The 144,179-nt window shown below is 43.3% G+C and overlaps 3 protein-coding genes across 4 annotated transcripts; 1 reads left to right on the top strand and 2 right to left on the bottom strand.

Moving 5' to 3' along the window:
- Positions 1–39,568: 39,568 nt before the first annotated feature.
- On the bottom strand, positions 39,569–93,166 carry abcb7 (ATP-binding cassette, sub-family B (MDR/TAP), member 7). Of its 2 annotated transcripts, none has more exons than XM_079504470.1 (16): positions 92,991–93,166; positions 90,137–90,220; positions 89,801–89,875; positions 86,487–86,600; positions 78,253–78,385; positions 74,614–74,882; positions 72,246–72,334; positions 72,068–72,155; positions 68,081–68,255; positions 67,508–67,665; positions 65,106–65,269; positions 64,568–64,697; positions 54,128–54,299; positions 48,681–48,784; positions 45,662–45,769; positions 39,569–41,514 (listed from the first exon to the last, which is right to left on the bottom strand). In XM_079504470.1, the coding sequence occupies exons 1-16, from the start codon at positions 93,138–93,140 to the stop codon at positions 41,296–41,298; spliced, it is 2,232 nt and encodes a 743-aa protein (XP_079360596.1). In that variant the 5' UTR covers positions 93,141–93,166; the 3' UTR covers positions 39,569–41,295. The 2 variants fall into 2 exon arrangements, with proteins under 2 accessions (XP_079360596.1, XP_079360595.1); XM_079504469.1 differs by having other exon boundaries at positions 86,487–86,606; positions 89,798–89,875.
- Positions 93,167–97,864: 4,698 nt separating this feature from the next.
- On the top strand, positions 97,865–104,000 carry uprt (uracil phosphoribosyltransferase (FUR1) homolog; the record flags this gene model as incomplete). The annotated part of the gene is made up of 7 exons (XM_079501178.1): positions 97,865–98,118; positions 98,554–98,596; positions 99,687–99,756; positions 101,133–101,195; positions 101,675–101,836; positions 103,168–103,266; positions 103,438–104,000. The coding sequence occupies 7 exons, from the start codon at positions 97,865–97,867 to the stop codon at positions 103,542–103,544; spliced, it is 798 nt and encodes a 265-aa protein (XP_079357304.1). The 3' UTR covers positions 103,545–104,000.
- zdhhc15b (zDHHC palmitoyltransferase 15b) lies at positions 103,812–115,805 on the bottom strand. The gene is made up of 11 exons (XM_079501167.1): positions 115,644–115,805; positions 115,222–115,248; positions 114,945–115,039; positions 114,645–114,765; positions 114,073–114,142; positions 113,274–113,306; positions 110,964–111,084; positions 110,061–110,193; positions 109,548–109,674; positions 107,687–107,802; positions 103,812–106,995 (listed from the first exon to the last, which is right to left on the bottom strand). Exons 1-11 carry the CDS (start codon positions 115,786–115,788, stop codon positions 106,952–106,954), a joined length of 1,032 nt encoding a protein of 343 aa, XP_079357293.1. The 5' UTR covers positions 115,789–115,805; the 3' UTR covers positions 103,812–106,951.
- Between the last annotated feature and the right edge of the window lie 28,374 nt (positions 115,806–144,179).

A 144,179-nucleotide genomic window follows, 5' to 3' on the forward strand; every position in this document is an offset into this window, starting at 1 on the left:
GGCATTAGCAGCGCTTATTCTCCAGGCTCGCGGGACAATGCAGCTTCTGAGCGTGGTGATTAAAAGGCCTCGGCTATTGAGCTCCTCCGATCAATGGCCTCTCCAGTGCTATATAGCGGACAGAGCCCCGGAGGCCTCCTCCTGAACAACACCCTGCCAGCCAGCGCCAATGCTTGGAGGATAGAAGTAGTCCTGATTTCTTTGATTTTCTTTTAGTAGTAAATAGTACCACAATGTAAAAATAACACTGGTATTTATTCAAAGCTTTACTTGATGAAAAAACGCAGTCGCTCTGGATAATAGCACGGAATGCATGTTAATAATGTAGATATGCACTTGAGTAAATATATAGGTACTCAGTTTACTTTCAACCAATGACGAGTGCATGCACACGCACGCACGCACGCTCACAAACACACACACACACACACACACACACACACACACACACACACACACACACACACACACACACACACACACACACACACACACACACACACACACACACACACACACACACACACACACGATCACACTCTCTTGCTTCCCCCCAGAGTCTCTATCCAAACCCCGGATTCGTTAAGTGACAGGGGCCAAGCGGGGGGGGGGGGGGGGGGGGGAGACCGCATATAAAGGGGATGTGCCATTTTTGGGCCCCCGCACGCCGCCCAATTAAACTCATCTGATAGTGCGGTGGGGTGGGGGGGTGCAGAGGGAGGATCTTTTCATTGAAGTGGATAAGGTTAATGAGTTATTTGTATGGCTGACGTATTGGGACGGTTTAAAAGGTTAGGCGCGTCTCCTCGGCTGCCCTTTGGATGGAGGGGCCTGGAGGGAGACAGAGAGATTAGGACGGAGCGCCGAGCGCTCGCCCAAGCGCTGGTAATGAGGGGTCATCGTTCACACCGCCAGGGGTCCGGGAGGGGTCCTTGAGGGACCTGGCACCCCACCACCACCACCACCACGCTCTCAAGTCATGTTATGGACTATATCACAAATATTTGACCCAATACCTTGATATCGATGTTGTGACAATAAATTGTCTATTGACAAAAAATAGCATAACTACAAGCTCACAATGTGTCGCAGCACCTTAAATCGGCTAAATTCACTCGTTTTTTTATTGATGAATAGTGTAAAATAAGGGGATTAAAGGCAATTAAAGACAACAATTTACGATATCCAAATATCTCGAATCATGACAATCATGTACAGGGCCAGCCCTAATCTCAAACCATGGCATCCGCAACCACTGACTTACTAAGATAAACTAACATAAACAGGCCTGGCTGGGTGTGAGAGAGCAACACGGCATGCTGGTCCAATTCTCCTTATCCTAAGAGCGACACTCTGGTACAACAAAGTAGGGCATTGATTTGCAAAAATATGAGAACTATGGAGACACATTAAAAGGTTCGTGCCCGACAGCAACTAATTTTTTTTTAACACATTTGTCAACAAGATAAAACACCAAAAAGCTTGAGAGCTTAGTAGTTCCATTGGGGAACAAATGTGTGTGTAAACTGAGAGTGTGTATGTGTGTGTGTGTGTGTGTGTGCGTGCGTGCGTGAGTGCGTGCGTGCGTGCGTGCGTGCGTGCGTGCGTGCGTGCGTGCGTGCGTGCGTTCGCACAGTGTGTGTGTGTTTCCTTCCTTAGCAGTGAGAGAGTACATATCGTTGCTGTCAGGCAGAAACCTCTCATCTTCAGTTTTTGTTTTTTCATAAATTAACGCCCTATACTTCATTATACTACAGTGTCACACAAAAGTATCAAAAGTATCAGATCTGTAAGCTGGAAACGCACCGAGAAGCGACACAGTTTGAGCTTGTCAATCTGCTACTTTTGCTATTTTGGAATTTGAATCCTGAAACGGAACAGTTTTGGACATACTGAGGTTTCCACCCAACAGAGACCATATACAACAATTTCAACGTAGTATAGACAAGTCTCTCTCAGTCTCTCTCCTGATAAGAGTTCTGCACTCAGCGCACTCCTCGCCACTGTTGTCAGAACATCATATTTTCAATAAGTGCAGAATCCATTTCCTTTCTTATTTTTTCAGTCTCCTCGGAGAGACTCATTTCATGATAAACTTCATTTTCAGGAGAACCACTCTGTCAATTCTCATCATATCCTCGTTGTCAGATCTCTGCCAACATCTTCATCAACGCCTCAATTAATCCGCTCACAAAACAGCAGATATCTTCGCTGACACACAATTACTCGTGAAAAAGGATGGTAAGAGTCAGGTCTCTGTCACTGTGGCGTGAGTTGAGTGACAGGGCCAATATGAACGAATTCACACGACAAACCAGCAAACAAACATTATTCTACTAGTTTTGCAACCAGTCAACACCAACCCTTATAACACTGTGACTGGGGGGAGGGGGTCGCTCCATCACAAAACCACTTAAACCCTAAATACTTCGTTGGAAGGAGTCCCCCAGGGGTCTTAATACTAGGCCCCTGCTTTTTTCCCTCTACACCAAATCTCTCGGACGGAAATAGGCAATCTACACGTCGCAAGACTCGCAACACAGTGTCTACGCATCACAACATATGCTGTTTTTTGCTGAACAGGGACGCATATGGTTCATGTGGTTAACCACTCACAGTAAGCCCTGTACTACAAGCTTGTAGATTAGATTCTATTTTTAATAAAATGAAAGTGGTTAACACAGCGATATCGATTTGATAATTATTCCACAAGCCCCATCATCCTCCAAATACTCTGGAGCACAGAAATGCCTGTGACAACGACGGCTCTGCGACCTGTCAGGTGTACGGCGCAGCGGGCCGACGGACGGGCAGCATCATGCTGCTTAAGAGTATTGGACAAATACAAACAAACAGACAGTGGCCACTGTGACTCAGTGCTCTAATGAACCAGCATATTGACTGGATGGATCTCTCTCTCTCTCTCTCTCTCTGTGTCCCCCTCTCTTTCTCTGTTTCCTTCCCTCTATCTCTCTCTCTCTCTCTCTCTCTCTCTCTCTCTCTCTCTCTCTCTCTCTCTCTCTCTCTCTCTCTCTCTCTCTCTCTCTCTCTCTCTCTGGTGTCTCTCTTTGCAGCCTTATCTCCCTCCTGTCCCCTCTTCCCTTCTTTCTCTCTCTCCCTCTCTCCCTCTCTCTTTCTCCCCGTCTGCTGTTTGTGTGCGGATCCCAGCTGCCACTCGGAATACCAATTACTGGGCTCCAGAGTGGGGGGAGGAGAGGAGGAGAGAAAGGGAGAAGGAGAAAGGGAGAGAAAGGGAGAGAAAGGGGAGGGAGGGAGGACGAGGCAGAACGGGGAGATGGAGAAAGAGAGACGCCGTGAAGAGGGAGGAGAGTGGGGGTGGAGGACCAGAGGTGTGGAGGCAGGGCAGGAGAACAAGGGAACATGACTCCATGCTGGAGCTGATGTTGTGACATCCTGCAGCTGATGCAGAATCAAAGGGGAACTATTTGTGTCGTATATAGCGGCAGAGGTGTCGATCTTAAGGGTATACCACAGCAACGTTTGGGGTGGGGGGTTCCGAGTGCATGTAGCTTAAGTGTTCCTGTTACAACACAGTTTGGTGTTTGGTTCAAAGTAGAGCCAAACTGGACCAGTTTGGGGTGATACACTTATGTTCAGTATCGGTTCATCAGTATGCCAATGTGTCCTGATTTTAAACCACTTTCAACCTGGTGTCCTCCTTTAGGACATGTCCTTATAGGTGAACAAATGTTTGGAAAATATTTTAATAGAGCTAAATAAATAAAGCTATTTGTGCTTATTCTTATTTATTTATGCGTAGGCTCTATGAAAACCTTTCTCAAATATAGACTTCAATCAAATCTTAGTTTTTCAGATTTACTCCATGGATACAATTTGCACTTTTTGACAAAATATGGGTCAAAACATCAGCAAGATACAGTGGTCCAGGACTCTCCTCAGAATCGGACACACATACAGTACATCTGGCATCGGCCGTGCTCCATTTAAACGACGCTTTTGGACCGAAGAAGAAGACTCTTGGCTTCCGACAACACTTTCCCTTCGTTCTGCCCCCCCTTCCTCTCCCTCCAACTACCGTAACAATCCTCATGACAACCTTAATGAGCGCGCTCACATTCTGCGCGATACCACTAATTTGAGAAATTTCCAGCACAAAGACATAATTAGACAAACTAATTAGATGAAGACGTCGCTGCACAGAGATCCTCCGCAGTTCAACTCGTCCGCCTACCTGCCCAAGACCAAAATAGGCAGCCACAGCCGTCAGGCTCCATCTATGCTAATTCTCCCCTCAGTCGTGTGAGATGTTTGTGAGATGGTGCATATTGTCGCTGTCAGACAGAAACCTTGAATCTCCATATATACTTAAGTCAATGCCTCTAACTTGACATATGGCGGTGTTGAGCACAAGTGGCGGAATGCGCCAATCTCCAAGCTCACGTCGCGTTGCATCGCGACCACTTAATGCCATGTTGACTTTGTCATACAACAAACTGCCGAATCTCCCTGTACTATAAGCTTGTACATCTGCTTTTTATCAGCTTGCATTGCTGATCAATGATCAGACTTTAAGTCTAGTCACGTGGTTTAGTAGCGATGAAGTGGCAAGATTTTCACGATTGGCTGGACACTAAAGGCCTATTCATAGTCTGGATTTTCGGTGGTGAGGTGACCACCGCTCCGGTGGTGAGCTGACCACCGGAGCTGAAATAACGTTGAGCGGTGGTGAGTAAAAACAGAGAGAAGGGCTGGAGCGGTGGCGGTGGTTTGCTCTTCACCGCGGCTCGTGACGTCATGTTGTAGTTCGGTGGTCACCTAACCACCGAAAATCCAGACTATGTATGAGCCTTAAGCCAATGGGAGACTAGCCCTATGCGGCCAATGGGACACTAAGCCGCACGGCCAATGGGACACCAAGCCTGCTCTCCTCTCCCACACCGAGACAGAAAGAAAGGTACAATATGACAGAGAATGGAATGCAAGCTGATATACAGTATAATGATTTCTTGTTTTACCACTCAACTTAGTTGACTTTATTCTTATGGGCTACGCAAAAATATCTTTGCCAAAAAATAACTTCTACTATTTAGTTTGGTTGAAAACGTACTTGTACTGTATGTTTTCTACATACAGTAGAAACATACAAGGTTTCCGGCCCACAGCGACAGTATGAAACATTAGCTCCCTCTAGGCGTCTCTCTCCCGCCGCCTCGGCAGCCGCCGCTGCTGCTGCTGCTGCTGCTGCTGCTGCTGCTGCTGCGGTGACACACTGGACTCCTATCCAAGCGGGGTCTTAACCGCCAGCCTGTCTAACCTATTTATAACCAACCACCAGGCCTGCATGGAAGACTGCTTGTCGACACCGACCAGCCGTTTGCACGGAACTACCTGAATGAGCACCGGGCGGGTTCTGAAACCCTGGCGGGAAAAGAGAAAACTGCAAACGAGAGGACCAGAGAGGCACTCCATGCTGTCACCAACACTTAAAGGCTGCCTGAGTTATACTCAGCTGTGTGTGTGTGTGTGTGTGTGTGTGTGTGTGTGTGTGTGTGTGTGTGTGTGTGTGTGTGTGTGTGCGTGTGTGTGTGTGTGTGTGTATGTGTGTGACAAAATGTGTCTTTTTTAAAGTTTTCGAAACATTTCAACAACACGAATCTTGTATCCTGGCACCAAAAGAATGTCAGAGTGGGGATCTGGGGCCAAATACCAAATACATATACCGTATTCTTTTGGGGGGGGGGGGGGGGGGGGGGGCTGGGGGTCATTGAAAGGAGAGCGCAGTGGTTCCCAAATTTTTTAGCTGGAGACTCAAAATAAATTAGATGACCCACAATGTTGTGGAAATATATGAAATTATTATGAAAAAATATTTGAAGAAACAAAATATATTTTTTTGCCCGCACCACATAAACACATACGCCTGCAACCCAAAAATGGGTCCCAAGCCAGTGTTTGAGAAGCACAGGTGTAACGTGTGTGAATGGTGCATGTTCTCCAAGGAGCAGCGGAGGCCGTTCTAATGAAGACTATATGAGAATTCTTTGGCGGAGGAGGTGGAGAGCCCAGGGACGTACAGTAGAAAAGATAATTGATTTTAAAAAGCTCTGGGAAAACCTGCCGGTCTCTGGAGAGAGCTGCAAACCTTCCCCGTTTGACACCGAGAATAATGGAATTAATTCTTAGTTCATGTTTTAAGCACATTTAATAAAATAATAAAATAAAAAGAGGGAGACTTGAATTAACAGTTGGTGAAATCCCCAGAGAGAAAGTCAAAGTGTTAAATCTGTTCGCCGTTGTTTCCTTTATTCTCTCTTTTGCCCTCCAAATCTGCAGGAATGTTGCCGCGTGCCTCGCCACCTAATAATAATCTACATAACAAACACGTTGCTCAACTCGCATCACTGTACATTGTGAGAGATAAACAAAGATTAATTATTTCTCTGCGGTGAAATGCAGACTGACTCGCATAAATAAAACCGTGATTCACATTCTCTGCATGTACAAATAGCACAAATCAATGCACACACTATTTCTCACCCTCCTTTGGCTTATAGGTGAATGCGTGTGTGTGTGTGTGTGCGTGCGTGCGACATGCGTGCGTGCGTGCCTGTGCATATGCACGCGTGCGCGTGTGTGCGTGCGTGTGTGCTCCCAAATGAAAGCAGTTCATTGGGGACTGCATGTCAAACTGGGGACAAAATTGGTGTCCCAATTAGATGTGACTTCATAAGGTTTGCTCAGTGTGTGTGTGTGGGGGGGGGGGGGGCGAGGGGGGGGTTAGAAATGTAAATCAATGGAATAGAGCAGTGTTCAGATGACAATGAAAGAAAGAAAAGAAAAAGACCATTACTGCATCAAAATTAATAAACAAACTAGCCTGTACCATAAAACAAATGGTCTAACATTGGCCAAATTGTCAAATAACATAAGAAAGAGCCAGAAAATAGACGATCTCACAACACCTCGGAAGCTTGTACATCTGCTATTTTCCCAACATTTATGTACTGTGACAGAGTCAAACAAAAATGAATGCCTCAACTCCTACATTCCAAGTGCTCATCAGGCTAGGTAGGGTGTCCCTAGTTCAAATATGGTCATTTTGGGGTCACAGCCAGAAAAGGTTGAGATTACCACTGTAATACACTGATTAGAGTACTCAAAGCCTTGGTCATTCACCCATTCAATTCCTGTCCAATGTTTACGGTGTGTGGAAGGGTCTGTAAAAGGGTCTGTCTGTGTGTGTCTGGGGAGTCGGGACTGATAGCCTGGGGTCCACCATATGGCATAGGCAGCTCCCGGCAGGATCCGCTGGGAGAATCTAGACGCAGCTGCGCGACATGAGACTAATTAATTAGAGCGACAGAGAGAGAGAGGAGTGTGTGTGTGCGTCAATTTAACAAAGGTGCAGACGATCAGAAATCAGCAGAGAGTGATCGACGTTTGCGCTACTCTATGCCGAATTGAAGTGGACTCGGTCCCAGACTTTTTTTTTCTCCCTGGAAATAAAAACGTCTGGGTTTCCGAGGCTAGGGGACTGATGACTAGTCGATCCACATTTCTTTAAAATCACTTAACATAAGAACTGCGTTCCAAAAAATGTCTTGGCATTTTGTCAGGGAGGTGGCTGTAGCTCTATATTGTTTATGATTTGATGCAATCTGTGATTTGTAGGCGGGCATTTGTTTTCAACCACTTTAGATGAATTTATACTTTTTTTTTTCACATAAAGTGCATATGTTTACCAAGCATGAACTCAACTGATGCCAGAAAAGTATTAATTTACCCAAAGAGGCCGAAAACAAATTTGCCCACATACAAATGAAACCATAAACAATACAGTGCCACATCCCTGACAGAATGCCCAGAACTAATTTGTTAGAGGTTTGGAACACAGTTTTTAGATTAATTAGTTTGGATAATTTCTTTATGAGCCCTGTATGGCTGACCTTGATCTTTATGAGTCCTGTATGGCTGACCTTGATCGTTATGAGTCCTGTATGGCTGACCTTGACTAAACACACGGTAGACAAGAGATGGGATCATATGAACATTTTATGTCACGGTTATTGTGGTGAAAATGATTGCGATGAATATTATCATGATTATCAAAATATGCTCTAAAACTCTTAAAATGGCACTTTTGTTCACCACTTGCACCCCGCCATCCCTAATGTGGAGGGAACAAGGCGGCAGCTCGGCAAAAGTGAACTGATCCCACTGTATGACACAGGGATGAACTGATCCCACTGTATGACACAGGGATGAACTGATCCCACTGTATGACACAGGGATGAACTGATCCCACTGTATGACACAGGGATGAACTGATCCCACTGTATGACACAGGGATGAACTGATCCCACTGTATGACACAGGGATGAACTGATCCCACTGTATGACACAGGGATGAACTGATCCCACTGTATGACACAGGGATGAACTGATCCCACTGTATGACACAGGGATGAACTGATCCCACTGTATGACACAGGGATGAACTGATCCCACTGTATGACACAGGGATGAACTGATCCCACTGTATGACACAGGGATGCCCACGAGTCTCTGAGCTCCAGTCCGAGTCCAGTCTCTTTGTTTGTTATTTTTAAATATATTTCATTCTTAGCTTTAACCCATTTCGACCTGAGGATGATTCTACAAATGTCTTCTAAATCATGACAGTTTCCTGAAAAACCCATGTTTCTATGTCAGTCGTTCTCAAACATTTTCATGTCAAGGACCCCCAAAATTATATGTAATTGGCCGCTGACCCCCATCTGAAAATATGTTGTTCCAGGGACCCCCCAGATGCAAAGATTTGAGTTAAAAACTTTGGCTCTGAAAGAATATATTCAAAGATTTGCACCACATTTTCACGATTTTTCAAAAATAGCAGACCTACAAGCTCGATCTGCTATTTTTCAATGGCTAAAGTATAACAACGCTTAAAACACCAAAAGGGGTTCCCGCCCAAAATGAGTTAAGGTACGTTCAGACGGGCATCGATAAATGCAGACGGTGTCGCCTGGATCAACGACAGGTCTGCTCCATGTCCAGGCAATATCAAAATATTATCAAAATATTAAGCAAATGCCAAGTTAACTAAAGTTAGATAGCTGATGCTGGGCTAAAAAGGTTATTTGTTTAATTTTGAAGTTTGTATAATTAAACGTTATGATGAAAGGACCCTGGCTCACACACACACAGAAGTTGTTGTGCCCGTCATGTTGATCACTCCCCCCAAAACACACTCGGGGGTCTAGGGGTTTGACCCCACGGGTCAAATCTGGCGACCTTGGAATGGTTGCCAGTTGCGACCATTTGCCACCAGGTATTCCTAAACGTAAACGCAGTAAAACTATGCCTAAACCTAACCTTATTCCTAACCGTAACCTCAGTAAAACGAAGGCAAGAATACAAGAAGCACTGGGGTCGAGCAGTCAACGAATAAAATGGAGGCGAGTGTGTTTTGGGGTGAGCGTTCCCTGCCATGTTTACATTGCAGTGACTGAGGCCGGGCACACCGGAGATTCCGTCGCGCAAGACAAGGTAAATTATGACTCGTGAATGCAGGGCATTCATTAATGCATCACATAAAACATAAAATAATGATTGTTCTCGAGTCTGAGTCTTTGAGGGACGAGTCTGAGTCGAGTCTCAAGTCGCACGTATGGCGACTCGAGTCCGAGTCTCAAACTCGAGTCCCCATCTCTGACGGAGGACAATTCCACAAAAATCTTTAATTGCTAAGATACGATTATTGTGAGCTTTGTTTTTTATCACGATAAACGATAATAACCATTATATCGTCCCATCCCTATTGTGGACTAAGTGATATGAATTTGTTGAAATAGTGTTTGCTGCACACAGTCAGGCAGACTGCCGCAAACAGCATCATTTTCACAGGTTGATGAGGTTGAGAACTGAATACTGTTCTGATGTTGATTTCATAATGACAACTGGATACTGCAGTTGGATTTAATTAAAGGGTTCTATCTACGGCTTACGACAGATGGGCATGGAGAAAAACACAAAAGAACAACTAATCACTCTCTGTAACCAAATGTTTGTGTGTGTGTGTGTGTGTGTGTGTGCGCGTGCGTGCGTGCGTGCGTGCGTGCGTGCGTGCGTGCGTGCGTGCGTGCGTGCGTGCGTGCGTGCGTGCCTTTGCACCAAACCTACGTACCTGTTTTTAGAGTAGTCAATTATTTGTAAACCTTTTTCTCCCAAATTGTTTTTTATGCCAATTCATTCCTCCCAGTGCCACTGCTGTTGTACACCCTACTGGCTGGCTCACCTGCCAATGAGGAGCCTCCACCGGGAGGACAAAGCACCTCCGTCCTCCCCCCAATCAACATTACAAATGGACCCTTACGGGTCTGTAACTCTGAGTGCACATTACGGGTCCATTTGGTTCCATATGCACTCTCAGAGTTACAGGGGTCCTTTCAATTAAAACATCTGAGAACCACTGTTATAGGCGCGCTGCACACCTAGACCCCCTAGACTCTGTACACCTAGACCCCCTAACCCCTAGACCCCCTAACCCCTAGACCCCCTAACCCCTAGACCCCCTAACCCCTAGACTCTGTCCACCTAGACCCCCTAGCCCCTAGACTCTGTACACCTAGACCCCCTAACCCCTAGACCCCTAGACTCTGTCTGTACCCCTAGACTCTGTACCCCTAGACTCTGTACCACTGAAACAACCCCCTAACCCCTAGACTCTGCACCGGTGGGCAGGTAATTTACCCCTGTGCCACCCAAGTCAGTCAGTCACTCATATTTGAAACAGTCTGTTTCTGGTGAAAATGGAATTAATTTGGCAGCAGTAACATTAGCGATTTCTCACAGTCAGTTGCTGATGGGGAAAAAAACATAACCCAGGTTAGGAATGCGTAAGTTACGTCACGCACGCACGCACGCACGCACGCACACACGCACACACACACACACACAGGATAGCAATTTTCTAAATGCCATTTTTGCAATTTTCAAAAACAACCATTTCTCTTGTGAGGACCAGGAAAATTGTCCTCACAATGTCCATACTTGATCATGTGGGGGACATTAGGCCGCCACAAGTATAGTAATACAACTGTGCGCGCACACACACACACACACACACACACACACACACACACACACACACACACACACACACACACACACACACACACACACACACACACACACACACACACACACACACACACACACACACACACACACACATATGCAGACCCCTCAGACACATGTCTCAGAGGAACAGGGGTATGTGGCGGAACATCATTTGAATATAAAAGGAAAATGCCCGCACTGTGTGGAAGCTCCCAGAGTATTTAGCCCATAGTCTCAGTACCAATCCGTCTGCGGTTGAAATACTCACACAGAAAAGACCCCCGTCGACAGAAGAACCACCGCCAATTCAGGGAAGCAACTTTTAAAGGGAAGAGCCTTTGAAGATGAATGTACACCATCGACAAGTGACAAACAATTATTTCCATTGCTCGTGTAACACGCTCAGCAAAAACCCCAGAGGATATTCAAGATATATTCAAAACCAGGTATCCCACATCACAAAAATAGCCCCACATTATCCCATCACATCTCCAAGGGTTTATACGACAGAAAGCATAATCAATTATTTTTTGTTTGTGTCACTGTGGCTGCACTGCTACACACAATGAAATTGAAAAAAGAAAAAGTGTTAATTTAACACTTTGAAGCTCTGAGCGTACAAAATGTAACCTGTTACATTTTGTACGCTCAGAGCTAAAAGGATCTTTCAACTTGGTTCTACATTAAAGGGTAATTCTGCCGTAAAGTGGCAAAACAAATAAAAACAGGGCGCTATGGCTTTAAGAAGGAAGGTGGGGTCAAACGGCGTCCTGGTCAAGGCAGAAGCCACCGAGTGACAACATTCTGTGGACTTATTTCCCACATCATCTACAACAGATGTAAACAAGGGGGGGGGGGGGGGGGGGGATTATTTTGGGGGTTGCCCAAGTTATTACAAAATAATGTTTTTGTTTGTTTTTAGTTTTTTGCAACTGAATGGCGTGGTGTGGGGGTCGCGGGACATGGCCAAAGCATTTCCGAGGGTCCCCAGCCAAAAACGTTGAGAACCCCTGTTTTAATATGGTTTGAACTATCACCATGGGTTCTGTGCTGTGTGTGTACGGTATGTGGCGGTGCGGTGCTGAATGATGACTTAGGGAAAACGGTTGTGGAGGGGAGCACAAAGCTGGGGGGAAGTTACATAAATATGGCTCATGACACTGCTTTTGCTACGTCCCGGAATGTTGCTGTCGCGGCGCTGATCTAAATAAACGCCTCGTACGCATTCTGGTCCTTCATGTCTCCCTCCAGCTGCAATCAGCCGCTCGCTTTTACGACAGCCGAGACTGGGTCACCCTCAAAATGTAAAACACTGTCTGTGCACGTGCACGTGTGCGTGTGTGTGTCTGAGTGCATAATGTACACATGTGTGACTGCATCACAAGTGTTAGTGATTGCATGTGCGCGCGTTTGTGCACGACAGGAGAGGAACTCGTAGTCAGAGCTGCAGGTAAACACAAATTACTCTTCCAATACACACATGCACACACAGCTGTATACATCCCAGATGTCGAGGAGGTCGAGTGCTCTCTTCTCTCTCTCACACACACACACACACACACACACACACACACACACACACACACACACACACACACACACACACACACACACACACACACACACACACACTCCCTCTCTTCTGTTGGGTAATGCTTTAAAATAACATGTTAACAAGTAATGCGTTACAGCGTTCAAATGATTTTTTCCGTATAGAGGGTATATGCGCGTGACATCATCATCATACCCAGAAGTTATGCCTATACTGAGTAGAGAAAAATTACCCAAGTCACCCAACTTTCCGGCTTTGACAGACAGCCCATGCATCCAAACAGAAAAGTCCTTTCTGATTGCATTTAAACGACGTTACACTAATTTTGCCACTCACTTTATGCATACCCTCTATAATGAGTAACGTCAGGGCCGGATTTACCCTCCCAAGGGCCCCTGGGCTAGACACATTTTCAGGGCCCCCCTGAGCTGCGCGGTGCTTTGCCGCACGACCAGATTTTTTTTTGGCATATTTTGTTCTAATTTCGCTGTAACTTTGGGGTACCCAGCCCCCCCAAAAGAGAAAGGCAGGCAGACAGACAGACTAGTCGCTGAATGCAGGCTGCCATGCACAGCGACATTGGCAGGGGTTTCCACAACACAGCGTCACTGTCTGCAGTGCAGACAGCAGAGCAGAAGCTCTCAATGTTTTAACCATAATATTAAATGTACAATAACTAAACATAAATCTCATTGAATTGCAATACTTTACAATTTCAATTTTTTTTTAATGTTTTATTTAAAAAAAGAATTGCCCCCCCCCCCCCTGTCTGAGGGCCCCCCGGGCTGTAGCTCACCCTAGCCCAATGGTAAGTCCGCCCCTGAGTAACGAAATGTTTGTTTTGTAATTCAAGTAATCAGTTACTTGGTTACATTTTCAAATAAGCAATCACACTAAATAATTATTTCCCTGATTTCCCTGTTCCTTCTGTTGCCACAAATGAAAAATAGCACGTTGTTACTGTTTCAGTTTACCGCTATTTACTTGTTGAACATATGGAGGAAGTTTTCAGGTGGGTGTGTCAGTCAGTGCGCATCTGCATCTCAGTCAGGGAGCGAGATCGCAGTAGGTACAGAGGTCAGCCTATATATACGACACGTCTTGGTGGAAGTATTGTCATTATTTAGTATTTGCAGGTGACAAGGGTAAGAACATTACAGTGAAATGCAAATTATGCCAAGTGTCTGTCAGCTTTGACGAGCTCTACTCCAAGCAAGGGTTATTTGCCTTCAGAGTAAAACGTTATGGGCCGTAATCTAGGCTATGCAATTTTTTTAACCTTTATTTAACCACTAAAAAGTAAAAACACATTGAGACAAAGTCAAGTGGGAACTGGCCAAGAGGTAGAAATACCTAGAAGTACCTAGAAAATACAATACAATATATACAATACAATACAATACAATACAATAAAAATCTCCAAAGTGATACACTTTAAGTGACTTGGTGTAAAAAATAATAAATATGTATAGGCCTATACAGAGGCTAGTACGTGTCCGAACATGTTGGAGTGTACATCTGAGATGAATGACCCTTTTGAAACTTCTCAGTGGAACTTTCAAGGCCAATTTGAGTCTGGTCTGCAGGTCGTTCCACGACCTGGGGTCAAAGAAAGTGTTTTACCCCCCTCAGATGTATAAATAATTGTACTCCACACCGTAGCCAGGCATTTGATCTGAGGTTTAGAGTAGACCGTTCTTAACCAAATTGAAATTGGAGGAAATGTAGGGAGGGAGATCACCAAGAATAGCTTTATAAATGAAAATATACCAATGATGCAGATATCAATGAGGACCAACCAACTGCAGCATACAGCGTACAGTGATGGTTTCAGGGTGAGTCAGTACAGCATGGTACAAGCATGATGCAATGATGGTACAGTCAAAACTTTCAAAGTTAGACATAATGTACAGTAGGCTATGACCCCTCTAGACAATATAACCAGGGGGGCACACAAACGGTGCGCCAGTGCGCATGCGTTGTCAAAACGTTTGACAGGCACTCAAAAGGCACTCAAATGAGATGTTAATGTCCCGTAAGTAAACTTAGAAATAAAACTAGTGTTGACTAATCATTACAAGTCGCTCTTCTTTTGATTAGGAAGTTAGAGGACAGGAAGTGCGTTTCAGTTGTAACCAAGCTAGATGACAGTTTTTAAAACGGAAAGGGAAAGTTATGGTGAGCTCAGCTGTCAAAGTGCTAGTCGCTAAACCACGTTAGCGACCATATTTACAATATGAAAACTATCTGTCACTTAAACAATGTAAATTACATACGCTGGAATTAAACATGGAACCTGCAGGCAGCATTAGGTGAGTAATTAATTGTATATGTGTTGGACGTTTGTGGTTGTGCTAGTGATAAACGGACACCTGCTGCTAGTGGGATCCTCCTGCTGCTTAACGACTACAAACACTGTCTGTGACTAGTTGTACTAGTGTTGCTTTGCATCTGCCTGTGTAAATGCAGCATAACGTTGTAGCAGGATACGAACGTCTGGAAATATTTCTCATTTCAAATGTCCTTGCAAGATGTTTGTCTCTGTCTTGTGGTGGTAAATGGAGAGCAAAGCCTTGATAATTATCATAATTCATCATTAAATAGCAGATATACAAGCTCACAACGTGCTGCATCCACACCGCTTTGTGAGCTTATTTACGCTGCACAACACCATCACGCGGCTGAGCATAAATTGGGCATAAGGCTCTATTCATCAGCAGACAGCTCTGTGTCTGCTCCAGCGGCTCGGACTGTCACTCAATCCTCTCTGAATCAGGCGTGGTTCAAGTCCAGCCAACGTTAAAAAACAATCCGGTTCAATTATCGCTAATGCTTGCTTAATTACAGCGCCACTTGTGTGTGTAGTCCACACAAAAAAGCTGCCGCTGAATCAAATTGAAACGGAAGATAATGAAGCTTCAACAGAATGCGGCATCAACGGGCGTAAATAATATTAGAAACAAAAACACTCAATCGGCATGCTGCGGCAGTAGCATGTACAGCCCCAATATAGCCTGTCTGTTATTTGTACATAAATTCACAACATCGTTTAGAGTAGCAAACAAGCCTGTCTTGAATGGCTGGTAATTATGTGCGACAGCAAATAAAGCACGCTTCCTTTCTGAGGCGGCTGGTGGCTTGTTAAGTGGTGTACAGACAAAACAGAGAGCTTGGAAAAATAAAAGGTGCAGGGGCAACATCCGGGGCGCAGCGAGCTAGTGCTGCCATTAGAAACAACACCGTTTGTTCCAAGTGGGGAAAGAAGAGAGAGCACACCCTGAACCCATGCACCCCACCCCCTCCGTCCGTCCGTCCATCCATCCGTCCCTTCCTCATTCTCTCTTCCTCTAATCTTCTCTCTACCTCTATCTCCATCTCTCCAGGAGTTCTCTCCTATTTTTAACCCCTCTCCCTCACCGTACATCATTTTCGTCTTGTGTTCTCCTTTTTTTTCATCATCAACCTCACCCCCACCCCCCTTTTTTTTCTTTTTCATCCGCTCCCTTCCTTTCTGAAAACACCCCCACCCCTCCTCACCCTGCCCCCACACACCCCTCTCCAACCAACGAATCACTAGATAAGGCTAACGAAGGTGGCTTATTATTCCAGCGTTGGGGCTCGTTGGTGGTGGTGACACACGTCTTCCTCGAGCCGCACTACGAGTAATTCAAAGAGAAACATGCTCAAATTAGACAAGGGGCGATGAATCTATTAGAGTTATTATATAACCAAAACTAGAGCTTGTGTGTTGCTGCCTCCACTGTGTGCGCCATTACAAAGGGAACAATGCATGCGAGGCACACCGTGTGAGACCAATTAAAATGTAGCCCAGTCATATAGGTTTTCCTGTCTCCCCGAGTCATGTTGTGTGAATATGTCGCCTTCACACCATTCATGTCGGTGCACCTGTGTCCGTCGCATTAACCCTCCCCCCAACCCCCCATCTTACTTAGACTCAACCACCAGGCTGATCTCGGATCTGTTTCAAGAAGCCCAGGAGCTAAATTGCAGAGGACCCAGGAGAGAGAGAGGGAGGGAGAGAGAGGGAGGGAGAGAGAGGGCGGGGGGGAGATGAGCAGGGGGAAATTAGTATCTATCCATCTGCAATATAAGAGTCTAATGGCTGATTTGTACTGCACTTGGTTGCACGCCGTGTCGTGCCACCGAAAACAGCAGATCTACAAGCTCATGTGTCAACAGCGCGACACGTTGTGAGCTTGTTGTGCACTGGCTATTTTCGGCACACGACACCGGCGCCCAACCAAGTGTAAATCACCCTTAATGTGAAGTCAGGAAATGAGCTCTAAATGTTCGGCTTGCATCCTTGTGGTCCCAGTGGCCACCGACCAACATATTGAGATAAATCAGGCCATCCAGAAAGTGGCTAAATCGGCTACAGTTTAATTGGACTTTTATTTTTTTGGTTAATGGCAGAAATCCTGATGCATTGCTTTAATTATCCTTGCTGGACTGATCCATGAACACATTGGAAACATGCGGTCTGAGTTGGCTTACAAACAGTCTCCCAAATCCCTCTCATCCCCAATCCTTTTCAAAAAGAACAAAAAAGCCAACTACAATGTAAAATCCAGAGTGTTCATTTGACCACTTCTCCCTATTTTGGGCATGTCATTTCTAGAGGAAAAGCTTTAGGATAGCAGATCTACAAGCTCAAAACACATTGCGATGTACATTAAGGGCTTAGTGGTTAACTCAAATAACACCATTAATGTCTCTGATTGTCTATACTGTACTGTAAGTCACAATGGTTTTAACCACATGAACCCTAGTGTCCGTATTCTGGAGCCAACATTCTGCCAAAATTGCCTTTCAACAAGCTGATGTAGATGATCGGCAATTTCAGTCAAAGAGATTTAATGTACAGGGAAAAAAGGAGGAGGCTTAGAAGTACTAGAGACCCTGGCCGGGCCCTGGGGGACACCGGTCAATGAAGTACATACTACATAGGGTTTAAGTGGTTAAACCCAGCCGGCTGTCATTGATGAAGCCATAAGACAGGGAAGAATAAAAGGGCTGGAGTCATTAAATCCCCCCCCCCTCCTCCTTCCAGCCAATCACAGCCAGCCTCTACTCCACTCCATATCCGCAGCCGGTCCAATCGCACATCGACTGCTCCGTCAACACTGACCGGCAGCCAATCGAGTGAGACTTCCTTAATGTCTCTCTGATTTGGCTCCTGGTTCTCTTTTGTATATATTGTTCTCTTCATTACATGAAGACTGTGCAGTAACAGTTTGGTCTCAGCGCCTCTCACCTCGTACTGCTGACACATATTATCTTGTAAAACTGGGCGTTCTTTTAAAGTAGATTAGCACACTGTTACTGCTGTGATTTGTGCCTCTTCCGTGGATTTCGTACCAAGCGAGCGTGGTGGTGACATGCTGTATGAATACCAGTGTGTGTGTGTGTGTGTGTGTGTGTGTGTGTGTGTGTGTGCGTGCGTGCGTGCGTGCGTGCGTGCGTGCGTGCGTGCGTGCGTGCGTGTGTCATCTATTTTTAGATCTTAGGGCTAAAAATGCATTCATTAAATCGCGGTCCTAAAATGCTGATGTCCTCACAAGTATATTAATGTGTGTCTGTGCGTGCGTGCGTGCGTGCGTGCGTGTGTGCGTGCGTGCGTGCGTGCGGGCGTGCGGGAGGGAGGGAGAGCAGTAAAGAGCTGAGTAGAGCGCTCGGTCCCTGGGGTGGCGCTGCAGCTCTCTGCTCTGGGCCATGAAAAGCAATCAGAGCCCTGCCTTCCTCTCTGGACTTACCTCCGCCTTTAATTACACCACTCAGCTACAGTACTGAGAGACTGCCTCCATTGTCACGCACGCACGCACGCACGCACGCACGCACGCACGCACGCACGCACGCACACACGCACACGCACACACAGACACAGACACACATTATGTGTGTTACTATACTTGTGAGGACAAAAATCGTTTTAGGAGGGCAATTTATGAATACCATTTTCACAATTGTTTGCCGTTTTTAACCCTAACCCTGAAGTCTGAGTTATACATAGATACGCACCTAAAATAGCCGATCTACAAGCTGGACACTGTGTCGCACTGCAGCACATTGCAAGCTTGTAGATCGGCTATTTTTGGTCCACAAACACTGGCGCGCATGCAGCTTACATATAAATCAGGCATAACCAACCGCTAAATGCATAATCCTAAACCTTAAGCACATGCTAAATCTTTTGTAGTTGAAAGCCTAACTCTAAAAAACATTTTATTAACCATAAGAACAACCATTTCTCTTGTGAGGACCAGGAGAACTGTGAATGTCTATTTCTCAAATTCTACCGTACTGTACTTGTATTGCTATACTTGTGAGGACATGTGGTCCTCACAACCTCGCAGTTTACACCACTAGAGGGGGGAGTGGTCTCCACCCAACAATCGGCCAAAATACTCATGTATAGAAGTACAACTACACACACGTACAGAATGCTTCTACATGGCTTGGAACGAAGCCAAGATGGCTCCACACTGTACAGAGACACTGGCCTGCACAGCAGGGTTCCATATCGTTAAGGACGCCCATTCCTGAATGCTTAATGAGACACACGTAGGTGTTACACAGCCTCGGCCAGAGCAGCCTACAATACATACATTGGCAACATGCATTACACAACATACATTGGCTACAATAACAACAAAACTGCCGCGATTAATAATCAGCTACACAGCATGAATCCCAAATGATTAAGCTTTAAAATAACACAGTTACATCTGTGTTAAAACTACAGGGGACACACAGTGCACTGTGCTTGACCAAGGGAACCAGCTGATAAGGTTGTTGTTACTGCATTACTAGTTTCTTATCCGTTAGCGATTACAATAGTACAAGCTGGGAAAAATGTATCACAAATGAGATCGTTACACATAATTAGCACGAACAGGGGTTAAGAAAAGCGGGTGATTGATGAGGATTAGTTCACTCTATATGATTAAAACAGTGGCGGGGCGGCAGAGGGCTGAGGCACACAGCCCACATGGCCGAGAGGAGATAACAGAATGTGTACACAAGCTGCTGGGTTTATGGCTGCAGCGCGTCCCCGCGACAGCATCTGAACCACATTTTCCCTTTCTGTGGAACAGAGTCAAGATGTCGAGAGATGTTTCACTGGGGCTCCATGTCTCACTCCATTTAAAGCTTTTTTATTAACCGTGTAAGTTAGTTAGTCCAATTGTCATTGCTTGATACCTTTTTGCAAAGTGCAAACAGTCCCACATGAGCTTATAATGAATGGTACACATTCTGTGTAGCGCGTATATGCATTGGACAGCAGTAGTGTTCTTTCAGAATGGGGAGGCGGGGGAAATTGGGGAAGGGGGCATCTACCCGGGGCAGTCAGGGAAAGACTTAACATGACCATTTTCCACTTTCTCCCCGTAGTACCTCTGAGTACCCCTAGGGGGGTGCAAGCACCACCATTTGAGAATCACTGATTTACACATGCGAAGGGCAAAAGAAAACGTTAACGAGATACGACAAGGCCCAACAGAGATGGATGTGAATGAACGGCATATCTCTGTTGTAAGCTCGTGGCGGCATGTCATGGAGTGAAGATGTGGTTTGATACGATAGCTCCAGTCACTTCTCTACATCTTTGATCTTCAAACAGGCCGGGCGGGCGCCTGGACCAAGAAGACCCTCTCTGCCTCTCTCTCTCCCTTCCTCCACGCGTCACCTAGCCCCCGGGCCCAATGGCACGCTGTGTGCCGTCACACATGATAATGAAACCCGCATCAACGTGTCAACTCAATTTCCCCCTCTTACGGTCTCTCCTTGACTCAATCAATGCATGGTCCTCCATCTGGCCTGTCGTCATGTTACACACAGAGGAGGAAGGATTTGGGAAAGGGAGGTGACAGACACTTGCTAGAATAGATGCTCTGAAGAGGATACGAATAATGGACCCATAAGGGTCCATTTGGTTCCATTCGTAGATTTTGTACACTCTTTGGGGTTGGCCCCTAATTTACTTTACTTTATTTGGATGGGACAGAGTATATTAATGAACATTACATCCAAATGTATAGCCTAAATACACTGGATTTAGCAGAGATGCTAATTTCCATCCGTAGTCCCTTTAGGACATTGAACACTAAACAAAACTGACATAACAAGACATGAGAGGACAGCATACAAAAACATAATACATTTCAAACACAGTAAAAAGAGAAAATAAGAGTTGAGAGAAATAAGAAAAGACTAAAACTATTGCTAGGGTATAGGCCAACTCAATTGTGGACTGAGAGTCATGCGTGATCAGCCATTGTTTCAATTGTCCTTTAAAAGCTGTGAAAGTGGGGATCTCCCTCAGTGTGACAGGGAGCTCATTCCAAAGGTAGACTTTCTGCAATAGACCTCACAGTCACCCCTGGATACAGATAGACCATAACCGCTGTCTCTCTTCCTGTGTATAAACTCCTTGAGAGGAGGAGGAGCCAAATCATTTCAAAAGATTATATTTTTCCAAAATGGTGCAATGATGGTATGATTTTTATGATTCTTTTTTAATCAAATACCTTAATGGCTCTCTTGAAAAGTTGTTCTATAGGTCTGATGACTGTTTTGTTGTACCAGCAAAATTAGTTTAATGTTACATTTTTCGGAACTCTAATTAAAGTTATTAGACCAAATCGTTGTACAAGCAACATACATTTGTATACAGGACACAATATGGCAACATCCTTACTGGGACAAAAATGTCAAAACACAAATGTTGATTATAAAGGGAGTGTAAGTGATACCAAATGGACCCTTGCAGGTCTGTAACTCAGAGTGTACAAATGAAACCTTACGGGTCCATTTGGTTCCATTTGTACACTCTCAGTCAGAGTTAGGGGGGTCCTTGAAATTAAACGAGAACCGAATAAAGACAAAATTCCATTGTTAATGTGCAGCTACAAGTTAGTAAAATAATAATGTAAATGGTACAGTAAGAGTAGAAAACAGTCGTGCAACATCAACTAAGCAATCAAAATATGACTGTAAATTAAACATGGTATCATCGTGATAAATTACGTGGTATTGAAATGGCACAGACTGGCATACTCGCCAACACCAGTATTTTAGGCAGTATCGGCAGCTTAATAGGTATCGGAACAACTCTACTCTATGTTTTTATATGCTAGCAACGTGTTCAGTAACAGGGGCCTCTGCATCTCTTCTCTCCCACTCTTTAGTGTACAGAAAATACATTTTCAGGGCGGGATACCAATTTTATCCAATCGGGAGAGACAACCTCACAAAGATAATTTATCAGCTTCAAATGTATAGTGTTCCAGTTCCAAGTATGTGTGCCATTGTTTTGTGTGTCATTACTTCCAATTCCACGTGTTTGTCCTGCATGTATCCTGTAGTGTATATATAGGCCTATAGTTATCTCTCCTGATTGGATATCATGTATCCTGTAGTGTATAGGCCATCTCTCCTGATTGGATAAGATGGTATAACGACTAAAGATCTGGAGAGATGGGGAGACCCCGTTACTGGGGGCTCACTTTATAGCTATATGATTATTATCAGAATATATATATATACACACTTATTTTTAGCAAAATAAAATATTACCTAAACCACACAGAGATAGCAATTCAGCAAATGTATTTACGACGTATCATTTTGTTACAATCCTACTGAAACTATAAAGTTGTTTTTAATAGAACAAATTGTAACACCGGGCTATAATGGGACTGGGTGAGGCCTGCCTGCAGCTCATTATGTTGTAGCATGGTGAGTGTGGCAGGCTGGGACATCCATCCAGTCAACATCTGTGAAGAACACAGACCTCCTTTAAAAAGGAGCAGACACACTGCTCTACTCTACTGACCCCCCACCGTGATGCACACACACACACACACACGCACACACACACTACAGACACTACGCGCACGCACGCGCCCTGATATCGCGATATTTGGCCCGACTGGATACATTCGGTCGGTGTCTTAAAACGTTTCTGATAAATCATTCACGCCATATCACGGTGGGGAGAGAGAGGGGATGGGTCGTTGGCCTTGTAAGATGATGTGTTGTCCCATTGGGTTTCAATAACCCATTCATGAATCATTCATTAGTTTAGGCTATACTAGATTAATTATTCTGCTTCATTCCTTCCCTTTATATTCCTTCTCTTTTTTTGGGGGGGGGGGGGGGGGGGCGTTGATTCAAAATGCCGACCACCACAGGCCAGGGCACTACAAAAACACATTCAATGTAAGCAAAGGTGATGGATTCCCCAAAACCAGGTCCAATGCGATCGGACCACACGTGGCATTTCTATAGACTATTTGTGTGACATTTCTCAGTCCAAAGCGAGCGGGTCAGAAGCTATGTGCATTGAATAAGTGGGGCTATTATTCTCTCTCTCTCTCTCTCTCTCTGAGAGAGAATATGGTAACCGCCGATGGAGCGGTGACGAATGGATGTAGGGCTACGACAGCTGTCCCAGCCAGGCAGGGAGGGAGGTTTCTACTACACACCGCATGCTTTTACAGCCATTCCGCCTCTTAAATACACCGTTTAGTCCAATTAAACACGACTAACACAGGTCTGTGTGATTAACATCAAGGTGTCATGGTGGGACATGCGGGCTAAACCAAACACATCGCTCCCTGACTGTTCAAATACATAACGTTGCAACACACAGTCACACACACACACACACACACACACACACACACACACACACAGTCTCCTCTGCTTACCTCCAGTCCAGAGCGTCTGCACCCAAACTGCGTGCTTTTTTCTCTCTCTCCCTCCGACGCAACGGGTTCCTTTCACAGTTGCTTTGGACAGAATCTCAGATGCGTCTTCCTTTCCCCGAAATGCAAACACTTCTTCTCCTTCCCCTTCATGTTCCCTTCCCACCACCAAGCAAGCAGCGAGCAGCCCGGGCCTCCCGTCCCTCCCTCCCTCCCAGCTCTCCGTCCGTCCGGTGCAATAGCAGGTGAACGCGCCTCAATGATGGAGACGGCAGCGCGTCGGCTCGGCTCTCCTCCTCCTGCTGCTGCTCTGTTGCTGCTCCATTTTCAATTACGGAAAGAAAATTCGTATTCCAGGAAACGCGCTAGCTGACCGGCCAGTCGGCGTGTCACAACAGTAAATAGCCTATACTCAACAATACATGTCGTAACAATTGCGCTAATAATGTTATAATATAGTATATCCCCGCGGGCAGCAGCTTATGGATGTAAACGGGACGGTATAGCCTTTCAAACGCCTGCGTCGTGGCGCCCCGTCGCCTGTTATCTACCTTTTAGAAGATGCTTGTGTTGCCATTGTCACGGCGGCTTTTTTCCCTTCCTTCCTTTTTTTTTTTTTTTTTTTTTTGCAGCTGGACCTCTCCCCCTTTCCCTCTCTCTCTCGCTCTCTCTCTCTCTCTCTCTCTCCCGCCCTCCTTTCCTCTCTCTCTCTCCCTTCCTCTCTCTCCGTGCGCGCGGTCTCGTAGGCGCGCCCTCGCTCTCTGATTCTTCGTGGTTTCGACCTGTGAACGCGCACAAGCAGAAGTCGACGCCGGACGCAGCCAGGGCCACGCACGCACGCACGCTGCACGCACTGACGGACGCGCTGAGCAAATCAGGTACCCCCCCTCGCGCACACACACACACACGCACACGCACACGCTCACACACACACACACACACACACACACACACACACACACACACACACACACACACACACACACACACACACACACACACACACACACACACACACACACACACACAGTCTCCAAATAGGACTGTATCATAACAGGGCAACTGCAATGACATGAATAATGAATATCTACTCATGTATGCCCAGGCTGGATGATAGCTACACTCATCATAATGCATTTATCAAAATGGAAGTGTTCCTGAGTACAGTATATGTATGCAGACTGTCTCTTCTTTCTAAATTAGACATTTTTCTTTCAAATTCTGAATGAAGAGAGTTGATAAATTAGTGATCTCACAATTAAGGTCAATGAATGTGATAGGATCCTCAGCCTTTTAAATGTCATGGACCCCCAGTTTGATATCTCTCCTGTCTGGAAAAACCACCCAACTCCAAAATGTCAATTTTTCAGGAAATGAAAAATATAGCCTACATTTTTCAGGAAACAAAGCAATACTGCTTTGTGACTTTAGAAATTACTTGCATGAGAGGGGGAGATGGTGGAGTTAGTTGCTTTAGCAGACAGTTTGAGGGTCCAATGGAGATAATAGGTTTTGTCCAAAGCGTTTTTTTTTTACTACTTTCCATTGGTTCAATATTTTCTACGACACACAGACTTGAAGGGTGTTCAATAGCACTGATTTATGCAAAAAAAAAAAAAATCAATAACCTCAAAAATGGAGTTAGGTGGTTTCCTCCCCCGACAGCAATGATATGCAATATTAGATCAAAGAGTTCTGAAACATTTCAGGCACCCCAAAATAATCATACTGTAGGTGGAATGGCGGATTATGAGGCACGACACGCAAAAGCATATGCATATGTGCAGCACACATGCATAATTATGAGATAGGCCTGCAACATTCACCTGCATTTCAGCAGGATTTAAAGCAAGGGATTCCTGTGACAGGCACATTTTTTAATAATAAATTATTCATCTCATTATACTTTATCTGTTATAAATAAGGCAGGCCCTGGTTTCTTCCAAGAGTTGGGCCCCTAACATTTTCTAAAACTAGAGTTTTTTATGTTTATGATACTTAAAGGACCATACAGTCAAGTGTTATATGATGCTATTGTATGAATGAGGGGGCCCCATTTAGATAACATTATGTTATTTGTCGCAATTTATCGAAATGGGCCCCCTCATTGTTGTAATGCGTGGACGTTAACATCTAATGTTGTTTTACGCAGCTTGCGCTTGCTTTTTGGATCCCTCCCTCTGGAATCCTAAACTTTTATTTTTTATTTTATTTAACCTTTATTTAACCAGTAAAAACATAGAGACTGAGTCTCTTTTACAACTGGGAACTGGCCAAGAGGCAGAAATAAAATTACACTTCAATGCTACATCACCATACATTTTGTCAAATTTAAATTACACAACAGCCAAATAATACATCCATGACATACCTCAAGAAACCTATAGGCCAGGGGTGCCCATGAGGTAGATCGTGATCTACCAGTATAGCTCACACAGGCTGTGGAGGTAGACCACATGACATATATAATTTAAATAAAGAAATAAACTATATATGTTTGGCATTTGCCACTTGAATTAAGGTGACTTCACTTGATTGACATAAAAATGGGAAGTTCAAACTCACAATGCAATACTTTGTTTTCAAGAGTGTTTTGCACCATCATCAGTATTTTAAATGTATGTACAAAAAAACCCATACCAATTCCATTTCCCCCTCTATTTCCCATTCCTATGTAACTATTTTCAGCAAAAAATATTTTTTTGGTGGGTACTGTAGATGTGGTTGAGCTGGTCATTTTGAAAGTAGCTCTCAAGTCTAAAAAGGGTGGGCACCATCATATAACCAAGTGCAAGAATTGTGCACAGAGCAAATACACAATATACATTATAAACAGGAAAAATAAATATATGGGCTAGTACACATCCAAACATGAGCAGGTGTTGAACTGTACATTTAAGATGATCCTTTTGAAACTTCTCAATGGAACTTTCAAGGTCATTCCACGACCAGGGGCCAAAGCAGGCGAGACATTTTCTACCCCCCTCAGATTTGAATGCTGGTACTACACACCGTAGCCAGGCATTTGATCTGAGGTTTAGACCATTTTTTACCAAATTCAATTTGGAGGAAATGTAAGAGGCAGATCACCAAGAATGGCTTTATAAATGAAAATACACCAATGATGCAGCCTGTGCAATGTCAATGAGAACCAACCAACTGTAGCATACAATGAACAATGATGTGTTCTGAAAGGTGAGTTAGTTATGAATCTCAGTGCAGCATACACTACAGGTATCAGCATGGTGCAGTAACATGTATCATGATGGTTTAGGACTTTTGGGGTTAACACAATCTGTGCCAATTAACATTAGGTACTGTACTAAACCTGCTTGTGCCAAAACGAGAATTCTCGTCATTTATTGATTTCAATTAATCAAGAACTAATACTGGATTAATTGCGACTGTAGGTTGCCGTTTACTATGAAAACCTGCAAAACCTGTCAGTCACACCTTGTGACACTCTCCATTTATGACCAATACAGAATTCATTCCATATGTTGATCTGACCTCATCAAGCCCTGTACACTCAAGACACACTCCATATATGGCCAGACCTCATCAAACCCTGTACACTCAAGATACTGCCCCCGCTGCCACCCTTACATCTCCATATATAGAGCTGACCTGTTCTGAAATTCCATATGTTGATCTGATCACAAACCCTGTTCACTCAAGACACGCTCCATATATGGCCAGTACAGAATTCATTCCATATGTTGATCTGACCCCCCCCCCCCCCCCCCATGCCAAAGCGCCAGGGCTCTCCCAGCAGTCTGCCATCCCCCAGGCGGATGTGTGAACGTGACCTCGCCCTTTAGAGTGAGGTCGCTTCTCGCCCTCAGGGTTTCTTACTGGTATTCAGTATTAATTAATCAATCCATTCATTGTCAATGAAACCCAGTGACATGACGATGCAAAGACGCAATGATGCATGTATAGCTGCTCCAAAAACTGCTACAAATACACTGTGTAGCTTTGCATCTAATCTTTGTATCTTTTGCATCTGCCTGTGTGAACGCAGCATCAGGCTCAAGCTCAGGGGCCCCTGGGACTGGGCCCACTAGGCCCCTGGGACTGGGCCCACTAGGCCAGTTGGGTAATCCTCATATTTGAACTAGGGACCCCCCACCCACCCTGACAAGTGCTTTGAATTGTAGAAGTTGAGGCATTACATTTTGTTTGACTCGACTCCACAAATGAACATTGTGAAATCTGCAAGCTTGTACATCGGCTATGTTCACCATGTTTGCCTCTTCTTACGTAATATTTGAACATTTTGCCAATTTGGTTTTAAAAAGGTACACTTATTCCAAGCTAATTGAGTAGACAGAAATGGTGGCATCTTATAATTAGCATTATACTGAAATTGCTTAGCCGCATGCACGCATGCCACCCCCGCTGCACACACACACACACACACACACACACACACACACACACACACACACACACACACACACACACACACACACACACACACACACACACACACACACACACACACACACACAGTACTGCACGTTACCTTGTAAACAGATTAGTTTATCTTATTAGCCTGTTGACTCTTTTAACTTTAACCGTACTGTGAGCTAATGATCTCCATAGTAACAGAAACTATATGTACTTAGTTTACATACAGCTCTTGAAATACCTTTCCATCAACAACATTCATGATTACAGATGGTAAAATGGTAAATGGTGCATTTATATAGTGCCTTTATCCAAGGCGCTTTACATAGATTGTGCATTACATTAGCCCCATTCACACACACATTCATACACCGATGGCGGCAGAAACCATGCAAGGCACTAGCCAGCACATCAGGAGCAATTTGGGGTTCAGTTAAGTGTCTTGTTCATGGACACTTCGACACTAACTCTGGGGGAGCCCAGGTTCGAACAGGCAACCTTGCGGTTACCATCCAGCCACTCTACCCTTGAGCCATCGCCGCCCCCAGATGTTATTTAACATACAGTACAAAGAAACTGACTTTATACATTTTCTCAGCAGATGACAAATTTCACTAAATACAATTCATATACACCGATATGAACCCGCACACAGGTTTCACAATAACAAAAGGCTTTTTCAGCTTCACAAATATAATAAAATATCAAAAGGGGTATATTTAACTGTGACCCATACAAAGTGGTATCAAAAGTAACTGTGACCCATAAAACGTGGATGCAGATGTAGAAGATAGACAAAATCCACTCAAAACTAGCTAATGGATGCAGAAGGAGAATTATTTCTTTGGTGTAATGGACAACAGCCACTCAAAACTCAGAATATCAGTACTGGTGGGTGTTAATTTAGGTGAGTCACTAACATTCCTCCATTCTAGAAAGTCTACATTTTATTCTTTAACGAGCTTCAGTTGTGAGAAAACATTCAAAATGGTCATTCTGTACAACTAACTATCCAATAATAATTTGTTCAATTTGCATCTATTGGCTAATTTAGGATTTTAGGAATTTACTTCATAATTGTTCAATACCTGTATGCAACTGTTTCTGATTGTTGCCAAGATATTGTCTTTCTTTGTTGTTCTTATGTTATTTATGTGTAATCTTGGCATCATTGTAAATGAGGGTCTCCATCAATGATCTCTTCGAGAATTTTAAATAAAGGATGAAAGGATGAATGAATGAATGAATGAATGAATGAATGGTCTTAGGAATGCAGGGATGTGGGGTGTGTAATTGATAGAAAATTACACAACGATAGAAAATGTTCCATTTTTTTGAGTGAACTACTTCTTTAAGTGCTCCCATTGATTGGCACAAGTGGAAATAGTGTTGCGAGGGTAAGTAATGTAGGATAAATGTATGCAGCTCCATGGCTATAGGGTTAATATGTAAGACATGGCATTTTAAAGTTTCTCACTTTGACCTTTAATCATGGCAGCAGTGGGTGTTTATACGACACCTCTGCTACAAATTGTGATTCATCTCCCAATTTAGACAGTGACAAAGGAAAGTTCTACTCCCAGCGCATGTCTTTTTTTAAGGCCACTTTGGATAAAGTATTGACACCAAGTGAAATGAGTCAAGAGAGTGAGTCTTAAAAAAGATATATAGGCCTATATCAAGAATAGAATAGTCCTCACTCCTATGTATGTATTGCACACGCGCACACACACACACACACACACACACACACACACACACACACACACACACACACACACACACACACACACACACACACACACACACACACACACACACACACACACACACACACACACACACATATATATAATGATGTTATATCATCAATAAAAGTGTTTTGCCAATTATTTGAGGGCCCACTTGCAATATCCTTGGGATTCCTTGGGAGGTTGGGATTCAATCGCTGTATTACAATTATGTACACAAGCACCTTATTTCTGTGTTTGTCCAGAACAAGTTCATACAATATACAGCCTTGGCTGGAATGGTAATAAAAACTAGCCAAACAACTTTGTGGACAAAAGAAAAAGAAAGAATAAAGCAACAGAAAAAAATGACAGCTAGGTTTCAGACCAGAACAAGCAGGACAGCTATTAACGGTGGAATAAAAGTTATGAAAGCAGACACGATGCAATCCTGCTTTCAGCAGAGAAAAAATATATATTGTTGTGATATGTTTTGTACAACTTTGTATTTATGGATACGGACGTTTCTACTCTACCACAATGTTATGCTGCCCACACGGGCAGATGCAAAAGATACAAAGATTCTAAGCTACACAGAGTCACAGACACTGTATTTGTGGTCGTTAAGCAGCAGGAGGACGGGGATACGGACGTTTCTACTCTGCCACAATGTTATGCATGAAGTGCTGCCAGGTCCGCGTATTGAAAGTGAGTTGTAGTGTGTGTAAGTAGCGTGTTGAAAGGCATTTTTTGTGGGCTTGTTTTCATAGACCTGACAACAGTGAGTGTGTGTGTGTGTGTGTGTGTGTGTGTGTGTGTGTGGTGTCGCGTTTCAGCGTCACTGCACGTTTGCATAGTAAGTGTGCGACCTTCAGTTGCAACAAGTGGAGTTGATTAAACAAAAAAAGAATAACAGACAATATTGGATAATAAAAATAATGAAAAAAACATCACAGCACCTTTAAAGAATTCATAACATAAATATTTCAGACGTTCAAAGCATCAATTGCTTCTAGAGCTTAAATGGGGAACAGATGACTTTGTGTTTATGTGTGAATCATAAACTACAATTAGAGAAAATATCAGAAATTCACCTGAAGCCAAGGCACAAATTGCCGCAGTTTGTTCTGCAGCCTGCAGGCTCTCAGCAGTTGCGTCATCTAACACATATTCCAGATGTCTGGAAATTATAATACCGCCATAGATGCATTTATTGACTTTTAAGAAAAAGGGCTCCGCAGTGTGTGTGTGTGTCTGTGTGTGTGTGTGTGTGTGTGAGTGAGTGAGTGCATGCATGCATGTGTGAATATTCATTCCAATTTTTGACCAGGAGCACGAATACTGTACACAGGGATTACGCACATAAATTTACACTCCCACACAAAACGGTGGAAATAACTACATCTTCTCTGAGGCGCTGATGCATATTAATGGCGGCGTAGACGCCCTTGGCCATACACTGGCTCTATTGTAGTGCAATGAAGGCAGCTGGAGAGAGAGGTGACATTGCACATTTGAGATATGACAAACGTACTGTCCATGCACCCAAAAGCCACTCCGATTAAGGGAAGGCCAATGCTCAGTGTCTGGTTCTTTAGTACAGGGCTTCTGAAACTTACGTGCCTGCCAAGGACCCCCAAATTGATGCGTATTTCGACGAATGGCCGCGGACCTCCATCTGAAAACGTTTTGTGCCAGGGACGTCCAGACGAGAAGATTTATGTTGAAGAGAATACAATTTTTCAAGATGTACAAGCTTGTGGCATGGCACAAAGTCACACAATGTGAGCTTGTAGATCTGCTGATTATGAATAGCCAATATGAATAGTACTGTATAAATGGATACAGTGGTTAAAATGATATACTAAATAATAAAATGATATACTAAACGAATGATTGCGAGGGACCCCCCAGGGGTCCCTCGCAATCATTCGTTTAGTATATCCACTATTAGATATTTATATTTTACTTTGATTATGTAACCACACAAGCACATTTATTCTTTACATACTCTATGGATTACAAGAAGATCTTTTAGTCATTTTCCATCTGCAATTGACTTTTACAATTTAGCTGTTGACCCACACCAACATTTGTTTCCCTCATTTGGATGATGCCTATTGTAGTCTGTATAATTCAACTCGGTTTAATGGCGATGTGTGTTTCTATGCCTCTTAGTATAGCCTGTACTTTTCATTGGAATATTTCTTTGCAGCAATTCATTTATTATTCATCATCACCCAAACACTATTTGTCTGTAACGGCTGTATAATAAGCATGTCTTATAGAGAACTGAAGAGAAATCTTTCATCTTTACCTGAATACAATACCGCTATGAACAGTATATAACAGTGGTTCTCAACCAGTTTAATCACTTTAAGTTTAAATCAATTTTATATTTTGGAAGTTCAAAAATAGCCTATCTAGAAGCTCAGAGCTTGTAGATCTGCTAGTTCCGAAAAATTGTGAAAAGATCTTGAAAAATTGTTAAAGATAATCTTGAAACACAAATCCTTCTGTTTTTTGTTTTGTGTATTGTTGTTGCTTTTATTTTTATTTGTGTTTTATTTATTTGTTTGTCTTAATAAGACCCGTGTCCTTTATGTTTTTCATTTGGGGGGAAAAAAACGAAAACTTGTCATGTAACATTTTTGTCTTAATTGGGATCTACAGTTATGTGAAGCAATGCTATGGATACAGTATGTATGCAATGACTGCTTCTGTCAAATTCCAATAAACAAACGAAAAAGAAAAATCGAACACAAATCTTATGGGGGTCCCTGACACAAAATCTTTTCAGATGGGGGTCCGCATATCATTTTGAAGGTCCTTGACATGAAAATGTTTGAACAGTAAGAGAATAGATGTGGATTGTCTTTGTTTATTCATGATGGTTATTAATTTAAAATGATCTCTCTCTGAAGTCTGAAGTCAGAGAGCTGCCTGCAGTGGAATCAGTACGTTTTGGAGCTCTCTGGTGTCTCTGGTGGAAAGAATGCTATTGGTTTGACTTACTACCTAGCCTCGATACCCAGGCTTTCATACTACCTCATCAAACATTGATTCTAATGAAAGTTTGTCCAGTTTTCTTGACATGATAAGAATTATAGCATACGGTATATATTTAGATATACATTTTAGGATAATACATTAGATTAGATTGAGAAAATCCTCCGATTTTCCCAATATCAGTATTCTTTATTCTAGTTACTTTTCCCAGACATATTCATGAATCCACATGACATAAAGAATATTCAGCAACTTTCATTAATATGATTTAGACATTTTCTCATATTTCTGTAGTCTTTAATAAAGAGCTAAAGTCCAATACTTGCTAAACTTTAAAGAATAACAGGAACGTCCACAATATGTGTCATGTGACCACCACAGATACATTTAACCACTAAAACCCTGGAATCCCTCAGGGCTCTACTACTACTACTACTGTCCTACAAAGCCAAAGTGCAGTAACTAGGTTTTTGTGGAGAAATTGACTTATTTATCTGTCTCAAATGTCAAATAAGCTTTCATGATACTGGAGGCTAAACAATTACTATAAGAACATATACAATTAGTGCACACACTAAAATACCAATAAGCCAATTAGTGAACTATCATGTATACCAATAAGCCATTTAGTGCACAATAATTCAAATAGGCCTACCAATAAGCCATTTGGTGCAGTTTATATACCAAGCCATTTGGAAACATGCCTAATGTCAAAGGCTATTTTATCAGTTTGATTCTTTCCGTAGCAGTTACAGTACTGTACTGTATATACTAGGCCAACATTCTCACTCTCGTAGTTGTGCTATAGAGCGTTGCAGTCCCGCCCCCTTTCATGACGACGAGCGGCCCGGAAGAACATTTTCCATTCATTTTTCCCATAGAAATTTCAGAAAGTATTATTTTGTATTATTTAAAGACCTGTAAGCCTCGGACAAAGCCAACTCGGATGGTAACAAACCATGACAGTAAACACAATTTTAATTAGAAAGAAGAAAAAAAGGGTAGGGTACAACACTTTTTTTTTGTTTTTCTTTCTAATTATTTGTTTGTCCCAAAAAATTGTGTTTATTATCATGAGATGTCACCTTCCGAGTTGGCTTTGTCCGAGGCTTACAGGTCTTTAAATAAATACTTTCTGAAACGTCTATGGGAAAAATGAATTGGAAATTCCCTTCCGGGCGCTCGTCGACTGCAACGCTCTATAGTTGATGAGTTGGGGTGTCATCTGACCATGTTTGAAAGCTTTCCCCACAATAACAGAATAGTATATATAACAGAATAGTAAAGAGCTCTTAGAGACTATACGCTAAACCACATGGGTGTGCACCAATGTGGTTAAAACATTTAAAATAAGGCAGGACTTGGGCCCAGTGAGGCACCCCAGAGTGAGCTGCCAGTTGATCGAGGCCGTGCAGAGTGGTGCGAGATTGCGAGCTCCTTTGTTCACTCTACACTAAATATCTTTGTGAACAGACGACCTACAAGCTCATAGCACGTTGCATTGCAAGCTTCTAGATCATCTATTTTCAGTGAATGTTCGCACTCAGAATATGGACACTAGTGTGCATGTGGTTAAAATGGTGTCTCTGTGTTTGGTACTTTAGTTTAAAGAGGAGTGTGGGCTCCAAAGCGTCATGGTTGGATGAACTCTTAAAATGACACTTAAGGAGCTACAGAGTGTGACCAACCTTCCTTTTATTCTTTAGGTTTGTTCTCTTTGGGGCCAGAATTTGGATATCGTAGAAACCGTGTATTGTATGTCCAAAACTGTCGCAATGCGATGCGTTAATTATTTGTGAGCTTGTAGTTTGTAGATCAGCTATTTTTACTATTTTTGAATGACACTGTAGTATATGGTAATTAAGCAGGGCTTTAATTTACAAAAAGAAACCTTTAAATATGGAGATATGAGTTTTCCTGCCCCACAGCAATGATATACTGCTACAAAGTAAAAAAAAAATAATAATAATAAGAAACGTTTCGAGTAAAATATGACCAAAAATACTTACAGTAACTTTAATCCTATTTCGGACATGTCATTATAGGCAAAATGTTGAGTTGATACTGTGCATTTTATTTAATATTGCTTTTTTGCTTTCAACATTTTAAAATTAGGCCTTAAGTGGTAAAAAGAGCATTAAACTGCTGTCTGTACCCATTATCATAGTACTTGGAGTCCAGTCTATGACGTCAGTTCTGTCTGTGACATCAGAGACACACATGGATGTATACAAGCAGACAGCAGGGAGTTAGAGAACCTTTTCACCCACACAATAACCCAGCAGCCAATGCTGGGCACTGAACCACTCACGTTGTCAGCACGACCACCCCGGCAACAATTCTCTGGTTGTTATAGTGTATTATAATTTATAACCACTTCCTTGCATTCATATTATTTTGTGTATGAAAAATGTGTGTTCTATGATTTGACTTCAGCAAGTAGCAAGGTTGAAAGTGGGCTTTCAATCGGCGAGCATTACAAATAAATAGAGATGGGCAATATAATCGATATGGCAATATATCGCGATATTTTATTTCCAAATACTGTATCGATACTCCAGGTCGTAGAATTGCCATACTTTGAGGGGAAGAAACTCTCTTCTCATGTATAGAAAGCAAGTCCAGTGTTTTGAATAACACACCATTTAGTCTTAGTCTTCTGAAATGGTTTAGTCTAGTCTAGTCTTAGATGAGTAAATATGGAAAAACCTTAGTCTTTTAGTCTTAATCTTCAACAAAATTAACACGGAAAAATTGAAAATAAAAACAAAATATGTATAAAAAAATGTTTAAACTGCTCCGCTCCTCTAGATGTCGCTGTACTACTGCTAGTTAGCCTTCCAGTGATTAATCTCAATATAAATGGCAATATGTATCGCATCGCAATATATCGCGATACAATCCTATCGTGACCCAAGTATCGTGATACGTATCACATCGTGAGCCAAAACTCATTTCCCGATTCTGAACAGTCCTATAAAGGATCTGTGGAATCCAACCTAATAAGTTCTGCATAATAGAGTTTGGCATATATTAGTGCAAAAATATGAAACCCATTTCATCTACCTTGTTCCAGCTTGTGTCTCTGCATGCGCTTAAAATGTCATGCTGAAGGGTACACTGCACACATGGAAAAAACAACAAAGGAAAAACATTTTTCTTATAAAGCATTGCATTATTATAAATTGAAACAGACCACAACAAAAGGATGTACAGTATATAAGGAGAGAGAACAAGCGCCCACCACCACCTCAGAAGCCACACATTATAGATTAAAGTGTACTTTGATAATGCTCTGCTTAAAAGGAATTGGAAGGAGCCAGAGCTAGATGATCGCTGCTTGGATTCTCTTTCCATGCGTTAGATGTCTGGGCTGATGACTCCATGTTAATGTCATCCCTTTAATCTAAACCTTGGAGCAGATTACGAGCCTATTCATTAGCGACTCCCAATAATATTCAGCCGCTGTCTCTTCATAGGTTTGGCGCTAATTATTCATAGGACATAAAAATCACGGTGATTATGTTTGGCACCAGTGACTGCGTACAGGACACGGTTTTCACGTTTCAACCCCAGACTGGAGTCTGTCTGTGGTAGTAAGTCTTCAAAGTGGATGCCAAGGAAATTGTACGGTTAATATCTACTTTGTTGACCAGGGTACCCCAGGGGTCTATGCTAAGCCCCCTCATTGTGTCCCTCTACTACTACCTTTTTCACATCAAGGTCCATTATTTATTCAGTATTTGGCCACGGACCACCATTTGATGAGATTTGTGTTAGCCTATACCATAGGAGAGATAATAGGCAAACGTTGATCAATATATATAACAATTCTTCTACATTCTCCAATGGTGTAGACTTCTTGAAAATTACATAATTCAGATGTGTAACAATCATGTAACTCTTGAGTGTGTAGAATGAATACGGGTTCATTTGGTTTCATTCACTCTCAAGAGTTAAAGATCTATAAGGGTCCATCTGGTTACCAACTCCCCATCATTTAGCTGGGGACCACCTGGAACCCTCTGGTTGAGATTGAGAACCATTTGTCCTCAATATACGTTATACGATACGTTATGCCGTGAGTTACAGGCCTACCTCCTGCATGAGACTCTAATGAGCTTTATTCCAATATGTTTGGTATATTGTTTTTGTGTGGGGCTTTTTGCGTTATCCTTTTAGCATAACCTTTGACATCTGTACTACCTGTACCTTAATAATCGTGCTAATAAAGTATACAATCAATCAAAACAAGCTTGTAGATCTGCCTTTTATACCGAATTCTTGTTCGCCATGCAGTTATTATGACATGCCCAGATTGGGGACCTTAGGATTCATGGAGTTTAAGTTAGGCAAAACCATTTGTTAGCAGTAGAAACAGGAACATAGATATGTTCTAGTTATTACTGATTCACGAATCAGTAAAATGAAAATACTGTTTTATATGGTTCCGGTTTGTGCCTGGGTTTGTACAGGGTGGTAATGAGGAACCCGTCTCCCTGCTTTCCTTGCAGCATAATGCAGAACGCCACACAAAGGCCTCTAATAGCATCCTTTAATATGGACCACAGCAGGAGAGCTGGCCCCTAATACAAACGATCACTCTTTAGATCTCACATCTTTAATGTGAGTCTCGTAAGGAAAATATGTCTGGCGTGTTCATGGCTTGTCCTTGTTGCTATACCATACAGCATTTGTTCTCAAACATTTTCATGTCAAGGACAATATGCAAATATGCAGTGGTGTACATTTACTCAAGTACAGTGTTGAGGTATTTGTACTATTGTACTACTAGTATTTCCAATTTCCAATAATCTTTACATTAAATCTACTACAATTATTTGAACACTTTAATTACTAGTTACTTTGGAGATTTAAAATTTTGACTAGAAAATCTACAGTAACCACTGCAACCCTATATACATTTTGACCATTTGAAAATAGCAGATCTACAAGCTCAATGTGTCGCGATGCGATACACTGACCTTGTAGATAGTCTATTTTCAAAAGATTTTGTACACGTTTTGATCTTGTGAAATGGGACATTCTGCAATATAAGTACTTTTACTTTTAGTGCTTTAAGTATATTTTGATTCCAGGGGCACCCGCTGGCCTAGTGGTCCAGGCGCATGCCACATATAGGCTCTGGCCTGACAGCGTGTGGTCTGTTCGAGTCCCGTTCATGACCTTTGCTGCATCTCTCCCCTTCTCTCTCTCTCCCTCTTTCCTGTCCATCTTCACTGTAACTATTAATACAAAAAAACAAAAGCATAAAACAAAAAGTCTTAAAAAAAAAAGGATATTTTGATTCCGATACTTTTACTTGAGTACATTTTGAATACGGGACTTCTACTTGTAACGGAGTATATCTACATTGCAGTATTGATACTTTTACTTTTGAGTACTTTTTCCACCACTGACAATATATACGTATTTGGCAACGGACCCCCCATCGTTTGTGCCAGGGACCTCCAGAAGGGGAAATTGTGTTACTGTTAAAACATTTCTCAATTATTCAAATGTTTTTCAAGATTATACACACACACACACACACACACACACACACACACACACACACACACACACACACACACACACACACACACACACACACACACACACACACACACACACACACACACACACACACACACACACACACACACACACACACACACACACACACACACACACACACACACACACACACACACACACACAATTTCAAATAGCCAATCTACAAGCTCACAACCCGTTGCGATTGTGAGATTGTCTATTTTTCAATAGCTAAAAGTACAAAATAGGACTATAGTTTAAAGGGTAAGACCACTTTTGTAGAGGTTTGGGTTGTGTAGTTACCTTGCCATGATGTTACTCCAAATGTGGACAAGAAATCAAAAATAATTTCTCCAGTGATTAGAAATTGATAATTCAAAATATGCTCCTCATTGACTTACATTGTACGCTGAAACAGCTCTCAAAGTCACTCTTTTAGTACGTAAACAAACACAAACAAAGTTGTTTCAGACAATATAGAGCAACACCAAAACTCATGTGGTTTTATTTCTTCATAAAAATGGTAACTTCCTGTTGATTTTACTATATGAAGATCTGGATCCGGATCCATGGATCCAGTCCGGGTTTTCTTCTGAATAAAAATGGACAAATCAACAGGAAGTTAACATTTTTATGAAGAAATAAAACCACATGAGTTTTGGTGTTGCTCTATATTGTCTGAAACAACTTTGTTTGTGTTTGTTTACGTACTAAAAGAGTGACTTTGAGAGCTGTTTCAGCGTACAATGTAAGTCAATGAGGAGCATATTTTGAATTATCAATTTCTAATCACTGGAGAAATTATTTTTGATTTCTTGTCCACATTTGGAGTAACATCATGGCAAGGTAACTACACAACCCAAACCTCTACAAAAGTGGTCTTACCCTTTTTAAGTGGTTGAAATGATTATGATGCTACTTAAACTAATTTGGCTGGGGACCCCCTGGAACCCCTTCAAGGACTCCAATTTGGAACCACAAGATACAGCATGTGTCCGTTCTGTGATGCATCACAGCATAGCTGCATGACACTGCATGTGTGGCGTCGTTGGAAATATGTGGAATCCTCAGAAACGCTCTCCCGGTGCTTCAACGGTCGCATGGAGCTTATGCAAAGTGGACAGGTGATAAGAGGGATTTTGCACGCATGCATGCGCATTGCGCACACGCACACACACACACCAAAGCCCCAATGAGACTCCCATGGCCTGTTGATGAGGCGTACTGAATTCCTTTTCATCAACAGTCCAGGGTTCTCCTGCTGCACCAAACTGCCACCCTGCTCCCAGCCCAGGGCACCGACGCTCTGATGAATATGCATCCAATTAGTTCAGTTTTTATTTTTGCACAATTTAACTGTTAATGAGCATTTAAAAATGTATTAACCTGAGAGAGAGAAAGCCCTATAAACTGAACTAAAATGCAATTAGGCACCTATCTGCCAACACATTAAACTAGAGGAGTTCACAAACATCTGAAAATATTGAACTGATCTTTATTAATTTTAAAATTCTGTCTGCACGCCACTCGTACATATACGTTTCCACTCAGAACACAGCGCTATGAGAGTTTTTACATTTTTGTACAAGCTAATCTTCTATGGATTCTCTTCATATACAAACCCCATAGTGACAGTCCTGATCAGAACGACTACAATCTCCAGACAAGTTAAGTCTTCCAATTTCAAACTGTACATAATAACATCCAACCTTAGGTCTGAGTATTCAGGTCAAAGAAGGTTGTTTTATCAAAATAATGTTAACAAGCTTGTACATCCTCCAGAAAAAGCCCAGCTGCAGGACACACTGGTCAATAATGTGGAAAAGAAAATAACTAAGAGCCCAGACACCGGAAAGTGACCCTACAGTCTGTCAGTGGTAAACATTAATGAACTGACTGGGAGCAAGTCACTTTCCAGTGTGTAGACTCTTCATTCCTTTATTACCAGTTTTATCAAAATGACCATGTTATTAAAATTAACATCATACTGTAAGCTTCCATGAGAATAGTCCAGAAATAAAAGATAAATGATATGAACTGCACTATGCCCTAAAAGCTTCAAGTCACTGTCAGGGAAGACTAGACCCGTCATGGGTTATTAGTCAGGCTCACGGGAAGCCATTTTGAAGCCAAATATTCACACTTTTTCTTGCACATCTCACGGTACTGTAAGACCTTATGAACTGAATGTGATTCTTTTATCAGGGCATATTATTAACAATGGAAGCATAGACTGTGACCCAATAAGACTGAAAAAGCAGCTTGGTGACAAACGGCATTACTGGAACAAATGCAGTTAAAACAGTTAATATGCATCTATAATAATAAACACAGGCTGGTTTTATGTTGAAATAGTCATTTCAACATTTATACATCCTTTTTCAAATTACATGGAAAAATAATTTAAAAAATAAATTCAAATCAACATAATTCATAGGTTAACTCCAAGGCATGTGTCTGGTTATGTGTGTGCGGCCTCAACTGTTGCCAAAGCCAATTAACCACCTAAACCCTATATACTTGACCGGAGTCCCTCAGGGCTCTATACTAGGGTCCCTGCTGTTTTCACTGTAACGCTAAATATTTCCACCGAATGTTCCCAGAACAGGAACACTAGGGTTCAAGTGGCAAAGGCGCGTCCGAGTGCATCATCAGAAAAACTTAGGCTAACAGACGATGGGATTGTGCAGTTTGTATGTCGTCACATATACAAGCACAGTCCCCTGGATGTCAGCCAATGGCACACCGGCTCTGACTGCTTTCACCCCTCCTCTCTCCGCTTGGAGACCAATGGCATCTCTCCGCTCCCAGGAGGAGGAGGAGGAGTTGGGAAAAAGGAAAAGTTATATCCACAAAGACAACAAAAAATATATAAATACGATATTTAAATACCGCATTTTGATTTTGTATCAAGTCTAGTTAATTAAAAGCCTTTTGCTTTTAAAACCTACTTTGAGTGGCTGGACCATTGTTTTGTGGTTATATATATTTTTTTCTTCCTTTTTCCTGAACATTATTCCCTTCTATGAGCACCTTGGTGGTTTGAGGGATACGCTCCTGAAACCTCTCTTCAGTAGGAGGATTGTATCGGTGTTCATGATCCTCACAGAGCAATCGGACCAGTGCTGGCCTCTGACGGAGGAGCAGGAGAACGACAGCAGGACAAGGGGTGACCTCCTTAATTGCTCCTCCTCCTCTCCTCTCAGCAGGAGCAGTTTCCGCAGCCCTTCACGCTGTTCATGATCTCCCCCTGCAGTTTCTTCCTCTCCTCCTCTTTGGTGGACAGGCGTTGTTCGGCGGGCGGCTCAGCCCTGCTGATGCCGGCGAGGATCTTACTGTTCTGGGTGTTCCACAGCTCAGCGTACAGGCTGCCGGGCATGGCCAGGAGTGTGGCGTGGTCTCCGCGCTCCGCTACTCGACCCTGGGGACAGAGGAACAGAGGAAGAGCAAAGAAGTGCATGAGTGTCAAGGGCTGTGAGGGGAAACGAGAGACTGGAGGAGCGCTTAGAATTAGAGTTATTACCTATTTGCATCTTTCTGGGGAAGCTGAAAACAACGCCTTGGAAAATGTCACTTTAGGTGGTGCAATTCAATGACAACAACTATTATGGAGCTTGATCCAGAGGGCAGACTTTTTCCTTTTTGACTGCTCTTTTGTCCAGAAACTGTGACTTTACATTTGGATGTCCCGTGTTCTGAATTTTGCTTCCCCCCCCATGAGGAGATCTTGGACTTCATGATGCCGATCTGTGACGCCCGCTGTCTATACACTTGTCACTATCTATGACGTAGGACTTCTTATTTGAGCAATAGTCTAGGCCGATCTCACTGCCATTGACTTCAACTATGAAAATCAAGTTAAACATTTAAATAAATATATAAAATACATTTTGAAAAAATAAAACAATAATGTGTAAAGATGGCGATTGTATCAACAACACTGGAGATTGTATCCACTTCCAGCATAGGTCAGCACGGACCCTATTAAAAAGGAGTCAAATCAAAGCTCTGGGGAGAGAAACATCTCCATAAATTCACATCTGGGCCACGGTCAATATTTCCTCTAGTAAATTTAAATCATCCCGTCAGACTGCTCTGCTTAGAAATTTCTAAATAATTACCCATTGAATATTTAACCCATTCTGGGCGGGCCGGGCACCCCTTTGTGTTTTAAGCATTATGTTATACTTTAGCTATTTTTGAAAAATCGTGAAAATGTGGCGCAAATCTTTGAATATATATTCTTTCAGAGTGAACGTTTTTAACTCAAATCTTTGCTTCTGGGGGATCCCTGGAACAACTAACATATTTTCAGATGGAGGTCTTGGCCAATTACATATAGTTTCTGGGGTCCTTGACATGAACAACTTTGAGAACCACTGATATGGAAACATAGGTTTTTCAGAAAACTGTCATGATTTAGACCTCAGGTAAATTAGCCCCAAAAATAGGGCTTTTTTCTGAATCTCTGCTACCCCCACTCCAACACCTGGCACTCAGTTTACACACACATCTATAGTCAAAGGACCACAATTGATTTGTGTTTGATCCTTTCGACAGATATGTACAAATATATTGTCATGATATAATGCATGTATAATTTTATTAATAAAAACACCAATACATTGATCAAAAGAAAGGGTCTCGTCAGACAAGAGAAGGCTACGTAAAATAATAATTTAAATAAAATGTCTGTCACAAAAAACGTGAAAATTAACCACAACCAAATAATATCAGGACGATGCATACACTTGACCACTAAGGTTGATCATTGCCTCCACCAATCACTGCAATCAGTTGACGTTTACATCCAGACTCATAATAGTAATATAATATTACTATAATATATTCATATATTACTTTATGTATTACTATATGTATATTACTATAGTAGGGAATGAAGATGGAATTGAATGAACACATTTGTGAGGTCCCAGGGGTCGTTTTGGGCGTTCCAGAGGGACCCCAGAAAATGTTACAGTATCCTCAGGGAATGTTACAGCTTCCAAATCCGTTTACCCACAACTTTATACTTCGGCTATTCAAAAATTGCAGGTCTACAAGCTCAAAATGTGTCACATCAGCTATTATGTTCTTCTCCCGGGCAAAAAATCTTTTCAGATGTGGGTCTGTGGCCAAATGCATAACAATTTGGGGGGCCTTGACATGAAAATATTTGAGAACTACTGTTCATGTAGTCTTTCTGACCACAGATCAGTGTGTCTGAGTCTCTGTGGAGTCATGGAGGCCCTGCCGCCTCCCCAACAACTGTTCCCTTCTCTCTGACGCAAAAACATGGGACACATGCAGGCTGCACAGGCAGACACATACACACAAACACGCGTATGTATGCACGTACACGCACCCGCTTACCTCCCACACAGTCAAACACAAATAACGGCACCCCCTTCCCCCACCTCCCAGGAGCGCATGCAGAGGTGTCGGCGTCATCTTTAGCTCGCACGAGTCACGCACGTGACCGCTACCACTCGTTATTTTAATGAGCACCCCCCCCCCAGGCATTCCTCCGCTCATGACACCAGCAAACACTGTGCCGCTGCAGCCGCATCACACGCTAAACAAGCCTTCTCGCCGCGCCCCCTCTGATCCCCGCCATCTGATGCGCGACACTCACTCCACCAAGGCTTGATTCACAGTTGCACCGAAAACAAGCACATCCACCATTTTCGGTGTGCGACGTACCAATGCACGACTAAGCATAAATCGCACTTGACACCGCTCACTTTGTCACGTATCCAACTCTGTGACGGATGAACAGGTCGCATTATAAACGCTGCATCGAGGACTGTTGTGTGGAGGTCAAACGCACGCGCCGCTTTTTCTCTGTATGGCTGAGCGTTGGTGTCAAAGATGCTTCTGGCACTGATGTACGTTCGACACATGTTTTAAAATAAAACATGACAACAGTTGCCTGGCTGTATTTCTGCTCTCATCTCTGCACAGTTGAACGGCACATACAGTAGAGAGGCGTTTCTTTCACACAGCCGTTGAATAAAAGGCGGCCATTGAAGGGGCGAGGCGTTTGGTTTATAGTCCGGGGCGAGGCATTCATGGGTGTCTGGGCAGCGGGCCCAGCGCACAGTTATTAGTCAGTGAGACAAACAAGACCAACCATCGCTCTCCAACCATCTGACTGCAGCGAGCAGTCGCGTCTGACTGCTCTAATGAGTTCTCATGAAGAGAAACATCACGTTGGCCCTCGCTGACAGTGGCCTGTTTTGTTCTTGTGACTTAACTCATTAAGACCGGGAAGCATTGGTGTCATTTTATATATATCTGCAATTTCTTTTAGAAAAATCAAGTGTTTGAAGCATCTGATAAATAATAAGAGAATGTCTGTCTGTCTGTCCTAGCCCCCTTGCTCCTCACGGGAGCAAGCAGGCAGAAGGGAGCCGAGGCAGGAGAGGACTAGGAGGGAGGATATACTGTATAATCATATCAATGGAGCAGGTCACGGGTGTGTGTCTTGCAACGACGGGTCGCGCACACACGTGTGTGTGTGTGATGTCCGCTGACGGGTGTGTGTGTGTGTGTGTGTGTGTGTGTGTCCACACGAGCCGGCCGGGACCAATAACATAACTCTATGGCAACGACGGGCCACTGTGTGTGTGTGTGTGTGTGTGTGAGACAGACTTATGTGAATTCGAGGAATACACAGAACCCCCCCCCAGGGAATGCTTCACCTGCATAATAATATTAATTTTGTTCCCATCCCAACTTCCCAAGCTCATCCGTTAACAACTCTCTCCCCCAGCCCCACACTAAGTACCCTACACCTCAAAATACATACATCTATTAAATCACATTACGCACACTGTACATCATTTGGTGTTCATATATTCGAACGGGTGAGGACTAGTTTTAAATAATTTAGATCATTTCTTTTCCACAGATCTTTTCTTCTGGGTGTCCACTGGCACACAAAATATTCAAATGGGGGTCCGCTGCCAAATACATACTTTGGGGGGCTTTGGCACGTAACGTTAAGAACCACTGATTTAGAAGGTATTTTGTAGAATGAATCTAACTCAGGTCTTAATGGGTTAATGATGAGATGTGGCCAACAATGCGTTTTCATCACGCACAGTATGTTGAAGAAAGGTGAGTGACAAGTGGCAGGAATTGAGCCTGGCTTCTACGTTCCCTGGCCATTACTCCTATCAATACACCAGCCACCAAATTGGAACGGTAATTAACACAGCATACTTCTGTAGCAGACCAACCTGAGCCGCCATTTAATTGGCCATTTATGAAGCCACTGCTAACACTGGAACCACTGGTGGGAAGTAACTAAGTGCATTTACCCAAGTACTGCACTTAATTAAAAATTTGAAGTACTTTTTCTTTTACAGTTTTTTTTAATATTGTGGCATTGATTCTTTTACTTAAGCAAAAAAATCTGAGTACTCTTTGCTTTTTACCCCTTTTTTCTCTCCCCAAGAGAACTGCCAGTGAGGAGCTCCCACCGGGAGGACGTAGAGCCTACTCCTCCCGCCCAACACTCCCCACTGACAGAGATACGATTGATGAGATGAAACGGTTCTTACCTGATCGAGGACGATGATCTCATCAGCGTCAACAATGGTGGACAGTCTGTGGGCGATGAACACTGATGTTCTGTCTTTGACCATCTCCTTCGTCGACCTCAGAATGTGCTGAATAGAATGGAATATAATACTTTAGATTAAAAACAACAAATCACCATACATTTTTGATATAAAATCACAGAAAAGCCAGAGCTTGTTTCCACTGTGGTCCATTAAAACACTAAACTCAGAAGACTATTAGAAAGAGCTATTAGGAAAACTATTTTTGACTGGCCACCAACAATGCATAGGGCCTCAATAATTTACAAAAATATAATGGAATTACAAAGTGCAAAGACTGAAAATCTTAGATTAATATGGCAAAGGGATTTAGGATGTGAAATAAGTGAAGAGAAATGGTCAAATATAATTTCCAAAGTTGGGTGGGCCACTAGGGATATTAAAAGCAAATTTATACATTACAAAATTATACATAGATTCTACTATACCCCTGTGAAACTGTTTAGGATGGGCTTGGTGGAAGACAAACGGTGTTGGAAATGTAAAGGGGAAAATGGTACATTTTTACATGCTTTTTGGGAATGTCCTGTGGTTATACCATTCTGGAAAGAGGTACTGGGGAAACTTGGAGACTGGATGGGGCTAATACTACCAGAATGCTGTAGGTTATGTCTCTTGGGTGATCGCACAGTGCTGCCACAGGGGGTCACCAAGGCACAACATGCATTAGTGACTGCAGGTCTTATTACTGCAGCCAGGTTGATTTTGAGAAACTGGAAGAGCTCTGTTACGCCAGAGATCACAGACTGGACTCAACTTATGACGGAAACTGCATCCTTCGAATACTCAATTGCCAGGAGGAACAATGTCAAAGGGAAGTTCCATGAAATATGGGACTACTTTTATTTGTATATTAAAGGATGGTTGCATTAACAATTTGTAATTGGTAATACATTACGGATATAATCACTATTGTCAACAACAGAATGTGGAGGGGTGACTGCTAGTTTTGTTTTTTGTTTTTTTTGTGTTTTTCTTGTCTCTTTCTTTTGTGTAAGCCATGTGTATTTTGTATGCTTTATTGTAAAATCATTAAAAAACTTTGATGACAAAAAAAAGAAAAAGAAAGAGCTATTAGAATTAGTGTAATAAATCACAACATTAAATACTAATAACAGTAAAGACAGAACACATGTGACAAAAGACTTCACAAAAGCACACAGAGAGCCAGACAAAGGCCGAGACAGCCAGGGGAGTTTATCCAAGTTAAGTTTGTGTTTAAGTTAAGCCATGATTTAAGCTGATGATTACATCTTTTTAGGGAATAACACTGGAACCACACAGGCAAATACAATCGTAGAAATCATAAAAGATTCATAAAAAGGAAATATGACAAAGAATTTATATTATAAATCATGCTTAAAAAAGTACTCATCTGAAACAATAAGATGCAAAAATGTGAATGACAGGATATATATGAAATCAAATCAGCCCTTAAGGTAATGTGGTTAAATAAACAGTGCTCAGAAATATCTGGCTTTGTGCGTTCACGTCGTTGTTTGCTCTCTGTTCCAATGTGTACATAAAAAGCTATGACAACAATGAGGCAATATGAAAATACTAAACTTGCGAATGAAGACTCTGAATTCCTTTTTATTTCATAGTATTTTCACCTGAGTTTCCATGGGAGGATGAAATAGAACTCTATGACCGTCTCAGTCCCACTAACCACTTAAATATACCTCTATACGGTTCCTACAAACATACCCGAGTTGAAACTGTACTTGGTACGCTCTTTTTTCACTCCACACCAAAATCTCTTTTGCAAAAATATCCAGTCTAGAGCTCGTATAGCCTATTTTTGGCGAACGTTTCACCAAGAATAATATGCTGGGGTTATTTTTTTTGGAGTACAGTAGGAATCACTAGTGCAGTGGGAGTTCATCCCCTTTTACCCTAGCAAATTAGCAATGGCCTACTACACCCTAGTAACCACCTGTTTGACCCTGAGCAACTCCATAGCAACAGCTATGCTTAAGAGAATTCTCTATTAACTTAATAGATACACACAAATGTATGCAAATATTTCTACTAAACATAATTATGCTTTTAGATTGATAAAAGCAAATTTACAATTTACAAAATTTCTGCTTAAAAGCTGATTCTATTGAAACACTCATTTTATTGAAACACTATTGAAACGCTGATTCTATTGAAACACAAGTGATTCTTGAAACGTGTTGTGAACTTTAGATAGCTATTTTTGCCCGCAGAACAGGCACGCTAGGGTTCAAGTTGTTAATATTCTTCTGCACAAGAGGGTACATTCCTCCAAATGCTTTTCTACTCCAAATAAACATAATTTGCTTTACAGTTGTTTTCAGCGAGCCCACGCAGCTTTCCCCAGGAGCTGCTTTTTTCTAGTTAATGTTAACATTTACAAAGACTGTGGGCTTTACGCTCAACTAGGGATTTGGTAAGGGAGAAATGGTGGCAGGTGGCAGGGGGTGGGGTACGCGTGCGTGCACGCATGCACCCACACGCCCACACAAACGAGCTCATTCCTGAGCCAATCACCAAGCGCTAATCATGCTGAGAGAAAGAAACAAAGAGATTTGTGGAATTACTTGAATGACTGAATGTATGTCTGTGTTCTATATAAGCTTGCAGCCTACATGAACAGCACACTGTCAGCATGTGTGTACCTGTATTACTATACTTGTAAGGGCCAAGACCATTTTCCTATTTTATGGTTAAAAAGAGTTGAGCTTACAATTAGGAAAATGTTCAGGTTAGAGTTAGATTAGAGGTATGGTTTATGGTTTGGGTTATGCATACAGTACAAGCTCACAATGCATTGTATGAGGTGTTGTTGGACAAAAAATGTCCCCCAAAAAAAGGCAGTCATAAAATCACGACGAGATCCTAACATGCGGATATCCTCCTGTATAGTAATGCACTGTGTGTGTGTGTGTGTGTGTGTATGTGCGTGCGCATGCTCAATCGCTATTACGCTCACCTCTTCTGTAATAGAGTCCAGGGAGGATGTAGCCTCGTCATACAGTAGAATGGGTGGGTCCTTCAGTATGGCACGAGCAATGGCCACACGCTGCTTCTCCCCTCCTGGAAACAACGCCAACAGCACAGTTAAACAAGCTTAGGAAGGGTTCCTCAACCTTCTGTATTGTCGCTGTTGGGCGGAAACCTTGCATGTCCAAAACGGTTCCAATGAATCCAATGTAGTTATCATTAGGTCCCAGGCTCTTGTCAATACTTTTCATTTGTTAAATATTTATGGCGACCGCACGTCGCATTTACTTTGAAACCTGCATTTCCCGTCAGTCCATCAGTCACCCCACGCCTCCATATACGGTCACGCATCGTGATATCACATCTCCATATATGATCACGCATCGTGATATCACATCTCCATATATGATCACGCATCGTGATATCACATCTCCATATATGATCACGCATCGTGATATCACATCTCCATATATGGTCACGCATCGTGATATCACTTCTCCATATATGGTCACGCATCGTGATATCACATCTCCATATATGGTCACGCATCGTGATATCACATCTCCATATATGGTCACGCATCGTGATATCACATCTCCATATATGGTCACGCATCGTGATATCACATCTCCATATATGATCACGCATCGTGATATCACATCTCCATATATGATCACGCATCGTGATATCACATCTCCATATATGATCACGCATCGTGATATCACATCTCCATATATGATCACGCATCATGATATCACATCTCCATATATGGTCACGCATACAGTATGTCAGTCTGACATTATCAAAACCTCTACACTGAAGGCACGCTATATATGGCCATGAACCCTGACCATACCCGTTTTTCATTGTGCATTTTTTGGTCAAAGTTGCCATGCCAAAGCGACAGCACTCGCACAGCAGTCTGCCGTCACCAAAGCGGATGCGTGCACACGCCGATCTGCCCCAGAGGCGCAACCTCCACACTCTCATGGAGGAGACCGCTGACAAGCGGCGCCAGAGTCTCACGGAGGACGCCGCTGCGAGCCCCGTATTAAGAAGCTCTGTTGTTTCAGTGCGACCTCGCCCTTTAGGGCCCTCAGGCGTCTTATTGGTAAAAAGACACAGACAGACTTAACCACATTCACTTTCAAAATCAGCATAAACAGCAGATCTACAAAGCAACACATTGCGGGTTTGTTGTACGATGAAGTAGGGCATTAATTTACAAACAATGAAAGTGTAAATATGGATATACAAGGTGGGCAGCAGTGGCTCAGGAGGTAGAGTGGTTTTGGAATCAGAAGGTTTCCAATTCGATCTCTGGCTCCTCCTGGCTGTGTGCCAAAGTGTCCTTGAGCAAGACACTGAACTCCCGATGAGCAGGTGCCTAGCATGTTTCCTCCGCCGTTAGTCTGTGAATGTTAAATGATAAAGTGAGCTACACCAGCTACAGTATATATAAAAGTATTCAATTTATTCGACAGCTCCCTCTCAGGCACCCGGTTGCCTCAGAACATAATTAGCTCAAACAAAGGGGTCCTGCTCGCCAAACAATACTCCTTAGCTAGGGACTTCACTTAATTGTGAGAAGAAGAAAAAAAAGCAGGGGGGCACAAAGATTTCTAACAAAGGTAGAGCATGCACATCCACTCTAGCCCAGGTGCTGGACAAATGGCAGTACAAGAGGAAGAAATAAGAGTCTGCAACACTGGTAGGAAAAACTCAGCTCCACTGGTTTATTGATTCAACGTTTCGATCACTGGGATCTTCTTCCTCAGTGGAGCTGAGTTTTTCCTGCCAGTGTTGCGGACTCCATTTCTTCCACAAAGATTTCTCCCACTCAGCCTCGACATGGTCTTTATTACATGTGAGCTGAGCGATGACTTTAGAAAGCAACTGGTGTTTGGCACAGATATAAATACCACTGACAGCGGAGAGCGGTACGTGCGGTGAAACGCTCGCACGGCCCTGCGCTGACCCTCCAGCACCAAACGCTCGAGCAGCAGTCACGTACCACCGCAGATAAATTAATGAGAAGACTGTCATCTCTTAATATTATACCTCTTCCTCCTATCACATCACTCACACGAAGAAAACCTCTACTGTCGGTAATTGTGTCTAGGATGTTGAGTCAAAGTGCTCGCCATGGCGTGTTTACAAGGCCGATAAATGAGTAATGCAGGAATTGCTGGGAGCCAATTTGCTAAATACGCCTGCCAGGCAACATGTTGCTAAGAATAGCTCACAAACCAACATAGAAATTGACAATAAAACACTGCATGATATTTTTAAAGAGAAATGTTTCCGTCTCTCAAATCCGTCAGAATTGCCACAGAGTTTGCCTGCATTAGGTGTAGAAACTGAAGTGCAGCGGAGGCGCTGTGTGGGGGATCGGAGAAGATTCTGGTTCCGAGCCGGTGATAATAACATGATGATTGGGAAAACACCTATTGAGTCCACAACATCACGTATTCAGCTGCACGCTGGTTTCACATTACACATTGTACGACTTTTAAAGTCACCAGATCCTTTCACACCATACAACTCTGCTTCTGAAAATCGGCTGTCATACAATCGCTGTGGTTTTCACACTATATAATTGATCGCCAACAAGGGATCACACCAGGATACAATACAGACCAAATACATTGTTTTTTTATACCAATTCATTCGTTTTTAATCTTATATTTATTGCTTATTGTCTTTCATGTTTGTTCTACTTCTACATCATATCATATCCCATTTTATAATTCCATACTTTTTCAGACTCAAATTTCCAGAATTCTGTGTAGATCTTTCACACCGGCATGTTGAAATTGGTTAGCACCAAACCAGGCCATGTCAGATTGAGCAATGTTATTGAGTTTTGGTCATGTAAACTTAAACTGTATAATGCACATTCAACCCCTACAACAACAAAGTGATGTTCATGTACAATTCACCAGTGAACTAGAAAGGAGAACTAAAGTAAAGTCCACTAACTTTACTTGGCTTCAAAGGCCGTTTATAAAGTAAAACATGCATGTCAGCACTGTTTAACAAATAATTATAAATAAGTAAACTAAGTGAAACGGTCCTACATTTACCTTAATGGACTGGATGTTGTTTTCCCCATGAATCTCTTTTCTAAATAAGAACCAAAGATGAGTCAATAAAAAGTATTAAATGTTGGCACGGTCTGTGAAGCCTCCTATATTAACTGTGTCCATGGACATGATGACAAATGCAGCCAAACAATTATGGTTTCCTTATGAAGAAAAGATACATTTACTTTAATAACTACACTGCGTAACTAATAAATGTTCAGGCAAGTATTTATCAATAATGTTATTTGTGATGATATGTATATGATGTGCAATTCATAGGTATTGTCATTTGTCACATATTCATTCAACTGATTTGGTGGGAGTTATTTTTGGTTAATTTAAAAAAAAAGCTATTATAAGTCTGGAAACTATACTTCCATACTTATCCAGACCTGGAAATGACTAAAATCTAATTTCATACTTTCCATACTTGTGTAGGAAGTTGGAACCCTGATATCACCGACTCCAATGTCCATCATCATCATCATGTCCCGTGTCCACAAATTAATCTCCTCACTGTGGTTCATGCATGCATTGGATTTACAGACCCTATTTAACAGCAATATTAATATTGCTACCAATATTTATGACACCTGAATTTCAAAACGGAATAAAGGTCTATCTATATTGATATCCATCTTATTATTGCGACTGCAGAAACGTGCAGGAATCATGTAATGCTTGCATCCGTCACATCAAACTCTTCATGTAATGCTGCTGCTGCACACACAACACATGGGCGACACACACACACACACACACACACACACACACACACACACACACACACACACACACACACACACACACACACACACACACACACACACACACACACACACACACACACACACACACACACACACACACACACACACACACACACACACACACACACACACACAGTTTCGAGCAGCATTGGGCTGCTTGAACGATGAACGAAAAATATGGCGTTAAAAACATTAATGCATTTAATCGCACCTTTGTTTTAACCGTGGAACGTTTCTCACTGGGCGCGTTTCACAAGTACTGAATAGGCTGCTGCACGCCTTCACAGCAGCAGCACTCCACTCTACAGCTCAGTCCGTCAGTCAGACAACAACAAAGCCCAAACGAATCAATGAATGATGAAGCCACTTATATAGCTTTTGCTCCGCGGATGGGACATTTACATTTAAAAGCTATGGGATGGACGCGTGGATAACAGCATGGTTGTGTGCAATATCGGAGGGAAAGGTTCCATAATCTATATGACCAACGTTAACTTCCATGCTAGCTGCTTCAGCTTAACACATTGAGAGCCCACGCAAAACTGCCCAAAATCACTTTCACCTAGAAAATCCATTCACATTTTTTATAATTCAGCTGACTGTGGAGACACATGCTGGAACTTTTTACTTTGAAATGTTTTATAGTTTCTGAGTTATTTAATTTAAACGCCAAATGCATTCTCAATGAGAAAAAAAAGGGTTGATTTTTGTGATTTTTTTTAATAAAAAAGTATATATATATATATATATATATATATTTAGTGTAGAGCCCCAGGCAGGGCTCTACACTAGATCCTCTAGTATTTCCTTATACAGCCTGAATCTCTTTACTGAAAATAGCTAATCTACAAGGTTGTAGATCATCTATTTTCATTCAACGTTCACCCCAGAATAGGGACGCTAGTGCTGAAACTAAATGTCTGTATCAGCATTTAATCCAGCAATATAATAATATCACATTTCACCTTCCCACAAAATGTTGTAACCTGTTTTGAGCATAATAAACAGTCAGTGATTAATTCTGCTTCACATAGAGTAAATGTTGGCAGGTACTGTAATTCACACAGGAAAAGGGCTAGTTCTTAGCAGAATGATTTTCAAACATGGTCGCAGATAAATCAATAATCAGGCAACCAATATAACTTGACCCTTGTTCAAACATTTCATAGTGGTTGAATTATAATAATGTGAGATGCTGAATTGGTGTACAGGGAGAAAAGGACCCAAGTGTACAGCCCCCCCCAGTTGTGGCCCCCAGGCTAATCTAGTTGAATACCCCTGGTCTAGAAGGTTTAAGTGATTAATCAAATCTAATGTCTCCAAATGTATTTGATACTTGCACACTAATCTGCATATTTTTGTGTATACGTTTTCTCTGTAATGTATGCCCTGAAATCCTGAATAAACAAATCTGTGGGGGAAAAAGTATAAAAGAAAATATACTGTAGCACTTTTTTGACAAATCATCAATCAAAACATGGGAAATCAGAAGGGGCTCTCCAAAATCTGTATCGGCGTCGTTCCCAGAAATCTGACATGGGTCAGACATTAGTGTGTGAGGTGGTGGGGCCTGCAGGTACCTGACAGCTTGAGGCCTCTCTCGCCGACCTGGGTGTCGTAACCATGAGGCATCTTGAGGATGGCATTGTGGATGCCAGCCAGCCGTGCCACATGGTACACATCCTCGCGAGATGCATTGATGTTCCCGTACTGCAGGTTGTAGAAGATGGTGTTGTGGAACAGAACAGAATCCTGGGGGCGAAGAACAACATGTAGAATAGATTATTAATATCCTACAATAATTTAGCAAACCTGTCATAAAGGAATTGCATCATCAAAACCTGTTCAGCAGGGTTCTCCCCTCAGTGGCTTGACCAATTGATCTGAACTCGCACACGGTCATTGACCGGTTTTACAATTTCTTAAAATGTAAGTTGTTTATTAGCATTTTATTGTAAACAACTACAGTATGTGGTTCAGCTAATGGGAAGCTTGGGATCCGTCGTTACCATGGTTACAACACCACAAGCTATGGGATGGATCAGGGCTGCACTGGCCATAGGACGTACCGGGCATATTCCCGGTGTGCCGTGACCGTAGGGGGCTGCCATGATATTTAAAAAAAAGAAAAGAAAAAAAGTTTTTTATTTATTTTTTTGACAGGCAGGCAGGCCAATAGGCGGCAGGCCACCAGGAAAGGTCCGGGCATGCTGCCATTCTGCCAGTGCCATCATGATAGTTTCACTGTACCTGTATCAGTGAGTGACAAATAAACCCTCTTCTATCTTGAATCCTTTTGCCAGCATCATTCTTGTGAGAGTAACAAAGGGTTACTCTCTGTCTGTTGGTTTGTATCATTTATGTTGTTCTGTAAAGGTGGTGGTATTAGGGCTTGTTTGTTTGTGTGTGCCTCGACGGAGTGGGCGGTATAGTTTCTGCTATCTGCGCACTGGTTGTGGTGGGCGAAAATGACCGGGCCGAATTTTTGTCCCAGTCCAGCCCTGGGATGGATGATCAAACTGCACATGCGTCAAGTTACGGCTGCCGAGTGTCGACTGTGGCCACTGGCCAAACACTGCAAACGTATAAATAAAGGACTTTAATTTATGCCCCGTGTGCAGGAGGCCGCTTTGGATATCATCTTCATAGCACTAGCATGCAGATTCACACGTGCAATGTTTGAATCCAGGTTGTGTTATTAGCACACACAGCTTAGCGCAAACAGTTTAAACATCAACTTGTCATGGCTGTGGAGGAGAGAGAGCACATTCCCGGGTAGCACAAGGGAGCACAGTGTTGGGTCCGCAGACTCCTGGGAAGAATTTGCTTTCGCGAAGCATTCGCTGGGGGTCCGACCTGCCTCTCTGTCAATCAAAACGGCCCAGTTGAGCCCTTGCACTGCTGCTGAAAAAATACAAAATAAATAACCTGACGTCTCTGCTTAACATATTGATTGCCACTTGCCAGGTAATAATTAATTATTCTGCCACTGCCAGAGTTTTTCAGAATGTTTACCTTATTTTGTCTACGTGGCGGACGATTGTATATATTTCTTCACCCGGAAAATACATTTTGTAAACGTGATCATCGGTTCTTTAGTTATGGGCCGTTGAATTTAGCTTGTTTTGACCAAAAACACAAACTGGGAAAAGAACCCAAGATAAATGTATTTTTCTAAATCTCATAACGTTGAGGCCGATGGAAACAGAGTTTTCATTCCGATTCATTTCTGGTTGAATTCGTCTCCTAGCAACCTAGTATCATTCATATGTTAGCAAAGAGCGCCCTCTGGTGAAATCACTGCGTAATCACATATGACGCACGTCTTTGGCAGTCAATCGTTAGATTTGATGTGACGCAATCTCACATCCATGTGTTAGGGATAGATGGAAGGGCCGAACAATATGGTTAACAGGGAACATAAGCACTCCAAAAAGATTATAATAAACTATAATTGTGCGCACACTCAGTAAAGCACAAATCTCTGCCAGGAGGCATGCATGCAGTAATACCTCTGTCCATCTTTGACTCCAACTTGACTTGTCGCTGACTCAACCCAGCTCTAGCACCTACACTGAATGTCCCCCCTCCTCCAGTAATGTTGCAAGCTGAACTATAACTACACGGAAAAAGTAGTAGATACTACATCAAGGACATTGTTTCCATATTGAACCAACTTCATTCCACGGCAGTGTTCTCTCAGCGATCAATAAAGCTGCCAGTCAGACAGAGAGGGAGGCAATAACTGTTCAGTTCAATTGTGTATTAAACAATATGCCATGTTCTCTGCTCTCACTGCTCTGAAACCAATTTGGCAACAAAAGCAAACAGAAATATGTGCTCCACATAATAACAAAGAGCATATAAAGTGTGTGTGTGTGTGTGTGTGTGTGTGTGCGTGTATGCGTGTGTGTGGAACACCCGTTTGCATGGGTGTGCACTCGCTGCACTGCTCAATTTGGACACAATTGCTGGACAAACAAACAAATAATACAATACAGTCGTGCTTCAAACAACATTACAAAAACACATGTCCTCTAAATAAAGGTCGATGTGTGTGTGTGTGTGTGTATAGAGCTTGGCAGTCCCGCCTCCTCCCGAGGACCAGAAGTTAATTCCCCGTTCATTTTCCTCAGACTTTTTAAAAAGTATTTATATAAAGACGTTTACACCGTGGACAAAGCCAACTTGAGTTGTGACGACAAATATCTAATTTATTGGGCAAAAAAAGACAATATAAATTAAAACACAATATGACAAAAGAGCAACATGATGAACTTGTCAGCCTACAAAAGGATAATTCAGTAGTCATACAGAGTGCAGACAAAGGGGGTGCATTGGTGATTCTCGACAGAGAGGCTTACAATCGGGAAATTCAGGAACAATTAAGAAATGAGAAATTCTATCGAAAGTTACCTGGCAATCCCACACTTGACCTCACCACCAAAGTGCATGCCGTTCTACATGACTTATTTGATAGAGAAGAGATAACCAAAAATGAACTCAACTACATGACTGTTCACTCACCTATACCAGTCTTTTACACCTTACCAAAAATACAGTGGTGCGGTTGAGTGGTGCAACAGTGACGTCACACACTAACCATAGCAACCATGCTCATTTTTTTGGTACGAACACGGGTACACAGGTACAAAGCCAGTTGTTGGAGTGGTTTGCACCACTCAAAAATATACAGACTTCCCACCAGGGCGACCTATTGTGGCTGCTATAGGCTCATATAGGCTCAAATATCAGCCTTTGTAGACCACTCACTTCAACCTCTTGTCTCATCGTTTCCCTCCTACACCAAAGACTCTATAGATTTTATAAAGACAGTATACAAACTGTGCAACTCCGTGATCACAATGCTTTGCTTGTCACCATGGACATAGAATCTCTCTACACCAATGTCCCCATACAAGGGGGACTTCAAGCAGCAGAGTTCTTTCTGTACGCACATGAACAAAGTCTTTCTCAGCCACTTTCACCCAGTATATTGTGTCTGTATGAGCTGATGGATCTGGTGCTGACCAACAATTATTTTGTGTTTGGGAATGACTTTATCCTAAAGGTCTGGAGAGGTTTGGACATAATGAGTATTCATGATCAAGGCTCCCTGAGCACTAGCCTATACAGAAAACCCACTGACAGAAACTCCCTGCTACATGGCGACTCGTATCATCCGACACCTTTAAAGAAAAGTCTTCCTATCTCTCAATTAAACCGTATACGACTTATATGTAGTTCTGACCCGGATTTCCATGTACACAGAGTTGATCTAGAACAGCGTTTTCTTCAGAGAAATTATCAAACAGAATGGATCACGCAAGCCTCTAAACGTTTTCTAAATGTCACACAAATCGAGTGCCTCCAAAAAAAGAACACCAAGAGCAGTGACAAGAGAATCACATTCCTTACTCTCCTCTCGCTAAGGAGATGTCCACTGTCATTAATAAACATTGGCATATTATTTCCACAGATCCAACTCTCAAAGAGCACTTGTCCCAACCACCACGGGTGGTCTACAGGAGACCCCCAAACCTGAGAAACATGCTGGTGAGGTCTGACTGCCCACCGGACTCCCAATCTACTTCCCAGTCCCTGTTGAGCCCTGTTCCTCCAGGAAACTACAAATGCAACAACTTCACTTCACTCGTAAAACCAACATATTCTATATTTCTACAGGAAAAGTATTCAAGGTCAGAGGCATTATTTCATGTAAAACTACTAATGTGATCTACATGCTCAAATGCCCCTGTGGGCTAGCCTATATTGTCAAAACGTCTAGAGCTCTCAAAACAAGGATCACAGAACATAGAAGTAACATTAGAAATCATGACACAAAGAGTCCTATTGCGCTACATTTCAGTGCTCTGAAGCATAATGTTTCCTCTTTAAACTATGTGGGTATAGAACATGTTCAACTCCCACGACGTGGTGGTGACATTAATGCTCTTCTTCTAAAACGTGAATTGTTCTGGATTTATACTCTGAATACTGTCACCAAACGGTCTCAATGAAGAAATGGACATCCGCCCCTTTCTGTGATGTTAGTTCTAGTTCTTTATCTGGGCATGGATTTGTCTCCTCCCCCCCCCCACCACCTAGGTCCTTGGTCCCGTGTCTTCAGGCATTGCCCCCATTAATTGCACTATATAGTTCAATGGAGGATCCTCTATTGCCACATACTTAATGACAGCCCAACAGCTCGATGGCTGTGTGTTGGTATTTGTCTCCACCAAGCCGAAGGAGTGGGGGGAGAGTATGTTTTGCACTCCGTCCGTCCGTCCGTCCGTGTGTCTGTGTGTGTGTCCGTCCGTCCGTCCGTCCGTCCGTCTGTGAACAGCTAATCTCTGGCACCGTTAACCCGGTCGATGTCAAATTTTGCACACACACTCCCTGGATGCCAACGATGAACCTCTGCCCCAGAATTTCCAGAACGGCCTGTTATAGCGCCACCAGGAGGCTGCTTTGTGCAAAACAAGTTTTTGGACAGTACACCTACAGATTTTGTCCAAACATCACGCAAATTGGTACACAGTCTCTCTAGAGCCAGTCAACGAAACGGGTCGTTCAAGATTTCTCAGACTTCATCCTGATTGGCTAAGATTGGCTTCCAAAGGTCGCAGGAGTGCTCAGTTTCAAACAAAATGCTGCAAATCATGAACACATCGTGTGATTTCCCAAAAATTGTGCACGCACATTCCCACTAGGCCGAGGAAGAAATGCCACGTGAACATTTTCAAATCAGCCTCATGGTGGCACTATAACTCGCCGAAAAGTGTTTTACCTCTAACTGCATGGATCTTTGGATAACTTTGTATGCCAACTCCCTAGAGGCCAAGGAAAAACCTTTGCCTGGAATTTTTCACATCTGCTCTTTATAGCGCCACCAGGAGGCCGACATATGTAAAACACATTTTCTAATATTACTCCTTCAGATTTTATCCAAATTTCATGCAAATCGGTACACATGCTCTCCATAGTCATGTGATCACGACGCGTTTGTTTGATTTCTCATAATCCATCATGATTGACTACGATTGGCTTCTAAACCTTTCAGGAGTAGCCCGCTTTGTATCCGTTTTGTACAAATTGCCACAACTACTCAACACAGCGTCCGATTGCGGTGAAACTGTGCATGCATATTCCCACTAGGCTGAGGAAGAAATGCCACACACAAATGTACACACACAAATGCACACACACACACACACACACACACACACACACACACACACACACACACACACACACACACACACACACACACACACACACACACACACACACACACACACACACACACACACACACACACACACACACACACACACACACACACACACACACACACACACACACACACACACACACACACGATTACATTACTCCTAAACATTTTGCCAAACATCACACACAGTACTCCTATCCTCCTGGTAGAGACCTGTGCCCAGAAGGGCAACTTCTAGTTGATTATATTTCTCGATCTAATTTTAACCCTACAAGCAGATGGCCTTTCTTTGTATAATGGTGAATCTTAACTAATGTATTTATGTATGTATGTATTACAACTTCTGGTTCATCTTGATGTATTGTATACAAGAACATGAGGAGTGACATTTTGTGATGTATTTATTTATTTTCTATCATGCATTTGTCACTTTACTCTTTGTCAGCTTTTTGTACCATCTCTGACTTGTTTTGATCACGTGATTCTGTACACAGCTGTTACCCATTCCATGTGATCATGATTGACAAGAGGGTTGTATAAAGATGTGTTCCTCTGTGTTCATCTCTAGTCTGAGGAAGAGCATTACGCTCAAAACGTCACAGTCAAATTTTGTGTGCAAATAAAGGCACTTCACGAGCATCGGAGCCCACAGTGTGCGAGTACTTTCTTTTCTTTATCTGTGCATACTACTACTCACCGCGCTCAGCACCTGCCCAATACTACTACTATACATACTACTATACATACTACTACTCACCGCGCTCAGCACCTGCCCAAGTTGGGGTTGGATGTGCATACTACTACTCACCGCGCTCAGCACCTGCCCAATACTACTACTATACATACTACTACTCACCGCGCTCAGCACCTGCCCAATACTACTACTATACATACTACTACTCACCGCGCTCAGCACCTGCCCAATACTACTACTATACATACTACTACTCACCACGCTCAGCACCTGCCCAATACTACTACTATACATACTACTATACATACTACTACTCACCGCGCTCAGCACCTGCCCAATACTACTACTATACATACTACTACTCACCGCGCTCAGCACCTGCCCAATACTACTATTATACATACTACTATACATACTACTACTCACCACGCTCAGCACCTGCCCACCATACTACTACTCACCACGCTCAGCACCTGCCCAATACTACTACTATACATACTACTATACATACTACTACTCACCACGCTCAGCACCTGCCCACCATACTACTACTCACCACGCTCAGCACCTGCCCACCATACTACTACTCACCGCGCTCAGCACCTGCCCACCATACTACTACTCACCTCGCTCAGCACCTGCCCACCATACTACTACTCACCACGCTCAGCACCTGCCCACCATACTACTACTCACCGCGCTCAGCACCTGCCCACCATACTACTACTCACCTCGCTCAGCACCTGCCCACCATACTACTACTCACCGCGCTCAGCACCTGCCCACCATACTACTACTCACCACGCTCAGCACCTGCCCACCATACTACTACTCACCACGCTCAGCACCTGCCCACCATACTACTACTCACCGCGCTCAGCACCTGCCCACCATACTACTACTCACCGCGCTCAGCACCTGCCCACCATACAACTACTCACCGCGCTCAGCACCTGCCCACCATACAACTACTCACCGCGCTCAGCACCTGCCCACCATACTACTACTCACCACGCTCAGCACCTGCCCACCATACTACTACTCACCGCGCTCAGCACCTGCCCACCATACTACTACTCACCGCGCTCAGCACCTGCCCACCATACAACTACTCACCGCGCTCAGCACCTGCCCACCATACAACTACTCACCGCGCTCAGCACCTGCCCACCATACTACTACTCACCGCGCTCAGCACCTGCCCACCATACTACTACTCAGCGCGCTCAGCACCTGCCCACCATACTACTACTCACCACGCTCAGCACCTGCCCACCATACTACTACTCAGCGCGCTCAGCACCTGCCCACCATACTACTACTCACCACGCTCAGCACCTGCCCACCATACTACTACTCACCACGCTCAGCACCTGCCCAATTTGGGGTTGGATGTGCATGTCTTTGTAAGAAGAAAAATCACACCCGTGTGAACTGAGTGGTGTAAGGTCTTATATAGACTGATCAGCTGTGGTCTGACGTAATGTCTGACGTAATGACACCTCACACCTGTGTGAACTGGGTGACCATAGCAACCATGCTCATTTTTTGGTACGAACAGACAGACAAACAGACAGACACGTAAACTAACAAAGCCAGTTGTAGGAGTGGTTTACACCACTCAAAAACATGGCAGGATACAACACTTTTTGTTTTGTTTTTCTTCTTACAAATTATTTGATCAGCGAAAACATTGTGTTTATTGTCATGATGTGTCACAACTCGAGTTGGCTTTGTCCGTGGCGTAATCGTCTTTAAATAAATACTTTTTGAAAAGTCTATAAGGAAAATGAATGAGAAACTTCTGGTTCTAGCGTCGTCATGAAAGACTGCGACGTCATGAATACGTCATGAAAAGACTGCGACTGCGACGCTCTATAGAGAGAGAGAGAGAGAGGGAGGCAGGCCCATCTAAGGTCAATCAAGTAGAAACCAGCGCAGATCTGACCGCAGGAATCATATCACGACAGAGCCCGTGTTTTTTTTTAATCAGGCGGTTGCACCCTCCCAATCATTTAACTAATACAGTAATCACACCCCTAAATATTCTTGTTTCAGAGGCCTGACAGGCCTCGCCCCTCAAGTTTATGACAGGAAGAAGTGGAATACGGCAAAAGGGCAACTTCTCTGAAATGCAGATATTTATTTGAATGCAGAAACGTTTAAAAAAAACTCGATAATTGAGGTCCTTGGCCTTCTGTCAGCGTGCACAAGAAATATGAGGCTGAGCCCAGTGGAGAGTATAGTGCTTGTATACATCTTCGGTGGAAAGCTTTTATGTCCAAAACCATTACTTTTCAAGAAATCGGGGAAAAAAAAACCTGTGTTCCAATGTAGTTATTATTTATTCATCCACGGAAACTGCACTCCTTGCAGTCACAGAAGCACTACATGCTGCCCAGGCTGCAGCACACTCTGCAGTCCTGATTCTACATGCTGCCCAGGCTGCAGCACACTCTGCAGTCACAGAAGCACTACATGCTGCCCAGGCTGCAGCACACTCTGCAGTCCTGGTTCTTCTAGACCTGTATCAGCAGCATTTGACAGTGAAACACCAGCTGCTCCTAGACACCCTATAGTACAGGAAATCTATGGAAAATACAGGATCAACCTCTAACTAATTGCAAAAAAAACGAACTCAGCTGATTTTGCATCTTCAATATATCCTGAATAACAGAAAAAAAGTTGCCTGGAATTGTCTGAGGGGAAAGTGTTGAAAATAGCCTGTACAGTGTGGCCACCATTGACATCCTATTATAAGGTCATATTTTCTAAATGTCCTTATGCTTTAAGTAGCATGTGACATACCAAACTAGGGGGTTTTCATGATGCTGAATCCATTCCAAGCATTAGTTCCTCATTACATTTTGGCAAGTTGCTATGGCCAAATTTAGCCCAATGAGTGTTTTTATGCAAAACTAATGCTTGGAATGGCTTCAGCATCATGACAACAACCTAGTTTGATATGTCACATGCTACTTAAAGCATAAGGAAATTTAGAAAATATTGCCTTATAATAGGATGTCAATGGTGGCCATACTGTACAGGCCATTTTCAACACTTTCCCCTAAGACAATTCCAGGCAACTTTCTTTCTGTTATTCAGGATATATTGAAGATGCAAAATCAGTTGAGTTTGGTTTTTTTGCAATTAGTTAGAGGTCAAATTACATTATTACTGGACTACTAGCTGATATAGGCATCGCAGGGACGGCACTAAAGTGGTTCTCCTACTACCTAACCGACCGGACCAGGTCAATGCAGGGAAGCTGGAAGTACATTCACTAAAAACGCCGGGACAACGCTTCACACGTCCCAAACTCTTCTCCCTTCTGGCTCTAAAACTATGGAATGCACTTCCCATTGCAATCAGAACTGCAGACTCACTCCCAATCATCCGCCATCGCCTGAAAACCCACCTCTTCAGACTTCATATTAGCCCGTAGCACTTACCGTAGCACTTGCCCTAGCTTCGACAACTTTACAGGCGTATGCAAAGGCTCAATTTATGTAACTTAGATTACCAGATTTAGATTTTTGTTCTTGCTTACTGTAAATTACTCTGGATTAAGAGCATCTGCTAAATGCCTAAATTGTAATTCACAAGCTCTTGTTAATACTTTTCAGTGGTTCAATATTCATAAAACCAGACAATTTCTCAAACGTAGGGAAAATAGCTCCTTTCAGTACTTTGACATGACACTCTTGTACAACAAAGTTGGTCATGAATTCATGAGATCATTTTTTTTTAAGTGTAAATATGGAGATACAAGATTTCTACCTGATATAGTATATATTGTTTAGTTTTGTAGCAAGACGCATATAGAGGACTGCAGAAACAAGGAGAAGAGGGAGAAACATACACCATCAATTTACCATAATTCACCCGACGTCAATATATTTGAGCAAATGTCTTTTGGTTTTCACAAATAGTGAAAATATATCTACTGTACAAGCACACAGTGGGTTACTGTAAGATGTGCCATGTTGTGCTATTTTCACTATTTTGTCATACAACAAAGTGTATAAATATGACGAATGCAAAGCTGCCAAATGACGGTCCAGTGTGTGATGATGTTAAGTGTGTTCAGACCTGAGGGATGACGCCCACAGCCTTCCTCAGGCTGTCCAGGCTGACATCCTTGATGTTCTGACCAGCGATGTAGATGTTCCCCTGCTGGGGTTCATAGAAGCGGAACAACATGCGCACCAGGGTGCTCTTCCTGCAACCACACCACAACACCAACCATCAGTCCATCGATCATCTAACTTACAGTATAAGCAAACAAATAAAGTAAATGAAGACGAATTACTTCTTCATAGATTATATAAAATCTAAAGACTACGAAATATTTAACTGAGATTACATACTCATACTAATGTATAAGTAATGTATACATTTGAATCGTGATCTCGTAAAAATTAGCCGATGTATCTGTCAAACCCAAATATCGGTTATACTCCAACACGCTCTCTCACTCAGTTATAAGCTCACATGACAAATAATGTAACGGCCGACTCAACATTATGCTCGTCCGACTGACTCCCGACACCTACCCTGACCCACCGCCTCCCGACACCTACCCTGACCCACCGACACATACCCTGACCCACTGCCTCCCGACACCTACCCTGACCCACTGCCTCCAACGATGGCCACCTTCTTCCCGGCGGGCACCTCGAAGGACACCCCGTTCAGGACTTTCTGGCCCTCCAGGTACTCGAAGTAGACGTCCTCGAAGCGGATTGTGGCATCCTGCGGCGTGATCGCCAGTGCGGGAGCCAGATCCTTGTCCTGCAACCAACCAAAACACCAGTGTGTTCATTGAAATCCAGTATCTTAAAACATTAGAATATTAAATGCTAAAATGATTCCTAATACAGATGTCGACAATACATTCTGAAAAGTATCTTCATTTATGCATTCAGTACTTGCACTCAATTTTCCTCCGACCTTGGTTTCCAAATTAAATGCAACTTTCATCTGAAAAGTAAAGTTTCAGGTTCCTCGCCCCAGGAGTATTGAGTGCATAAGTGAAAATAGTAATACCTTTCAGAAGGTCATTTATGTATTATAGTTTCACTTTTTAAATAACATTACTGTATGGAAATGTTCTTATTCACGATATCCACATTCTGTGCCTCCATATCAATATTGTAGCATATATGTATACTGTACTGCATTTTGATTAAAAAAAAAGTTTTTCTGACGTGCACGCGATGTGCACATGGATGCACCCACGGTTATTTATTCTTTCTATTGTCCCATCTCTCTGGCAACTGCACTGCGTTTCTGTTTAACACTTTAATTGCCCGGAACTATTTAATCCATTAGATTCATGCGCCCAGTCGATTTATAAACACGGACGCCTTTTCCGGCGGACCGGCCGGAAGTTCATGATGTTGTGTAGCAGCTAACAATAGCCACAGCACTATAGAGTCGATCGACAACAACGGGAGACAAGAATAAATCTATCGAGACTAGCGACTGGACCGCGGAGCGCCGTCTAACACAGGATATTTTTTCAGAAAAAGACGGGATGATTTAGATCGCGATTTATGAACGTTTTAAGATTTTCGTTTTCATCAGCTAAACAGGGGAGGGAGTTTTTCGATGACGCCTCACTCTTGCGCGTCACCGAGGAGAGCCCAGCAGGCGCGCCTGGGCTATACAGCCATGCGATCTGTTCTCGTATCAATAAACTTCGTCTTTTGGACAATACTTCGTCCTGAGCGTCGGGCGTTACTAATAGAAAGGACAAAGAACTTCGTCCTGGGCGATAGGAGTGTTAACAGGTGGGACAGATTGGGTTAATTTTATAAAATAATCTCAACACTAAAACCATGACAAAAAATATTTGTCGACGACTACCTTTTTTCACTGACCAAAACTAATGCACTGTGACGCATTGTGAGCTTGTAGATCGGCTATTTTAGGCATGCAGCTAAGCGAAATGCCATTTCAATGGCATCACGGGCCGGCCCGCCAATTTTTATTTTATTATTGTCGACTAAAATCTTATAATATTTAGTCAACTAAAACTAGATTGACTGAATGACTAAAAGTTAACACCCAATGCTATCATACTAAGAAAAACAGATAGGATTGCATTTCTAGTCACAGTTTTGGACATACAAGGTTCCCCACCCGACAGCGACGTCTTTCATGGACGTGGAGGGAATCGAATGGATAAGTGAATACTAAGAACTGGTCTTCGGCCAAGGCCAGCAGCGTAAAACCTTTTATACTCCTCCTCTCTCTGCTTCTAGACTAACTAACAGCACCATAATAATCACCCACCCAATCAAGGTTAGCTTTATTGTCCCTTGCAGGAAATTGGTTTGCAGCCTCATAATAGTAAAAAATACACGCAACAAACATACAAAACACTAAGACTAAAATAAATAAGGCAGCAGTGTAAAACCTTCTATACTCCTCTGCTTCTAGACTAACTAACAGCACCATAATAATCACCCATGCCCCCCCACGCCCCCCCCGGACACTGAATAGAGACCATAACACATGGTCCATTAGTATAAACAGATGCTAATTTTACAAGCCCCCCAAAATGGACAGCCAAAATAACATATTATTATTACTGAGCAGAAATGAAGACAGGAGAGCCGTGAATGATTTCACATCCACATAATAAGCCAATGTGTTTAGAGAAATGATTTTGTGTGTGTGTGTGTGTGTGTGGAGGGGGGGGGGGGGTAATGGCTTCCTGCTGGGAAACACAATGACGGGAGGCTTTTCTGATGAGTGAAAATAAGTGGGCGGATTCATGTCTCCTATATAGAAATTACAGGTTGGAGACGGGGAAGGAATTCATACTGTTCGGACGTTTGCACTTAAGCGTACTGTGTGACGCGAAAGGGGCGGTCTTCGTCCCTTAAAAAGTGAATAAAGAACAAAACACTGGACCATTTTTTACAATCAGATTGTTACACAGAGAGTGTGCAATATTGGTGCAAAGAGCCACCGTTGACGCTTGCTTTGGGGAACCAAAGTGACTTGAGGCCATGGGGTTACCTTGATCTTGGTTTCCTCAGCGAGCAGGGTGAAGAGTGTGTTCATGTCAATGAGCGCCTGTCTGGTCTCTCTGTACACAGTACCCAGGAAGTTGAGAGGAAGCGAGAGCTGAAACAGCAGGCCATTCACCATTACCAGGTCTCCCACCGTCAAGGTGCCTAAACACAGCACACGGTAAACACCTTCTCAGCGGACAGCGATATTATGTCCCCATTAGCGCTGCAAACATTTAGAATTTTCGTAGAGATTATTTAAATGATTACATTTCAAATAAATCTATGTTGCAGTTGCACCCCTAGTCCCCATGCAAACCAGAAAGTGTATAAATTGTTGTTAGTGGGATTGAAAACATAGGCACCCTACCGGAAGAGGGCCTAAGGCGGAGCAAACAGGCAACATCCTGCTATCCATATTTTTGCCGATGGGTTCCCAGATTGAATACTTTATTAACAAGATTGTTAACGGTACAGGTAGTAGACTTAAAAGTTATAAAGCCCCAGGGGCTGTTTTCCATGTTAGTTGGGCGCCCACTTGCATTACTGTATCCTCACAGACTGCCAGGTTGTGATGTACCTGCCATGATGCCCTGGCTGGCCATCACCATGATGGATGCGAGGCCCACAGAGAAGATGGCGCTCTGTCCAAAATTAAGCATGGCCAGCGTTGTCGTGGTCTTCAGAGAAGCATGCTCGTACGTCTGCAGGTAACCATCATACCGCTCAGCTTCATACCTCTCATTGTTGAAATACTGAGACGGAGAAAGAAGATGCAAAGATGGCGAAGGAGGGGAGAAGAGGAGAACTGTTGAGAGACAGCGAGGTTACCAGTTCAAGGAAGTGGTGAAAAAACAGTATTGAAGCACATTTAAACTTTGGTAGATGTTTTGGTAGTGTACTTGTGTAGTTACCTTGCTCCAAATATTGGAGTCACAATAGTTGCTCCGTTAATTAAATTGACTAACAAACATTGCATTGAAAACAGGTCTCAAAGTCACACTTTTCGCACACAATGAACGCAAACAAAGTGGATTCTTCCAAAGCATAAAACGTGCAATTGTTCACAATGATTGATAAATGGTGAGACTATCTTGTATTCATTATTGTATTATGCTTTTTTTAAATCAACGGAGCAACTAATGAAGAGATCTTACAAATATTTGGAGTTACATTATGACTAGTAAGTTTCAATTCTGTCCGTGCACAAACAACAGTAAAATCTGAACATGAACATAAGGTTGGGCAATATCAGAATTATATTGATGTGATGTGAGACTAGATATGGTCTGGGATTTTGAATATTGTGATAGTGTTTTAACCACTTCAACCTTATTTTATACTTACAATAATGTTCGAGTGAGCTTGTACATTGGATATTTTTTAGCTATGTTTGAAATATTTGGAAATGCTTTAACCCATTTTGGGGCGGGAACCCCTTTTGGTGTTAGCATTATGCTATGCTTTAGCTATTGAAAAATAGCAGATCTACAGTTCATAGCGCGCCACCGAGTGGCGCGCTACGAGCTTGTAGGTCTGCTATTTTTGAAAAATCGAAGAACGACTGACATAGAAACATAGCTTTTTCAGAAAACTGTCAGGATTTAGAATCTGATCTCAGGTCAAAATGGGTTAAACATGAAATTATATCAATCAAAATCAATATCGATAAAGCTATTGGTAAAAGAATATATATACTGTGATCGATTTTATCCATAGCACCCGGCCGCTCCCAAACTAAACTAAGCATTACCGAATAGCCCTGTTTGTTTAGTGTCTACCATTATTCCTACACTCTGGTTAAGTGGGCGATTCACTACTGTAGCCAAAAGGCAAAACATTCTGCTACATCTGCAGCCTTAGATTTGATTTGCATACAGGGATGGGAGATGCAGAGAAGAAGAGACAGAGGGAAGTAGCACGCGGAGCAGAGGACAGACAGACGGAGCCCAGCGCTGTTCAGGTTCCTCATCCAGCCCTTTGTAAAAGTGGAACGGATTTCTGAGTGGGCGGAGTGGCTAATTACATATGCACACTCAGTCTCACAGCGATGCTAAATCCAGCCGGCACTGAGGCTGACACAGATGACACAAAGTAACACACAACAAAAACATGAAGGAAAGATGTGGGACCATTGAACACTTTGGCACGAGAAAACACTTGACTAGATCAACAAAACATCTGATCTGACAGCAGAAAAGGCTGCTTAAAGCTGAAATACATTTATGTCCTATGCAGGATTCAAATCTGGACTGAGGTCTTACATTTCTATTGCAGAGTACAGAGACAACCTCCAACCACTGCAGAATAGTACTAGTTTTATTGAATTATCATACGCTATCATTACACTGCAATTTGATTAAAATAACGTTTTATTCAAATAAATTCTGGAATCTGGATTGCAGCGTTATTGGTGTAACCGGCGCGTGCAACAGGTGACCTAGAGCAGGGGTTCTCAACGTTTTTGGCCGGGGACCCCCGGAAATGCTTTGGCAATGTCTCGGGACCCCCGCCCCCTCCCGACCCCCAATATAAATTGACTGCTACAATAACCTTAATAATAGATACAATACACCATAAATAAATACTGAAACCAGATATAATCATTAGGGAATGTGTATGCATGTACTATGTGTACTATATGTAAACTCATTTCATTCATTTCCATTTTCCAGCCACAAATTATTAAAAAAAAAAAAGAATTGGGGACCCCCCAAAATAATTTGGCGACCCCCCGAGGGGTCGCGACCCACGGGTTGAGAACCCCTGACCTAGAGATTGGATTTATACTTGAAAATTGTAAGAAAACCAATAGGTAGAGTAGGCCTCATAGTTTATGTCCAGGTTTCACCCAAATCAGCCACGTCCTCATCAGATGCTTCTATTCACAAGATAACACTCCCTCTGACAAATACCTATAGTCCAAAACTGTAATTTGACCATGACTTGAACCTAGATATAGGAATGAATCTAGATTAAACGTGACTGTTTCAGAGTGAGAAAAGAAAAGAGAGAGAGAGAGAGAGAGATGGGCCTTCTCTGAGCAAATTAATTAAAAGAAGAATTGTGGCAACGGTAATCATGCTAATGAAACATGGCATTATCACACAACTGTAATGGTGAAGAGGATAAGAGGAGGTGCAGGAGGAGTGGTGATAGGAGCAAGGTGGCATGGGGGGGGGGGGGGGGTGAGGAGAGTGAGAGGAGGTGCAGGAGGAGTGGTGAGAGGAGCAAGGTGGCATGGGGGGGGGGGGGGTGAGGAGAGTGAGAGGAGGTGCAGGAGGAGTGGTGAGAGGAGCAGGGTGGCGTGGGGGGGGGTGAAGAGGGTGAGAGGAGGTGCAGAAGGAGTGGTGAGAGGGGCAGGGTGGCGTGGGGGGGTGAAGAGGGTAAGAGGAGGTGCAGGAGGAGTGGTGAGAGGAGCAGGGTGGCGTGGGGGGGGGGGGGGGGTGAGGAGAGTGAGAGGAGGTGCAGGAGGAGTGGTGAGAGGAGCAAGGTGGCGTGGGTGAAGAGGGTAAGAGGAGGTGCAGGAGGAGTGGTGAGAGGAGCAGGGTGGCGTGGGGGGGGTGAAGAGGGTAAGAGGAGGTGCAGGAGGAGTGGTGAGAGGAGCAGGGTGGCGTGGGGGGGGGGGGGGTGAGGAGAGTGAGAGGAGGTGCAGGAGGAGTGGTGAGAGGAGCAGGGTGGCGTGGGTGAAGAGGGTAAGAGGAGGTGCAGGAGGAGTGGTGAGAGGAGCAGGGTGGCGTGGGGGGGGTGAAGAGGGTGAGAGGAGGTGCAGAAGGAGTGGTGAGAGGGGCAGGGTGGCGTGGGGGGGGTGAAGAGGGTGAGAGGAGGTGCAGAAGGAGTGGTGAGAGGGGCAGGGTGGCGTGGGGGGGGGGGGGGTGAAGAGGGTAGGAGGAGGTGCAGGAGGAGTGGTGAGAGGAGCAGGGTGGCGTGGGGGGTGAGGGTGAGAGGAGGTGCAGGAGGAGTGGTGAGAGGAGCAGGGTGGCGTGGGGGGGGGTGAAGAGGGTGAGAGGAGGTGCAGAAGGAGTGGTGAGAGGGGCAGGGTGGCGTGGGGGGGGGGGGGTGAAGAGGGTAGGAGGAGGTGCAGGAGGAGTGGTGAGAGGAGCAGGGTGGCGTGGGGGGGGGGTGAAGAGGGTAAGAGGAGGTGCAGGAGGAGTGGTGAGAGGAGCAGGGTGGCGTGGGGGGTGAGGGTGAGAGGAGGTGCAGGAGGAGTGGTGAGAGGAGCAGGGTGGCGTGGGGGGTGAGGGTGAGAGGAGGTGCAGGAGGAGTGGTGAGAGGAGCAGGGTGGCGTGGGGGGGTGAGGAGGGTGAGAGGAGGTGCAGGAGGAGTGGTGAGAGGAGCAGGGTGGCGTGGGGGGGGTGAGGAGACTGAGAGGAGGTGCAGGAGGAGTGGTAAGAGGAGCAGGGCGGCATGGGGGGGTGGTGGTGAGGAGAGGGTGAGAGGAGGTGCAGGAGGAGTGGTGAGAGGAGCAGGGCGGCATGGGGGGAGGGGCGGGGGTGAAGAGGGTAAGAGGAGGTGCAGGAGGAGTGGTGAGAGGAGCAGGGTGGTGTGGATTACAAGCTGGTCTCACCTTAACGGTCTCATAGTTGAGGAGGGAGTCGATGGCTGCGTTTCCCGCCTCGTTGTCTGCTTTGTTCATCTCCACCCGGAAACGAGTCCTGTGCAAGATGGAGGCCGGTCACATGACACATACACAAACTGAAGCTGCTAACCAGTGGAAAGAAGCCACGGTGAGTCAATGTTCTTACCTCCATTGAGTGATTAGGATGGTGAAGGCTGTATATGCCGATAACGTTCCCACAGCCACGGCCGCAAAATGTCCACCACATTTATAATACTGTAGAGAGAGAACAATATATTATATTATTATATATAATCATAATTATATTATAATTTTATATATATTATATATCAAGTATACAGCTTCTGCTTAACCATCTTTCAACCTGCATGGCGTCCCTATTTTGGGCATGTCATTAACAAATCGAAATTACAAAAACTAGAGCGGTGCCAGTTGGGCACTGGCCTACTTGGAACGATGCAAGTTGGAAATGCATGCCCCAACCCATTATTAGGTCTGTGTCCCTTTTATGCCCATATATGGAGTTCTTTGTCAGGCATGCCCAAATATGGAGTCTATATGCAGATGTCAGAATGGCGTCATAACAGGCCAGCTCCATATATGGAGTACCCGTTGCACCCATCTGTCTGTGTCCCATTTATGCCCATATATGGAGATTTCTGTATCCGTCTCTCTGTGTCCCTTTATCCCTATAGATGGAGTTCTGTGTCAGGCATGCCCAAATATGGAATGTTGTGATGTCAGAACAGGCCAGCATTCCCAAATATGGAGTGTTGTGATGTCAGAACAGGCCAGCTCCATATATGGAGTCGGGGCAGGTGCCCTGTACAGAGCCCAGGCAGAGGCCTTTTGTGGCGGTTCTGGACAACCGTGGGTCTGACCGACTCAACAACAGGCACTGCACTTCCTCTGGGGGTGTGGAACGTGTGTATCAAATTTGTCGGTGGGGCGAACTCTAGAACGGTTCTGGAGTTACGTGCATTACAGCCATACACACGTACAGACAGACAGAGACGTTTGTTTGTTTTGGTCACAGTGCATTTGGTGGATGTTCTGTTCTCTGTGGATACCCAAATTCTGGACGACCAAACTCATGCATAATTTATAGGATATGGAATACTAAATGAGGGCAAAGATAGAACAAAGAAAATGGTACTGTAAATCTCCTTTAGGGTTTTTTTTTGGGGGGGGGGGGTTGGAGGAGAAACGTCAAGCCATTAAAATCTGATCAGGGACCTGAGATCAGTGTCACACGGTATTACAACAGCACATTCTCTCCTTTCACCCATTTCACTATCAAATTGAGTGTTACAAATGGAGGGGAAAATACAAGAACTAATCGCGCTAATGCTTTAGCTATTTGGGCAATGGGCTCTGACCTCATTACAGTGAAGCTGACATTATTATGGTCCTAAGTAGGATAATAGCAGCAAGCCAGAGGATCCACGCTCCTGGTTCCCGCCAAGGAGGAGGGCATCTGTTCAGGGCCAACCAGTACCACCACCAGTACACAGACAGGAATACATTAAGCTGCTACCAAGCTGTGGGATTCATCAATGACGCTAATGGATTCCACGCTGCCACCAAAACTTCTCTGGCATTGGCTTTCTATTTAGGATGCAAATGAGACCACGTCCCTCTACTCGTTTTCCACACAATCTGCTCTGAAAACAAAACGCATCATGGTGAGGGAACATGAGCCAACAGGAGGGCTACAAACAGGATTGGTACTCGGCTGGCAAATCTGTGGATGTTTTAGTCAATTTGTGATGCTGAACTGTGACTGACTGATGGCAAATCGTTCCAGGATAATGCAATACCACCTGAACATGGGAATCAGATTCTACAATACACAGAATTCATTGGTCTTTAACCATATTGGCCCCTAGTGGCTTCAGAGAGAATGGCTGTATTTGATGTGTGGTGCTTTCAATTGGCCACCATGGTAAACACAAAGCGACTTATTTAGTGATGTGTATTGACTCCCATCGATAAAGACATCTACCGAATTCAAATTCGACACACACGTTACACACCATCACAGGGAGTGCCAGTGCCGGGTGTCGAGTCTGTCGGATAGCCGGTTGTCCAGAACCAGCACAAAAGCCTCTGCCCGGGATCTGGACCTATCCCCTATATCTCCATATATGGAGCTGGCCTGTTCTGACATCATTCTGACATCTGCATAGACTCCATATTTGGGCATGCCTGATAGAGAACTCCATATATGGGCATAAAGGGATACAGACATAACTAGAAATGCACTCTGAAGAGCTGCCAACTTGCACTCAACAGTGCAGAGCCCGCAACTTACCTCAACCAAGTTATTGAAACATCCGTATTCCATTATTATTAATAGGAGTCCCTAATTTGATAAAATCATAGGTGAACATATTCCAAGAACAGATAAAAATGTACAAACATTTGCATACAAAACCGTTTTTTTAAATAGTCGGGTACGTTAATCAGCAACCACAGAGGCATTTTCAATGAGAGCCACACCAAACAGTATATAATTCTTAGGGTTTGCTCACCAGGATGGCACTGACGAGGCCCATCTCAAAGACAGTGGGTCCCAGGTTGAAGACCAGGGCGCTGAGGACGAAGGAGATGCCTCTGGTGCCGCGGTCAATGGCCTTGGACAGTGCACCCGTCTGCCGACTCAGGTGGAAGCCCAGGTCCAGGTTGTGCAGGTGGAGGAACACGTTCTTGGCGATTCTGCGGATGGAGCTCTGCGCCACCTTGCCGAACACAGCGTTCCTCAGCTCATTGAAGAGGGCTGAGCATGCCCGTGACACACCATCTGAGAGAGAAAGAGGCACAGAGAGATAGAGAGATTGAGAGAGTGAAAGCGATTGACAGAGAAGAGAGAGAGAGATGGTTTAAGACCTGCTTCAAAAAGCAATAAGGTTCAAAAAGAGCAAGACTGTAAGCTGAGGAGAGCATTATTTAATTTCATCAAGCCTTTTTGAGGGGTGCTAGCCCCTCCTATATACAGCTTTTGTCCCCTCACCTCTCATATTTGTCATTGACAATGAAAGGAGAAATTAGGTCATATGTGCCTCAAATATGACGTACATTTGTGGCAACACAAACATTAAATGCCATTGACAATGAAGGGAAAATGTACGTGATTTTGTAGATGTAATCGAGTATCGAGGGAGCAGAGAGAGAGAGAGAGGGGGGGGACCCGGCACAGGGGGTCGCGGAGGCCAGTCAAGCGCTCTTAATTGAAGGCTAGTAAAAGATGGCGGCGGGACGGATGGTTCACATTCTCCCACTGTGTGCTCCAACCAAGCCCTGCAGCAGCAGCAGAGCGGGAGCAGCGAGTAGTTCCCCAGGCCGCGCTAATTACAGAGCAGGATGCTGTGTGAAGCCTCGCTGCTATGGCAGGCCGGGGTGGGGGAGCTGTGTGCCTGTATTTGTGAGAACCCCAGAAGTATAGTAGAATTTGAGAAATAAACCATCCTCACAAGAAAAATGGTTTTATGGTTGAAAACTTTGGTTTAGGGATATGTTTACAATTAGAAAAAAAGATTGAGGTTGTGGTTAGGTTTAGGATAAGACATTTAGAAATTGTGTTTAGGGATTAAGGATAGAGTTATGCCTGATTTACACATACTTGTCATGCACCTAAAATTAGCAGATCTACAAGCGCACAAAGCGTTAATTTTTATGGCACTCCTAAATGTCTACAAATGTTGATGTCCTCACAAGTATAGTAATACAGACCCGTGTATGTGTGTGTGTGTGTGTGTGTGTGTGTGTGTGTGTGTGTGTGTGTGCTGAATACAAGGCGGGGGGGAGGAGAATGTTTTAATAAGAGTGCTGGGGAGACAGAAATGAGTCCAGTTGTCAATGAACCAGCCTCATTTCACCGCAGCATTTGGTTTTGTACTTGGTCGTACGTCAGTGACACGTGCCAGAAATGGTCGATCTACGAGCTCACGCCGCTTCGTGAGCAGTTATTTCCGCTGTTGTACAACCAGATATCGATTAAGCATTAGACTTTCTGGTCTGGTAAGAGAGTGGATGTATAGTTTTCAAGCTGACCTGAAAAAGATCCTGTGAGGATCGAAATAAAGTATCGAATAAAGTGATTTTCTTCCATAAAGTCATCTCTAAATGTATTTTTTAACTAGCACCTGTCGATGTGCGTGTAATTAGGTATGCTTTGAAGAGGGAGGATGTAAACAATACACCCTACATCACTGTCTCCTCCTTATTAGTTCAGTTAAAAAGAAAAAAAGGTTATCTTAAATTAGCCTGTTTAATGCGCTAATTCAACAACCGTGAGAACTTCAGCTTGACGGGATCTAAAAGTCAGTCTCGTTCTAAAACGGAATCCTTCTCATGAAGCGATATCCAAACAGATGGCTGGCATGTCTGGTACGAATGAATAACAGCAGAGTGTTTGAATGAGACATGGCTGTCCTGCGGCTTCACAGAGAGTGCATGGCTGTCAGTTGGTAAGCCAAAGGCAGGTAATAATAATAGCACCATCCTTGGCGGCCCTCGTGGGCCTGTAATGTGGCGTTAAATAGGTTTGTCTAATGAAACAACGTGTCCACATCTGACAAGGTAGGATGAGCACTGAACTACCTTTTAGGACGATTTACACCTGACACTACAGACCCGCGCTACGAGAGTTGCAAGCGTCTCAGAAATGGAGAAGAGAACTTGTTTCATTCCTATACTCCTAATTCAAATTCTACCCAGTCTGCAGTTCCATTCTTGTGCCCCAATTATTCCGCCACAGGCCATATTAGCGTGCAGGACCTAAGTGGACTCATTAAAATAAGTGGCTACAGGGCCAAGTGTACAGAGCATCTGAAGTTGATCTCACTCGAGGCCAGAGTGACTCGTACATAGACTATGAGTGACTCGTTCATGTTATTTGAATGATTTCTGCTCTCCCTCATCAGCGCCTTGGTGGAAACGCTCTGATTAGGGACGAGCTACAACTGACCCCTGACCAGCTTTGTGTTTCCACAGTCCTCTGGTATGGGAGAGATGGGGGATATGGGCAAGAAGAGCAAGGACCAGAGAGGAGATACCAAATAAACAAAGCCTAGCAAAGCTTTAAAAAACGGCGGCAAATTCCCCTCATTAACCACATTAACCCTAGTGTGTTTGTAGGTGAGAATTCTCAGGAAATAGCATAGGCCCATGCCGGTGTTGCACACAGTGTAGGCATGTAACGATATATCGTATATCGAATATATATTCGATATATATGAATCCATTTATTGCATTTTTTTTTCTTTTTTTTTAGGGGGGCTAGTGAATTATAGTGTGTGATGTGAAATGTGAGCTTTAATCATATTCCATCATATTCAAGTGCTTTTGGAGAGAAATTAGTCACTTTCAGTAGTAGAGCACTGTAGAGGGGAGCTGTGTGTGTCTGTGACTGTGCCCAGGTGATGATGGTCCTTGCTCATTAAGGAATGCAATAATGTTTCTGCACTGTCAAAAGTAATGCTACTTATTTTGCAATGTAGTTAAATAAAAAATGTGAAAAAAGCTTGGGGGGTTAGATAAATGATATAAATAAAATAAAAACGGTCATTCTTCTGGAAAATATGTTTTGTTTAAAATATTGTGAAAAATCGTATCGTGAACCTCATATCGTGATACGAACCGTATCGTGAGTTGAGTGAATCGTTACATGCCTAACACAGCGTAGTCACAAAAATAGTCAATCTACAAGTTTACAATGATGCGTCACATCGCGCGTTGTGTTGTAAGCTACGGCTATTTCAAGCACATGACGGTGTTAGGCCAAGGCTAATTGTGTGTGTGTGTGTATGTGAGACTGAATCCAATCCTCACAACTCTAAGACACTTAAAAGTACATTAAAGATGTCTGCCCCGCAGCTGAACAGATGCATCCAGCGGCTCGGGCTCTCACCCCAGAGCGCACAGGTGAGGCCAGACTAGTCACAAGTTATCACGATACACCAGGGGACCATCTGGAGGCACAGAAGGAAGGGGGAGGGGGACGTCATGCAAATAACGACGAGGGAAGAACAGGCAGTTCGAGGAGTGGCGTTGATATGAATATGTTGGGAGAAAAAAATAAAAGGTCAGCCTGTAGATAATAGACAGTCCCATGGTCTCCCCACTGATGAGCACGGCACCTGCCAGCCCCTAACGAACGGTCTCAAACTCACAGCCAATCAGCACGGCTGTTGCCATGGTAGCCACGGTGCTTGGCGCGTCACTCAGGTTCAGCATGTGTCCCGACATCTGGTTGAGCTCGTCCACCGCATACTTAAACATGAAGGGTATGGTCACATTGGTCATCTGGGGAGGGGGAGAGAGAGAGGAACAGAGACGCCACTGTTTAACCGTTTCAAATGCCAGATCTCAGCATGTTTATTTTCAGCTCAGTCCCGTCTTCTGTGTCATAATAGCAGGGGTTCCCATACTTTTACGTGCCAAGGACCCCTCAAGGCTGCTGCCCCCTATTGCAAAACAGCTTATTAAAAAAAAATGAATAAACAGAAATAATTTAAATAACCAATTTACAAGCTCACAATGCATCATGACACGTTGTGAGCTTGTAGATCTATTTTAAAAATGTTGTTTGTTTGAGTGGTCCTATACGCAGCTGTGCGTGTCCCTATGTATGCGTGTCCCTGTGTCCCCGTGTCTGTCCGTCCGTGACAAATAAATCATCTTCTGTCTTGAATCCTTTTGCCAGAATTCATCATTTATGTCGTTCTATAAAAGTGGTGGTATTAGGGCTTGTTTGTTTGTGTGTGCCTCGACGGAGCGGGCGGTAGAGTTTCTGCTATCTGCGCGCTGGTTGTGGTGGGCCGGTCTGGGCCAAATTCACACAAAAATGACTGGACACACCCCCCTTCATTTTCCTGACAGCCCTGACCCTGAAACCCTGCATCATATACAGCAGGGGTTCCCAAACTTTTTTGGACCAGGTACCACTTTTGGGGTAGACATTTTTCCAGGTACCCCCTCATCTGAAGCGGCCGCAGAAACCTTTCAAGTGTCCCGAGTCTTTTTGTTGTTTCTGCAGCATGCGTCCTGCTGTTACTGTTTGGGGTCACGACAGGTTGACTGATGTTGTAGTTTTAGTAATCATGTCAGCTATTGGCCCAAAGCAAACATGGGAGAAACACAATGAACAACACAAAAAATACGTTTATTGCGCAACTTGGCAGAAATGACCACGTAGATAAACATAATTTTAATGTTAAAAAATAAAATAAAATAAAATAAATTATTATGGGAATTATTTCGGGTACCCCTAGGGGTCCGCGGACCCCACTTTGGGAACCGCTGATATACAGTATGTGATACCATATTCTATAAAAACCACTCTAGAGTCGATCGACAACAACGTGAGACAAGAATAAATCTATCGCGACTAGCGACTGGACCGCGGAAGGCCGTCAAACACTGGATCTTTTTTCAGAATTAGACGGGATGATTTAGATCGGGAGTTATGATCGTTTTAAGATTTTCGTTTTCGGAACATTTTCGATGACGTGTCACTTTTTGAACGGACGGTTTTGTTATCATTAATCTCCGTCCTATTTATCAATCTCCGGCTTGGGCACTTGCCCATGACCTTGAACTTGACTGAGAACTCCGCCCCAGGCCTCCATGGTGTTAAGATGCTCTGATCAATGGGCCTCCAAATGAACCCTATCTGTGATCGGCAATTTACCTTATCTGGAGAAACCGATCTTTTATATAATTTAAGTGGTATAAAAGGCAGATACCGTATATAGTATATCATTTTGCATCTTTGTGACAGGCCTAAACATTCTCCCCTTCCTACCCACACAGGAACATTTTTTTTTTTGTTATGATTTGTTTTTGGCTTTTGTGTCTTTATTGACAGATTGACAGGAAAGAGGGAGAAAGAGAAGGGGAGAGACATGCAGCAAAGGTCGTCATGAACGGGACTCGAACACGTGATGTGCTGTCAGGCCGGAGCCTATATGTGGCATGCGCCTGGACCACTAGACCAGTGGGCACCCCCACAGGAACAGTTTTGACGTGGGTTTCTACATATCATAATTTTGGAAATATTCAAATTTTCCCTGTACGCACAAGATTGGTATCGGTATTGGCCGATCATGAAAAAAACATCAGTGATCGGTATCGGTCCCAAAAAACCTGATTGGAGCATCCCTAAAAACACAAATCTATACTCTAAAGACGGAATCAGCGGCTCTCTGCTGTTGCTTTGCATTAAATCGAATGTTTGATATATTCAGAGGTGTATGCGTGCTCGTGCATGTTTGCATGCATGCCGGGGCTGTGCTGGCGCCGTGTAGAGGTGGCTGATGCATCCTGCTAATGGAAGTGAGATGGTTATTAGGGCTAATTAAAAGAGCAGGGACAGCTGTGTGACGAGGGCTGGGAGGTTGTGCTGCACATTAGGACAGCCAGAGAACACTGCAGCACGCTGCTGGAAAGCATTTTCATTTGGAAGCCACTTTCAGCTGAACCTTTCAACCCGTAACGCGATGGAACACGCTGCTTCTTCAGTTCTCCGACTCCACTTTTTCCCTCATCTTGTGTTCTTCTCCGTTTCTTCACATGAATGACGTTTTAGTTTTGATTAAAAAGAAGAAATACCCCTCATATTGAGCTGCTGGAGTAAATCCAACTCTGCTTAATAGAACTTAATTTAGCTGCCGTCGGGCAGAAACCTAGTATCCCAATATTTCAACGTTTTGATTTTTTCGTAAATGAATGTCTTACTTCAACATACAAGAGTGCCCCACGGTGCCGCAAATTAAATCGCAAATTTACAAGCACACAATGCAGCTCTTTTCACCATTTTAAAATGTTATTAAAATAAGAAAAAATCAGACCCGTGTGAAGTGAGGGGCACTCTCATCACCATACATCATCTCATTGCGGGCAAGCAGAATATGCGTCCTCACCTTTGTCACCAATGTTTGTGTTAGTGTTTACACGAACACTCATAATTGTCAAATTCATTGTCAATGGCATTTAATGTTGGTGTAGGACAAAGTTTGTGTTAGCACATAAACCAAAAGCTGAACAGTGTTTATCATTCAAGGTTTCTGCCCGACAGCAATAATTTAATAAAGCCACAGCTCCAGGCCAGGGTTCCCACTCTCAACCCTTCCACATAGTCCACAGCAGTCCTCAGACTCCCCCCAAAGAGACTCTCAACCCTTCCACATAGTCCACAGCAGTCCTCAGACTCCCCCCAAAGAGACTCTCAACCCTTCCACATAGTCCACAGCAGTCCTCAGACTCCCCCCAAAGAGACTCTCAACCCTTCCACATAGTCCACAGCAGTCCTCAGACTCCCCCCAAAGACTCTCAACCCTTCCACATAGTCCACAGCAGTCCTCAGACTCCCCCCAAAGACTCTCCACCCTTCCACATAGTCCACAGCAGTCCTCAGACTCCCCCCAAAGAGAAAACACTCTCAACCCTTCCACATAGTCCACAGCAGTCCTCAGACTCCCCCCAAAGAGAAAACACTCTCAACCCTTCCACATAGTCCACAGCAGTCCTCAGACTCCCCCCAAAGAGAAAACTAAAATCTGCCACTTTGCAACCAAGACAACAGAACACGATACAAACATAAACCATTATCACCAGACCAAAACATGTTCTCAATTCTACCGCCAATACAGTGATAAGGAAAAATGTGCAGCATTTTATCCGCTACAAGCGACACTGGGGGATTATCTCCACAGTGTCACTCTGCACCTGGAGATGTGACATCTGGTGTAATGGAGAGATAGATTGTGTGGAGACTGGAGATTTAGTGGTGAAGGACTGAAAGGCTTCTAGTATGTTATGTTTACAGTGTGTGTGATACTCAGGATATGGTCAGACTAACCTCGCGTCAGACTTTCCACGCAGTAGAAAGCCTTGTTTTTGTTCCAAACTGATGAGTGTTTTTGCCCTACTAATATCGGTATCCAGTTGGGATATGTTGGCAATGTTATTGTTTCCCCGCATTAATGCCCTATCAAGTAGCCTACTGTCGCCAGTCACTGTATTGGACATACCAAATTAAGCACACCTACAATTTCAGAGGTTTATGGGTAGGCCCTGTATGACACCCCTGGTTTCTGAGGGAATTATTTTCTGGGAGTCAGCAGTCAGCTATATCCGTATCTGCCAATTCTCTCTAGACGGGATCAGAAAACTATTAAATGAGACAGAAATCCATTTTCAGGCCTAACCAGATAGAAATCAAATTAATTTGATCAAGTCTGAACAGCTGAAAGTGAAAAACACAAGGAAACACATTTTGCTAATCAGATTTGAACCATATTACTAGGACTTTGGTCATACTGCAGGTTTCCTCGACAGAACAAAAATCTACATAAGAATCAACTTTGTGTTTTAGCGTCTGCTGCGCATCTGTGAGGTCCGAACCGATGAAATAGTTGTTATTCGTTACGCATGTAGGCTACACATGAAACACAACATACCATTAACCTCCAAATCAAAACAAGCCTGTCAGACTGTCGGATACAACATGCTGCGTCTGTGTGTGTGTCTGTGCTTGCATGTGTGTGCACGGCTGCACAACAAGGTTGAACACAGACAGAGTTGTAGTACGATACAACAGGGTAGCATTAATTCTAGACGGGACATCGTTATTAAAATGGTTACTTTGTAAAATACCCGTGTATCAACTGACAACACACAATTGTCTCGATGAAAGGAGGTGGGGTTGTGTATGAGAGAGAGAGAGAGAGAGAGAGAGAGAGAGAGAGAGAGAGAGAGAGAGAGAGAGAAAGAGAAAGAGAAAGAGAAAGAGAGAGAGAGAGAGAGCGAGAGACAGAGACAGAGACAGAGACAGAGAGAGAGAGAGAGAGAGAGAGAGAGAGAGAGAGAGAGAGAGAGAGAGAGAGAAAGAGAGAGAGAGACAGAGAGAGAGAGAGAGAGACAGAGAGCGAGAGAGAGAAATAGAGACGCACAAACAAGCTGGATATGGATGTGTGTGTGTGTGTGTGTATAAAGGGGCCTCTACAGAGAATAGTGGATTTGATATCTCTTCCATTTTCAGGTCCTCCATCATGCTATATTAAGCATTCTACTGTGAAGCCAAGCATGTTTAACCTGTGTAATGATGACTGTGTTTTCTAACATTTCAGCTAACACTCCTGATGTCTTTTTATTGTAAAAGAAAACCATAGAGGAGGTGTTCATTCTCAAGGTTGGCTGTACCGTTGACTACAGCCTGGAGGAAGCCTTTCTAACCAAAGTGCTTAAATATCAACAGCTAGAGCAGACTATCTTACAGCTAGGCTACAGATGCAAACTTAATTTTTATCGTTGGCAGCCTAGGGCATGTGCACAAGTAGGTTGGTTGTGAGGGGCCTACAAATGGATGGGCTCTCCAAAAGGGGGGCCAAGCACCTACTATACTGTAGCAATGTACTGCTCAGTATCAGCCATTATAGGAAGCCGCTCAATTTGGAGGAGGCGTTCCTTCTTCCATGATTTATGTCTGCTGTGTCTGACATGTCAGTCAACTATACTGTATATATAACAATGTTTTAAGTCTTCTATGCCCTTTGTATATGGCATCGTTATTAAAATGGTTACTTCGTAAAATACCCGTGTATCAACTGACAACACACAATTGTCTCGATGAAAGGAGGTGGGGTTGTGTATGAGAGAGAGAGAGAGAGAGAGAGAGAGAGAGAGCGAGAGAGAGAGAGAGAGAGTCTTTGTACAAGGTATTCCTGTACATCTGATTATGTCCTTGATTGATTGAAATATGTATTAACAGTTTGCAGAATTACAGTACATTTCAAGCACAACTCAATACAAAGACTGTTAACTGTGAGTGGACGACCCAATATAGCATTACACTTGTTTACAAGAAGGTCCACCTTGTTTAATTCATCATTCATCAACATTTAGAGACGTACAAATAGACACTTTGATATAGCCAAAGAACAGGACAGGAATTCATCATAAAGGAGGTAAAAAGGGGAAAGAAACATATACAGTGAGGGGAAAAAGGGGTGGGGATTCCGATTTTATGGGGGCCAGTTTCGAATTGCAGCCGTCCGTAGGTGCCCTTTGAGAGCGGTTTTGAAGGAGTCAAGGGATTTGCATGTCTTAATGACTGTTGGTAGGACGTTCCTTTGTACAAGGTATTCCTGTACATCTGATTATGCGGACAAAAATGAACATTTCAAATGTGTGTGTGAGAGACATGCTGTTGTGTAGCATATTATTACTGTATTTGCATTTAAGCCAACTCCTCATATACTGTACTCAGCACAGGACACCCTTTTCTATTTTAAGGTTATCATTTGGTACTATTTAGCCTACTTTAGTATGTTGATGTTCAGTAATATAGTTAAAATAAAATTGGTAAGATTCAGGATAACTTATTATCAAACACAAGTTTAACACATCGGAGGTGTAGACATACCATGATCTTCCCTGCCATTTTGGCTTAGATTAGCCAAAATGGCAGGGAAGATCATGGGTATGTCTACACCTCCGATCACCCCCCAGGTCATCTTTGAGCAGGCCACCAATGGACAGGTACAAGCATTCCTTTGTCCCTCTGTCAATCACACTCCTTAACAGAGTCCTTGCAGAGGGCAGACAGGGTAGGGGTCGAAGGTTTTGAGGTGATGTTCTTCCCCTCTTTTGCACTAGGTATGGTAGTGTGTGGTATTTTAATGTTGTACGGGTCACTGTGTGCCTTTGTTGTCTTGTGTATTGTATTGTATTGTATTGTATCTGTATGCTGCAGGGCAGGTCCTTGGGGTCCAAGACAAATTTCTCCCTCGGGAGACAAAATAAAGGAACCTTGAACAGCAATTTCTCACATTTCCTGAATTACACTGAATTAAGCTAGTAACTCCTTCTCTCTTAGGGCTGTCACGATTACATTTTTAAGTTGACAAGTAATTGTCACACAAATAATTGTGATTAACGATTTAATTGTGTTTTTGGCATTGGAAATTAGAACATTATGAACGAAATTACATTTTTGTTTGCCTTTTAGGCTTCGTAATGAAAAAGTGCACAGGGCATGATATGACAAATAACTGAAATATACATTTTTATACTTTGGATAAAAAAAATAGCCGAAATAGCTGCTCTACAAGCTTACAACACGCCATGAAGATCTGTAGATCTAGTTATTACTACTTTTTGTATGTATGAACATCTTTCAACGTGGAAACGATGACAAAATAATTGCGATTATCTAAAATAATTGCGATTAGACCAGTCTGAGGGAACCCCTTTTGGTGTTTTAAGCATTATGTTATACTTTAGCTATTGAAAAATAGCAATTCTACAAGCTCATAGCGCGGCACCTAGTGCCGCGCTATGAACTTGTAGGTCTGCTATTTTTGAAAAACCGTAAAAATTTGCCTCAAATCTTTGAATATATATTCTTTCAGAGTTTCAGTTTTTAACTCAAATCTTTGCTTCTGGGAACAACATATTTTCAGATGGGGGTCAGCGGCATATTACATTGGGGTCCTTGACATGATGAAATATTGAGAACCACTGATATAGAAACATGAGGTTTTTCAGGAAAATAATACATTTTAAAAAGACATTTTTTAAATTTCGACATCAGGCCTAAATGGGCTAATTCTCTCTGCTGGTTCCCAACAGCTGTTTGTTTAGGAACTGGTTTGGTCTACACTGTGTTTGATACATTACCCAAAGCCGAAAACATCAGTAACCCCTGTTCTATGTACAGGATCCATGTTTGCATTCCAACTGTGTAGACATCTCAATCTAGCTGTCTGAATAGATAGACGCTACTGTAGGTACACATGACATTATTGTAACACATGCTAAGCAAAGCAAAGCAAAGTTCTTTGTTTACCCAGGGTGAATGGACTAAGCTCGAGATGCTTGTTTACAGCCAGACCCTGCTCATAGAACATTTCATGGTAGGGGTTCAATGCCTTGCTCAAGGGCACTTCAGCGGTGGTAATTTTAACGTGCCGGTCCGGGGATTCGAACTGGCGACCTTCCGATAACAAGACCGCTCCGCAAACCGTTCGGCCACCGCTGCCTGCTGCATGACAACAGTGTTAATATCTAGCAAAAACAGCACATCTATAACCTGATGTGTTTTGAGCTTGTACTGTACATATGCTATTTTCACCGCACACCACCATTGTACAATGATGTATTAAATAGGGCTTAAGTGGTTAACCACTTTCAACCTGGCATCCATATTTTGGGCACGCCATCATAGGCAAAAGTGTTCATAAAGCTTTAATTTTCTAAAATGTTATGTTCGCAATCTTTTGTTCATCATATAAGGAGTATAGGGCTTGAGTGGTTTATAATAGAATTGTTCAGCCTCCTGAAACAACAACCAATAAGTGACATGAAGAACATTTAGCACGGTGTCTCTCCATCATCATCATACCTTAGCAGCAGCCAGCAGCCCCAGAGAGACAGCCACACGCGCCCGTAGATCCGGCCTGTCCTTGGGCCACACATAAGACAGCATTGCAGACAGAATCTGGGTAGAATTGACCTCCTTCAGCTGGGTAGAAGTAGACAACAAAAGGCAAGGCGCTTTAGACAATATTAGATAATCTTGTTTTATCCACAAGGCCATACCACTCCCTCTGGGAGTCTGGGTGCATACAAACTAAACTGTTATGAGAAAAATATATTTTCCATCTCGAGTTAAAGAATCCTGTGCAGATGCCTGTTGGAACACATTCCCCTTCAGTTAGGTAATATGCCTTGTACCCATTGTCAAGAGTACATAATGCAGTACACATTATCTTAGTACTTGGAGCCTGGAGGCAATCTATGACGTCCATCGTATGGATGGCATCAATAAGCCCAATATCTGGGGACTTGTGGTGGATTTATAGAATTGTGAGTGAGTTATGGGCATACACAGAGAGTCAGATGAAGAAATCTCCATACATGGGCATAAAAGGGACACAGACAGGTCCAACAGGTACTCTGATAGAGGTACAGGGATTGCATAACTGGGCATCCATCACTTTCAACATTCCCGAGTTGCCTGGTGCTGGAAATAATAATAAAGATTGTGCATCATAAATAGATTAAAAGGCAGGTGGCTTGCGCACATCCAGTTCTTGGCTGGTGCTGGACAAAGGTAGATACATACAGTGAAGAAGTGGTCCGCACACAGGCTTTGCTCCAACAGTGTTTCACCATTCATAAATAGTCTGCAGCAGTCTGCTGATTATATAATATGATCTTGTAGCATAGGTCACAGGTTCTCAACATGGGGTCCCCCGACGGGGAGGTGGTTGATAGTTAGGAACCAAATGGACCCTTACAGGCTAAACTGGGGGTCCTTGAAACGGTTGAGAATTACTGGCATAAGCCAACTACTTTAGTTATCATAAACCCGTTTAGCTAATGTAATGATAGCGGGTCGAGGGATAGAAACCCATAGGGTCATTTCCCCCAGTATGTTTTTCCCCTCACTATAGTAAATACTGGACAGTGGACATTATAGCTACAGTAAGCTGCCCAATAAGACTTCTCCATTTGTTATCCAGAACACAGACTGTGAGTTCAAAGGTTGAACTTCTGATACCATTTATATCACTGGCTTTCAATATGGACCCCAGCTAAATTACCGATTTGTGATCTTCACCGTCAAGTGAATAGATACAACCAGATAATGTACATGAATATCTATTTTGATCCGATTTACTGTTTCTATATCATACAAGTTTAACCACTTACAGTGGGGTCCCCCAAGGGCTCTATACTAGATCCACTGGTATTTCACTCCGAATCACCAAAAATAGCTACAAGCTTGAATGTTCGCCCCAGAATACAGATGCTATAGGGTTTGTGTGGTTACCAGGAACTAATATTGAAAGATAACCTTTGCACTTTAATATAGACTGCCCCGAATGTGCAGATAGGACTTGTGGGCATGGTGGGCACACACACACACACACACAACACACGGAGCATCAAATGTCAAAGTAAGTCCCAGGGGGAGTCTGGGAGCAGCAACAGCAGCAGAGTCTCCAGGTGGACCAAAGCATCCTGGCTGACACTTCAAGTCCCAGGACACACCCGTCATCCCAGCCTGCCATCATGGTGCCAACATGGATGTTTACCCATGCTCCAGCACACACCTGCCACAGGGACTCTCCACACTGCAGGCAGAAGACTATGCAGTAATTCCTTTAACCCATTTAGACCTGAGGACGATTCTACAAAGGCCTTCTAAATCAGTTTTCTGAAAAACTCATGTTTCTATGCCAGTGGTGCTCAACCTTTTTCATGTCAAGGACCGCTAGAATTATATGTATTTGGCCGCCGACCCCCATCTGAAAATATGTTGTTGCAGGGACCCCCCAGAAACAAAGATTTGAGTTAAAAACTTTCGCTCTGAAAGAATATATATTCAAAGATTTGAACCACATTTTCACGATAAAAAGAAAATAGCAGACCTAAAAGCTCGTAGCGCGGCACTCGGTGCCACACTATGAGCTTGTAGATCTGCTATTTTTCAATAGCTACACCAAAAGGGGTTCCCGCCCAGAATGGGTTAATCCACTCAATATGGTGGAGCCATGCTACAGTACTGCTGCTTGGTGGCCACACTGGCAAATTAAAGTGAAAATGGTGCCCAACACCTGCCTTTCATCAAATGCAATCAGGCAATAACTGATGCCAGTGAGTCGCGTTAGAATTAACATTAACAGTTGGATGAGCTAGTGAAGGTTAGTGGACCATATGGAGACATCCAGTCCATTAACACTAGTTTATGACAGTTTGAGATCACATTCAGAATATGGCTGGACTAGCCAAATATGGACTAAATCTAATCTCACAATATATCTTTTTAACAAATACCTGAATATCGATATTGACGCAATATATTGGGGATTGGTGAAAGATATTTTTTTATAAAGTACATCGATATCAGTAATGCCTATAACTGTGTAAAGGCAAATAATCGAACAGCTAGAACAGTCAGGTAAAGTTCAGAATTACATCACTTTTCTATAATGTAGCCTTTAAAACAGGAATTACATCACTTAACTGTAATGTAGCCTTTAAAACCAGGAAAAGATAGCATATCATATTTTGGATTACCAAATCCAAAATCCCATGATATACAGTATTGTCAGGGCACAACAATATAGGTATGATTTCAATATATTGCCCAGCCCTACTACAATATATTGTGTTTTGATAATATGACATTTACTATCAACTTAATAAGCATTTCTGTAAACCTCTCTCTGTAAACTGCATTCATCTATGTTGTTGAATTGTTATTGATTACAAAATAGTTTTTAGTATAAAAAACATGTGTCCGATTAAGAGGTGGACACTAACGGTTGTCCGACTCCGTGGTGTTTGCGAGTTTCCGAGTTTGCGTGGGGTAGAAACTGTCTTTAGTTCACTAACACAACAGATGTTGGCATAAATATTGAGGTATGTCCATATCTCACAGCCCCAGAATTCGCAAGTTAAAAAAAAGGGTAAAACGGTTATCACTATTTACTTTTCGGACAAGTGGGCATGACCTTTGGTCAAGTAGAACATGACCTGTAATTGCCTGACGGGCAAGTCCCTCTTGATCAGTGTCAACCCCTGTGATACAACGATAATAACAAAATGTGTTTAATCAGAGTTTACAAACACAGGTCCAGCCCATGGCATAGCTTGGAAAGGGGTTGAACAAAGTTAGAAAACATTGAAAAGTTAAATACCCACCACATTTTTGGGGTCAGCATTCAGTCCTCCACCTGCGTTTCCATGCCAACATGTCCGTTTGTCCGTCACCTGCAAATACTGTGAAAACAAACACAATTATGACTGACAAAGTACAAGTTGCATTTACATTCAGGCAGCACAGTGTTAAGCTACTTAGGCCCTATATTGACCAGAGTCCCCCAGGGGTCTATATGAGGGCCCCTCTTCTTTTAGGGGAATAGGGGCGCTAGGGTTCATGTGGTAAAGCTATTGGTTTCGATCTGTTTCTGACTCAACCAGCACATGGCATGCAATACTGTATTTTTGTACTTTTTGAAAATGCTTTTCTACTCGACTTACATTTGCCGCTTCCAAGATCCGACGACAGTTTCCAGCGTTGTTGATACTCCATGGTGCCGTTCTCAGGTTGGCTGTGGACCTCAACTAATGGGGGGAAAAAACAATAATACTGAAAACCTTCATTGGGGATTGTTTTCAATATTGATGGTGAGCATATTATTTGCCAAACATTGTGACATTTGCATAGCTTAATTATTAGTCTTGATGATCTCATTTGGTAATAGAATAACTATTGTATATTCCTCCACATGCTCATCATTGTGTTGTGACGAAAAGAGAGCTGAGCCAGAGGGCAAAGCTCTCTGTCTACAGAGCAATCTTCGTTCCTACTAGTCTCACCTATGGTCATGAAGTGTGGGTTATGACCGAAAGAATAAGGTTGCGAATACAAGCGGCTGAAATGAGTTCTTCGACGGGTGGCTAGCATCTCCCTTAGAGATAGGGTGAGAAGTTCAGTCACACGAGAGAGATTCGTGTGCCCACTGGGAGGAGACCCCGGGCAGACCAAGGCGCAGATGGAGGGATCACATCGACTCACTGGCCTTGGAACGCCTCGGGATCTCCCAGGAGGAAGTTACTAATGTTGCTCTGGAGAGGGAAGTCTGGAGCCCTGAGCCCTCTGATGGACCTGTTGCCCCCGCGACCCGACTACTGATAAGCGGTTGAAGATAGATGCTCATCATGAACTGCATGCAGCAGAGCTGCTGTTAACAAATGACTTCTTAATCTGTTACTAAGCAACATGAGTTGTTTAATCTAAATTTAATCTAAATCTAAAGTGAAATCAAATTCTCAACTACTGCCAAATTCATTCAATTGTGAAAACAAGCATTGTTTAATAATATTGTGTGTTGGATGGAAACCTTCCATGTTTAATTTAAAAGTATTCAGTAAGAGGACAAGTTGGTTGTAGTCAGCTATCTTTTCTACTTTAATATGACACTGTAGTATGGCAGTAATACTACAGTGTAGTAGGGCAGTAATATATGAATAAACAAAAGTTGAAATGTGGCGATACAAATTACAAAGTTTCTGCCCCCGACAGCAATAGAGCGCCGCCCCTTTCAGAACAACGAGTGGCCCAGGAAATGACTCCCCATTAATTTTCTCCATAGGCTTTTCAAAAGTATTTATATAAAGACGGTTACGCCGCGGACAAAGTCAACTCGGATCATGACAAATCATGACAATAAACAATGTTTTGGGCCGATCAAATCATTTATAAGAAGAAAAAATGTTCTTCTATCTAATGATTTGATCGGCCCAAAACATTGTGTTTATTTTATTGACATGATTTGTCACGATCCGATTGTGTTTGTATACTCGTGGGTGGGCAGGTAATATCAGGACCCCCCCCCCCCCCCCCCCCCAAGAAAAAAGATCTCCTGGATTCTCACAGTCCAATCAATGTCGACCCAGTGCTCCAATGTCTCTCTGTCAGGGCCTGGCTGGAAACAAGTTCTTGAGCTTAGCCCAGATACCCTGGGTAAATATAGTAACTTTGCTTTGCTTTGCTTTGCTCTTCCTAAAGTTAAAATTAAACAATAGACAGTGATATTCCTGGCTAAGATGAATAGTAAATAGTCTTGAATCATATAGTAGACCATGTGAGGTCATGACAACACTGAGTCTACAGCACATTATTAGGACAACATACAGTCAGCAGAAAATAATGACAGGCTGTCATCATGTTGTCACAACAGAGTAAAGATGAAGTAAAGTCCAAAGTGCTGCCCAGCGAGATTAAAAAGCAGGCTAGGGACATAGAATGACATCAGTACGCGCGTGCCACACACACACACACACACACACACACACACACACACACACACACACACACACACACACACACACACACACACACACACACACACACACACACACACACACACACACACACACACACACACACACACACACACACACACACAGCTCTTATCTCACAGGACATGATGCTATTTACTCTCCCCACTTCCACACGTGACAAACAGACATGGGCCACCTCTACTACCATGTGGTGAAGGCGGTATTTTTATGTAAAAGTGTTCAGTAACAGAGGTTTCCAGAAACAGCAAACAGTAAACAGAAAATGCATTTCCAGGTCAGGATACCAATTTCATCCAATCAGGAGAGAGAACGCCTACAGGAGATAGTTGATAGTATAAGTGATGAAACTATAGAATGAGCAGACACAATTGGAACACTGACTATAAAACTGAAACTGATAAATAGGTTCTCTTCTCTCTCCTGATTGGATGAAATTGGTCACCCAACTTAAAATATATTTTGTGTTTAATCAAGAGCCAGAGAGACCCCTGTAAATTAACAAAAACTCTAGCAGATCACTTCATTCCGATAATAAATGAAATATAGTAAGATAAAGGTTTCCACTAGCGGAAGGAACTCAAGGAAGTGTCACTAACAAAGTTTACACATCATTGACATCAACCTGTAGCAAGTCATTGAATTGTCAACGGTGTCCGAAAATAGCAAGACTACAAGCTGATCAGAATGCGTCACTTAGCAACGCGTTGTGGGCTTGTAGATCTGCTATTTTCGTAATTGATGTTATAACTCATCATGTAATAATAAGCGTGCATGATGACATGTATCATCATAAACCAAAGGGTAAACCATACAGTAACGTACATGACCGCGACTGAACTGAAAATACAGGCCATATAACAGCTCGAACGTAACTTCTATGTTAATGTTTCTTATGCAACATGAAGTTATTAATTAAATGCATTACACCAGCCCCTGTCCTTGTGACACAGTGACGCACGACGCCAACAAAAAATGAAAAGCCGTGTCCTTTCAAACTATCCCACCGGTGGCTGTTTAAAAACCTTACCACATGATATGTTTTATTATGTTGAGGTTTGTGGCGGTGTTCATCTTTGTGGTTCCACGCGTGAAAGGAACTCGTGTGTCGGAGAATAAAGGCTAATTTTCGCCTTTGGACGTGAAATCCACATTTCAGCGGTACCAAGAGCGGCGCCATGTTGTTGATGAGAGGAGGCGTGTCCTTCTCACAACCCGATGCAAGGAAGTCACAGTCTAACGTTCCCATAGCCTAGAGGGACACTGCTGCGCTGTGATTGGCTGGTTGATTGTCAGTGGAGACTGATAAAATAATAACAATAATAATAAACGTAAAGAGTTATAGTCAATTATTTTAGCTACATTTAACATAGATAAATCCAAATGTGTGTTTTTGTGTGTGTTAAAGCTGGTATTGTGTATATCAGTGGTTCCCAAAGTGGGGTCCGGGGACCCCTAGGGGTCCTTGAGGGAGTTCCAGGGGGTCCCCAGCTAAATTATAGTTAGTAACCAAATGGACCCTTATGGGTCTGTACATCAGAGAGTGTACTTTGATTTTACAATATACATTGGGGTCCCAGAGATAGAAATGGGGGACCGTAGCCTAATTCAGGTCAAACTGGGGGTCCTTGAAATTAAAATGGTTGAAAATCACTGCTAGAACCGTGAAAATCAATTATGGGGGGTCCTTATGGGGGCTAATGAGTGTCAATTTGTGGGTCCTCCAAACGTTTTCATGTCCTTGATATGAAATGGTTTGGGAACCACTGGTGTATATTATCAATAAATAAATAAAGATGAGGTGAGATGAGGGTTGAGGAATCAGCATCTCCAAATCTGAGGCCATGGTTCTCAACAGGAATCAGACATTAACCCAGGTAAAGGAGTTTAAGTAGGCCTATATCGGGGTCACGAGTGAGGGGAGGACGGAGAATGAGATCAGCCGGAGAATCGGAGCAGCAGGGGCTGCTGTACCGCACTGGTGTGATGAAAAGAGAGCCGAGCCAAAAGGCAAAGCTCTCTGTCTACCGAGCAATCTTCGTTCCTACCCTCACCTTATATGGTCATGAAGTGTTCCTACCCTCACCTATGGTCATAAAGTGGTTCCTACCCTCACCTATGGTCATAAAGTGTTCCTACCCTCACCTATGGTCATGAAGTGTTCCTACCCTCACCTATGGTCATGAAGTGGTTCCTACCCTCACCTATGGTCATGAAGTGTTCCTACCCTCACCTATGGTCATGAAGTGTTCCTACCCTCACCTATGGTCATGAAGTGTTCCTACCCTCACCTATGGTCATGAAGTGTTCCTACTCTCACATATGGTCATAAAGTGTTCCTACTCTCACCTATGGTCATGAAGTGGTTCCTACCCTCACCTATGGTCATGAAGTGGTTCCTACCCTCACCTATGGTCATGAAGTGTTCCTACCCTCACCTATGGTCATGAAGTGTTCCTACTCTCACCTATGGTCATAAAGTGTTCCTACTCTCACCTATGGTCATGAAGTGGTTCCTACCCTCACCTATGGTCATGAAGTGGTTCCTACCCTCACCTATGGTCATGAAGTGTTCCTACCCTCACCTATGGTCATGAAGTGTTCCTACCCTCATCTATGGTCATGAAGTGTTCCTACCCTCACCTATGGTCATGAAGTGTTCCTACCCTCAACTATGGTCATGAAGTGTTCCTACCCTCACCTATGGTCATGAAGTGTTCCTACTCTCACCTATGGTCATGAAGTGTTCCTACTCTCACCTATGGTCATGAAGTGGTTCCTACCCTCACCTATGGTCATGAAGTGTTCCTACCCTCACCTATGGTCATGAAGTGGTTCCTACCCTCACCTATGGTCATGAAGTGTTCCTACCCTCACCTATGGTCATGAAGTGTTCCTACTCTCACCTATGGTCATGAAGTGTTCCTACCCTCACCTATGGTCATGAAGTGTTCCTACCCTCACCTATGGTCATGAAGTGTTCCTACCCTCACCTATGGTCATGAAGTGTTCCTACCCTCACCTATGGTCATGAAGTGTAGGTCATGACCGAAAGAATAAGGTCATGGATACAAGCAGCCGAAATGAGTTTTCTTCGACGGGTGACTGGCATCTCAAGGTGAGAAGTTCAGTCGCGCGAGAGAGACTCGGAGTAGAGTCACTGCTTCTTCGCCTGGAAAGGAGCCAGCTGAGGTCGTTCGGGCATCTGGTTAGGATGCCTCTCAAGGGTCTCCCTAGGGAGGTCCTCGGGGCACGTCCCACTGGGAGGAGACCCCCGGGCAGACCAAGGATGAGATGGAGGGAGTAGGATTACATTGACTGACTTGCCTTGGAACACTGTGACCTTGGGATCCCCCAGGAGGAAGTTACTAATGTTGCTCTGCAGAGTGAAATCTGGAGCTCTCTGGTGGAGCTGTTGCCCCCGCGACCAGACCACTGATTGATTGACGGATTGATTGATGGATGGATGGATGGATGGATGGATGGATGTCAATAAAGATGCAAAGGAATTAAGATTAAAATGGCATTTAATCCTAGTTTGCAATGTTAACTATACAGTATAGTCATCTGCAGTGAGATAAAATTACACACACACACACACACACACACACACACACACACACACACACACACACACACACACACACACACACACACACACACACACACACACACACACACACACACACACACACACACACACACACACACACACACACACACACACACACACACACACACACACACACACACACGTTACTTGGTTGCCGTTGAAACCAACATAGTAGCCAATGACAACCCGGCGACCCTGTGGGCTATGGCTTCCAAACTTTATCGCCGTCAACAAGACAAACCGGCCGTTGCGTCACTTCCGAATCCCACACAGAGCTGTCACTTTTGTGACTGTCAAGTTAAGCTAGCAGGAGGTGAAGATCTGCTGCAGATCTTTCATTTATTGGACCGTTCTGAAGGCGAGATAGACGTCTGAGTAGTTTATGAATGTGTCAATCATAAGGTAACTGTATGACTGTAAATTGGCCTTTAATCTTCAACACAGCAGTCGTGTTGAACAAGCCAAGCTAAAGAAGAACACGTTGTCTGGGCTGTGCTGCTCTTTGTCACACAGACTTCAGGTCAGTGGAACAACACAAGAGCTTTGGTTAACATTTTACTTCACCTGCTATGTTTTACTGCTATCCTATGTGGTTGAATCATCTGGCCGCGACTCGGACGGTATCATAACCTCTGTCGCAATTCCTTCCAGTGAGATAAAAGTCATGACTCATTTCTTATTGTATTTAACGATTATACAAACCAGTATAGCACATACTAAGGACGGTTTGGGTTACCTTCTTTGTCTCTGCAAGCTTTCCACAAAAGACAATCCACTGTTATATTAAGAGCAACTTGGAAATAAATTCCCTAAAGCCATGAATTCTTAATATTTGTCTTTTATTCCAAAGAAAGCTGTTGTAAAGGAGCACTTTGACATCACAAAATGTCATGGCTCTATGGAGTTTATGGATAGAAGTTGCTTAGTCATAATATACTGTAGGATCATATCCACTCTCAAGTGTCAATAGTCTACACATCTGTTAATTGACAACTGTGTTTTTTCATAGATGTTACTGGGACATATCTATTAATTGACAAAAGATGTATGTTCATATTACTGGTGATAGTTTGTAAATTCTACTTGCACTATTATATTGTACTAATAGCTTATCTTTACACTAACTGTCCGCCAATTGTGCCCAAGTGCAGATGGCAAGATCAGACCTTAAAGCTGTATTATTATGTGACGTTTTTAGTGAATACAATGTTATTTTGTCCAATATGGTATATGGAGTGTGTGTGTACAACTACAATATAACTTGTACAATTGGGATGGTATTTGGTCTCCCTGCTCTTCTATTGTGGTTTATCACAAACTTAGCCCCTTTTGGGAACCTCGGTTACCTTTTCTGAATTTTGTACGCCGGTACCCTAGGGTCCCATCTCGGTTATTCCACTCTCCATAGGACGCAGATTTACATACTCTCTGTTCACGGAGAGCCGCGCCGCCGCTTGAGTGTTGGTGAGATGTTTCAAAGATGCATAACACAGCTATAGGAGACAACGGAAATGTGTGCGAAAGAGCGGTAATCAGAGTTGCCGTTAAGTATTAGTATACGTTTTTTGAAGTTTTGGCTTCTCTGAAATTCTCTCTTCCTCACTTCCCATGTCCCGCCTCCCACGGCACAACAGCATTATAAACATCCTGAATGCACGCGGCCGGCCAATCAGAGGCAGTAACTAGGACGTGCAGCTAGCCAGTCTCGGTGCGGGAGGCAGTACAATGGGAAGTCAATAAGGAAGTCAAGGAAGAGAGAGAGCGAAGCAAAAAAACAACAACATAACGGCAACTCCGATTACCGCTCTTTCGCACACGTTTCCGTTGTCTCCTATAGCTGTTATGCATCTTTGAAACATCTTACCAACACTCAAGCGGCGTCGCGGCTCTCCGTGAACAGAGAGTATGTAAATCTGCGTCCTATGTATGGAGAGTGGAATAACCGATCAGGGACCCTAGGGTACCGCCGTACAAAATTCAGAAAAGGTAACTGAGGGTCCCAAAAGGGGCTATCACAACCTTTGACACAATCCTGTTTCTGGTTTGACATGAACATCTCTGCTGAGCAAGCAGGCAGGCTCTATTAGCTCAGTGGTAAAATGTTTCAGAACTTACCCAGGAGACGGGGTTAAAATCTGGTAGACTTAACATTTTTACTGTTTTATTATCATTATTAGATCTCTAATTATATATCATGTCTTCGTTGTATTCTACTCTTACCTGTACCTTGTGATTTATTTTGCAATGACACCTTGGATCAAATGAAGGTCTCTCTACCAAACTACCTCAGGATGCCTTGTCCCAGTCAACAACTGAACAATGTAAACAACAGCTGCCAGGATCAACACCCAACCATGAAGCAGGTTCGATTCGCCAACAATAACAATTCACCTGCTGATGCTGCTGCTACGGTGGTGTCCAATGAAGAACAGGAAGCGGTTGTCAGCATACAGCCGGAGATGATCCAAGAGGCTCTGGGACCTCAGCTGAAACTGCTTCCCTTAAACGACCAGATACGAGAATTACAAACTATAATCAGAGACAAGTGAGTGACCTTTCTGACCCATCTTTCATATAATGTGGAATCTTGAGTGTTAATGGGTCCATGTGGTTAGATTGTACACTCTTCAGATTACAGATGTGTATAAAGCAGGGCCGGCCGGGTTGATAAGGAGTTGAGGCCCCTGGGCTAGAGTAATTTGAGGCCCCCTGGGCCCTTACAGCAAGTTACTCTAGGCCATGCAGCAAGTTTGTTTTGGCCTAATAAAACTAAATATACAATAACAACACAAATCTCACTTGAATTGGATTGCAATACTTTACAATATCATCAAAAAAAGTCATTTGTATGCTCTCAGAGTAAATTAACATGGCGAATTGTGACTGTGCAAGTTTACGTTACTTGGATTGGTTTTTAATTGTGTTTATAGCGAGGCTATAAACACTAGCATTTGTTCTTCTCAATTGTTCATGTTCACAGGACAACCAGCAGAGGAGATTTTGTGTTTTGTGCCGATCGACTGGTAAGATCATCCACTCAGCACCACTAACATACTTTGTTTGTGACTGATCTAGCAGGGGCGCACAAACCTCTGTGGCTCAGGAGGGAGAGATTCCTGGGAATGGGAAGTTCCCTGGTTTCCTCTGCTTAATCTCTAGGCGTTGTGTTGCTTGGTCAAAGGAGCACTTCATCCATTTTCAACAGTGGTGTCATGCTCGTAGAACGCAGTACCATGCCGTGGTACCAAAAATGGTGACCTGCACACGCAGGAACGGAACGGTGCACGTGCGTGCACGCTAGAACACGCCCTTACTGCTGTGCTGTGTTGCTTCTGTGGTGTTCTGCACGCAACAATAATGCCTCCTCCACCATCAAAGAAGAGATTTGTCCAATTCCAAAGCAAACTTTTTAGTTTCGCTACTGCAGCACAGTAAAGAAGTTTGTCTGATTATTTTAAGTCTACTTTTGTGTTTGTGTGTCTAAAACTCTCATACACTATAAATAATATAGGCTTAGGCTATCAGCTGCATGCCATGCGCACATGTAGGTGCATGCGCAGTGCACATTCGTGCTCGTGACATCATGAAAAAAACCCACCATTACAACACTGATTTTCAATCTCATCATCATATAATTGTTAATGCTATTGAAAATGGGTGAAGTTCTCCTTTAATTGTCTCTGAGCAGCCTACTACTACCTACTAAACTGCTCCCTAGTTTGCTGTTCGCTCACTCTGAGCAAACCACTGCTGGCTCAATCCAGAGAACTAATCACTAGAAAATTCTCCCATCTGCTATTTTCAATGAATGTTCACCTTAGTATTTTTCTGGATGTTTGTCTATAGAGGGTATGCGCATGCATAAAGTGAGTGGAAAATCGTGTGGCAAAGTGAGTTAATGTTGTTTAATGCAATCAGATAGGACTTTTCTGTTTGGATGTACAGTATGGGCTGTCAAGGCCAGAAAGTAGTTTTTTGCCACATAACTTCTGGGTATCATGATGATGTCCCACACATACCCTCTATTTAATGACATTCCCAGAATATGTATGTTAACTGTAATGCTGAATAGGTAAGCTAGGGTTAATGCTGTGTTTTCCCCTCCGTCTACAGATCAGACTTGTGGTTGAAGAGGGACTGAATCAGCTCCCCTATTCAGAGTGCACTGTCACCACGCCTACAGGTGAGTGCCTCTTACTGGGGCCTGAATCTATGAACCTACAGGTGAGTGACTCTTACTGGGGCCTGAAGCTATGAACCTACAGGTGAGTGCCTCTTACTGGGGCCTGAAGCTATGAACCTACAGGTGAGTGACTCTTACTGGGGCCTGAAGCTATGAAGCTACAGGTGAGTGCCTCTTACTGGGGCCTGAAGCTATGAACCTACAGGTGAGTGACTCTTACTGGGGCCTGAAGCTATGAACCTACAGGTGAGTGCCTCTTACTGGGGCCTGAAGCTATGAACCTACAGGTGAGTGCCTCTTACTGGGGCCTGAAGCTATGAACCTACAGGTGAGTGCCTCTTACTGGGGCCTGAAGCTATGAACCTACAGGTGAGTGCCTCTTACTGGGGCCTGAAGCTATGAACCTACAGGTGAGTGCCTCTTACTGGGGCCTGAAGCTATGAACCTACAGGTGAGTGCCTCTTACTGGGGCCTGAAGCTATGAACCTACAGGTGAGTGCCTCTTACTGGGGCCTGAAGCTATGAACCTACAGGTGAGTGCCTCTTACTGGGGCCTGAAGCTATGAACCATCACAAAATACATTTTCAGCTTCACATTCAAATTATAAAACATTGGCTAAAAATATAAAATTATTTTGCCAATACCTATTTTACCGATATAACATTTTAAAATAAATATCGTCTGATACCGACATGATGGAACGATTTATCATACATCCCCATTATACGCAACTAATTAAACCCACTGGTGGATTGACACAAAATGGCCTGTGTGAACAACCTTCTCGTTTAAGAGACTTTCCTGCTCTTACATTAGTCTTTACAGACTGCGTGACAACCCCACTGGGATCCACCAATCAAATGGGTATATTTGGGTTTATTAATTAAGTATGATCCACAAGAACTGAAGCCGCACCCACAGCTGTTGTTGTATGATAAAGGGAGAGGGGTTAGGGGAGGAAATTATATTGTGATGTCACGATATCACTGTTTTGTTTTCATTGGCACGTTTGACTGTCGAGGTTTCAGACTCCAGGAAGAAACCCTAAACACAAAGGGAAGACATCATTGCACATAACCACACCAAGGGGTCTAATTAAGTAGTCACCTCAAACACATGAAAAACTGGAGAAAGAAAATAGTAAATACAAAAACCATGGCACTCCATCTTTAAAACGAATTGAAAGCATAGAGGTAGTACCGGTGGCAGCCAGCAAGGGTCGCTACTGTGCCACACTTGCAAATGTAAGAATTGAAAAGCAGCACTAACCAGGCACTTTGAAGACAAGTGTCAGTTAGACCCAGCAGACTGATCCAGACTGGCTGGGGTTGTTCTGTTCAGAACAAACACTTTGATTCCTCCTGTTTCCCTGCAGGGTACAAGTATGAAGGAGTCAAGTTTGAGAGAGGCAACTGTGGAGTCAGCATTATGAGGAGTGGTAAGTCAAACGTAATAAAAGATAAGTAGATGTGTTTGTTATTGCATCCCGAAAAATAAGCATCATGACAATTTAAAGGCACTTCAGCTAAACGTTATCCTTTTATATCTGGGCAGTGATTATTGTGTAATTGCTGTGAGGAAAAGTGTGGTTGTTCTTCCATTAAAGGGAAATGGCACTCTGAGGTGAGTTTTATTTGAATAAAATGTACTTACCAAATTGCATATAAACAGTCCTGACTCCAGACATTAGACATAAAGCCCTAACCTCCCGCAAATGCTCGGCTTCCATACGTCTTTACGAAGCATTAAAACCCACTGTCTGACCAAAATGCAATAATTCTAACGGTGGGATAGAACCATGTTTCTCAAATGGTGTACACAGGTGGTATTTTTTACTTTTAGTATATAAAATGGAGTACTTGCTTTCCAGTAGAATTCCTCTTTCAGCCCCAGCCTGCTGTGTCATTGTGCTGACAGGTGAGGCTATGGAGCAAGGCCTCAGAGACTGCTGCCGGTCCATCCGCATCGGCAAGATCCTCATCCAGAGTGACGAGGAGACCCAGAAAGCAAAGGTCTACTATGCAAAGTTCCCCCCCGACGTGTACAGGAGGAAAGTGCTGCTCATGTACCCCATCCTCAGTAAGTCACACGAGTCCATGCATCCCATTTAGTGATACAACAGTTAATCGAACGAATTGATTATAAACAGTAAAATACGACTCGACTTTGCGGGAGGGATTTTAAAATTGTGAATCAATTCAAATCAATTAGATTTTCCCATTGTTTATATACAGTACACTAGAGCGGTGCCTGTTGGAGCCTCTACACTACAGCCTCTGCAGCCTAGGGTGCCCGGAGCACCACGCCGGCGGCACAGGCCAACAGTTTCATTTTTTTTAAGTCTGTCAATTATGTGATTAATTGAAAAAGTAAACGATAGAATAATCACTAGGAAAATGTCAATTTTTGGGTTATTTTCTCATCACGTCATTTGAACCCAAGAAGACATCTTGAAGTTGCTTCTCTTTACCCAGTCACAAACCTAATTTGGAACAAAAGAAAAGCATCCATATTTGGTGAAGTGCTAAATAGGTAATACTACTAAGCTGATTATTTGATTACTAAAATGTTTTACCAAGTGCTGTGAGCTTGTAGATCTATTTTCGATTAGTTCGAAAAATAGGGAACTGTTGCAGCACCCCATATGAATTTATGGCATCTGACAATGTGAAGATCAGTTGGTTTATAAATTACCTTTCAGTTGACCCTTTCAGCCAGCTCTACTGATTTCCAGGCCAAATAGCCCCCCTTGATGATCATACAGTAGCCGTTCGGGGCAAATTACACACTGCCTGCTGTGTGATGGCCAGCTAGCAGCGCAATACCATAATGAAAGCCTACAGAAATAGTATTCAAATAGATTCGACATTCCAAAGATTGTATTTGTCACTCACTCATACATCTATGTGGACTGAAATGATTACGTTGATGTGAAATGCACACCTCACATTATTCCTTATTTCATAACATTAAACAAACAAGCTAAAATATGAAGGGATAATACAAGTTAACCACATCATTAAACAAGCTAAAATACCAAGGGATAATAAGTTACCGGTAACCACATCAAGGTTCAATGATCCCTAGAGCCCCTTATTCTGGAGAGAACATTTGGCAAGAAAGAGTAGATCTACAAGTTCACAACACGACGTGTTGAGCGTTGTGGTAGTAGGGCTGGGCCTTGTGGACCAAATCAAATTTCACAATGTTTTTGACTAAATATATTGATATTTTCTTTTCCGATCTGCAAGCTCAAAAGCTACAATCTACAAGCAATTTGAAGCAACAATATTGATATTGCTTTGGTAGAGGGGGGGAAAGGGAGGAGAGCCTTGTATAAACTCCTGGGGGACTTCAGTAAATTAAGTATATTGAAACAGACACTTTTTTGTGTGTGCGCGTGTGTGTAGGTACAGGGAACACTGTGATCGAGGCCGTCAGAGTTCTGATAGAACATGGACTTCAACCCAAACACATCATTCTTCTTAGTCTCTTCTCCACTCCACATGGTACTGTATTGTTAGTTTTAATATTTGAAAAATTGTGAAAATAGCCTATTTACAAGGCAAGCTCACTACACATGATGCGACACGTTGTGAGCTGTAGATTGACAATTGCTGTCAGATGTCATGATGGTGACAACCATAAACTCATGGCCTGATTATTATGCCATGTTCTAGGAGCCAAGTCCATAATCCAGGAGTTCCCAGACATAACCATCTTGACCACAGAGGTGCATCCCGTAGCTCCAACACATTTTGGACAGAGATACTTTGGCACGGACTGAACCCACGGACCACCTGAAGAACACTTTGAAAGAAGGAAGCCATTTGAGCAACATTTCATTGCCATCTTAACTCTGCAAATGGTCCCTAAACTGACAGGAAGTGATTAATTTAACTATTGTTTTTCCTGCTAGGAACGACTCAATACTAAACATTGTAGAATTCAAGCTGGTTGATTTTATTTTGCATGTTACATCCACTGATGGATCAAATAAAAGATTGATATATTTTGTCAACAGACAGAACAGCAAAAGAAGCAGTTAGCAGTATTTTTCTTTTTTTACAGTGTATTCAAAAGAGTGGCCACCAACCACCATTAAGTACTACTGTACAAGTGTACATCAATGAATGTTAGAAAGGGGTCCTATGTAATGCAGCAACATCCTCGTGTACAGAACTGTATATGGAACAGGTGTGACTTGTCCCTTCATGTTAAATAAATGTCCACATTTTATAAATTCAGTTCATTTCAACAAGTTATTTAAAAGTTGCATATCACTCAACACACAGTAAAGTTCCTCTGCAGCGATACGGTTTATCAATAAATAAAAACACACACACACACACACACACACACACATACTCTCACGTCTCTACACATGCTTTCAAATACCGACACATAAAACTCCACAGATAACATGAACATAAAATAAGATTGATGAAAAGTTGGATAAGATATTTGGATGTGAGGAGCACATTTGGCTTGAACACCACAGGAAATACAGACAGACCCAATGAGTCTTGCGGTGCCAGACAATACATCTGGGGACAGGCTTTGTTAACACTGCAGGCAAACCCAACTTGTTTCTCAAACCTCATCTTTAACCGATTATCCATACTGATACTTGCAACAAGTGATCAGATCTGTTCATTCAGACATCGACCTGAATGCATTGGTTGCTGTGGTGAATACATCAATAATGCATAACTTAACACTCCGTTGTATGATGGTGTCGCTCACCGGAAATAGCAGATCTACAAGCTCACGTGTTGACACCGTGGTACAAGGAAGTATAAAGCAGGCGTCAAGTGTCCATAATGAGACATCCTTTAGGCATCTGATTTGAAATTGCATTTCAAACTACTCTGGAATGGCGTTTAAATCCCATTAGCAAACTTCTCTTTTCATGTGGGGTTTTTAACAGTTTAACCTTAATTTAACCAATGTGATTCCAATCTGGATAGGCCGCAAAAGGGATTTGGGCTGCCAGTGTGAACATAGCCTAAATGCAAGGTAGGCCTAGTATTTACTAGAACGGCAGCTTACGTCCACTACTTACCAATTATTGTCATTTTCCCCTACAGTATATGAAGGAACTCCCTAAAGATTGGTATTTGGTTCTAGAATGCCAGTTGTTTAATCTCAAAGACAACTAGGAGATTGTCCTCAGTCTCTTGAGTGAGGTTTTTAGAGACCGACTTGTGAGTCTATATGAAACAAGCCAACATCTTTTTTTCCCCCTGTCAAATACATCTTTCAAGGTTTGGATATATGAGAATCTTAAGGTTATACTGAATACATGGTCTAATTCACTATGCAAGAAATTGATCATCATTAAGTACATTTGCTGAGAGCCTATGAGGTCATAGGTCAAGAAAATGCATGAACTTATGAAGATTGTATGAGGTCACTAATACCTTAATAGTTATTTGAATCTATGGAGAATGAAGGAATGTTAAGAAAGAAATAACATCCACAAGTGCTAAAGACATTTACAGAGGATGACAGACAGCGTTGTGTTTCAGGTAGATTTTCCAAAGAATTCTAAAGCTGCAATCCATACGTTTTTAATGTCCTACCCAGATTTGGACCCTGGTCTCCCATGTAGGTGACCAAACATCTACCACTCATCCAAACCAAGAGGGAATCCCTGCTTGGGTAGGTGACCAAACATCTACCACTCATCCAAACCAAGAGGGAATCCCTGCTTGGGTAGATATTGAGTTTCAGGCAGTACTACTCCAACACCAGGGTCTAAACTGCTCAATAGAACAGTTGGGAGAGCACCTCCAACCACTGCAGATGTACTAGTTATATTGTATTAACATACAAGTATAGAATTATATTGTATTAACATACTCTACCATACAGATTGGTTCAAATAACATTTTATCCATTAAAATAAATTCTGGATTGCAGCTTTAACTACAATAGTGTATATGGCCAAGGCGCTCTCTTCTGATGCATGATTTTTACACTACAGTGCGTTTCCACGCTCCATCGTGCATGCAAACGGCCGACCGTTTGCATGCATGCATACCCTGGGTGTGACTTAAAAACCATCAGCACTGCAGGTTTTAAGCAGCAGACTAGTCTATTTCATACCCGTTTGCCTTAGTGCTGCACACTGCCGCCACCTGTAATGAAATTAGAACCTGGAAACATCACCGCCCACAAAATGTAGGTCCACAAAACAAACAGGGCACAGTCAACACAGAGTGTAATAGCCTATGTTAACCACTTGAACCCTAGTCCCTTTGGCAAAAGTAGCAGACCTCACAACGTGTTGTGTTGCGACTCATTGTGAGCTTGTGGATCTGCTATTTTCAGCATAGAGATTTGGTATAGAAGGAAATAGAAGTAGGGGGCCTAGTATATAACCCCTGGAAGACCACAGTCAAAGTATACACAGTAGGGTTTAAGTGGTTAAGAAAATGGAGTTTCCATACTGTGATGGCACAGGGGTAAAGTTCCTGCCCACCACCGCAGATACTAGTACTTGGATCAAATCCACCACGGCGCGGCCGGCTTGGCCGAGTGTCCATACCGTATGAACACAATTGTTTGTTGGAGAGAAGCTGGGGCAGGGAGGGTGATCTCCGTCACTGCATAAGTGACAAGAGACTCCTTCAAGTTGGTCAGGTGTGTAAGGAGGACCTTGAGGTGCAACACCATAAATGCACTGTACACTCACAGGCCTACAGTAGAACATGAGACATTATAGGAAAGCAGCCAGTATCCCAGTTCAAAATAATCTCTAGTCCCCACAGAAGCTGGTGCCCACAGCATGAAGAACCACAGAGAAGTTAAAGTCCCACAGTAAACTATGTTTTTTCCCCCCCCGATTATGTGAATTGACGCTTTTGACAGTTTTTCTACCCGTCGTCAAATCAACATGATGCTGCCATGACTCCGTCCGACACAGAGAGGAAGGTTCATGACGAATGATGTCCGTCCAGTTCCGTTTCTTCACAATTATGCAAATAAAACCAGGATAAAAAGTGGCAATGACAAAGAAATGCAGATTTCATCCACACGTTTTGGCTTCACTGTTGTGTGTGAAATCATCAGTGTCTGAACGTGTCTAGGACATCCGGAATGCGTTTTGCCTCATGGTACAGAGAGACTAATGGACTTACGTCCGCTGCGCCTGTTCCAGGGTTAAAAAGTTCCAAGCCGACACCTGCCTTACTCCTCCATCTCTATGGTAACAGAAGGGTCTTGGTCATCAGCTAGAATAAACAAAAACAACAAACAAAGTTCATAGCACATTCAAATAGAAAAACTAATCCAAAAAGGCATTTCCACCCGCTGACATTCGTCCAGGCTATGGGCCTGCAACTAGTAAACGACAGAATAGAATAGATCCTATATAGACTGTAGTGGAAATGCTTTGGGAAAAGTGAGAACTCAACTTCCTCATTCCTTGCATATGCCAATGCCCATTCGTAAATTCAGATTGAAAGGTCAACCCACTGAGGAGAAAAATGGACGGACTGAGATTGTTTTGTTCATTTTATACTAAGTAGGCTAGTAGTATGATTATTTATTTTGATACGCACTCCAGTGTTTTGCTTCATCTGACCACAAGGTGACAGTACAGAGCACTGACTGGAGGAGGCTGGATGAATCACTTGTATTCCTAACCTGGCATGGCCAGTCTAATATCACTGTAGATATTAAGTCTGGAACTTCGGTGTGGAAGATTTATTTCCGAGGGGCGGTTGGAGCAAAAAAGTCTCACTTTGAATAGTGGGCTTCGATTGGTCACCCACAACTCTGGGGTGAGCGAAACAAAACTATATGGGAAGACTTCAGTGCTCTAGGACAGGTTCAGGAGAATCTATTCTAAGTTGTAACTACCAAAAGTTACAAAGTAGGTGTGAGGGGAGTGTCAGTGTCTACAGATCTAATGGAACTTACCAATGCTCCCATCGTCAGACCCCTCATCAGACTCATCCCACATCTCTTCATTGGCTAGTAAAGGGTTCTGGGATTCGCTCAGACTCTTTAAGGGGAAGTAATGTCCATTCCCTTGACTGTTCAATAAAAACACAAATGAAAAGGAACGATGTCAAGCAACAATCTTTCACTCCAATATTACAACATACTGTCACATAATTGCTGTCCCATCTCCCTTGTGTGTGGCTGTGTGCCAAATGTGATGGTAAAATTATAATTCATTGCATGCAGCATGTCTGTAATGCATGTGCTTTCAGATGCACATGCTCACATGCATTTCACACAAAAGATTCAAATTCCATAGGCAGACCCGGATTCAGAATCAACAAATTATTTTAAACGCCAAGTAACCCTAGTTTAATGTGATGTAGGAGCCATGAAGTCCAAGGTGGAGCTAGCACATCCAAAAGTTACACTTGCCGGAATATATGTCTGGAAGATGGAATGGAAGAGAAGAAAAGTCAGCAGTCTGAGTCAGCACACTGTAATGTATGTTAGAGGACAACGTTTCAACCCATAAAGGTCTTCATCAGTTCTGAGTTGAAACCTTGTCCTCTAACTCTGTGTCCTTATCAAAGATTTATTTCTGGGAGCTGCAGTACAGTGTGCAGACCAGGGCTCGACGCTTAGCATTTTTCCAAGTAGCACGTGTGCGACTAAGTTGAAAAATCTAGTAGCACACAAATTATTTTAGGAGCACGATGAAAAGTTATCAAATAATGTGTTTTTGAGGGGCGCTAGCCCCTCCTATATACAGCTGTAGTCCCCACACGTGGGGACTACACAATATTGATATTCATCTGGATTCGTTTGTTTTTATATAATCTATATAATCAATTTGTTTTATGCTGATAGTCTATTAGTTTTTTATGCAAATAGATAGAGGGATAGATGGATAGATAATCAATTCATTTTATGTTGCTCATGTATGGACAGACAGACTTTCTATCCGTTTTTATCCTGCTGTTCTATCGTGTGAGATTCGGTGCAGGGCACCGCAGACTACTCGATGGTACTATTAGTATTGTAACATTCTCCTTGGCTTTGACTGCTTCAGTTCAGACCATCGTACATAGGCTATACACCTCGGCGTGGTGGAAGGAGGTAGTGGGGGGATCTTTGCCTTTTTTCCGTCGCTCGTTATGCAGGCTACTGACTAATATGTACCCAGCCAAGTCGGTCATTCGTATTATCATTTGCGCTGCGCACACGATTTTGTAAGCGAGGTGCTGAGCGATGGTTGTTTTGGTAGAATCCGTGCACACGTGCACTCTTTGCGTGCACGGCCGCACGCTGTTTCACCCACGTTTGGTTAAAAGTTATAGAGTGATGTTTGAACATTAAACTTTCCAAATAACTTTAGTATTCAACGTGTCGGGGTCCTAGCAACTCCTTCTGTGCTATCATGCTATCCTGCTGCATTCGCTGCTGACAGGGAAGAGAAGTACTGAACAGCAACACATGGAGGGGCGGGGCGGTGGGAGCAAAAGGGACAGATCTTCAAATGAACGCCGCATTGAGTCTCGACACGTTGTTAGCTTGTAGATCTGCTCTTTTTGGCGAACGACACCGCCGTACTATATAAATATAAATGTAGGTATAGAACCGCGACTATAGACTGTGCACTTGCTGTAGAGCCTTGTCTTTATCACGATTGAACGGTCAAATTCTGTAGTCGCACGGGTGCTACAAAGTGAATTTGACAACTCTCACGGTGATATTTTAACTCGCAAATGCGAGTACCTAGTCGCACTGTCGAGCCCTGGTGCAGACTGTCTTCTCTTGCAACACGTACAGTACGATCCATCAGTGCCAAACTGACCTGGTGAAAACAGGGATGAACCACAGCCTCCTGTCCTCCCCAAACACCTGCTGCAGGTTTCTGCGCAGGCCCACATTGAAGCCGTTTTTGTCTGGACCACTGACAAACACTGGAGCTGAGAAGGCCTCTGGAACGCCACCAACACACAACATGTTAGCAATAGGTGAAAAAATATATAAACAATTGTAATAAAATAATATTTAATATATAATATTTTAAAAAAATACAGAAAAGAACAGATCTACAGCAGATCTACAGCTATTTTGTGTTATTTTTGTGAGACACTGCCGTACAATGAAGTAGAAAATAGGGTTAAATACTGATTTAGTAGATTATTAAAAAATCGAATGAATATTTTGTGTATTGTTTTGTTAATATGTATTGCCTCAAAAACATGCTTCTCGATTATTCGCTAAGAAGATAATCGATAATTCCAGCACTAAAGGACAAAGTGAAAGTCAACGCGGGGAAGGGGAATCTAAGGAGTATTCTGATAAATATGTAAAGTGTTACCTAAAGTGGAGCGATTCTTGGCCACCAGCCAGCAGTGGTAGCTGAACAGGAACATGAGACTGACAAAGAACATGAGCGCCACAAACATCAGGAAGAGGACATGAAACTTTGCAGGGCCGTTTGGCAAGTCCCCCTGGGAGAGAGAAACAAGAGAGGCAGAAACCTAAGACACTCCGGTGGGCTCCACAATAAAACGTTCTGTTCTCTCGAACAGGGGGGAGCGACTTGCAAAGTGGGATCTCCCACAGGTTCGATTACAATACACACACACACACACACATCATGATCTTGTGATAGAGTTGAATCACAAGATGCCCCATGACATGTTAGAGCTGAGCTTCTTTCCACTTTCTCTCCACAATAGGGTCTGTTGTTTATCACATATAATTCCTGAGTGAACCAAAACCACCTGTACAAAGCACTAGCAGCGCTGATCACCTGATCAGGAGAGCAACTATGCTTTGTCGCACAACTGTGTTGCAGATCGAAAAAGAGCGCGGTGCGTTGGGACACATAAGGTCTGATATTTTTTTACGTGTGACACAACACAGTCATGCGATGAATAGGCTGATCTAGGATCAGATAACTTTTTTTTAATGGAAATAAACCTTCCAAGGAAGGGACTGCACACTCCAAAGAATATAGACGGACAACTTACTGCATCATCAACTTATTTATTAGCAACACGCAACACGCAACACACACACACACACACACACACACACACACACACACACACACACACACACACACACACACACACACACACACACACACACACACACACACACACACACACACACACACACACACACACACACACACACACACACACACACACACACACACACACACACACACACACACACACACACACACACAGCTATGATGTGTGCCACTCACCACCCAGAACCTGAGAAAGTACTGCAGGACAGTGGCTGTGATGAACACACAGTACACCATGGAGTACGCCAGGAACAGCAGGAAGAACTTGTAGTTCGAAAAGCCCACGCAGTTGTTCACCCTAAAGACAATACCAATACCGCAGTCAGCATAGCATCTGGTACACGGAAATTACAACATAATAATTGTTCAGCATTGGGTTATGATTAATTGGGTTAGGGTTATAATAATTAACTAGAAAAAGTGCCCTTCTGGGCACAGGTCTCCACCAGGGCAGGTCAGGTTGTGGCCTCCTGGTGGCGCTATAATAGGCCAATGTGAAAAGGGTGCCATTTCTTCATACGCCTTTGATGGCAATTGGATGATTTGAGGCATTTTGTTCCAAAAATGTGTTTTGCAACAACCTGTTGGTGGCGCTATAACAGGCCAATGTGAAAAGGGTGGGATATATTCCTCAGCCTAGTAAGAAAATGTGTGAAAGATTTCACGTAAATTGCATGCTGCGTTCATGATTTGAGGCTTTTGTTCCAAACGGGACAATCTTGCAAACTGTGAAAGCCAATTATAGCCAATTAGGATGGAATATGAAATATCGGACAGATCCGACTTGAGCACATGACCATAGAGATACTGTGTAACGATTTGTGAGATTTTTGGACAGAATCTGGAGGAGTAATATCAAAAAATGTGTTTTACAAAAGTCGGCCTCCTGGTGGCACTATAAAAGGCAGATGCGGAAAATGCAGGTCAAAGGTTTGTCCTTGTCCTCTAGGGAGTGTGCATGCAACGTTTCACGCAGATCGGTGCAGTTTTAGGTAAAAAATGTGAAAAGCTGCCTCATGGTGGCGCTATAACAGGCCGTTCTGGAAAATGTGGGGCAGAGGTTCATCGTTGCCATCCAGGGAGTGTGTGTGCAAAGTTTGGCATCGACTGGGTTAACGGTGCCGGAGATTAGCTGTACACAGACGGACGGAAGGACGGACACACACACGGACGTGCAAACATACTCATTGCGAACTCAGTGAGCATTTACTATGAGACCCAGCAGATCACGTCTGTGTGTCTGTCTGTCTGTGTGTCTGTGTGTCACGCTGTAACACCACCCGCCCACCACCAGAGGGCGCAGCTGTATCACGCACGCACACACACACACACACACACACACACACACACACACACACACACACACACACACACACACACACACACACACACACACACACACACACACACACACACACACACACACACACACACACACACACACACACACACACACACACACACACACACACACACACACACACACACACACACACACACACACACACAACTTAACTTAAAAAAAAACTTAACTTAAAAAAAAAAAATCAAAAGGAAAAACGCACACACAAAAAACTTAACTTCAAAAAAAACTTAACTTAAAAAAAAAACGTAAAAAGGAAAAACGCACACACAAAAAACTTAACTTAAAAAAAAACTTAACTTAAAAAAAACTTAACTTAAAAAAAAACTTAAACAAAAAACTTTAAAAAAAAAAACTAAAAAAGAAACACGCACGCACGCACACATACACTAAAAAAAAAAACTTGAAAAAACATTTAATTTAAAAAAACTTAACTTAAAAAAAACCTTAAAAAGTACGTAATTTATTCTAATTGTTGTTTTTGCAATTTACGAGCTGCGTTCGCTTCCCGCGTTTGCGCGTCTTACTTGTAAACATACTCTCTCCCCATGCCTTCGGCCTGGTGGAGACAATAATTATTGTGTGAGCAGTCTGAGCACTACTGATTTAGGAGGCATTTGTAGAATCGGCCTCATGCCATAATGGGCCACTTCACCCCTTTTGCAACCAGATCTTATTTTAATGATGTTTCGGAGACAAGAAACACGTTCCTGGGGTTTTTATGTGGGTAATTTGTGTTTTTAGATATTTCGGATATTAAGTGTCCATGGACTCAATGATGTCATGGACACTGGGCTCACTTCCTTCCTGGACTACAATTCCCATAATGCTCTGGTGCACTGCCCCTCCTTGTGGATAGGGGGAGGGCTGTCTTACTGAGACAACATGTAGTCCAGGAAGTAAGTGAGCCCAGTGTCCATGACATCATGGACACTTGGAAATACTAAAATATCTAAAAACACATATTACACACATAAAAACCCCAGGAAAGTGTTTCTTGTCTCCGAAACATCATTAAAATAAGATCTGGTTGCAAAAGGGGTGAAGTGGCCCTTTAACAACAGGTTAAAAATACAAAGAAAATATATTTTTAATTCCAACTGAGAAAGTTGATCTGAGCTTACCATGGACAATGATGGTCCATCTTCAACACACATCTGAAATAAGGCACATTCATTATTGCATTGGCTTAAAGGTAAGAACACTGTTTCTCTTACTCAAATTGCTACATTGCAGTGTAACAAAGTGTTACTTGTTCAGTTCTAAATCCCACCTATCTGATGATGATGATGATGACACTATGGTACAGTAGATACAACCATTTTACACTCAAACTAAAGCATTCTCACAATAATCCAAATTTGAGTACGAGTTCTCGCCCCTGAATGGATGAAATTGGCCTTTACTAATGAGCTGGGGAGACTGAGATACCGTGTTACTGATCAAAAACTCTAGAGCAATGATTACTAAACTATTTTAAATAAATAATAAAATAACTTAAAGCAGCTTTATGTGGACAAAATACAATTACTTCCACACACACACGAAGCAATGATTACTAAACTATTTTAAATAAATAATAAAATAACTTAAAGCAGCTTTATGTGGACAAAATACAATTACTCACACACACACACACACACACACACACACACACACACACACACACACACACACACACACACACACACACACACACACACACACACACACACACACACACACACACACACACACACACACACACACACACACACACACACACACACACACACACACACACACACACACACACACACACACACACACACACACCGAACAACACCTTCTAATTATCACAACACTCCCCGGGCCAACAAATATCCTCTTGCCTGGGGCAATCTCTCTAAATTGAGTGTCCTGGAGGAGGAAAGGGGTACTTACGTTTCACAAACAGAGCAATGATGACATCGGTCAGGCTTCAGTACCTGGCAGCGGTCACAGAACCTGATCGCTGGAAGACAAGAGGGATGGTCAGTCGAAAGCGCAGACACTTGAGCCGAGCTTCCCCTTCATTCACTTCCTGCAAACCTAGAACTTAGTCTGAGCTATCATGCTAATGAAAAGAGACACATTGGCTAATTACAGGTGGAGACTGTGATGCCCCCATCTATGCATGCAGTAGAGCCACACATTCTCTCTCAGACACACATACAGCTAATTGCCCTGGCCTAGGTTATTTTCAACACAAAGAGGATTAGAAGATGTGGAACGGTGCTTGAAAGGGCCAGGGAATGAGAGCTGCAATTTGTGGACATGCTCTTAAATGCTGAATTACAGAATCTCTCACCCTGTTTAACAACAGGGTTTGGAACAATATGATGCCTTTTCAAAGCTCACAGGTTCTCTCAGCGTTGGCAGACAGGTGATCAGTCACACAGCGTGGTCATGCTAGCAGGCAGCAGAGCCTTAATTGTAATGGAAAACCTATGGAAGTCGTTTTAGAGAAACCTTACCTCCAGATTGTGCTCGAGAGAAGATGGGCAGTTTCTTTGCAATCTCAACCAGGATTTGTTTCTGAGCATCTGGCCTCTCCTCCATCTCGTATCGCTCTTTGTCTGAATATGACAGCTGGAACTGTACACAACACATGACTTTTAGATGATATAATAAAGTCATTCACCAGGTATAATCACAGGGATCATTTTGAGGGATGTTTACACCAGTAGTGTGAAGCTGGCGGTCCACAGGCCCACAAAATGGTCCAATCTAGCTGTCAGATTGCTTTTCAGAACCAATTAAAACTTTACACTAACCTTTTTGCAAGGAGACGCAGGCGAAGTGAAGATGGATTTCCAGTAAGTCCATGAGAACATTCCAAAGCAAACATGGAATACCAGTAGATAGCATACTGCAGACAATGAGACATAGCACCAGTCAAATGTCTGTATGTATGAAATATAGTGTCCTGATTATTCATCATTATTATTAAGAGATTTGGTGTAAATACTAGCAGACCTAGTACAGTCATCACAGTATAGGGGTTAAGTAATCAACTGTCTACAGTTTCATGCATATGAGAGATCAACTCACCTTTTTCCAGTGAGTTGGTGAGTGTGACTGAAAAACACCAAACACAATGTAAGCTTATAGTTTGTTGTTGTTGTTATTATTATTATTATGGGAATGCTCACTGCTCACACAATGCACACTAGTAATAGGCTACAGTAGGCTAGCTAAAGCTAGACAGCCAAACGAGGAACTACAATCCAGTTAGTGAACTCAGAGCTTCCTAGGCTGTCATTGTCAACAATGGCCACGGTCTGGATTATTCTTTAAAATAACACAACATGACAGGACATTTATGTTGTCAAAAATCCCAATCGTAACAATAGCAAAGTCTATAAACGCAGCGCAAAACCACTTCCGCCCACCCACCAGTCTGTGTGTAACATTTTGGTCTGTGTGTCGAGTAAAAAAATCACAACACAAGGCGGATCAGATCATATACTTACACAAGCACAGCTCAAAGACATAAGCATAGTACGACCAGAGCACCACCGAGGTGATGATAATGACGGGGATCCAGGAGAAGACCCTCTGGCAGCATCTCAGCCCTCTGGACAGAGACATGTTGGTCCATCTGGCCCCGGCCGACATCTGCGCTCGACTACCGTTCCTGCGGTGGTTTATCATTATAATCCATCCATGCATCCTCCTGATCGGAGAGCGATTAGCAGCACTTCATCCATCCACGACGCGGGTTTGGCACAGGCCGGAGATGATGGCGATGGGTGGTCTTCATGGAGGTGCCGAGGTGGCAGTATTATTAAATTAAAGCGTCTATACTCTCTCCGTCCACGTCCACGACGCGCGCTGCACCTGCAGCTAGTTCTGCCAGAGCGACGGACTGGGTGACCTGTTCGCGAGCCGCGAGGCGCGAAACGGTGTGAGACTGTGAGTGTGGGTGGGTCACGGGTGACCAAAAAGACACGATTTCTAAAACAAACAAAAAATGTCCAGGTTTAACATTCACCTTCAAATTGTCCCGGGTTTCAACCCCAATTCGAATGAAATAAGAATGCCGGCCTAATTGTTTCCAACGCTATAAAGACATCAGCTTCAGTGTCCCACTCAGCCGTCCGTCCATGGTGAAAAGAAAGGTGCAGTCTATAGGTGTGCTCAGTGCTGCTGGCTGCAGGCTTATAGGGTCGACGACAGAGTGCAATGGGTCTGGTCCACAACATTCGATACACCACCAAGATACCCAACGAACCATGTACAACCCAGATTCGGCACAAACAAGGGACTAAATTATTTTGCTCCTATGCCACCAAAATGTGGAACCCTACCAACAGTCATTAAGACATGCGAATCCCTTGACTCCTTCAAAACCACTCTAAAAGCTCTCTTTTAGAGTGGTTTTGAAGGAGTCAAGAAATTCGCACGTCTTAATGACTGTTGGTAGGTTCCACATTTTGGTGGCATAGGAGCGAAATTAATTATTTTAAGAATTTGTTTGAATGATTTTGGTGACTTGTAAAGTGTAGAGATGACATGCTCATTATTATGTCTCATGAGATTTGTGGTATTGTGGTACTTGTGGTACTGTAGCTGTGACATACTGTACGAGCATCATGTCCAGGGGGTGTGATGATTGTACATGATGTGACATACTAGCATCATCATGTCCAGGGAGTGTACTTCTACATGATGTGACATACTAGCATCATGTCCAGGGGGTGTGATGATTGTACATGATGTGACATACTAGCATCATGTCCAGGGGGTGTGATGATTGTACATGATGTGACATACTAGCATCATCATGTCCAGGGAGTGTACTACTACATGATGTGACATACTAGCATCATGTCCAGGGAGTGTACTAATACATTATGTGACATACTAGCATCATGTCCAGGGAGTGTACTAATACATTATTTGACATACTAGCATCATGTCCAGGGAGTGTACTTCTACATGTGACATACTAGCATCATGTCCAGGGAGTGTACTTCTACATGATGTGACATACTAGCATCATGTCCAGGGGGTGTGATGATTGTACATGATGTGACATACTAGCATCATGTCCAGGGAGTGTACTTCTACATGTGACATACTAGCATCATGTCCAGGGAGTGTACTACTACATGTGACATACTAGCATCATGTCCAGGGAGTGTACTAATACATGTGACATACTAGCATCATGTCCAGGGAGTGTACTAATACATGTGACATACTAGCGTCATGTCCAGGGAGTGTACTTCTACATGTGACATACTAGCGTCATGTCCAGGGAGTGTACTAATACATGTGACATACTAGCGTCATGTCCAGGGAGTGTACTTCTACATGTGACATACTAGCATCATGTCCAGGGACTCAGTGTACTAATACATGTGACATACTAGCTAGCGTCATGTCCTTTGATTGATTGATTGATTGAAATATTTATTGACAGTTTGCAGAATTACAGTACATTTCAAGCACAAACTCAATACAAAGACTGTTAACTGTGAGTGGACGACCCAATTAAGCATTACACTTCTTTACAAGAGGGTCCACCATGTTCAATTCATCAAAACATTTATAGACGTACAAATAGACACTTCTATATAGTCACTTCTATATAGTCAAAGAACAGAACAGGAATTCATCATAAAGGAGGTAAAAAGGGAAAAGAAACATATACAGTGAGGGTGAAAAGGGGGGGGGGTGTGGGTAGGGGGGTTCAGATTTTACGGGGGCCAGTTTCGAATTGCAGCCGTCCGTAGGTGCCCTTTGACAGCGGGTTTGAAGGAGTCAAGGGATTCACATGTCTTAATGACTGTTGGTAGGGCGTTCCACATTTTGGTGGCATAGGAGCGAAACTAATTTAGTCCCTTGTTTGTGCCGAATCTGGGTTGTACATGGTTTGTTGCACTCCCTCTGGTGTTGTGGGTGTGGACTTCGTTAACATTAAGGAAGTATTTAGACAGGTACATGGGTATCTTGGTGGTGTATCGAATCTTGTGGACCAGACCCATTGCAAGATGCTGTACTCTGTCGTCGACCCTAAGCCATTCCAGCTTGTCAAAGTGAGCAGGGGTGAGGTGGGTTCGGGGGTTGAAGTAGGAGCCTGACCAGTTTGTTTTGGGAGGTCTGGAGCCTTGTTTTAAGGGCCTTTGAGGTGCTGTGGTACCAAGAGGTGCATGCATAGTCAAAGAAACCTTGTACGAGGGCTCCTGGTATGGTCTTCAAGGTGTTTTTGTTGACCAGTGAGGAGATCCTGTAAAGGAATCTTGTTCTTTGATTGACTTTTTTGATTACGTTGGTGGCCATTTTATCACCGGAAAGATTAGCCTCCAGGATAGAACCTAGGTAGGTAATTTCATCTTTCCGTGTGATAATATTGTCACCCACTCTAACCAAGAAGCCATCTGCCATCAGCCATTAATATTACACCAATGCCAGATTTGGGGTTGGATGCTGATTAGGAGTCCTAGACTGTTGTTTTGATCGATAATTTGTCAAAAAGAAGTTCAGATTTTTCTAAAACATATAGGCCTAAGTAAAAACAATGACATGAGATAGGGAAGCAACAGTTACTTGAATTAAAATTATTATAATTTTTTTTTTTTATAATCCTTGCGTGACACTTGTAGGCTACTGTATGACATAAAATATGGCGTGTTTAAAATATAAGTGTTTAATAAAACAAATCCATTTAGTGGATTATAAAAATCTATTTGAATGTTTGTGTTGATTTGTTAATAAAAAACGCACTTCGATTACTCGATTAATCTAAAAAAGTAATCAAAAGAATAATTGTTGCTAAGTAGATAATTGATAGTTGCAGCCTTACTATTAGAAGTATAGATTGTCACCAGAGCGGGTGAGTTATCTGTGTCAGCTTCTTGAGCTGTGAGCTGTTGGCTGTAAGGAATATGAAAACATTTCATAGTGCCATAATGATCCAACAACAGAGAAGACTCCTACTTAGGATATGAAAGTAAACCTACTTATCACTTTGAATTATTTTTTCATACATGTTTCTATCAGCCAGGGTTGCAGCCTAAAGAATAAGGCTAAAATGATCATGGACGCCACAAGAATAAATAATTTAATGGAATACATAAATGTAATTATAGTCAGATCTACCAACGCACTAATGAGGCAGTGATATTATTGAACTTGCTTCAGACCTCTGGCCAGGAGACTATACTGTAGTAACTGTACACATTAAAACAGTACCCATAATACACAAAACAATAAACTAACTAATTACACATTGTAAAATGTCTAGTTAAATAGCTGCAATCATCAGTTTTTAAGGTATGCAACATCCTATTAAAACCACCTAATGGGATGAAGGTATCCAGTTTAATGTTTGACGATGGGGAAAGTTTGAGGGGTCAGGGGGGAAGGTACTATAAATAAGTTCCTCTGGTTTTGAAACCTTCAAATGTACACTTGTTTTATTTTCACAGGAAGAGCTTGTGTTCATACCATAGATTTTCATCAGGACTAAAGGTTCTTTGCGTCTTTCAGATTTTTTGCAGCATTTTTCCGACGCTTTTCCAAAAAACGGCAGCAGTCTGCAAGGACCTTTACTGTATAGCCTACAATGTGTTGTGTTCATATTCATATAATTATGTTTAATCATTACGTACTGTAAACAGGGTTGTGTTGACAGAAAAGTATAGGCTACACCTGTATTCTAACCTCCAGCCAGTAAGACCTCTGGGGTGTTTCCCTCCATATCATATCTGTGAGTATGATGCAAGTATAGCTTATGGATGAAATATCTATAGGATACCAAATAAAACCAGTAGGGGGTGCTGGATGGTCTACAATGAAGAATAAATGCATAGCATGAGAACATGAATCGATGGAGTTACTGTACAGATTAGGGGAAACTAATGTCCATGATGCGTTTTGAAATGATCCTCCACTCTAAATGTTCTATAGGTCCATGGATGCCGTCAACACTAAGAATGGGCACTTAATGTCATCAGAAACGTGGACCTCTGGAGGCTTCCCATCCTGTCACAGAAAAGGTCAGAGAGAGAATGGGTATAAGCCCTGCTGTCAGGCACCAGGTGTGTGTGTGTGTGTGTGTGTGTGTGTGTGTGTGTGTGTGTGTGTGTGTGTGTGTGTGTGTGTGTGTGTGTGCGCGCGCGTGTGCATGTGCATATATAGCCTATATACACAGCCAAACTACCAGCTGGGTTAAAGTGGGCTAGCCTGTTTTATACCTGTATGTTCTATAGCGCAGTTTATAGCCCAGGGTATACGATAGGCTAGCCCAAAATATAACTCTCTAGCCCAGACTACCTCACCCCCCTCTTGTGTTTCTATCCAGACTAGCCTACTACTAAATCCAATACTTCAAGTCACCTTGTCTCTGAAAAACATAATCTGGACTATAGAGATATTACTCGAGATCAAATCCACTGGGCTACTGTATATTATTAAAGTTAATTTATTCATGAAAAACACAAGGGGTGTATAATCTGTGGTATAGGTGAGAGGGGTATATTTTGGGCTAGCCCACTTTAGCCTGGCCATGTAGTTTGGCCGGGGGTATAGCCTACTGTATTTTGTGCTGTTACACCTGTAGCCTACTGGTAGCGAGCAAAAAGACAACATATTGCAATACTGAAACCTTTTCATTCGGTAATATTTGGCAATATAATATTTTGCCATGGTTTTCTTTGTGTATAATTCTCTGTTTTTCCATAGACTATAACCATTAGCCCTTGTAATGAACCAATGAAGCTAAAAGTTGAACATCATTATCAGCTATTATCAATACCTTTGCTGAATACCTGTCAATCAATTCTTGTTTCAAACTATAACACATGCTATAATTACGAAATGTTTCCGTCTAATATATAATGAAGTTCTGTATTTAGCATGCTTGACACGATTATTTTTATTATGTTGACTCATGGAAAAACGGACTCCTCTCCTCTAGTATTCAAACTCTACTACCTACTATTACATCACCTTGTTCTGTGTTCACTTAAACTGAAGCCGAACACAGTTTTGGATGATGAAAAAAAAATCCAGCAAGTCACCAATATGGGGCGCTGTGAGACCATTCTAGCATTAAGGAACTGCCTGTAGCAAAACACAATTCCACAGTTAACCTCACGATCATAAAATGCTTTAGACCTGCTGAAGAACCATCTTTAACTGTAAGACAAACCCCCTGCTTGCTGGCAGTGTCAGGGGGTTCTCGCTGGATTCAAAGTGTGATCACATTTCTTGTTTCAACTCATTTCAACAGTTTCCCACTCTTACTTAAAGCCTAGTTGACCATAGTCCCCCAGGGCTCTACCTATCTGCTCCTGACCTTTTCCCCCTCTACGCCAGAAAGTTGGAAAGTTGGTAACCAAATGGACCCCTATATAGATATTTAACTCTTGAGAGTGTAAAATGAAACCACATGGACCCTTATACTGTAGATCTTTCACTCTTGAGAGTGTTAAATGAAATGTAAAATGAAGAGTTAAACATCTGCATTACTTAATTTACAAGAAGTCTACACAATTAGAGAATGTAGAAGAATTGTTATTTTGATCAACGTTTGCCTGTTATCTCTCCTCATGGTACAAACATCAATGCAGCATGGAATTGTGGACAAAATCTTATCCAATGATAACAATATATTCTAGTTTATTAAAAAATAGTTTTGGGTCTAAGAGGCTAAATCTCATCAAATGGTGGTCAATTTATACCCAAACTAGAAAAAGTGCCCTTCTGGGCACAGGTCTCCACCAGGAGGATAGGAGTGTGTGTGTGTGATGTTTGGCAAAATGTTTAGGAGTAATATAATCATGTTTTGTGTGTGTGTGTGTGTGTGTGTGTGTGTGTGTGTGTGTGTGTGTGTGTGTGTGTGTGTGTGTGTGTGTGTGTGTGTGTGTGTGTGTGTGTGTGTGTGACACAGCTTGGCCTGTTGTAGCACCACCATGAGGCTGATTTGAAAACTGTCAAGTGGTATTTCTTCCTCAGCCTAGTGGGAATATGCATGCACAGTTTCACCGCAATCGGTTGTTGTCGGTAGTTGTGGCGATTTGTACAAATTTGCGTGAAATTTGGATAACATCTGAAGGAGTAATATTAGAAAATGTGTTTTACATATGTCGGCCTCCTGGTGGCGCAGATGTGAAAAATTCCAGGCAAAGGTTTTTCCTTGGCCTCTAGGGAGTTGGCATACAAAGTTATCCACAAATCCGTGCAGTTGGAGGTAAAAACACTTTTCGGCCAGTTAATAGCGCCACCATGAGGCTGAGTTGAAAATGTTCATGTGGCATTTCTTCCTCGCCTAGTGGGAATGTGCGTGCGCAATTTCACGGAAATCACACGATGTGTGAAGATTTGCAGCATTTTGTTTGAAACTGAGCACTCCTGCGAACTTTGGAAGCCAATCTTAGCCAATCAGGATGGAGTCTGAGAAATCTGAAAGACATGTTTCGTTGAATGGCTCTAGAGAGACTGTGTACCAATTTGCATGATGTTTGGACAAAATCTGTAGGTGTACTGTCCAAAAGCTTGTTTTGCACAAAGTGGCCTCCTGGTGGCGCTATAACAGACCGTTCTGGAAATGTTGGGGCAGAGGTTCATCGTTGGCATCCAGGGAGTGTGTGTGCAAAATTTGGCATCGACCGGGTTAACGGTGCCGGAGATTAGCTGTTTATATTTCTGACTACAGTAATAAAGTATTCAAACCAAGGGGGAATTCCCTCTTGGTTTTCCAGGTGGTCGACCCGGGTTCAAATCTAGGGTGAGCATAAGTCTAGTTGCTCACCCATTAACTGTGGGGTACCGCAAGGTTCAATTTTAGGTCCTAAATTATTTATACTATACATAAACGACATATGTAAAGTTTCAAGTATCTTGAAGTATGTTGTCTTTGCCGATGACACTAACATCTTTTGTGCTGGGGAGAACCTTCAGCAATTGTTGAAGGAGGTCTCATTTGAACTGGGTAAACTAAAACTATGGTTTGATACAAATAAACTATCACTCAACTTGAAACTTTGGAAATAAATCAATACAATCAAATTCACCAGTTGAGTTAAAGATCGACAATGTAAACATAGAAAGAGTTAATGAGAACATATTTTTTAATTATAATGCAAAAAAGAGCATTAAGAATAGTACATAAGGTAGGTTATTATAATCCTACAAATGAACTGTTCTTAACGTCTTCCACACTGAAATTCTTAGATTTAGTTGAATTTAAATCGGCACAAATTATGTACAAAGTAAGGAATAAACAACTTCCTGTGAATATCCTAAAATTGTTCAAGGATAGGGAGGGACGCTATCAGTTAAGATGGGACCTAAACTTTCAACAACCCTGTGTTAGCACCACCCGGAAGAGCATGTGTATTTCTGTCTGTGGGGTAAAAATATGGAATGGCTTGACCGAGGATGTGAAACACAGCAGACACATCTCTCGATTCAAGATACTATTCAAGCATATCCTTTTGGCTAAATACAGTATATCATAAGATAATTTGTATATAAATATTTAACCTATGAGGATGATGATTATGGTAATTAATTTATAGGGATCCTGGTGGATCTCTATGGTGACACGGGGGTGGGTGGGGTATGGTTGGTTCTCGTCAATTGGTTGTGAATCTTCTTGACGGTGGTGTTAAATTGTTTGGATTGTTTATTGTAATTCCTTCAATTGCTGTAACCACGTGAGGATTTTTATTTTGATGTTCGTAGGATAGGCATTTATAAGCTTTCAGCTTCAGCCTATTCCTTTTGATCACCTCCAGTTCCTTTTGGTTATGTAACCGTGTGTTAACAAATAAGCTGTTTTGTTACTGTGAAGATGATCAAATAAACTAAACTAAACTAAAAACTAAGCATTGTGACCTGGATGTGATTTTCCTGGTGGGAGAGAGGTCAAAGGGGATGGGGGGAGGGGGGAGCTGAATCCCAAAAACCCAATATCTCCCATCCTTGGTCAAGGGGGCATTCCCTCTGGTCCTAGCGCCTGGTGCTATATGTTTGGTTTCCCGGGGTTCGAATCTCAGGTGTTACACCCAGATATCAAGAGTCCCGTTGTCTTGTCTGACCAACACCAAAAGTGTCCGGTTGCGTTCATCTTCATGAAACACGACGAGGAAACCACAGCAATAAAACAGGATGGACGGATCCTATTCCAACTGCCGCTGATGTCACTACAGTACGAGTGGAAGAGATGACCTCCACCAGTGTCTGACGCTCGCCTTTAAAGTAGCCCGTTAATAACCCCCCGGCCCTCGGAGAGATGCTGCCTCGTCCCTTTATTCCCTTTGTTCTCTGGATTTATGGCATTCCGTCATCCTCTGAGTGACGTACGCTATAGCCGTCCGACGCGACGCATAGCAACCGCCGTAACACCCCAACCCCCCCGTTACTGGAGACTGTGAAACTTCTAGCATCACGTCCTGCAGGACCTCCAGAGTCAGTGGAGCATGCCCGTGGACTCATAGCAGTGGTTCATAAAGAGGGGCCCGTGGACTCATAGCACAGTGGTTCATAAAGAGGGGCCCGTGGACTCATAGCACAGTGGTTCATAAAGAGGGGCCCGTGGACTCATAGCACAGTGGTTCATAAAGAGGGGCCCGTGGACTCATAGCACAGTGGTTCATAAAGAGGGGCCCGTGGACTCATAGCAGTGGTTCATAAAGAGGGGCCCGTGGACTCATAGCACAGTGGTTCATAAAGAGGGGCCCGTGGACTCATAGCACAGTGGTTCATAAAGAGGGGCCCGTGGACTCATAGCACAGTGGTTCATAAAGAGGGGCCCGTGGACTCATAGCACAGTGGTTCATAAAGAGGGGCCCGTGGACTCATAGCAGTGGTTCATAAAGAGGGGCCCGTGGACTCATAGCACAGTGGTTCATAAAGAGGGGCCCGTGGACTCATAGCACAGTGGTTCATAAAGAGGGGCCCGTGGACTCACAGCACAGTGGTTCATAAAGAGGGGTCCGGGGACGCCAAGGGGGGGCTTGAGGGGTTCCCCCTACATTTGTTAATACAGCATATATACGTTGACTATTCACAAATAGCAGATATACAAGCTCACTCTTCGCATCACATCTGCTGTTTTTGAACATTTATGAAAAAACCTGAATGTGTTTAAAAAATGTTGAATAATTTGTTTGAGAACTACTGCTCCAGCAGTCCTGAGGCATTGTTGATCACAGAGGGAACCACCTGCTCTCTCCCCTTTTACGTAATGCAGGCTCCCCCATCCCGCCCCGTCCCGTCCCGTCTGGAAGGACGAGGGTGTGAGGTGAGTGAGACGCACACCCTCTGTTGACCTCCCTCCTTCCATCACGCATTCTACTTTCTCAATCTCTCTCTCTCTTGCTCTCTCCTCACACACTTTCAATCCCGCTCTCCTTTTCTCTCTCACTCACTCTCTCTCGTTCTCTCTCTTCCATCTCCCTCGCCTCTCTCTGCCTCCCTCTCTCTCTCTCTCCCTCCCTTCTTCCCTCTGTCCCGTCCTCCCTCCCTCTCTGTCTCCCACTCTCTCTGCCTCCCTCTCTCTGTCTCCCACTCTCTCTCCCTCTCTCTCTCTGCCTCCCTCCCTCTCTCTCCCTCCCTTCTTCCCTCTGTCCCGTCCTCCCTCCCTCTCTGTCTCCCACTCTCTCTGCCTCCCTCTCTCTGTCTCCCACTCTCTCTCCCTCTCTCTCTCTGCCTCCCTCCCTCTCTCTCCCTCCCTTCTTCCCTCTGTCCCGTCTTCCCTCCCTCTCTCTGTCTCCCACTCTCTCTCCCTCCCTCTCTCTGTCTCCCTCCCTCTCTCTCTCTCCCTCTCTCTCTCTCTCAGTGCTGACGGCAGTGAAGTGCTGACAGCTTCTCTCTCACTCCGCCAGTCACTGGAGGCAGGGAGCGGCCTGTCTGTCTGTCTGTCCGTCCGTCAGCACAGCAGCAGAACCACACCACTACAAAGCCATTGTGACTAGAAAAATAGTAACAGCCTTTTAATCAAAACATTTACCCCTGTGCAAAAAAAAAGAAAGAAAGAAAGTTACAACACAAACACCTCCTATCAGCAGGTTGGGGCAGACCCCGGATATGTGTAGTGTGTGTGTTTGTGTGCGTATACGTGCATGCATATTTTGTGTGCGTGTGTGTGTGCACGCGCGCACGTGTGCATGTGTGCGCGCACGTGTGCGTGTGTGACAGGGAGATAGAAACAACATCTCTTCGCCTACAGTACATTAGACATAATCACCTGTAATATTGTCTGTATTGTCTGTAGACACTCATGCAACGACACAGGTCACTTGCATGCATGCATGCATGCATGCATGCATGCACAGCACACGCATGCACACACACACGTGCATATATACTTTACACACAAACCTGCACGAGCAAACTGAATGCACACATAAGCGTGCCTATACACATGCACTCATCCGCACGCCCATTCACACGCACACATACAAGACCTGCAGGTACACGCAGGTGTACACGCACAAATGCAATCACATCAGCGCGAGCACACACACACACACACACACTCACACACACACACACACACACACGTGCGTGTGAATATATGCACGCATGCACGCACATATGGAAGTGACACAGTTTTGATCAATTGAATTACAGTTACAATACACCGGTACTGTTACCGGTATACAACAATGCTAAAAGGATAACACAAAAAGCCCAGAGGGCTTGTTTCCGTGTATTCAGTTAATCAAGTGCAGTGCATTGGAGTGGAGTAAAAAACACAATTGTGTGCCTCTGAGATGTAGTGGTGTAGTAGAAGTACTGTAAAGCCTTAGAAAATGGACATACACAAATGAAGTAAAAGTAAATTTTTGTATTGTTGTATATATTGATATGAGTATTGTTGTACCTGTTTCTGGAGGTATTGTCATGGATTTATTGTTGGCTGTTGTATAACTTCACAATAGGCCTACGATGTAGCTTGGAAGTGTAATTATGTATTCTGCCGCTTGGCCAGTTCCCACTTGGAAAAGAGACGCAGTCTCAATGTGTTTTTTCCGGGTTAAATAAATAAAAAAATACATCAAAATGCTACTTAAGTAGGCTACAGTACTTGAGTAAATGTACTTAGTTGCTTTCCACCCCTGGCTGAGAGACAGGCATGCAGTCCAGACGGATGACATCAGGTGATGTCCTGTCATCCGCAGGGAGGGTGGTGTATGTGTGGTAGGGTAGGGGAGGGTGGTGTATGTGTGGTAGGGTAGGGGAGGATGGTGTATGTGTGGTAGGGTAGGGGAGGGTGGTGTATGTGTGGTAGGGTAGGGGAGGGTGGTGTATGTGTGGTAGGGTAGGGGAGGGTGGTGTATGTGTGGTAGGGTAGGGGAGGGTGGTGTATGTGTGGTAGGGTAGGGGAGGGTGGTGTATGTGTGGTAGGGTAGGGGAGGGTGGTGTATGTGTGGTAGGGTAGGGGAGGGTGGTGTATGTGTGGTAGGGTAGGGGAGGGTGGTGTATGTGTGTGTGTTCTTTACACTGAATGCGAAAGGAATCAAACACGCTGTCACGGCGAATATCAGGCGTGTTCCCTCACGCCGAGACTGTCGGCCGCGTGTTTCCAACTGTGACGTCTCGCCGGCGTTTCTGCCACCGCATGGAGGCCAACGGGGCTCCAACACCTGCGACACGCGATACCAGTGAAGCCTGGGAAACGGCCTGCAGCTCTGCATGGCTTTGGTTCCTGCCGGAGGGCTGGAGGGGTGTGTGTGTGTGTGTGGTGTGTGTGTGTGTGTGTGTGTGTGTGTGTGTGTGTGTGTGTGTGTGTGTGTGTGTGTGTGTGTGTGTGTGTGTGTGTGTGTGTGTGTGTGTGTGTGTGATCCTGGAGTGTTGGGTGCGAGTCTGCAGTGCAGTGTGTTGAGTTGAGGGTTGCTGGGGACTGCAGTGTGTGTTCAGCTGCACTTTCAGGATGTTTTTATAAGGGAGGCAATCCCCTCCTTCACACACACACACATACACACACGCGCACACACACACACAGGTGCATATGGGCTTTAGCCCTGACGGCATAGGGTTACGTGGTCAGCGCACAATGCGTCACTGTGCAATATGGTCGGAATGCAAGACATGAGTCTGTCTCAAAGCTGCAACATGCAGCCCTTTCCTGTAGCCCCCCCCCCCCTCCCCTCCCTGTCTGTTGGGAAGCAGCCGGCCTCTGTAAGCTTCTCGCTCTTGTCAGCCTGTCAGGAGGCTCGCTCTCAAAGCCCCCAGGCTACGTCTACCTTGCCCGGCCACCCAGGGACCTCCCATCCACACCTTTCCCACAGGCGGACCCACGGAGAAGAGAAGGAGGAGGATGGGGGTTGTTTCCTCTGGTTACAGTAAGCGTCCAGGCCGTTCCCGGGACCAGAGGAGCAAAATAAAGAAATAAACAGAGAAGTTTGTAACATTTTAATTGGCTTTGGAGGCTTAGCTGCGGCTCGCCTGTGGTTGATGCGGTCACGTCCAGCAGCCTCTGAACAGTTCAGGCACAGGCTCTCTCTCTCTCTCTCTCTCTCTCTCTCTCTCTCTCTCTCTCTCTCTCTCTCCCGCTTTCCAAAGGCACAGCACCACAGTTGGCATTTACTGGACAAAACCGCTGGTTGAAACCCGACTCCCTCATTACACTGTGTAAAGAGTTACTGTACATCCCTGCAAACCAACCAATGGCCTGTCCTTTTATTCCAAACAGGCCGTGTCAGATTGTAAACAGACTGCAGCCCGGCTGCGTGTGTCTAAGTGTTTTGATGTGTTTTGACTCGTGCGTGGTTCCCATGCCATTTGGAGAGCACCGCTCGATGGTATCCTGTCAACAGGGAGCCTCGCAGCGATGAAACCTGGAAGTGGTGCATCGTTCGACGTGATGATGTCATTACCTGTAGCAGTGCAGGACGTGGCTGTCAACGCTGGAGCTATGAACGGCGTGAGTATGTTTATGTATGTGTACATACGTGTGTGTGTGTATGTGTGTGTGTGTGTGTGTATGTGCGTGTGTGCGTGTGTGCGCGCGCGCGTGCGTGCGTGCGTGCGTGCGTGTGTGCGTGCGTGCGTGCGTGTGTGCGTGTGTGCGCGTGTGTGCGTGTGTGTGTGTGTGCGTGTGTGCGTGTGTGCGTGCGTGCGTGCGTGCGTGCGTGCGTGCGTGCGTGCGTGTGTGCGTGCGTGTGTGTGTGCGTGCGTGCGTGAACAGGGATTAAGTGGGGTTTGAGATGAGACGACGTGAGGCCTGTAGCAGGGCAAGATGGTGTCTCCATTTCCCCCTGAACGCTCCCTGGTTCCTCGTACCTCTGAGTGATAGAAAAGTCTCCAATTAGAGCCTGAGCTCATGTCACACATCTGCTGATCCCATCCGCCCGGCTCCAGGAGTTTCCTACCTATTTATGAGAAAGCCATCTATTCTCCTTCACGCCTCCTAATCCCCCAGCCTCCATTATTCCTGGGAAGCGCACTGTCACCATAGAAATCAAGCAGGAGAAACAGCAAAACAAAACAAGAGAGAGTAAGAAAAAAAAGTCATAATAGGGGGAAAATATGGATGGAGACAAAAGGCGATGCAGGCGCGACGGAGGAGGGAACAATTGTGAAAATTCTCCAAAGGTCAAAGCGCTGGTAAAAGAGAGAGAGAGAAAAAAAACAGTAGAAGTAAAGAAAAAAAACGAACAGCCATGAAAGTGTCAATATGGAGTTTGTGACGCACGGTCGGCGTGGGTTTTAGCTGCTTAGGCGAATGGGTCTCGGGGGCTCTTTATTTCTGAAGCTTGACTGCAATTTGGATAAGAGAGCGAGCGGTCCCATGGAAAGAGCCGCCAACACTGACAAGCTGCTGGAATGGCCGTGCGTGCGGGGTCACACAGCGAACCCCTCCTCAAAACAACATCTCTGGACCTCGACGCAACGGTCACGCACGGTGGGCAACACACAACCGGCATGCTGCAATGCTGCATGCTTGCAATACAGTATGCAGGGAAGCACACACATATGTGCGCGCACACGCACACACGCACACACACACACACACACACTTGTACCCCCAACCCCCCCCCCCCCACCCCCCGGTCCTGTAGCTGTCAGGGGATAGAGCAGAGCCTGCCAGAGCAGTGTGGCAGTTGGTTGTGTGACCCCCCCCCCCCCCCCCCCTCTCTCTCCCTCTCTCTCTCCTTATCTCCCTCTGTCTCTCTTCCCTTCACTCCCCCTCTGCCTAGAGGACAGGGCAAGGCGCCTGCTGATAGTGCAGTAAATGCTCTGACAAGAAAAGTGTTTCTAATGAATTGTGGCCATAGAAACCCACAAACCAAAGCAAGACGACTGTGAACAAATTGAGCTCTTCAAAGCGGCAGCGCTGAATGAACTCCAAGTCACTGTAGCAGACTTTCCCTGCATTATCATACCCGTGGCGCGGGCGGGCACACACACGCACACACACACACACACACAGTCACACACACACACACACACACACACTGGTGGCGGGGCTACATACACCGTAAGGAGAAGAAGCCATGATGACACACAAACTGTGTTTAAATAGGAGGACATGACATGTTTTGATCAGAAGATTCCATTGTAACTAAAGGTTATGCCTTCAGAGGGGAGAGAGCGCTCACAGTTGGAGGGGATTTGGGAGAATGTATAATTGTTCTGCAGTCACATGTGTCACATAAAGAGGCGCCAAGCCCTCTGTAACGAGGATTAAGTGTCTTTTCCATCGATTCATTTCTCCGCTCAGTGACATTTTTGCATTTTTGTTTGGTGTGTCGCGAAGGGCGCTATCTCTTCCATCTCAGCTGTCTTTTGTCCGATTACACACACACACACACGCACACACACACACCCACACACACACACACACACACACACACACACACGTGCACACACAGCTAGCATCACTATCTCGACTTTCCATTGTGGACCGCAGTTTTTTACTGGTCAGTGTGGATACTCGGCGCCATCGGGCCAAAGCCTGTAAAACTAACACAAGCATGTTTCATTGAGGTGTGAGGTGTGAACTAATACAGTCTCACTGTCTGGCGGCAGAAAAAGGCTGTAAGTGAATCCTTGGCCCTCGAGTAGCTTAAGAAGCCAATTGTCTGTTATTCTGTCTTTGCTATGAGTGAATTGGACCACTATAAGGAGTATTAATAGTCGTTTATGGGCATGTTTGACTTGCTGTTTAGGTGCTGTGTTTGTTGGCCTGGCGGAGGCCTTTGGCGAAGGCTTGTCTCAAGTTCCTGCATGGAGCTGTTTATTGTTCGATATATTAATTGATTTAAACACTCCCCCAGGCACAGTAAAGTCAAATGGAATTGCTGTAATTGTGGGATAAATCCTCCAACGCGCATTGAGTAGAAACCATGAGAAGACGCAATATACACGGTTCATTCTCCTGCTCTCTCAGTCTTTTCTGTGTGCGTGCATGCGTGCGTGTGTGCGCGTGCGTGCGTGCGTGCGTGCGTGCGTGCGTGCGTGCAAGCGTGTGTAAGAGCATACACCTGTTCTGGCTTCTCTGTTTGTATGACAACATGACTATCCACATTTGTAGAATCGGCCTCAGGTCTTAATGGCTTTAAGCTCAGGTGGTGTTCTATTGGGTGGAAAGTTAACCAATTACATTTGATTTACCCAAGTACTGTACGTACGGTAAGTACAATTTTGAGATAGGCTACTTTAAATTTATAGTATTATTAAAAAACATTCATACAACCACTTAGTCTATTCGAAAATAACACAGACAAGCACACAAGCTACAGACAAATGTCGAAAACTTGTGAAATGGGTCATTCTGCATTGATGCCAATACCTTTGTGTATTTATTCAAGTAAAAGTATGTATACAGGCCTTTTACTTGTAACTGAGTATTTCTACACTGTGGCATTGATACTTTTACTGTAAGTAAAATAAATCCAAGTTCCTCCTCCACCACTATCCTGCATACTGTACATACCTATTGTATCTGTAAGGTCTATTACAGACATCATGTGTATGCGTTGTAATGAAAGAGTACTGCTGTGAAGGGACATGTCCTATACCTTAGTGAGGACCACTTTACTGTCCTCGCTTTGTTATTTTGTCAGTCTGTGTCACTGATCCAGACCTCTCATTAATCTGCAGTTACATCATGGCATTGTAGGCGTGACTTTTAAGGGAAGAGCTACGTAAGAGACAGACAAGCAGTCGTGTATGCTGCGTTCACACGGGCAGATGCAAAGATACAGTCTACCATTCATTGTGAATGGAAGCCAGCGACATGAAGCTACGAAGAAAATCCGACATTTGTAGCTGCTGCAAAAGATACAAAGCTACAGATTGAAGCTGAGCTCATGGGTTCAACTTCCAGACGCAAAGCTACAAAGCCACAACTGTAGCTGCAATTAATTTCATTGACCCTCTCCGCTTTTTCACCCTGTTCTGGGCGGCTGACACAAACTTGCGGCGTCTTCTCCTTGTCCGTTTCAATTGTTTCCAACGCATACATAATGCCTAGGTCCAAAAGGGCTCTCAGTTGAGACTCCATGCTGGATTGCTGTTTTTTCTCAATTTCCCCCGCCAGTCGCCGTGCCTCCAACACTATTCACCATCACTATTAACGGATGCACACTTGACAACGACCGTGAGCAACAGATATACCAGTTAGACGCCTGAGGGCGTGAGGGCGTGAAGCGTGCACGCAACCGCCTGGGTGACAGCAGACTGCTGGGCGAGCACTGGTGCTTTGGCAATTTTCGGGCCTGCCGGGCACGGCTGCACTAATAACTTTGGGGCAGGCCCGTCTAGAGTTTAAATGGACAGGTATCAGTCAAAAGGGAGACATCGAAGAGGAAGGATGGATGGGGAAGGATCAACATATGGAATGTCAGAACAGGTCAGCTCCATATGTTGATCTAAGGGTTTGAGGTTTGAGGTCAGATGTAGAGTTGCTGGTCAATATTGATGACATCAGGGATCTCCATATGGGCTTAATATCGATGACATCAGGGATCTCCATCCCTGATGATGTCACGTGATGTCAATGCTCCATCCCTGATGATGTCACGTGCCTGACCAACCAACACACTGACGGGAAATGCACGATTCCATAGTTAACACCCCAAACGCCCGGGGGTATTTGGAACCATTACATCAGGGCGCCCAGTGATTTGCAGCTTCAGGGCCTATTTCAAGGTTGCTCCGCGCCATTTTGAAAGTAGCTAGAAGTAGCTAGATGTAGCCAAAACACCCCAGAGGGGATCGAAAACAACGGGAAGTATGATTACTTCTAACGCGACAAGCGACGGGACCGCGATGGGCTGTCAAAAACACGATCTTTGATTAGAATTGGAAGCATTGATTTAGATCAAGAGTTATTCAAGTTTTCCTCCCATCCACAGAAATGGAGGGGGACCACTTTGGATGACGTCCCAACCAGAAATCGACGCTACCAGCATGTAGACTGGTGCGTTCCGTTATGATATGATTAAAGACGGAACTTTTGATTAATCTCCGTCCTGGGCGCGCAGTGGGATTATATGATAGGACGGAGACCTCCGTTGTTGCCACTCTGAGTGTTACTGCGACCTTCGGTTGCAACAAAGCGACAAATATGCTGTGATCTTTGCATCTTTGCATATGCCATTCATTTTCAATGGAAGCCAGCGACTTGAAGATACAAAGAGACATCCGATGTAATGTTTGTAGCTGCTGCAAAAACTACAAAGCTACAAATTGAAACTGAGCTATGGGTACAACTTCCAGATGCAATGGAAGCTACATGCTGGATTGTTGTTGTTTTTTTTCTCAAACTCCCCCGTCGGCCGATGTGCCTCCGACACACGACGTTCAACGAAGTTTGACCAACAGATATACAAAGCGACAAAACTTAAGTAAAAGTACCACAATGTCACAATATAAAAATAGTGAAAGACCTGTATTCAAAATGTTACTTGAGTCAAAGTACAAAATGTGTTGGCATCAACATAATAGTATAAGTAAATGTACTTAGTTGCTGTGTCCGCTAATGTAGAAACAAAGAGTTGAACGGCAGACACAGATAGAGCTGTAGAGTCTTTCAAACCACAGTGGGGGAGCTGTTAAAAGTGAAAGAATGGAGTCAGAGGTCTAGTGGGCCCTTAGGGGGCTCTTAGGGGCCCCTCAGCAGCTCTCTATACTGCTCTGACCCCGGACCCCCGGACTATTCCTTGTGATGTCACTTAAGTCGTGTCAGAACTACTTCATCTATACCTGCATGGACGCACACCCAGACCCAACTCCCCCCCCCCCCCCCCCCCCCCACATACACACACACACACGCCATTCCAGATTATTCTCTTTCTTATTCTCAATTCATTGGAATTATTCTCTTGCCAGTTTGCTGCATATGTCTCAAGCTGGTCACACTAGAAGATCTGAAACAGATGATTCTGCGAGCGCACACGCATGCAAGTCTGTGTGTGTGTGTGTGTGTGTGTGTGTGTGTGTGTGTGTGTGTGCGCGTGCGTGCGTACGTGCGTGCGTGCGTGCGTGCGTGCGTGCGTGCGTGCGTGCGTGCGTGCATGTGGTTGAAGGTACAGTTCAAGAGTCACCGGCGTATATACTGCTAAGTGTAAATGCAAAGTGATCTTTGGAACATGGAAGCTGGCCACTGAAACCAGACTTGGCGTTGGGGGAAGGAAACATTAAGCCCAGCGCCGCGGCGCGCACCAACAAACACCGACGAAATACATGAAACATTACGGCCACATTGTGGTTTTTACAGCCTGCTCTAGTATTGCACACGACTATAATGTACGAGTGAGGCAATCAGCGCGTGTGAAGCGTGCAGGATCCAAATGAACTTTGAAGTATACACCGTTTGGTGTAATGAGTTTTCTTGCACGCCAGGCAGTTAAATTGTGAGAAGTGGGGGACAGACGGAGTCCACGGAAGGCCTGTCAAGTCACCATGAGGTGTTCATACACTGCTGCTTACAGTCAGTGGTGGAAGAAATACTCTGACCCTCCTCTGTAACTTTCCTGTTCCACCCATGCAGATTCAAACCTGCTGCTCAAGTGCTGTTTTACCACTGAACTAATAGAGCCTTGCTGCTTGATCAAAGGAGCTTCAGACTACTCCACTTGTCAAACAGGCGTCAAACCAGACACTGCAAATGTCACAATAGAAGTGCAGAAAGACCAAATATACAACCACTCCAATTGTAAAACATAATATTTGATCACGGCAATAAAGCAATTTGAATTGAGTGTTTGTTCAATAACAGGGGTCTCCCTCTCCAGCTCTTTAGAAAAGGCTTTTTCAGGTTGTCCAAATCCAAATTTGAAGAACATGAGCATTTCACATGGTGGAGTGACTCTGTGGAACGGTCTGGATGATGAAATTAAAAATAGTGGAACTATTGCACTGTTTAAGAAGAGGTTTAAATATACTTTGCTTATGAGCTACAGAGAAGAAGCATGAGGGGGGGAGGGGGGGTTGAGGGTACATTATGGTTCCACTTAGTGCTAAAATAAATAGACAAATCATAATATTATATAAAGGGAACCTTGACACATTTGTTTATTTTTAAATTGTATAATTAGGGGTAGGACCAGATAAGCTCAGGCTTCATTCCTGCTCCTTTTCGAACTGTACTATATTTTGTTTTGCTTTTGTTTTAACTTTTCTTTTCTTTTAATGCATTATTGTATATTTTGTATTTTTATTGTCATTTTTATTTAAAAGAGTTCGAAATAAACATTCATTCATTCATTCATTCATTCAATCAGGAGAGACAAACCCGCAAAGAGAATTTATTGTCATACATTTTATAGTGTTCAAGTTCCAATTGTGTCTGTTCCTATATGTTTTTTTATTATTACAAATCTAGAAACGTGCACTTAGTCGTTAGAGCGCGAATCACTTTGAATTTCTCTTGTTTAACTATCCTGTATGAGCTCCCTCTCCTGATTGGATAACATTGAAGCGAAAAATACGTACATGGTGGCCGAAAGTAGGTACTGCAGCCTGGGCCATACATGAACGCGCTGGCTTACGCCGCCAGCCAATATACAACCAACAACGGCGGCTCTCGTTCATGACACGCTCGCACACACACAGTACTCGTTCATGTTTTCGCCCCGGCACGTTCACGTATGGCCCAAATCCATCCCAGAATGCACTCTGTTCTAACCCGGAAGAAGAGGTGAAATCGCCTCATGCGCTGGGTGAGCAACTCAATGCAAGTGGATGGGAGGAGAAATCCGGTGACGTCTCTATTATATATAACTCTATGGGAGACCCCATACTGAACAAACACACGACAGCAATGATTGGTACCTATAGAGCTATTTAACACTTAATTTTAACCAAACACTATCACTTACACCCCCCTTTCAGTTGACGAGTTTAGTGGTTTAGTGTCTAGGTGTTTCAGTTTGAGCTGGTGTCTGTATGTAAACGTGTCTGTCTGCATGTGTGAGAACACAGAGACAAAGCAGGTCCATGCGCGTGTGCGGTCCTGCTGCAACTTTACTTCTTCAACACCCTGGAAAAGCGTGAAACAGGCCTCAGCGGAGCAACGCTCCACACTGACTATCACTCCATTACCAGTCGGCCCGCTTGACTCAGTCAGGACAATGTACAAAACAGCTGTGGAAAAGGCCTCATGCTTTCTCTTTAATAGACTGTCCCTTTAGAAAAGTTTTTTTCCCCCCTCCTCTCTCCATTTTTATCAGAAGTCTAGAAATACCCACCCACTTCTGTCATGTAAGATTGGTTCTCCTCCAAGTATGACATGATTGGATCATCTGGTTCCAGTTAGGGTGGGGCGCCCTGCAGAGATAGAGTGGACGGGAATGCCATTACTGAATCGATAAAGCCTTGTTAGCATGTTTTGGACACACGGTGTGCAACTAAAACTCTCCTTCATGCCCTGATGCTTCGGAATGGTCACGGCGCCCACAATATAGAGGGATCCGTATAGACGTATAGCAGGATGGTGCACCATGTTGAGAGAGGCAATATAGTGTTAGTACCGGTCGCTGCCCGAACCCTGCTCCTGTTTCTGGTATGTAACTTGTGAACCACATGTTGCACAGATTCCAGCTCCATTAAAGTGTTCTCTGTTGCCATTCGGGCCATAAAGCACTGATCATTCTGGCAGGAAACAGCCTGTGTACGGAGCACCGCAGAAATGATGTGATGATGCGGGCCGAACCCGGAAGATAAGGCGTGCCACCATGGGGTCCCGCTGCAGATTGACAACGTTGTCTTTGTGTTGGGTTTAAGATGTTTTTAGAAAATTAAGCACTGTAGTAAACAATAGTTTAATATGATATTCACTCATGTTGAGTAAATCTGACATAAAAACCAGAGCCCTGGGTCATAAAGAAATCACTTTGACTATTGCAATATATATTGCAAAAAGAAAAAGAGTCTTTCGGGTGGGTCTGCATCATTTTTGATATTGTTATTAGGCAACTTAACCTTTTTCCCCCGTAAAGTAATCATACTACAGCGTCACACAAAACTATTGTTGGTGTTTTTTCATTTGAATCCTGAAATGTAACCGTTTTGGACATATGAGGTTCCCCACCCGACAGAGACGCGATATATATAGTAGTGGCCTGTTGATTAGCATTTATATATATATATAGTAGTATATATATATAGTAGTGGCCTGTTGATTAGCATTTATATATATATATATATATATAGTAGTATATATATATAGTAGTGGCCTGTTGATTAGCATTTATATATATATATATATATATATAGTAGTATATATATATAGTAGTGGCCTGTTGATTAGCATTTATATATATATAGTAGTATATATATATAGTAGTGGCCTGTTGATTAGCATTTATATATATATAGTAGTGGCCTGTTGATTAGCATTTATATATATATATAGTAGTATATATATATATAGTAGTGGCCTGTTGATTAGCATTTATATATATATATAGTAGTATATATATATATAGTAGTGGCCTGTTGATTAGCATTTATATATATATATATAGTATATATATATAGTAGTGGCCTGTTGATTAGCATTTATATATATATAGTAGTATATATATATAGTAGTGGCCTGTTGATTAGCATTTATATATATATATAGTAGTATATATATATATATATAGTAGTGGCCTGTTGATTAGCATTTATATATATATATAGTAGTATATATATATAGTAGTGGCCTGTTCATTAGCATTTATATATATATATAGTAGTATATATATATAGTAGTGGCCTGTTGATTAGCATTTATATATATATATAGTAGTATATATATATAGTAGTGGCCTGTTGATTAGCATTTCCAACATAATAGAATAGTGTACCGATGATGTGGTGAGATTGGTGGGCATGAGAAGAGAACCCAGTTATTTCAAATGAGATTGTAAAAGCTGCAGGTACTACTAGGTACTAGGTAGACAAGAGATGTCTACCTAGTACCTAGTAGTACACTATGCCGCCGCTTGTCAACAAGCGGGAAGCTTGTCAAGACTCCACTGCAAGTGACATATACTGAGTTGTAGAAGTAACTGACTAAATACTGTTTTATAACCTTTGCTGTTACTATCTATCTATGTAAGAAAATGTGTTTTTGTATGAAAACCCACATTTTTTATTTAGTAGCCTATCCTATATAATAACACACTCCTACATACACACTCCTATGTCCAACTTTGAAACACAAACATTGAATGCCATTAACATTGAATGGCCCTTTTTGAGTGTTTGTGTAAACACATTGAAGACAAAAGTGAGGACGCAAATTTTGATTGGCCAGAATGAGATGATGTATGAGATCACTTCACACAGGTGTGATTTTTATTGATAACGAGCACCTTATCGATCAGGCTTATCGAGCCACTATCAAGCATTTTCTAATAGTGGTCTTTTTTGTGGAAAGACCGGGAGATGACAATGACAATACATTCTGAACAGAACCGGGGGTACGGTGGCACAGTCGGTAGTGCTGTCGCCTCACAGCTAGAAGGTTAATTGCATTAGATAATTGACACTGGGTGCATCTTGGCCGGTAGTCCGAGTCTGGCAGTGTGCCGCGGGTTCAACTCCCGATCCCGACGGCCTTTACTGCATGTCATTCCCCCATTTCCTGTCAGCCTACTGTCTGTCCCTCTATAAAAAATATAAAATAAAGGCGAAAGCCGCATAAAAAAATAAAAATAAATGGGTTGCAAAATCGTGGGATAAAAATTTGGAAAATATATATATATATTCTGAACAGAACCAGTAACTTTCACTAGGGCCTTCAAATACTTCAGTACTTTTCTAACAGGCAGAAGGCAATTGACCTTACTTTTGGAAAAAAATATTGAAGAAACTGTTAACTGGTTAATGTATGTAACCGTCACTTTAAAACGTAAGCGCTGGTTGGCAGGATAAATATACACTTTTAGACCGAAATGTTTGTGCCAGCATGCCAGATTTATTTCTTGACCGCCTCTTGTCTTGATTGTTTAAACATGATGTCATGGACCAGCAGGGCCGCTATGCTCGATAACAAGCTTGATAAGCCCAAAGCGTGAATCCATTAGCGTGAATTTGCGTCATTTGCGTTAGTCTGGCCCAGTGCCATTAGCGTAGATTGACGCCAATTGGTCTTTTATAGTGCTTTTGATCAATCAAGTCGAGATGCTACTCACATTAGCATTGGGTTGCTACTGTAGCTGATGATGTCAACAAGACTCGAGCGCGCCATCTTGAATTTCTCGCGCGTTTCTTTCAATCGCCTTTATATCTTTATGTTTTTAAATGACCGAAATAAAGATTCAAACTCATCTCCAATTCATTTCTGATCAAAACAAGGTTTATTCCACGGCCCATAGCCGACGCCGTGATCCTAGCGATGAGTCTTTCTTGTCACTGATCGGGAGACCGGGAGTGGATCTAACAACACACAGTAGTAGGTATCATTTGTAACATCCGGTCACGGGTTTTGGCTCTTCAAAATAAGGGTTGAATGGGGTGAAATCCTGGCAATAGAGCACCGAAGTCTGACGTCACTTTCAGTAGAGGGCGCCAGTCCACAGGTTCATGTATTTTTTTATTTGCATTGAAAGGGGGATTTTAGGTCGCTTCATATAAGAACTGTGTTTGAAAAATAAACCGATCATCCCGGCCTTTCTGTCAGGGGGGTGGCTGTGCGTCGTTGATGATGTCCATTCATATTTGATACAGACAGTTTCTGGAGAAAATGGAATTAATGTGGAAGCCTTGAAACTACAAGGGTATGAAATCAATCACTGCTAATATACGTCATGCCCAGCTGTCAACACATTGCGTTCCTGAGATTCCTCGTTGACGTAAGCTCAGCTGGCAGTGACTCGACTCGTAGTAACCACGAAACAAAATATCAATAAAAAAAATAAAAACAGGGTGTGAACTGATATGTGCGATCACAGTGTGGATCACAGGTGTTCCCCATTTTTGTCTGAAGTTCAGAGGCGCTCGCTCATAGAGATCATTTGCATTCTTCCACGTCCAATTGAAGACCATAATAAAAGGCAACCGGAAACACCCAACATTAGATGAAAAATGTCATCAATCTGCAAAATCAGATTCAGACAGATCTAAGCTTACAACACGGCAGGACTGACCCACTTGACAACTTGTAGATCAGCGCAAGCGAGTCCCCCACGTGATGGATAGCCTATAAATAATAAAGATAATAAGAAGATAGTTTACAAAGTTTAACCTCATGACCAAAGGCTAACACAACTTGGAATGCCTTTCTACTGAATAATTTTTCACTCAACTTTGCAATGGTAAAAAGATGATTCTGGAATCTGGCAATATCTGATTATTGTTATCAGAGCTTTATTGATTAAAGAATGGATACTGTCTTTTGGATGAACAATTGAACATCCTTCACTGTCCTACATTGGATATGGAGCAATGGACACGGCTAGATTTCATCCGTATCCTCAACAAGATGGTAAGACTGCATTCATGTGATGTGGTCAATATTATAAATGAACAGTGCGACATTGGAGTTGGCATGAAAGTCCTATAGGAGAAACTGTGGAGGGAGCTACTAATTCAGCCCTATATGCGTCAACTAAAAATAAAAATAAATCGATTTAATTTGCGTTAGGCACTCATACAGGTATAATAAGAATAAGGCATATTGGTCCCATGTAAGTCTGCCTCCGAGCAGACGTGATAAATTCACGCTAAAAAAAAGATTGATGAATCAGACTCATAACGTGGCGATTTGCATAAATGCCGATAAGTACATGTCATATGTGACATAAACAAGCTTAGTGAATGAGGCCCACTTAACAATTAGTAAAGTTTAGTTTTAGTCTTATGTCAACATCTGTCGTGCTCGGAAGAGGGAGCATGACAACAGACAGAGCTGAGGTGAGGTGCAGTGTCGACATCACAGACCACAGGGCGGTTTGAGTCTGAGGCAGAGAACCACGTACGTGCCAAGCCAGTACAGCCATGATGACCTGATAAGGTGCTACCTAAAGTTATGTACCGTATTGTGCTGGAAATGTCAAAGCGCTTAGGTTTGTGCAAACCGGATGCATAGAGTAGGGATGCTAGGATGCGAGATGGTGGAGATGGAATCAATGATTGCATTGATTCCATCTCCACCATCTCTTTTAAGATTGCATTGATTCCATTACACTAGAACAGAGGTTCCCAACCACTGGTACTTGTCGGTACTTGAGCCCCCCTTTGGTGGTACACAGAGGAGTCACCCAAAAAAGGAGAAAAAAAGTGGAATGAAATATTTATATTAATACAGGTAGTTCTTCTGACCTTCTGAAATAGTTCTTCTGAAATAGGCTCTCCAGTCGTGCTGAAATGAGCATGACAGCACACCTAGACGTTAATAGAAGATTTGAGAACAGATTAATCACATTAGAAATATCATCAGTTGTGCTGATTGGTGATTAGACAGAGTTTTGTCAGAGGAGAGCAGCAGCATTTTGGTTTAGGAATGGAACAAAAAGGGCAGGTATACACTCCTGTATTTTAACCAAATAAATAAATAAAAATTGTTATATTTATTATGGTGGTGCATGGAGAGCCAAATATTTTCTTAGGTGGTAATTCAGAATAAAAAGGTTGGGAACCAATGCACTAGAAAGAAGACTGGCTACATAGGAGAACGAGACCATAAATAATATTATTAAACCATGGTTAGCAGGAGTTCATTCATCCATTCATCAACTGAACACCCAAGGAGCTTATGCGTATTCCTCACATGGACAGGTACAGTACCTTAATTATTATTCTCCAATGTGAGTTTTGATAGAGCTAGCCTCGATGCAAATGTGCGTAAGTGATGTCCCAATTTTTCTAAACAGACTTTCATGTGGAAAACGTATAGGACACAATTATTTCGCTTCTTGCTTGCTTGCTCTTCCCTCACGATTCTTGTCTGTCTGTCTGTCATGTCTGTCTGTCTACACTCATTCGCCTAGAACATGGCCAATAGAAACAGGCCTCGGGCCATTGTGCTGCAAAGTTAATTCAGTTTAATTGGTTGCACATTATAGAGGCACAATCTCCGATGAGACTGTGTGAAATCATGTCATGTGCAGCACAGTGCAGGGGGCATCGGAGGTCAGTAAACAAAGAGCTAGAGAGAGAGAGAGATGTGAGTGACAGACAGACAGATAAACAGAGACAGGGAGACTGCCATATTGTTATTTTAGAGAATCATTGTGTTTGTGAATGACCTATGTGATGACATTTTGTGTTCGGAGTAGATATTATCTCATAACCGATTACTATGATTTGACTACAAAACTAGAAAGGCGTGCTCAGTAGGGCGCAAATCTCTGCTTTTAAGTTTTATAACCTCATTTACACCCAAAGAACCTGAACTTTGAACATTCAGTGGATTTTCTGTGGTCTGGAGTTTTCTCTGGGGGTTGGAAGCCTTTTGAGCTGCAATGAAAACAGGCAAAACAGTGAAAACAGTGACATCTGCTGGCAAATCCCATTGACATATATGGGATTTGCAGGCTGTGACATTTAATTTCATTTTTATTTCACACATATTAGTGTATCACAGTACAGTACAAATCATATAACAATTCATTTATATTTCAAAATTCCTTTGTCTGATACACCCATGGGCGAAAAGGAGTGCAGGAAGAAGAATACATTCTTATAAATACCTGCCCCCTTTTCACTACATCACAAACAGCAGGAAAATCAGAGCACTTGTTTTAGCCAGAAAACCCCAGACCACAGAAAATCTACTGAATGTTAAAAGTTCAGGTTTGTTTGGGTGCAATTGAGCTCAGAAAACCTAAAAAACTTTTAAGAAAAATCTCAAAAACTTTTTTTTAATGTCACAATCCCTTTAACAATAACAGCATTACCTATCCATGAAAGACCCTTGAGGCCTGATGTGTACATCGTTTATAAATGGTAAATGGTTCATTTATATAGCGCCTTTAACCAAGTCGCTTTACATAGATTGTGCATTAAGGCACACACACCGATGGCGGCGGAAACCATGCAAGGCACCAACCAGCACATCAGGAGCAATTAGGGGTTCAGTGTCTTGCTCAAGGACACTTCGACACTAACTCTGGGGGAGCCCGGTTTCGAACTGGCAACCTTGCAGTTACCATCCGGCCACTCTACCCCTGAGCCACTCTACCCCTGAGCCACTGTCTTCCTCCCTCTCTCATACACATTAGTTGTGTACCTCTCTCCATCTTTCTGTCTAGATTACGTGATGACAACCCTAGCCTAATATACTGCATATATATATGCGTGTGTGTGTGTGTGTGTGCGTGTGCGTGTGCGTGTGCGTGTGCGTGTGCGTGTGTGTGTGTGTGTGCGAGTGCGACCCACCCAGCTCTAATACCAGTAGATCCCACACAGGTAATTCTGTAATTCACTGCTGTTCTAGCAACTACATTGTGGAATTGATCTATGATCGTCGGGCTACGTGAGTCAAGCAAGAACTTGACTCCACCGACATGACACATGTGATTCCACCAGCCCACTTCTTTTCACCTGACATCAAGGACGACGAGATGCAGCAGTTCAGCAGCCCCCGCTAACCAGGCCCAACCTGT

The sequence above is a fragment of the Electrona antarctica genome, assembly GCF_951216825.1.
Source record: "Electrona antarctica genome assembly, chromosome: 1".
In the NCBI taxonomy this organism is placed as follows: domain Eukaryota; kingdom Metazoa; phylum Chordata; class Actinopteri; order Myctophiformes; family Myctophidae; genus Electrona; species Electrona antarctica.

Excerpts from the sequence above, each read along its gene's own strand:
- abcb7 (XM_079504469.1), bottom strand. The coding sequence starts at position 93,140 with ATGGCGCCGCTCTTGGTACCGCTGAAATGTGGATTTCACGTCCAAAGG. Across the intron at positions 90,221-92,990 it reads ATAATAAAACATATCATGTG|TTGAGGTCCACAGCCAACCT; the intron begins GTAAGGTTTTTA and ends TCCCCCCATTAG. Across the intron at positions 89,876-90,136 it reads GGATCTTGGAAGCGGCAAAT|TATTTGCAGGTGACGGACAA; the intron begins GTAAGTCGAGTA and ends TTGTTTTCACAG.
- zdhhc15b (XM_079501167.1), bottom strand. The coding sequence starts at position 115,788 with ATGTCGGCCGGGGCCAGATGGACCAACATGTCTCTGTCCAGAGGGCTG. Across the intron at positions 111,085-113,273 it reads ATGGACCATCATTGTCCATG|GGTGAACAACTGCGTGGGCT; the intron begins GTAAGCTCAGAT and ends TATTGTCTTTAG. Across the intron at positions 107,803-109,547 it reads TTCATCCCTGTTTTCACCAG|TCAAGGGAATGGACATTACT; the intron begins GTCAGTTTGGCA and ends TTTATTGAACAG.